The following is a 120,146-nucleotide window of genomic DNA, read 5'->3' as shown; positions in this document are numbered from 1 at the left end:
CTTCTTAGGCCACTCGAAAATTCCTTGTTTCCTATTTCATTGACCTCAAAAATACATGCGGGCAGGCGGTTCATTATCCATTATTCATTAAAGATATTTTTACTAATTATTGAAATTCATAACTAACTTACAGGTAAGAATTATTCAAACTAAGAACCTGAACAGTGAAAAGCTAGCTAAATGGGCTTTCTGAATGCTAAACTAGTTACTGGTATGCAATCACAGGATAAATAATGAATAAAATGTTTAGTTGACAGCAATAATGAATGACCATGCGGGAAGAGAATCTGTATGTGGGCGGGAAATGGGAAACAATGAATTTTCTTGGAGTGGCCTTACTAGTGCTTCACTGTTGATTTTAGCCATTTTGGCCTTTGCAGATAGTTAATGAAATCTTTAAAGCTGTTAAAAGGCTCCAAATGTCTTAAATATACTGTGGAGCAAAAATCTTATCTTCTTCATATAAAGACTGCATTGCACAAAACAAAGGTTTTTTCTGCTGTCACCATCCTTGGCTTAGGAATTGGCTCTTTCTACACCATTGGTGCTTCTTCGTGCTTTATTCCATACACCTGGAGCCATCTTCGTAAATGGTTTGCTCAACATTCGTAAATGGCTTTCTCTTGTCCACCATTCCACCCAATGCTTGGCACCTGACCAATCACAGCCAGAAACAATTGCGATTTGCTCTTCAGAGAGTGGTATGCGAAGCTGTTCAATTGATGATTCCTGTGTCATGCAACACATCAAACAATTGTAGTACATGCTGCTTTTCTGCTACAATCATTAAATTCTTTGCAATTAAGGAGAAGGCCTCAACCGCTGCTCTTCTGTTTCCCTTTGAAACACTGCAGTACACCCTTTCTGTTACTCTCTGGTAAGATCTTGTCCAATGAACACTACAGCCTTTCAGTACCAGTTCAGCAGTTTCTTCACCAATCACTTCCCGCAATCCTTTGGATTCAGTATCACTCCAATCAACTATGATTCCTTTAAGAGTTTCACCCACCTTAAAAATGGGAATACTCCTGTTGACATGTATCAAACATTAACTTGAAAGCTAAACAATAAAATTCAGATGATTCCTTGTTACCTCTCATGCAGGCCACAACTGCCCATTTTATTGTTGCATAGTAGGATAAGTGAGCTCTGTGTTTTCATTATACATTGTGTTAGTTTCAAGGAAGTCAGCTTCTGCCAATAGTTTGTCCATCAATGGGCTCATTATAAACTGGTAGGTGATTGATGAAGAAATTGCATAATCCCTCATGTAAGGCCTTCCAAGCTTCTTATATGCCTCTGACAATGCACTTGACCCTTCACTAGCAGCATCTTTACAATCCACTTTGTCAGCCATCTTTCCCATTTCATCAACAACAGTTGATAAGACACATGTGTCTCATAAAATTGATCAATGCGATCATAACTACTGCCAGAAATATCAACTGAACCAGGTCGATAACCTAATCCTTGACCACATTGTAACTGGCGAGAAGTCAAGTATGGATTGTCTTCTATAAGGCCACCTTGTTATAGTGGCCAGGTCCAGAAAGTCCATTGATTTAATTTTTGTTAATAGGGCCACCTCATTTATAAGGCAAGTGGCCACATACTGCAGGACCAAACTGATAAAACTAACACAATATTCCCTTAATAAAGGGGCCAGCTGAACAGACAACAAATGTATCACTGCAAAAGTTGCTGCTCCTGAGTATCTGCCAAATTTATGACAATAGTTTAGAAATGTGCTTCATGCCTTTAGCCGCCATTTTGCCTGAAGTAATGAATAATCCTATCTGAGCATTATGATGAAACTTGTAGTATATGTATATAGCTGTTACAGCAACTATAGCCAGGTGTTGATTTGTTGAAAACCTTGATAACAAGGCCACTTGTTTATGGCTGGATTAATGAGGTTTTCATTAATAAGTCCACCTCACTAATAGGGCCACTTATTGTGGGTCCCAAAGCTGGCCCTATTAACAAGATTTCACAGTACTTAAGTAAAATGAACACTAGAACTCTATGTAGCTATATAGCTAAGCCATGTAATGTACATATCCCTATGACAATTTACCACACAGGTGCAAACTGTATGTAGTCTCATACCTGTCCTATCACATGCTGGTACATGTGCAGAGCTTAGCATCAGGCAAAAGAATAAAACATCATTAGTGATGTACCGATTAATTGGTGAATACCCAGACATCGGTGTATCGGCCACGTTTCTGCATTATACTAAATCTTTTAGCTGATTACTTAGCCAATTAATTTTACAGACCCAGATAATACTATTTTCCTAACAATATTTGTTTTAAAATCACAATTTTACCTAATATAAATGGAATTTTGGTAAACATAAATATCGGATCGGTCATCAGTATCGGCCACTATATATGTGAATTTCAATATTGGCTAATTGACAAAATCTCTTGTCAGTGCATCACTAAGCATCATATTGTTTCTTTGAATGCTGTTCTGTGGTTCACACTATGGATGGTAACAGTAAACAACTACAGTCCATACTAGCAGTATATCATTACCATAATGGGACTGATCCATGTAGATACTTAACATACCACAATCTACAAACAACCTATAGTTTTCTACATGCGATTATAACTAACTGACAATGAAATGAATTTGTACTGGTACCTGCCATATGTTTTAGGATTCTTCAGTAGATAAACAACCCTGAAGGAATGATGTAATAATCACCAAGGTGGAGCTGAGGTGATTATTACATCATTCCTGAGGGGTGTCTATCCACTGAAGAATCCTAACAATGCATGTCTTAGTAATTTAGACAATGGCCTGTGTTTATAGCTGAAAGAAAGCAATTTGTTTGTCATGTTTGTGGCTATAGGTGATCCAGTAAGAAACTAAATAAAAGCCTTGCATACTTTGCAATTATCAAAGCATTCTACACGTGCCATTGTCTAATAACTCAAATCAATCCTGTTATAAGTAGGTAAACAGTGATAGCTTTTTACTAGCAATATATTTTGCCAAAGAATAGAGCTATACCAATACTACACCTTTATTGGTACCAATATCACGAAGTCTAGACCGACAATATTTCATAAACAACAGCTGCTAAAGATGGCTGTGTAATTGTTTAAAAGCAGTTAAAATTTCAGTTACAGCTCAGTAGTATCGGCAATAAATATCACACATCAAATTGGCCATAAAATGTGGTATCATTACTATTGAATTGAATTTGGTTTTAAATTCCTATATTTGGCATAGCCGTTCTTCCATATAGGAGGAGTATACACAGTACATACACTGTACATACATAGCTACATATACATAATATACATACGCAGCACTTACAACCGTACGCCTAGCAAAGAACAGTTGCTACTTAATGTGTGTATTTTCACACAATAGTGACTAATGCTCTTTTAATAATATTAACCCATCCAAAAACAGCTTATAGCTGTAAAAAAAGTGCGCGTCCAAGTAAAGCAGAGTTAACTGTGACAAAAAGTTATGATATCATAATGCGGCCATGTGCGAGGTGTGCAAGTTGTAAAATTAATATTAGCTAATCAGATAATACAATGTTATTGTTAAAGTGTTAATGAGAACTATGGGATGCTGCTAGTTTTTAAGCGTGTGAGCATCTTCATAAATGCCACATAAATTTAATTCTCAATAAAGCAATGTGTATAGATTCTCTGATAGTAATAAATAGTTTGAGTTTGGCCACCTTTCCTTTGTTCGTAGCATTGCTGTATACAGGAAAGGCGGCCAAACTCAAACTATTTATTACTATTATATCAGAGAATCTATACACATTGCTTTATTGAGAATTAAATTTATGTGGCATTTATGAAGATGCTCACACACTTAAAAACTAGCAGCATCACATAGTTCTCATTAACACTTTAGCAATAACATTGTATTATCTGATTAGCTAATATTAATTTTACAACTTGCACACCTCGCACATGGCCGCATTATGATATCATAACTTTTTGTCGCAGTTAACTCTGCTTTACTTGGACGCGCACTTTTTTTACAGCTATAAGCTGTTTTTGGATGGGATTTCAATACTTTTTGTTAGAATAAGCAATGCACTGTTGATAACAGTAGGTGAGTTTCCATGGTTTTGACAGAAACCCCAGATTACAGTGACAGAATATTAGAATATAACTGTAATTTTAGTGGCCAGGGCCGCCCACATTGGGGGTAACTGGGGTATTTTTCCTCCTGCCACAGCCCAAAAGGGGCCACTTGAATACCTGTTTAAAGAAAGATCGATATACTCTAATAGAGCAGTCAGGATCTAGACCCTTCCTTGCCCCCTGGGCCCCTCTTAAACTCTTTTCCCTGGGCCCTCTAATTTCTCTGGACGGCCCTGTTAGTGGCATGCAACTGCAGTCAACTAACACCCATTTTAACTAGTAAACCCTTAACAACACTTTGCCTTTCATCTTATACTGCATTGAAACGATCAAGATACTCTATTAGAGCAGTCACAAAACAGCTGTAACACAGCAATCAATATTTAGCATAGTTACAACTTCTGCTTAGCATCGGATTGTATAGTTTAAATTACTAGCTACTTACAGACTTTACAATATAAAAATATGGCACTTGTAGAAAAATGTGACTGTTCTATTAGAGTATCTCGATCTACTTCAAGCATTGACTAATTCTCGTCCTGGACTCAAGCATATTTGCATGCGGGCGGGCGGTCCATTTCCATTATTTCATTATGAGATTAGCAGCTTTTCAAGCCATTATTTGCCTGGCACAACCATAAAAAACTGCATAAAAGCATGCTTAAGCTTGTTCCTTCCTTTTTAAGTTGCAAAAATAGCACAAACGTGAAGTTTGTGCTGACATGATAGCACTGTTGACACGTGAGCTTACACTGTTACAAGATGGCTTTGCTGAGCCTGTTAGTATGCAAGAATAACCGGAAAATAATGGAAGAATACGGAATAATGGAATATTTAGAGCTGACAGTAACTAGATGCGGGCGGTGGACGGGAAACAGAGAATTTATTTGGAGTGGCCCCAGCTAGAGTTTTACTCTTTTCACCACCTTTCATAACCCTTACGTAATATTAAGCTCAGAAGCATCCAGACTTCCTACTGTAGTTGTTGCTCTCTCTCTTCGACTTTAGGGCACGCATCTAGTAGTTTCCGCGAGTAGTCGACTTTAGGGGATGCGTCCAGTAGTTGCCGCGAGTAGTAGACTCTAGGGGAAGCGTCCAGTAGTTGCCACGAGTAGTAGAGTTTAGGGGAAGCGTCTAGTAGTGTTAGTGTTCAGCTTTGGTTTCTTCTTCACCTTTAGGGTTAGGTTCTTCTTACTATATACAGCTTATTTCGTTAGTCACATTTATAAGATACAAAAGAAGGGAATCAAGGGAGGTAGCAGCGGTAGCAGTGGCGTAGCCAGACTTTTCGCCATGCCTGGGCAATGGGTGGGCAAGCCATTTCCTATGTAACACACGTACACATGCCCATCTTTATATGGACATCAATATAACATTTTTAAAATGCATTATGTATCATCCTACACTACTGTATGCAAGATGACTAATATCAACCTATTAGAAGCGAACGCCTAGCTAGCTATTGGCCTTCTAACATATTACATACATCTAGCTACATGTGCCTTAATACCAGACTACAAAGATTCTTCAATTAAAGCACGAGGCGTTCTATCACGTGATGACTATGCTCTGCCACTATAGTTGTTAGCCTAGAAAAGTGGAAAGAAAAGAATCGCAGACTGAACAAGTACTCCATACCGTTTGAACTGAGCAGTATCCACACGGACAGATGGGTGCTAATTTCACAAATACCTCTAGACTGCTTTGCCTCCCGAGTTTTGACCACACCAATAGCTACCGTGATCACTTAATCCAAATGTAAACCGTCCAGCCCACTATAGTGAAACCAGTTCTTTGTCCTTCACTCCTTGCCACAATGCTGCGCGGTTTTTTGTAATCACGTGATCTTGCTTCTATTTATTGCCTCCTCTATTTGTGCACAATCAAGTTACTCGTAGGGAAAATCCCTTGGATAACCCCATCTCTGTTTAGCCAAAAAGAAGGAAACCATCGGCGAAAATGGCACGGTGAGTGTTGTATAAGTTGTGCTATACTTATTCTTGTACAGTGACTAGTTAAGTATCTTTAGCAAAATCTCAAGCTATCCAGCCCACGTCTTTATAATTACTCTAGGAGCTGATGGTGGGGCAAAGAAGTCTGATGCCCGGGCAATGCCCTGGCTTGCCCGGGTTTGGCTACGCCACTGAGCGGTAGCATAATCGGTAGCACACTGGACCATCATACTGGGATCCTGGGTTCCATCCCCCTTCAAGACTGCATTTTTTTTTTCGCCTTTTTGGTTCATCGTTTTTTTGTCTAAGTTCTGTAGGGTTATGAAATAGGGTGAAAAGAGTGATACCCTGTTAAGCTACCAGCGGCCCAACGGGAAGGAAGAACTGCCGGGTTTTGCCCACTCTTGGGTAACTCAGGCGCCCTTGTTCGCTTGTCCCTTTTATTCTTTTAGTCAATGGGTCGGGAAAAGAGAATGAACAACGGATGAAAAGTCATGCGGTTAGCTACACTCAGGAAGAAAAGAAAGTCTTTGGGTATTCAGCGCATGCTACCACAAACGGTGTCATGTAGCTACAGTCTCGGTGGACATGGAACAGACTTAAATGCTACAGATCGTATATTAGTTATAGTTATTTTCAGTTTGCAGGGGCGTACCTACCATGTAGGCAGGTGAGGCAGTTGCCTCACCAAATATTAGTAATTGAAGTGAGAATCTAGTAGTGGAATTTTTGATATACGCTTGAAACTTAATGTTGCAACAATTTATATGTTATTTAGTGCAACTTACCATGGAAATTAGTACGAATCCATCCATAGCAGATTACCCTTCGTTACAAACAACAGTAGGCGAAATTTTTTGAATGGTTAGGCGATTCTTTTTTTTTGTTACTAAAAATGGATGATCAGAGTGAGGACCACATGAGTCACAACCATAGGCGTAGCAACCCAAGGGAGCTGGAGCCCCCTTGTGATTTTATGATTGTAAATTTAAAAAGATCGAGATACTCTAATAGAGCAGTCACTTACTCTAATAAAGCAGTCACTTACTCTAATAAAGCAGTCGCAGTATTCAGAGAAGCAGTGTGGCAAACTATAAAGTTGTGAATAAGGAATTTATGTACTTTATCAGTGATACAAATTATTATTTAGTGGAGGGCAGCCACTCTTAGTAGGTTTTGACTTATTTTTGGCTCTTCAATTGCAACACTAAACTAGAGCCGTCCCCTATCTAAAATATCTTGCTACGTCTATGGTCACAACAACCAAAAAAGAAGCACCAAAAGACCATTCTACATTTATGGGTTGAGTTTAGTTACTTCTAGGTATTAATTTTATTATAATCAATTCCTATTATAACCACACCAATGCTAGTTTGCATATAATAGGCTAGTAATAACTAACTAATCTAGAGAATAGCTTTGCCAGCCTTATAGAATAAGTAATGCCCTTTATACTTGTATGGTCTACTGCTCATTCTCAGCCTGAGTCAACACCTGAGCTTGAACCAAGTGCTTCTTTGACAGTTCAAAACTCCAAGGGGCATGCACTTACAGAAGGTATTATAAGCTATTGTACATTCAGCTATTGTACATAATAATTGTGTTAATTTTCCAGTGCACATTCTTTGCAATAATTATTACCATAGTATAACTAAACTTGCCTCCAGATTCAAACTTGAAACACCTAATTTTTAAAATTTTTCTGGGGGGGGGGGGAGGGGGGCATGCCCCCAGACCCCCCTAGAAGGAAAAATGCTTCGCATTCCACAAAGTGTGCTTCGCACACTGTGTGGTCACTTCTACTACCCTTAGCAAATCCTAGATCTGCCCCTGGAGTCTGCCTCACCTATTTTAAATTTCTGGTTACGCCCTTGGTTTGTATGAATTTGGTTAGACAATATGAATTCCTAGCCACTCTTTAAAAACTTTAGCCAGAGATTCTTTGTGATGTACGAAATATCAGCATCATGTTATTAGTAAATTTGATTCAAGGTGCAAACGTTAGCAGATTCTTGATGGTAGATATTTAGTAGTGGCCCAACACCACTTCACATAGTAAAACATCTGTTTTTTTTGCTGACCCAATGACAAAACAGTGCTCTGGCTGTAGACTAGTTGTTCACTGCCAATCCATATATGGCAGCATACTTCATCTGTTGTCTGAAGAGAAAGTGACATGGCCACAACAGACTAGTAGAGTCAATCCAATGGTCCCAGCATAGAATCTGGGCTGGCTTGATTTCTGTCATCCTGGAACAGAAGTGTAAAACTCCAAGTGGGTCAATAAAAGTGAATCCATGGCAGAATTAAATTTTGTTGAGTCAGTCTGGCTATGCTCACCCCTTCAAAAAGAACAACAGAAGTTTGCACACATGCAGTAGTACGCACGGGATTACTTGAGTGTGGGATTGTAAGGGGTCATTCTTTACATGTACTCATAAAACTGTTGACACGCTTTACTTACCAGTTCTACTCGTCTGGTCTCTTGCGTGGGCATTCTGTGGGTTGCTTTGCATCTGTGGGAGCTGGTGCAATGTATTAAGAGACCCATCTGTATCAGATGAGTACCATACAAATATTAATTATTGTGATATTCCTGTAGTGTGCTTTATTTTAAATCTCTGTACCATGTTATAAAGTGCCCAGCTAGTTATGAATATAATAACTATGGTTACAGACAAAAGTGTAACTGTTGCATCTTTGTCTCATCCATCTTGGGTGTGATGCATGTGACTGGCCTAGCCCAAACCCAAGACAACATGTGGCCATATATATCCCTTAGCTTTGTGTGCTAATAGTATTGGCAAGAATAAATAACTGTAGGTATTGGTATGAATTTTACTTGTGTATACCATGTGTCCTGTGTACAATATCCTCTACTTATATAGCTGCGTGTGGGTCTCAAGAATGCCAAATGATGACACAGGCAATTTTAATTCTTATGAAGGACGTTGGTGAGCTGTGAAGTCAGATGACCAACATGAAATTGCAGTAAGGGAAAGTCCATGCAGTGAGCCATTATCAATTAGTGTTATTATGACAATTGTTTTAATTTACAACAACTTCATAAATATTATAGGTTTTTTGACTGTTATCAAGACACACGGTAGTGTGTCGTGCGGCCCAAGAAGCCGGCGCGTAACACCCGTGAGTATATTGACAGGAAGAAAGAAAACGCAATTTTCGCACCTCCGTAGCTCTGTGCTTCCTTGATGAAACAAGACGATTTTTGCTGTGGATATGCCCCCCAACTGCAGCACTCTACATTCCAAATTTGAGCGAAATCGCTTCGCGCGTTCCCGAGATATGCGACTTCAAAAATTGGCTAAGTTTCTTCGTTTTTTTTTTCTTCTTCTTCATCTTATTTTTCTTTTTCTTGTCGCACACTTACAAAAACTGCTATAAAACTCGAACGCGTTATCCGATTGCCTTGAAATTTGGCACACAGAAGGGGGGTATAAAGGCGCATCTCGGTACCAACTTTGGCTGGAATACCATAAACAGACAAAGAGTTATGAGCGATTATGCACGAAAAATAACACCAATATGTTGTCACGCCTACAGGGTAAACCGCGTATGGGAAGAAGCTGAAAATCGGTGGGTGAATAGGTTAACTATTGAACCTCAAACCTTTTGTGGTTTGAAAGAAATCGAGCTAAAAACCAGGAAGATACAGCGAAAAAATCAACAGTGTGTAACAATTACGCAATCGAGATTAGCTAATTTTTAATATTTTTATTTTATTATTATTATTATTATTATGCTTGCCACGCCTACCAGGTAAACCGCTCGGGGTAATGCTTTCAAAATCGCTGTACAGATGGAGTTATCATCTTAGAAAGGCTCTTCAATGGTGTAGAAGAATCAGACTTAAAGCCACGGAGTTATAACACGAAATCCAACTTGGTGTAGCAAGTGCGAGATCGAGATACTCTAATAGAGCAGTCATCCTAATAGAGCAGTCATCCTGAACAGAATTCAAGAGATCAGTTAGAAATAAGTAACCTGTATAGAGATCAGCTACAAACAAATCACCCTGTAGAGAGTTCAGCTACAAACAATTCACCCTGTTAAAACATCAGTTAGAAGAAGATTTCTTGTAGAGAGTTCAGATACAAACAAATCACCCTGTTGAAAGATCAGCTGGAAGATGTCACCTTGTAGATACTTCAGTTACAAAGAAACCACCATGTAGAGAATTCAGCTACAAACTAGTGACCCTGTAGATACATCAGCTAGAAGAAGTTACCTTGTAGAGAGTTCAGCTACAAAGAAACCATTCTGTAAAGAGCTCAGCTGCAAACAAATCACCTATACAGAATTCAGCTACAAACAAATCACCCTGTAGAGAGATCAGCTAGAAGAAGTTACCTTGTAGATAGTTCAGCTACAAACAAATCATCCTGTAGAGAGATCAGCTAGAAGAAGTTACCTTGTAGATAGTTCAGCTACAAACAATTCACCCTGTACAGAGCTCAGTTAAAAGAGGTTTCCTTGTAGAAAGTTCAGCTACAAACAAATCACCCTGTAGAGAGATAAGTAAGAAGAAGTTACCTTGTAGATCGTTCTGCTACAAACAATTCACCCTGTAAAGAGATCAGCTAGAAGAAGTTACCTTGTAGAGAGTTCAGCTACAAAGAAACCATCATGTAGAGAATTCAGCCGCAAACAAATCATGTATAGAGAGTTCAGCTACAAACAAATCTCCCTGTAGAGAGATCAGCTAGAAGAAGTTTCCTTGTAGAGAGTTCTGCTACAAACAAATCACCCTGTAGAAAGATCAGCTAGAAGAAATCACCTCGTAGAGAGTTCAGCTTCAAAGAAACAATCATGTGAGAGTTCAGGTATAAACAAATTGTCCTGTAGAGAGATCAGCTAGAAGAAGTTACCTTGTAGAGAGTTCAGCTACAAAGAAACCATCATGTAGATAGTTCAGGTACAAACAAATCACCCTGTAGAAAGATCAGGTATAGAAGAAATCACCTTGTAGAGAGTTCAGCTACAAAGAATCTATCGTGTAGAGAGTTTAACTACAAACAAATCACCCTGTAGAAAGATCAGCTATAGAAGAAATCACCTTGTAGAGAGTTCAGCTACAAAGAAACCATCATGTAGAGAGTTCAGCTACAAACAAATCGGCCTGTAGAGAGATCAGCTAGAAGAAATTACCTTGTAGAGAGTTCAGCTACAAAGAAACAATCATGTAGAGAGTTCAGCTGCAAACAAATCACCTGTAGAGAGTTCAGCTAGAAACAAGTCACCCTGTAGAGAGATCAGCTAGAAACAAGTCACCTTGTAGAGAGTTCAGCTAGAAGAAGTAACATTGTAGAGCTACAAAGAAGCTACCATGTAGAGTTCAGCTGCAAACAAATCACCCTGTAGAGAACTCAGCTACAAACAAATCGCCCTGTAGAAAGATTAGCTAGAAGAAGTTACCTTATAGGGAGTTCAGCTATGAACAGATCACCCTGTAGAGAGTTCAGCTACAAACAAATCACCCTGTAGAGAGTTAAGTTACAAAGAAACCACCATGTAGAGAGTTCAGCTGCAAAAAAAATCAATCACTCTGTAGAGAGTTCAGCTAGAAGAAGTCACCTTGTAGAGAGTTAAGCTGCAAATAAATCACCCTGTAGAGAATTCAGCTACAAACAAATCACCCTGTAGAAAGATCAGCTAGAAGAAGTTACCTTGTAGAGAGTTCAGCTACAAAGAAACCACCATGTAGAGAGTTCAGCTGCAAACAAATCACCTGTAGAGAGTTCAGCTAGAAACAAGTCACCCTGTAGAGAGATCAGCTAAAAACAAGTCACCCTGTAGAGAGTTCAGCTAGAAGAAGTCACATTGTAGAGAGTTCAGCTACAAAGAAACTACCACGTAGAGAATCCAGCTGCAAACAAATCATCCTGTAGAGAGTTCAGCTAGAAGAAGTCACCTTTTAGAGAGTTCAGCTACAAAGCAACCACCATGTAAAGAGTTCAGCTGCAAAAAACTCAATCACCTTGTAGAAAGATCGGCTAGAAGAAGTTACCTTGTAGAGAGTTCAGCTACAAAGAAACCACCATGTAGAGAGTTCAGCTGCAAACAAATCACCTGTAGAGAGTTCAGCTAGAAACAAGTCACCCTGTAGAGAGTTCAGCTAGAAGAAGTCACATTGTAGAGAGTTCAGCTACAATGAAACTCCCATGTAGAGAGTTCAGCTGCAAACAAATCACCCTGTAGAGAACTCAGCTACAAACAAATATGCAGTGAAAAAGATCAGCTAGAAGAAGTTACCTTGTAGAGAGTTCAGCTACAACGAAACCACCATGTAGAGAGTTCAGCTACAAACAAATCACCTGTAGAGAGTTCAGCTAGAAACAAGTCACCCTGTAGAGAGATCAGCTAGAAACAAGTCACCTTGTAGAGAGTTCAGCTAGAAGAAGTCACATTGTAGAGAGTTCAGCTACAAAGAAACCACCATTTAGAGAGTTCAGCTGCAAACAAATCACCCAGTAGAAAGTTCAGCTATGAACAGATCACCCTGTTGAGAGTTCAGTTAGAAACAAGGAATCCTGTAGAGAGATCACCTAGAAGTATCGCCTTGTAGAGTTCAGCTACAAACAAATCACCTGTAGAGAGTTCAGCTACAAACAAATCACCCTGTAGAGAGATCAGCTAGAAGAAGTTACCTTGTAGGGATTTCAGCTACAAACAAATCACCCTGTAGAGAGTTCAGCTACAAAGAAACTATTCTGTAAAGAGCTCAGCTGCAAACAAATCACTTGTACAGAATTCAGCTACAAACAAATCGCCCTGTAGAGAGATCAGCTAGAAGAAATTACCTTGTAGATAGTTCAGCTACAAACAAATCACCCTGTAGAAAGATCAGTTAGAAGAAGTTACCTTGGAGAAAGTTCAGCTACAAAGAAACCATTTTGTAAAGAGCTCAGCTGCAAACAAATCACCTGTACAGAATTCAACTACGAACAAATCACCCTGTAGAGATCAGCTATAAGAAGTTACCTTGTAGATAGTTCAGCTACAAACAAATCTCCCTGTAGAGAGATCAGCTAGAAGAAATTACCTTGTAGAGAGTTCAGCTACAAAGACACCACCATGTAGAGAGTTCAGCTGCAAAGAAATCACCCTGTAGAAAATTCTGCCAGAAACAAATTGCCCTGTAGAAAGATCAGTTAGAAGAAGTTACCTTTTAGAGAGTTCAGCTACAAAGAAACCATTCTGTAAAGAGCTCAGCTGCAAACAAATCACCTATACAAAATTCAGCTACAAACACATCACCCTGTAGAGAGATCAGCTAGAAGAAGTTACCTTGTAGATCGTTCAGCTACAAACAATTCACCCTGTAGAGAGAGCAATTAGAAGAAGTCACCTTGTAGAGTGTTCAGTTACAAATAAACCACCATGGAGATTTCTGTAATCAATATATGTGACCGGATTTGCGAAAAGGGGTCTTCCACACACATCCAATTCCGTAAATGTTGGAGACCATAACTCAGTGTTCAAGTAACATATTAACCTGAACATTTCACCATGTATTCAGCTATAGTGGTGCTCACCACTGCCCAAATATCAAGGCAATAGCTCTTTCCAATCTGAAGTTATCAATTGTCAAAGTTGGCAAATTGGACCCCTTTTCGCAAATCCGGTCACATATGTATTATACAGTATATATAATTTGTACATTTACTGATAAAATATTTAAAGTACATCTACTTCATCTTTTCTTCTTCCTGTAGTAAAGAAAAAAACATAGGTTAAAAAAGTCCCAAAGCTGGCCATAGGCCGGCTTTGGGGTATACAAATACAAAAAGAAATGAAATCTAATCCAAAACAGCCAAGCTGTAAAAAAAGTGTGCGGCCCTCAGAAAGGCTATGGTGAAAAAAGATGTGAAATCCAAGGTGGCGGCCAAGAAATGGCTGTGATGGTAGGTTAGTGGTAAAAATTTTAATAACGACAATTCAGGTGAATTTTTGTGAAGCGGCACAAAAATTCACCTGAATTGTCATTATTAAAATTTTTACCACTAACCTACCATCACAGCCATTTCTTGGCCGCCACCTTGGATTTCACATCTTTTTTCACCATAGCCTTTCTGAGGGCCGCACACTTTTTTTACAGCTTGGCTGTTTTGGATTAGATATTCAATTACTTGCTAACAAATTTACTCAAGATGAGAAAGAAAGCTGATGACTATTTTCTTAAGTTGTAATTTTGTCTTATATCTCTAATTCTGTTCACAGAGCAGCACATCGACACTATGACACCAGCGTTTACAGTGTCAACCATGAAGGAGTGAATGAATCGCACAAATGGTTAAAAAAGAGGTGCACATAAACTACAGATAGTCAGATACTGTAATATGCAAGCTGTATTATGTTGACTGCATATGTCCTTTCATAGAAGAATTACATGCAGGACATGGACCTAAGAGAAGAGGGACGATGAAAGTAATCAGGTGTTACACGTCCTACTAACCACTGTGGAGATCTGACAGTATGTGTATATGTGTACCCTATAATAATTGGTGACTGTGCACTTATGCAATATAGACTTTGGACTACCTACATTTTTGAAATGCTGGAACATTGAATAAAGCATTGAAGGAAAGTGGATATTGTCTACTCCTTTGTAAACTCTGTAAGTTGTACCTGCTTGGGTGATTCGATCAGTAAGTTATTTGTGCTGCATTGACCCTGAGTTTCTAGCAATCTTGAATCTTCAAGGTGCACAAGTGCTGAATATCACAGCATGGTATGTGGCATGCAAGATGCGGGTCACATGTATGTTTTTATATAGAGCACTCCAAGAGCAGTTAGTTTGAGAGATACCAATGTGAGTAGAGTTATACTGTATGGTTTTGCTAATTTTTATCTCATGTACTAGTTCTTGGTTTGCTAAGAAGGTCCTTCAAACTTTTTTCTGTTGACTTGTTGACTTTTTTGTACAAAATGTATATCAGACCTCACTTGGAGTATTGCATCCAGGTCTGGAGCCCTTACTTGGCGAAAGATATTGATCTCCTAGAGAAAGTACTGAGACGTGCCACCAAGTTATTACCTAGTTTATTTGATTTACCATACGAAACTCGTCTAGAGAGACTTGGTTTATATTCACTGTATTGTAGACGTCAAAGGGGAGATCTAATTGAGACCTACAAGATATTGAATGGTTACTATGACATCAACCCTACCTCATTTTTCACTTTGAGTAATACGGATACCACCAGAGGTCACTACCGTAAACTCTTTAAATTTCGATCTCGGCTGCTAGTGAGGCATAATTTTTTCACCAACAGAGTAGTTAATTTGTGGAATTCTCTTCCAGCAGATGTTATTTCTGCACCAACCGTGGCATTGTTTAAGAAGAATCTTGATGATTTGTGGAGAACAACAAGATATGGGCACTCTCAAAGGCCTGCGGCCTAGCTTGACAGTCTTGTACTGCCAAGCAATTTTTATCCATTAATAATAACAATAAATTAAATACTACAGCAGTCCCACAAGTTCAGTGCACCTACTCACCTTGAAACTGGCATTGGTAAGCATATTTACAACATGCGAAGTATGAACATTAATGTTAACTATTTGCAGATGAAGAAATGATGTGATTGTTCTCAGCCATATGAAGAAAGCAAGAATTGAGTACTGTTGTGGGTCATTGCTACACAGCTCAGTGATGATCAGGCAGAACAGTTATAACTGAAAACTCATTGACTATGAGGTTGTTTTACCTTTTTTTTTTTGTTTCAGTTTCATTATTGTACAACTGTACTTTGTTTTGGCTCACGTGAAATAGCAACAATAAATCGAAAGTGACGTCATTAATTAAAAGGGTGTCTCGGAGGGGATATGGGCCGTACGAGGGCAAGGCGTGGGTCTAGCAGAAGCGTATACAGCCGTATAGAGGATAGTATGCAGCCGTATTGAGGTATGTGTGACTCTGTGTGGGTCTATAATACGATTATACTCGTGACATATACAGAGGTTCCGTCTATAAGTTAAGAGTCCAGGTTCGGGACAGACTGATCTATACGTTTGGGTTGATGCTACACGTATGTAATCAGTCTTTGTTTATATACGTGCTGTAGACGCTGCTATACCGATCAGTCTAGGGGGTTACTATTCAGTGGACTGGACTACTGGACTGGAACACTGGACTGGACTACTGGACTGACATATTTTTGGTTTTTACACATTCTGAGGTTGGTTTTATTGAGTCTTGCTAGTAAGAACCCTTTGGGTACCTGCAGCCCACTTCTAAACACTGAAGACAAACAGTGGAATATGCGAAAGCTGTCACGGGCTCTTAATAATTTCGCTACTGTTCATTATGCCACTATACAACACTTATTCCTTACCTGGTGTGTAGTAATGCTGCAGGCAGTGCAGGTAGCGATTCTGGGAGAATTTTAAAATTGATGGAAACAATTTTTATTTAGCACAGGCTTGTGCAGTGCTTCCCAAGGATCTCACAAACACTTAGTTTTTAAAAATCCATCAATGGATGATGGAGTTATAAGCAATTTTATCCTTTAAAAATGGTAAACTTTTCTCCGCTTCTTCCCATTGAAAAAGTCCCCAAAAATGGCACAATTGAACAAATGTTTATAACTCAGGTCTGCAAAAACATTTTCAACTTCTGTTTCCTGATATAAATACCTCAGTACATGGACTATAGTGCAGCCATCATTATAAGACCCTCTCAGTAAAGGTCACCTCTATAGAAGGCCACCTAACAGTTGCATGAACTTAGCACATTACATATGGCATAACAACTTGCACTTGGTCTGAATGCAAACACTCTGTACTAGTCACCTTCACCCAAAATACGATGTGCATACAAAACAAGGACTAGTACTATTCATTTATAGCTGCTTATACAGTTATTTTTACTGTTACTTTTTAGCTCCTTGCTACCAATTGAAAGTGATGTACAAGACAACTTGGTTATTTATGTTGCAAATTTGCTGACTTTTTGCATACTAATAATGAAAACTACATGGATAAAAATGTTGCACTTGGTGTAACTAACATGTGTTGGGTCGTTTCTTGCAAAGATAACATTATATTGTGGTAAATATATTGAAAAACAATCTTAGAATTGGCATAAAACACCACACAAACACATTTATAGCAGGAAACTAACAGCACCATCGTATTCCTCGTCTCCAGAAACCCTAGAAACGATTTGATCAAACACTCGTACGGCAGCGAATCGATTGTGCCATCTTCCCAATGGAGGATTCACGGAGAAAATTTTATGCAGAATTTACGGAATTCCGGAATCGCTAGTGCAGGGAACTGAATATGACAGCAATAGTTAACCAGCGATCAACTAGCCAGTAAGACAATCTTTCGAGATATCCTTGAGGAGCAAGCTAGTCTCGCCAGCATGGCCAGACCTCTCTAGTCAGTGCAGGGGCTTACCAATTAGAGATTTTCCAGCATGGGCGCTTATAATCTTTATTTGATAAGCCCCTACACTGAAACAGCGAGACTAGTGAGAGCAAGACTAATGAGACTAGCTTGCTCCTCAAGCTTGCTCTAAGGATATATCTTGAAGGATATTGTCTACTGGCTAGTTGATTGCTGGTTAACTATTGCTGTCACATTCATTGGCAGAATTCCCTGCACTGCCTGCAGCATTACTACACACCAGGTAAGGAATAAGTGTTGTATAGTAGCATAATGAACAGTAGCGAAATTATTAAGAGACAGTTTTCGCATATTCCACTGTTTGTCTTCAGTGTTTAGAAGTGGGCTGCAGGTGCCCAAAGAGTTCTTACTAGCAAGACTCCGTAAATCCAACCATAGAATGTGCAAAAACCAAAAATATGTCAGTCCAGTAGTCCAGTCCAGTGTTCCAGTCCAGTAGTCCAGTCCACTGAATAGTGACCCCCGATCAGTCTATGCCTCTCGTTGCGCTGTGTGTGTCAGATGCTTTGCTGGAAGTGGGGGGTGAGGAGTTTGAAGGAACTGCAAAATTTTGTGAAATGATGGACAAGTTTTTTGATGCATTAAATGTTCTGAATGTATCACAAACCTGAAGTTCTACAGAAACCATACAAAAAATTCCCCAAGTTTGAGGATGATAGATTCAAAGTTAGTAAATGGTTGGCAATGACAATGGATTACCTTGAATCTTTTGCAGTGGCTTGAAAATGATTTTATTGGGTACTTAAACAAATGGGAGGATAGTGCAAAGTCAAGAACAGGGTTCTCTGAAGGTGAAAAAGTGATGATGACTCTAAGTAGAGAAACATCAGAGGGAATTAGAATAGCAGGTAACTATATAGTACATAATTCATGCCTATATTATGCCTTTTCTATTACAATGTTTACAGTGAAGTCATTTCGTGAAATGGCACAGTATCTAATTTTGCAACTTCCAGGAGTGGATAGCTTGTTGTCCAACAGGTTGTGTTGTCAAGATTTACTTGAACAGTTCTTTGGGAAAAAGCGACAGTGACGGGCAACAAATGACAACCCAAACGTCCAACAGTTTGAGTGTAATACATCAGCTATACGGGTTGCCAGCTCTATAGCTCTGGCTCCAGTTCGTGGCAATTGCAGGGGAACCAACTCAAAGAAGCGACCCAGTAAATTGTATGTTGCTAGTGAATTGGAGCTTCCACTTCCAAAGAGACCACGATACAAGAAAATCAAAAAGTCTACATAGTTGATCTGTTCTGTAATTATACATACAGCAGCAGCTGTATTATGAATTTTATCATGCAGAATGTATACCATAATAATGATAATACACTGTACATTTATTATATTATAATCTTAAGTGATGTTTTTACGTAGGGACTTAGCTTTAGATGTGTTAAGTGAATACAGTTGTCTATGCAGTTCCATTACTGATTTAGCAAATGAATAGCATCTAATTGTTATCCACAAGTCAACTATCATTTGTAGTAGTTCCAACCTTGAATCCTCTTGAATATCTTCAAGTTCTTCTGACAGCAGAATAAAAGTATACATCCTCTGATTCTAAGAGTTTCTTAATAGCTTCTTTGCGTATTGGGATGGATTCTGTCTTTAAATTTGCTAGATTGTAAACTTTCTGTGTTTCAATCTCCAGCTGTTTAAAAAGAAGATATGCTCCATTACTGACTGGAAAAGACCACCTCGATTAACTCTTTCTATCCAGGATTTTGTGTACGTTAAAAAAAATTGTCTGTGTTGGTCTCATCTTCATCTTCACACATACTCCATAAGCATAAAATAAATTCCTCCTTGTGTGGATGGGATGACCTCTCTAGCTTTTTCTCAGAATGTAACCAGCTATGTATCTGATCACCTTCTCCTCATCTTCAGACAAGACAGTACCTATAGCTTTATCCTCACAACTGGCAGACTCCGTGGCTGTGATAGGATATTCATGCCTAATGATCTTCTCAATTAAATTGCTTAAAACCATTTGCTTGAAAATTGGATCCCTTGATATGCTGTAATATAATGGTTGGGGAAGCGTTTTCTACACTGTCTCCAAATCAACAGAGCTTCTAACCTCGTGGAACTTTCTCCAAACACTCTCCCTCCAGCCTGGCTTACCTATTTTAGACTGTTTGGCCGAAAAACAGCGCTTCAGCATATCGACCAGCATCTTCGAAAAAAGGCAAGCTTCGTGAGAATGACTTTTAGTCCATGTTAAGAATTCTGTGGAGCACTCATGTACTAACTACTTCCTCCTAGAAGTCACAGCTATGGCTTTCGATAGCTCGCCCACGCGGCCTAATGGTTGAGGCAGTATTCCATTCACCGATTCAACAAGCATTAAATAAACAATTGTAGGCCGGAAGGAGTTGTCTGAAGCGTCACTCGCATAGTTAATTCGTTTCTCGCTCGTTCCTATGCTACTATTCATCATTCTACAACTAGGTAACTATGGACAATTACGCAATGGACCTACGTCACGCGAACGAAAATAAAACCGGAAATAGCTTGCGTTTCCTATCCCTATTACTCTATTATCTATGGTTAAACAAAACCGGGGTGCGGACTGATCTACAGCCAGTATTGAGAGTTCCAATCCCGGGTGCTTTATAATCTATGCTGTATGATTACGCTGCATGTATTTATCGATTTATTCTTTCTCTCCTACTGAAACTAGCGCACCTAGCCTACATGAGACGCCGGAAAGTATGGTGGTGAAATCAGCAAACCTGTTTTAGTATGTATAGGTGATCACCAAACATAACTGTAAAGTCAAGTTACCTTCCTCGATTTATTCCCGCCACGTTGCTTGTTCCATAGATAAGTAAATTAAAATAAAATTTATAAAAATTTATTGTTAATCAGCAGGACCCTCCAGGGGTATAATGCTGATGTGCAATTACATGTGTACAATTTCAATTAGTTACTTAACCATATAAGTATGTACAATTACGACAAGTTACTTAATTATATACATATGTACAATTACAATAATAAACTATAAAAATATATACAATTACGATAAGTTACTTAACTATATACATAGAAGGGGCTAATTTTTGCTTAAATTCTTCAACACAGTCAGTCTCAATAATTTCATCATCTAATCTATTCCATTCTGGTACAGTTCTTGGGAGGAAGGAATATTTATATACATCAATTCTTGGTTGGTAAGGTGCTAGTTTAAAGTTGTGTGAGTGTCGGGTCCGTAATACAGTAGATTTAAATGGGAGATAACAGTTCGGTATAATTAATTAACTATCTATGGTGGTTAAGCCACGCCCATTTGTCTGTATAGGAATGGAAGAATCTGCTGAGCCACGCCCACCAATCGTCGTACGAGACATGGTCTAGCCTTGCATCAGGCCAGCTTTTTCGTGAGCCACGCCTAATTTAGGAATGCGTTGTGACGGTGTGTTAGGTATGCTAAAGCCACACCCACTTGCAGGAAACGTGTCTTGCTATCTGCAAACTTATGTGGAACCATGCCGGATAATATGTGCTTAGTTTTATATTTCTACTCTCGCACATGCGTACACGTAACGCATTAGTCAAGCACTCAAAGTGCAGCCATCAATTTTTATTAATCCAGGTCAGCGGTCAGTATTAGTAACCCGGTTTCAACGCTTGTACATATAGAAGCTTTGCTCATTAGTTAAACTGTTGTTCAGTCTTAAATTAGCTATTGCTGAAAACGTGCAGTTTTAGTAGCTATGAGCGTGAAAATTGATGTTGCCGCAGCGGGCAACACCTATAAATTCTAATCGAGGTGCTATCACAACTGGCCTATAGAGCAGTTTCAAAACCATGGTAACCAAAAATTACGCAATGGACCACACCCAAATCGCCATGTTTTTGTACCAGACGGTTTGATGTTGCAAGTTGAATTCCTCGCTAAATTCATGCCAAGACTTATTACTACGTAACTTGAAATTAGGTTAGGTAATCCTAAGGCTGCAGCACATGTTGCTGCAGACCTTCAGTGCTGGTCACTGTAAAGCATTAATACAATACAATAAGTAAAATAGGTGCCAGTGATAGAATCAAATATGTAGGCGAGTTATTAGGCATTAAAAGATCCGTATTGCTTCCCAAGAGGGCAGTTTCGTAGGAAAGAGAAATGCGTAAAGATGGATTAGGTCAAATTACGCCCTATTCACTGCCCAAAGGTGGTTAAAACTAGGGGAAACTTACAGTATAAGTCTTTATCCAGCACCACAGTAGCGTACAGCCACATCCAGCTATCCCAGGATTGGCCAGAGCTCCTGAAAGGCACAAGACCGGTGATGGCGTACTACCAAACTGTGATAAGGCCCCTATTCGGTGATTATTAGTTTCTCATCCACCGCCCGCATCCTTCTTAAGCTACCGCATGGTAAGCCATTATTACACTGTGCATGCTCAGAAGAACATGTGATGCCAAGCTCTTATAATTTTTTGTCGATGAACGCTACAATGCGCTATATATCGCCAGGAGAACTGTTGTTTTCCTTAGCAAATTGCTGCAGTGCCAGTTGCAATCGTGTTCTATCGACTTCACTTTCAGTTTACTGTCGAAAAACAGTCGGCGATTACGAAAAGTAGAATCAGCTGGTGAAGGAAATGTTTGTAGTAAGATGAAATCACGGTACTTGGTCATTTTCAAGTGTCTTCCATCAAGAATTATCTAGTTTGTTAAACTTTGTTCAAGCTGATATAAGGATTTCGAAGCACATTATTAAGGAATGGTTAGATGCTGCTGCCTCTGCCAGTATCTCTGCCTCTCAGAGAATTTTTCTAGCACGAAACTGTACAGAGTGGTGCACAAATTAGACAGTTTTATTTTTGTAATTACAGTAATTAGTCTTTTTTGTTGTTGTTGTTTTTGCCTTGCCATACCCACAGTGTAGTCCTCTACTTTTTGTGTTCGCATGCTGTCCGAGGTTTCACATGCCTATTTGTTTTGTTGTACATCTTTTCATCACAATTGTTAATGATGGTTATCTCTCTCAGGAAAGACAATTTGAACAAGGTCTGTACATCAGTGTGAAAATAATGGCATAATGGTAATACCCTCCCGCCCGCATCATAATAATTAGAAAGGCTGGATGAGAAACTAATAATCACCAAATAGGGGCCTAAAACGCCAGCAAAAGAAGACTCTTAGTGGTGAATTTTGCAAATGTTAAAACCAACCATCAGTTAAAGTTTAGCGGTCTTATTTCGCTGTCTGCTTTTTCACACGAAGTGGCAATCCCAGCACATGAGCGATTCTGGCTAACTCAAGGAAGGCAGGATGTGGCTGTACGATGCTGTGGTGCTGGATAAAGGCCTATACTACAAGTTTCCCCTAGTTTTAACCACCTTTGGGCAGCGAATAGGTCGCAATTTGGCCTAATCCATCTTTACGCATTTCTCTTTCCTACGAAACTGCCCTGTTGGAAGGCAATACGGATCTTTTAATGCCTAATAACTCACCTACATAGTTTATTCTATCACTGGCATCTATTTTACTTACGTATTAATAAGTCTTGGCATGAATTTAGCGAGGAATTCAACTTGCAATACCAAACAGTCTGGTACAAAAACATGGCGATTGGGGCGAGGTCCATTGCGTAATTTTTGGTTACCATGGTTTTTTATTTTTACTATTAATAATTTTTTAATTATTCAAACACACACAAAATTGCATATAGTTCATCAGTCAGAAAGAGGAAGCTTTCCCTCACTCACAGCAAAAGAAAAGTCAGTGAGATCTTTATGAGGCCAACCAGCAGCAGAACGACTTCCACGAAGACAAATGATAGCTGAACGTAGTAGGGAAAAAGATAATCTGCAGCGAATAAAGGTGATCATAACATTATATTGTTGATTCTTCTTTGTAGCAAGGGGTGAGGCTAATCTTTTGTAGGTGGTTTCTGCAGACTTGCTCATTCCTCCCAAAGCTGAGAACACAAGAGGTGTGAATGATGCCCTTTCAATTTCACGCACACGTTGTTCGTAAGTCCTACGCTTTTCTCGATCATGAGACCGAAAGCAACTGGCAAGAGAATTGCAGCGATTTGTGTTGGCCAATGGATTAAAAACACGAACATCAAAATAAGCTTGTTGATGACGAACACCCCAGAATCCTTGAGCTCTCACATCCAAACGAGCACCACATTCAGTATTTGCAGAGCGATGAAAAAATCGTTCACTAGAGACAGGCTGCAAAGTAGGCTCAGTGGCTGCAAAGTAGGCTCAGTGGCTCACTAGAGACAGGCTGCAAAGTAGGCTCAGTGGCTGCAAAGTAGGCTCAGTGGCTGCAAAATAGGCTCAGTGGCTCTGTTACCATGGTTTTGAAACTGCTCTATTGGAAGTGTACCAGACCTTATTTCGAGCAGGCGCTTATAATCTCTAATCGATAAGCGCCGTGGGGAGAAATAGTGGTCTGGCTGCGCGAGACTAGTTTATGCATTGTGGACTGGCGTAGTTGGACATGATCAGCTTTGCCAAAAGGTATCCGTACATATAACGGATTAGAAGCCTTATTGGAGTAGAATGTGATCATAGCAGACAATTTATCTCGTCTAGCTAGTCTTCAAGCCGCCTATAGCGATTAGAGATGCGTCTCGTCTATTTTGTCTCAAGGCACCTAAAATGCTGTGTAGCGTACTGTGTCATACATAGATTAACAGTAAATTGACATGCTTAAAAGTAAAATGGCTTCATACTTACCAAAGATTTTCTGCAAAATTCCTGGATGGTGTACTGTGTCATAGATTTACAGTAAATTTACATGATTAACAGTAAAATGGCTTCAGACTTACCATTGATTTCCTGCAAAATTCCTAACTGGGTTACTGCAGGTAAATTATCAGTAGCCAAAATGTTTCCATCTGATAATTTACTGCTAAGTAGTTTATTCGAAGTAAAACCAGTGGCGTAGCCAAGGGGAGGCATTTGCCCTCCCCCGTCACTAAGTGACGTTTTTTAAAACTTCCGTCACAAGCTTTCCAGTAACTGACACGCATCCCAAATTACTGTTTGTGCGCTACTACACGAGTGCACACAACATTCAACGCGTTTGTGAATGGTGATAATAATACGATGATTTCTTGCGCGTTACAAGCAATTAATAAAACAATGCGCTAAAAATAAGGTATGCTCGAATCCCCAGGGGTTCCCCCGTGTAGACAATATGTCTTCACTGAGCGAAAATATTAGACACAATTCTATATTTAGCCTACACTACTCACGTGATAGTACATATTTTTGAATCTAGACAGATGACCCGCTCAAAGTGGCTTCGCAAGAGTCGCAACTCAGAAGTGACAAGTGATATACAATGATGCTACAAACCTACGAGGTGATAAAGTGTTAAATGGACCAACTTTACTTTCCCGAGCCGAGTTAATCACACTGGATCTTCGTACAGTGTAGTGGCATGCCAGTTTAATTTTTTTCACTTTGTCAGTCAGTCAGATGATCCGTCACAAGCTTACAAATTCTGGTAACAGGAAAGGTATAGAGTTGGGATTTCGTGCCAATACATGGCGTTTGAATTTCGCCGGCTGAAGTCAGTGAGCTCGTCATACTATGCCAGTTTGCTAGGACTGCAGCACAGACTGTGGTTGACGTAGGTAACTGTGACACAATGATTGTGGACGAATTTGTTGGAGTACAGTTGTGGCACGTGCGATAATGCTCGACGAAAATATTTCCATTGATAAGTGATAATTGGTAGCAATCAGTAATGAAGTAGTTATGTAGCTAGTTACATAAGCTGTAATAATACATCATATGTTGGCTAGCCCATCATTGGGTCATTAGCCTTTTGTGCAATTGTGAACAATGTCGAGTGCTTTGTGGGGGGTGCCCACCACCGTCTGGCTAGCTACGTCCCTGAGTAAAACAATCAGATAATATACCTGCTGGTAAACCAAGTCCCTTCAAGCAGTGTCCATTGTTGAGTTATGTTTGGCTGAAGGTGTCAGTCAGGCAGGTAGTTGGTAGAATACACAGCAAAAAGTGTGTTCCAATACTACCCCATCTTTATTCAGTATTGGAACAACTATTTTTAAAAACTTCCTATAACAAGACAGAACGCACCTCAAATCTATAAATGATTCTAATGTTATTTGCTATTGAGTGCTGTGGTCTGTTTTTTGTTTGGGCCAAGGTATAGAATTTTTGGACTATTGGTTCCAAAACATAGATGGAATAAATACAGTCAGTATTAATTTTGGGTATGAATTATGCTGTGATATCAGCTCAATTAAAAATTCATAGCAACTAGCTTGTTGCAGGATTTAGGGTGAGGGCTGAAGAAATTTTTTGGCTTGTTCATGCCTAACCAATGCTGCCAAGCTGTCAGAACGAAACATTAAGCTGGTTCTGGGTGATATTTTTGGGGAAGAAAGCCTAGACCTCCATGATACCTAATATACATTACTATAGTCTGTTCAGTGTTCACTGAGTCCTCGTTTCTTGTTAATAACTCTTGTTACATGGGCCAGCTGCCCAAACATTTAGTAGTGCTGTGAAGCCCTTTAAACGCCGGAAACGTTAATCAAAAAGCGCTTTCATACGGGAAAGAACAAGTGAGTTATGAGGTTTTAAAAAATATCCCATACATTTAGTAAGGACGATTCAGATGCGCAAACATGTTTACAACATGAAAACATGCTTGTTCCAATACAAAACCATTGGGAGTGAACAGATGTTCACCTCTTTGATATTACTATATTTGGAGGGGGCTCAAGTGAATGCGTACCAACTATACCACTGATTTTGTAACTTGCATTATAAAGTCAATGCATAAAAGATCCTGAGGAAGTAAAAATTTCCCCTCTTGAAATTTTGTATGATGATTTTATAAATATTGAATTTAAAAGTAAAGTAGGGATCTATGCTGCTATAAAAACCACAGAAACAAGGATTATCAAACTACAATGGTGAATTCAAATCACAATCATACAATGCAAACAATGATCTCTACTGTCACATGCCAACATCTATATCTAAGTTTCATTGTGAGTATGGATCATCAGTTGTATTGTTTGATTGTGATTTGAATTCACCAATGTAGCTTGATAATCCTTGTTTCAGTGCTTTTTATAGAATTTTTGATATACTAGTAGCAATACTGATAGTCCGGATACAGTGCTGTAGGGCAGCACTCAATCAGTGCATAGCTGATGCACATTAATTATTAATTCCAGTACAAACTTCATTATAGTATTAGAATTTGTGTATAAACAATTAAATGAGTTCACACTAGGTATAAGCATGATCAATAAACTATTGAGTTGAGTTTCATTGTGGTAAATTATGTTATTAGCTGTTATTAGCTGTACAGTGTTCATGATCATGGCCTTCAGATTGGCTATCAGTGCACTATCTACAGTATATTATAGTTTCGTGTTTTGTGTAATACCAAGTTTTTTCTAAAGTATTAAGAGCATTAGCAAATATTAATTCATTTCTCCTTCACTATAAAAGTCATTGTTACACATGTTGAGTACAATTAAGCAGTCACCCATAGCCACTACTCCAAAATCAAAATTTAATTCTAATCAGTGACATCTGAATTATCAAACTTTTATTTACTTTAAGAGCCTCAGCCAGTTTCTTTTGTCCTTCATTATGAATCTTATTCCCACTCATGTTCAGTTCTCGTAAGGAATTATTATTCTTCAAACAGTCACCCATAGCCACTGCTCCATCACTAGATATCTGATTAGATGAAATATCAAGTTTTTCTAAACTTTTATTAACTCTAAGAGCTTCAGCCAACTTCTTTCCTCCTTCACTATAAAATACATTGCAATGCAAGTTAAGTTCTTTTAAGGAATCATTATTCTTTAAACAGTCACCCATAGCTATTGCTCCATCATCAGATATCCAATTACGTGAAAGATCAAGTATTTCTAAACTTGTATTTACTTTAAGAGCTTCAGCCAATTTCTTTACTCTTTCACCATGAAAGTTATCTTTACTTATGTTGAGTTGTTTTAAGGAATTATTATTCTTTAAACAGTTACCTATAGCCACTGCTCCATCATCAGATATCTGATTAGATGAAATATCCAGTTTTTCTAAACTTGTATTTTCTTTAAGAGCTTCAGCCAATTTCTTTACTCCTTCACCATGAAAGTTATTGTTACTTATGTTGAGTTGTTTTAAGGAATTATTATTCTTTAAACAGTTACCTATAGCCACTGCTCCATCATCAAATATCTGATTAGATGAAATATCCAGTTTTTCTAAACTTGTATTTTCTTTAAGAGCTTCAGCCAATTTCTTTACTCCTTCACCATGAAAGTTATTGTTACTTATGTTGAGTTGTTTTAAGGAATTATTATTCTTTAAACAGTTACCTATAGCCACTGCTCCATCATCAGATATCTGATTAGATGAAATATCCAGTTTTTCTAAACTTGTATTTACTTTAAGAGATACAGCCAATTTCTTTCCTCCTTCACCATGAAAGTTATTGTTACTTATATTGAGTTGTTTTAAGGAATTATTATTCTTTAAACAGTTACCTATAGCCACTGCTCCTTCATGAGATATCCAATCATGTGAAATATCAAGTTTTTCTAAACTTGCGTTTACTTTAAGAGCTTCAGCCAATTTCTTTCCTCCTTCACCACAAAACAATGTTAAAATAGCTTTACTCATGTTGAGTTCTTTTAAGGAATTATTGTTCTTTAAACAGTCACAAATAACCACTGCTCCATCATCAGGTATCCAATTATGTGAAATATCAAGTTTTTCTAAACTTTTATTTACTTTAAGAGCTTCAGCCAATTGCCTTCCTCCTTCACCATGAAATTTATTATTACTTATGTTGAGTTCTTTTAAAGAATCATTACTCTTTAAACAGTTACCCAAAGCTACTGCTCCATCACCAGATATCTGATTAAATGAAATATCAAGTTTTTGTAAGCTTTTATTTACTTTAAGAGCTTCAGCCAATCTCCTTCCTCCTTCACCATGAAGTTTATTATTACTTATGTTGAGTTCTTTTAAAGAATCATTATTCTTTAAACAGTCACCCATAGCCACTGCTCCATCACCAGATATCTGATTAGATGAAATATCAAGTTTTTCTAAACTTGTATTTACTTTAAGAGCTTCAGCCAATTTCTTTCCTCCTTCACAATGAAAATTATTATTGCTTATGTTGAGCTCTTTTACAGAATCATTATTTTTAAAACAGTAACCAATAGCCAATGCTCCATCATCAGATATCCGATTATATGAAATATCAAGTTTTTCTAAACTTGTATTTATTTTAAGAGCTTTAGCCAATTTCTTTCCTTCTTCACTACAAAATCCATTGCTACTTATATTCAGTTCTTTTAAGCAATCATTATTCTTTAAACAGTCACCCATAGCCACTGCTCCATCACTAGATATCTGATTAGATGAAATATCAAGTTTTTCTAAACTTGTATTTAATTTAAGAGCTTCAGACAACTTCTTTCCTCCTTCACCACAAAATTTGTTGTTACTTATGTTGAGTTCTATTAAGGAATTATTATTCTTTAAACAGTCACCCATAGTCACTGCTCCTTCACCAGATATCCGAGTATATGAAATATCAAGTTTTTCTAGACTTGTATTTACTTTAAGAGCTTCTGCCAATTTCTTTGCTCCTTCACTACAAAATCTATTGCTACTCATGTTGAGTTCTTTTAAGGAATTGTTATTCTTCAAACAGTCACCCATAGCCACTGCTCCATCATCAGATATCCGATTAGATGAAATATCAAGTTTTTCTAAACTTGTATTTATTTTAAGAGCTTCAGCCAATTTCTTTCCTCCTTCACTATTGATCTTATTGCTACTCATGTTTAGTTCATTTAAGGAATTATTACTCATTAAACAGTCACTCATGACAGCTGCTCCACTGTCAGATATTTTGTTCCACGAAATATTAAGCTTTCGTAAGCTTCTGTTTACTTTAACAGCTTCAGCTAATTTCTGTACTCCTTCACAATGAATGTTATTCATGCTCATGTTGAGTTCTAATAAGCTATGATTATCTTTTAAACAGTCACCCATGGCCACAGCTCCATTATCATATACCTGGTTAGCTGAAATATCAAGTTTTTGTAAAGTTTTGTTTACTGTAATGGCTTCAACAAATGCTTTTAAGTTCTTCATCCCAATAATTTTTTCAGACAAATCTATTGCTTGTAGTACGGTATCTTCCTTAATACATCTGGCTAAGAATTTTACTCTGTACAGAACACTTGTTATTTTCTTAATTGGCCAGATATCTTCTTTGATTTTATTAACATCTAAAGTATCCATATATTCATGTTCATCAAATGTTTTGTACAACAAACAAAACTTTGTTGTCATAAAACAACAATCATCATCAGTCATTATTACCTTATTCCAAGATGTGTAAATATTCATTGAAACTGATAAGAACAAATTTTTAGTGTACTGCTGAATTTTTGCATAATCCGACTTCGTAACATTATTATACATTGTGTTGAGAACTTGTAATGAGTTGTTGTTTAACACTTCTATAATAAACATCAATCCATTAATACCAATGTAGTTTTTGGAGATATCAAGGTGTAGTAGTGATGAATTTGATGCAATGGATTTTGCTATTTGAAATGCTCCTTCATCAGCTATTTCATTGTGTGAAATATTGAGTTCTAATAGAGAACTAATATGGCTGAGACAATTACTAATATCCAGTGCTCCATCATCAGATAACCTATTATTTGAGATGTCAAGTTTTTGCAACACACTATTAACTTGAAAAACACTTTCCAATTCTTTTGTTCCTGTACTAGTAATGTGATTACTGGACACATTCAATACTTGCAATGTTGTATTATTCTTAAGCCAATTACTAATGGCTAACATACCATCATCACTGATGTCATTGTTTGAAATGTCAAGTTTTTGTAATATGTTACTTACGTGAAGAGCTTCGAGAATTGGTTTTACTTCTATACTAGTAAAGTACATATCTGACACATGAAGATCTGTTAAAGTGGTGCTATTTTTGAGACAATCACAAATGGCTACTATTTCACTAACAGATAATATATTATTATGAGAAATATCAAGTGTTTCTAATGTCCACAAGACAAATGTTAGTGGTGATACTTTAACATCTCCACTGAGCATGTGTAATATAACAGATGACGAATCATTTGATTTATCCCATAAAATATTTATGTCTATCACTTTACTACTAGTAGCATTGCTAGTTGTACTTTGAGGTGACAGTGTTGTGTGAAGAACATTTGTGAAATTTTTAATTTGTTTACTATTAACTTTACCGTATGGTAAATTAAGCACATTGAGTGTCTGAATGTTAAATAAATTTGCTTTTATTGACTTAACTCCAACTTCTCCAATATTACACAGTGTAATTGATACCAACTTTGGATTTGTTTTAAAACCATTCTGTATGTTAACAAAGTGTTCATCTATTCCATAGTCTCCACACAATGTTAAACTATCAAGACTACATTGTCTGATGATCGCACAGTACACACCCCAAGGGGAACAGTTATTTCCACTGAGGTCAACATACTCCAGTGATGATGTTATTTCTACACTGTCAATTATAAATTGTTCCAAAATACTCATTCCAATATCTCCAAGGTGGCAATTCTCCAATTCTAGTATCTTCAATTTGATTGAAGAATGAGACAGGAAGGACATTAATGATGAAATGTGATTAGGTAGTAATGTTATACTAATAATTCTAACTTTACCATCCTTAAACATTGAAGAAATTATGTCTGGTACTTCTGTCTTATTCTTAGCCTCCATGTAACATTGAAATACATGTAAGCATTTTCGCTTGTCTTTTTGAATAGAACCCGATACTCTCAAACTATCTTTTCTTTTATATACATTTCCTTCACTAATGAACTGGACAAAATGGTCTGAATTTACCCCATTAATGCCAACATACATCATCCACATAAAATTAAAATGATCATCCCAAAATGTCTTTTTCATCAGTGATGACTGTTCATCACTAAGGGTAGAAACATAGTAAGCAGCTAAATATTCTTGCATTGTGTAGTGAAGAAAATTAAATGAAGTGGTTGTTCCTGCTCCTTCTTGAGGATAATGTTCTACAGCTTGTAGTAAACCAAACATGTTAATAGCTCCTGGTATGTCATTAATGTCAGGACACACTTCTTTGATCTCATCAAAAGTAAATACTAATTGATTTTCCTGTAAACCTTTAAAAGCAAGCTGTGACAATTTTACAACAGTATCAAGAACAGGTTTAGGTATATCTGATAATTTGTACACCATACCACATGGAGTTAATTTCTTTTGTAGAAATCGATATATTGTATGAATAATAAAGGATTCATTCATTTCAGTTAGTGTCTCAGGTAAACGACTCTGGTGTTGGAACAAGTACAGGAGCACTGCTAGATGAAGAGGAATATAGCAAAATCCATTAATTGTAGGTTGACGCTTGAGATATTTATAAAGTTCTGGTATCTTATCAGGTGAGTCTTTGAGTGATTCTGAGATGTACAACTCTCGTTCTTCTTTGGCAAATCCAAGGATGTCAATCCTTCTATCAACGTGGTCATGTAAAAATATTGTAGCACTTGGTCTGGAAGTTACAACCACTAAGGCTTCAGCTAGAAAGTTACCAGTAATGAGGTCTACAATATAAGAGTTCTGTCGTTGTGAGGTTGGATATTCATCAAATCCATCAAACACAAAAGCCACATTTTTTCCACATGTCTCCTTCAAGTACTCGCTCAGAAGAGAGGCAGTGTTACAAGAGGTGTAAACTTGAAGAAGATGCTCAATAGTTTCCATTTTGTGTACTTTTGGATCTCTAAGGTAAATCAAAAATAGTAAATCAATTTGTACCAATACATCACCATTGGCCCAACGATATGCTATTTCCTTTGCTAACACAGTTTTACCTATACCAGGTGCACCCTCTATTAGTACACTCTTAGGAAAGTCATTGGAACTGGAACTTATATCAGTTTTTGAATCACTTGTAGGATCAGGTCTAAATATATCATCAATATCTTTTGTTACCCTAGAGTGATCAAAATGTGCTTTCTTTGCAGAAGGGGGTTCAAAATGTGATGAAACTACTTTGTCTACTCCATAAGAACCTTCTTTATATCGTTTAGCTATTTCAAACAGTTCTTGTCGTGTTCGTCCACCTCTGTAATGCATAAGTGCAACACTAACAATTGATTTAGGCTGGTTGGGTGGCCATTCTGCTCCAGCAGGTTTGCATCTGTTCTTTTTGTATGTGGTGCATAAATTGTTGTGTAGACCATCAAAAACTACTGGCCCTGTGGAAACAAAGAATATAGTAATATGGATGTATACACAAATGTACACTGCAGCTAGCAACTTACTTTTGGAAGTTTGGTGAACAGTACATGATTGCAAGGAATTTCCTAATGAAAGAAATACTATACATGAAGTAAAATTTTCGATTACTATATCCAGGAGCTCATTAGTGTACTACTGGATGTGCTAATGAGCTCTTGCTGGATATGATTTTATAAGGGTGCAAGGAGTCTGTACAATATAATTATGTTGAACAATGTGCTCACCTGTCTGACCATTCAATTGCTCATAGTTTAATGCACTCATAATTTCTTCAGCTAAACTTTTCACTGTGATGTTATCACTATCATTCATGATTGATAGCAGCAACTTGAACTGTGCTCTCTCGTTATTGTTAATAGCTGGCTCAATTACAGCATCCAGAAACTTCATAGCCTTTTCTGCTGGTGTGGATAATGACTTAATGTTCGCTTTCAAATCACCAGGTAAGAGATTTTTTCCATATAAATTTGCAAAGAAAATGTTATCATCCATTGGCAATAAGTGCACAAGGTTGGGATAATGTTGTTTAAATATTTCCAACAGTGATATTGTTCTGGGTAACCTATATACCATATACATAATGAAGAGAAGTGTACAACCAATGATCTTGAGCAGTTACCAAACTTATCAGAATTTTCTAAAATGTTTTGCAAAAATGTGCAGCTTTTTATCTACACTGTTAAAAATAAAGAGTAACCACCACTCTGAGAGTTCCCAGTGTAGGGAGGATTTAACACCCCATGGAGAGTAACCAACACTCTGAAGAGAATAACCATTACTCTGAAGAGTAAGCGACACCACCTTCAGAGCATGTGTTACTCCCCAGTTACTCCTTTAGAGTAATGGTTACTCTCCAGGGGTGTTAAATCCTCCCTACACTGGGAACTCCTTGAGAGTTGTGGTTGCTCTTCATTTTAACAGTGTATATGTCTCAAAACTATCAAACAGTATGATAGTACTGTTTAAGTAGGGATCGCATCAAAAGTGTTACGTGCTGCCAAAAATTCTGCCTTTAAAAATCATCGTTGAGATATCTTACAGCATCCAGAAACTTCACAGCCTTTTCTGCTGGTGTGGATAACGACTTGATTTTTAAAGGCGGCATTTTTGGCAGCACGTAACACTTTTGATGTGATCCCTACTTAAACAGTACTATGTGAGAAAGTGCAAACCTTCACGATCCCTACTACCGTATTGTATGATACATTAACATGCCAACTATTATGCTTACTACTAGTTTAATTATATGTACAGACCTTAATGTCTACTATAATAATGATGTTTTATTTTATATCTACTATTATCTAGTATTATGAAATTGGTATGCATGTCAAAATTTAACATATGTGCTTTTGGTAAAACATTGACAACATACACCCTGTATATTTAGTCATGACATGATAATAATTATTATAAATTTGATGAAAATGACATCCCTTTTACTATACCTTGTGAACTGACTACCATCAGCTTTCAATCTTTCTCCAAGTGATGATTCAGTAACAAAAGGCACTCGAGATGCTGGTGGTAGCAATGAAGTTGATAGAGGGAATATTGCAGGCATCTGGTTGGGTTGTGTGATCATCGGTTCATTTAGTGGTGTGATAGTAGCAGGCTCAGGAACATCCTGTAAAAATCCTTGTTTTACTAACTTTTCAGCATTAAAATTCTGTGCTATGTATATATGACTGTTCATATACATGCTTCATCTATTGAATATTCAATTAGCAAAAGATGTAGTACAAGACACAACAGGTGGGTACAAGCTCAGTGTGTAAATACTATAAGGAAACAAAAAAAAATCGAATTAAATAGGAATTTGTGGTGTACATTACCATCCCTATTACTGCTTGAATGCTTATGCAGCTTTTTATTATTAAAACTCACAGTCCCTATTCTTTTTGTTCATATTTACATTTTTTGCTTCCATAGTTCTGAAAATCGTGTACGTCAACAAAATAGTTCATAGTATGTGTCTGCAGGAAGATCTATTCTTACACAAGCATAAGAAAAGTTAGGAATTTTAAATTAGAATGGGGACAATGTATTACCATGATAAAAAGTACTGAAACAAGCTGGATTGGAGTAGTATGTAATGTCCAATTGCTGTAAAACAATAAGAAGCAAATATCCCTACAATGTGCTGTGGAAATTGAAATGCACAGTAGGGATATTTACTTCTTATTGTTTTACAGAAATAGGACATTACATATTACTCCAATCCAGCTTGTTTCAGTACTATTTATCGTGGTACTATGTTGTCCCTACTCTAGTTTAAATTTCTAGTTTTTCTTATACTTGTTTGTGAACTTTTTCTGCAAGTTCATGAATACTAAACACAGTGGTGCAAATTGGATTTTTGAACACAGGACTATCTGTATAGGAGCTTTATATACTGTAGAACTAATTTTTTTATTCATTAGAAATGTTGGTGCTAACTATTGACCAGATTTGATGTCATTAGTTTCTTTCAACCTGTCTGAAGTTATGAATCATTAAAGTTGGTGAATTGGATGTGTATGTAGGAAGACCCCTTTTCACAAAACCAGTCACAATATTACACAATTGTGACTGGATCTACGAAAACCGTTCTTATTGCCCAAGACAGGAAGTTTGATTTTTTCACACAAACACAAAGCTTAATGAATGCACTATCAAGTTTCACTGCCACAGTCGACCAGAGTAAAGTGGTCTGCTTTTGCTGGCTGCTTTTCTAGAGCACAGTGGCGAGCCGTACGAGTGGTCTGGGGTCTTGATGGAGCCCTGGCCGACCAGGAGATGGCTGTGTGTGGCTGCACAGCTCTGTGGTGTTGGACAATGACCTGTGCTGTAAATTTCCTTTCATTTTAGCCAGTTCTGAGCCCTGAATGGCCTATAACTTGGCCTAATTCATCCTAGCACGTCTCTTTTCAATTTTTGAACACCATCTTGCCCTCCTTCCAGGGCCCCTGCCTCCCACCCCTTCTGGAGCTCGCCTGATACAGACAACCTCGGTTAAAAACTATCTAAAATGGCGGGAAACTTAGCTGTTGACTACTTCTTCAGTGGATGATCAGGAAGGTAAGAAATTGTTGTGAAACGTGTGAAAATTTGGTATGCGTAGCTACCGCCATTGGCCAGCTACAACACACAGAATATTTAAAACCGACGTTTCTCGATACTTTTAAATGGGCGATAAGACCGGTTTTCCCAGAGACAGTCACAATTGTAGTTAATGACAGCACTATACGGATATTTGCAAATAGTCAGCAAATCTTTGCCAAGTAGCTAAATGTATAATGCACCACATGATGATTATTGATAAATTGTATTCATTTAGAAGTTCATCAAGTTATCTTACCAGCTTTGTTAACATGGTAATAGTAGCACTTAGCTATAGCTATTATATGTGGTTTGCTTGACACATCATGTGAAGAAACACAAAGAAAGTCATGAAGGAAAGCATGCTACCAGTCTGGATAATGATGATGTGAACAAGAGAAGCAGCGGATTTGGGGGTCTCAAAGGATTCCATGGGGTCAAACGTTTACCAAAATTTCATTTTGCTATTTCCCAAATTTCACCTATTATGCTCTTTGGTGTCCCCAATATTATACTTGCATTATACTCCTAGGTTAACAACATTCCTACCATAATCTTACTTATAATCAGTGAATACGCTATTAGAGTATTCAATACAATGAATTAGAGTGCTCACAATCCATTTGAGTGCTCTATTGCAATTTGCATTTTCTACTGACTGTTCTATTAGGGAGTGTATATTGACCTATTATGTACCATTGTGCTAGCATAGCACTCCAGCTTATTATACTTTATGCCAGTATAGTATTTCACGCAGGCCTACCAAGAAGTATGGTGTGCCCCCACAACTGGAGTTCAAGTATGCCACTTTGCTAAAACCAGAAACCACCAAGATGTGTGACTGGATTTTGGAAAAATCGCACATCAGAAGTTTTGAGACAAATGGTTTCAACTAATTCAAGCAATTATAATTTCCCAAGAATAACAAGCATGTGTATGAAATTCAAACAAGAGATAAATCAATTTTTTACCTTTTATGTAGACCACCTCCAGTACTTATAGCTGCTTGTAGAGTTTCCCACGAAATAAGGTAGAAAATTTGAGCAGTGGGACAAATGAAGTAGTATCACAAGTGCTCACAAAATGAAGGCAGACCACAATTAAAGTCCAGACACAAGATTACAGGGCTCTGCTAGATTCTTAGGTGATATGTGGAAAAATCAACACAGAAAACATTTGGCCAACTATATCAGGTCATCCACCAGTACATCACTGAGTCTTGTCAAGCTAGGTGCTTTACAAGGCTAGAAACCAGTGCCATTCAAGCTTGTCACATCACCCAAAAAAGTCGTCTGCTAAAACCCAGTGTCCAGTAGTTTGCAACCGAGTAATGCTGAGGGTCAAAACCAATAGTATGATAGTATAGCTATCTACTGGTGGTATTAGTTTGATTTTGCCTAATGTGCAATTCGGATTGGTTTTGTAAAATCTGGTCGCATATAAAGAACAGAACAACGAGAAGAACCATGTACTCTCACTTTTGTAGAAATTTTAGGTGTGACGTAATCGTAATGGTTATATACGTAGTTGTTTGATAATCTTTCAGTAAAAGAAATGTGCAAGCATACAAAGTTCCAGTGATTGAGCCATGGTTCAGTTAACTGGTTACTTCAACTCTGCACATTTTCAGCTGTAAATGGTCAGGGGAGAGACCTACTGATTACAGATATCAACTGTGGTAAATGGGGAGATAATATCAAGTGGACAGAAATATTCCACTTGATATTATCTACCCATTTACAACAGTTGATATCAGTAGGTCTCCCTCCTGACCATTTACAGCTGAAAATGTGTAGAAATGAAGTAAGTAACCAGGCTCAAGGAATGTTTAGATGAGTGGAGGATATAAAGGTATTGTTAATATTATTGGTAGCTTACAGTAACAACTTTCTTTACTAAACAAGTAGCAACTACATACAATTGTTATTTCTTGTTGTTGGTTATTTGGTTTCAGTGCCCACACAAACTATCATGCAATACAAATATTACCACACCTGCAATGCCGAGGGACCACTAACTGAGGAAACATGAAGAGAACTTAGCTGACCAGAAGAATAGTTAACTGGCATCAAACTACTAACTGATACTAATTGTGATAATGTTGACTGTATGGGATACAAAGATTGATTCCCTGGAGCAGTTGTAGTAACAGCAGTCATAAGATTAATACTAGGAACAGTATTAGCAATTGAAACTGGATGAGATAAGGTGCCACCAAAATTAGGCCAAGTCACATCTACTCTGTTTAGACCAACAGGAGCAAATGGACTTTGAGTTTGTTGAAACCGGCTTGACTGAACATGGAGTGTAAATTGTGATTGATATGGCAAATTAGACGTCATGGAATAAGATGGAGCTCTTAACTGATGTGGGTACACCGGCTGTTGTACTGAATTTGTTTGTTGTACACTGTTAGTACAATATCCCTGATTACTACCTGTAACAATGAAATACATGTGATAAGAAGTATATGAGATAAATCACTGACCATAGTGCTGTGATTGGTTTGCTTCCACTGAAAGTAAGCCATGAATACTCCTTCGATATTCTCCCTAAAATAATTACCACAACAATAATTAACATACACAATATTATATAATTATTAGGCACAATGTAGGTATAATTTATTTGTTTGGTTGCTTAATCCCAGAAAGTAACTTCAGAAACTTGGGTTGGGTTTACCTTACCTTAAGGTCATGTACAAACTGATTATTTCATATGGTTGTGCAAAGCCCAATGGTAGAAATGTGCAATAACATAATTTTGAGCTTTCCTAATACAGGAGGTAGATACAGGAGGGCTGCAGGGATTACACAGGTTTCTATAGAACTTTCTTGTCATGTGTGCCTAAGATATTTATTCATTTAATCAGTATACTACAGACCTGTATAGAAAGACCACCTCTCAAAGAAGGCCAATTTCAAATAAGAAGAGTATGCATTAATTCATCTGTCAAAAGCAGCCACATGAACATGAAAGGGACATTCCATCAAAGCCATTCAACCTCTCATTATTTCACATCACATGAATGCATACCATAATTGCAATGGACAAGAAACAGCAGCATTTAGGCTTGTACATCAATAGCTAGGCAGGTGAGATACAGCTTAACATGTTTTCCCAGCTGCACAACAATGTGGCAAAAGGCACCTGTCAACAATCACTGTATAGCTCTGACAGGTAGTGGTACATAGTTGTTGTGTAGTATTTATTACATGCAGCAGTATCTTGATAACCATTCACAGCAGTAAAAGAACAATATATTATTATTTAGACTCTATTTAGGCTGTTTTGGGTGGGTAATAAATCTCATATACTCCACCTTGTTTTCTAATATACTCCACGCCTTCAAGCATAATATAACAAAAATTCACAATACCATACCAGAGATTTATAATATTAATGTAATTGTGTACAATAATAACCATATGTATATCAAGACACATGGTAGTGTGTCGTGCGGCCCAAGAAGCCGGCACGCCACACAGTGAGTATATTTACAGGAAGAAAGTAAACGCGATTTGCACACCTTTGTAGCTCCGTGATTCCTTATCCGATTGAAACCAAAGTTGCTACAGACGTGCTGGCTAGGTAGGGAAGTTCACATTCCAAATTTGAAGAAAATCGCTCCAGCCATTTCCGAGATACGAGCGGCCACAGTTTGGGTTTTTTTTCTTGGTTTTTTTCTTCTTCTACTTCTTTTTGCACACTTTGCAAAATCCGCCATAAAACACGAATGCGTGCTCCAATCGGGCTGAAATTTGGCACACTTAAAGGGCTCATTAAGGTGAATCTCAGTACCACGTTTGGTAGAAATCCGATGAACATTCACGGAATTATGACCGATTATTTGCGTAAAATAAGGTCGAAAGTCTGTCACGCCCACAGGGTAAACCGCTTGAAGGAATGAGCTGAAAATTGCTATGTAGATGGAATAACTATCTAATGCAAAACAGCCAAGCTGTAAAAAAAGAGTGCGGCCCTCAGAAAGGCTATGGTGAAAAAAGATGTGAAATCCAAGGTGGCGGCCAAGAAATGACTGTGGTGGTAGGTTAATGGTAAAAATTTTAATAACGACAATTCAGGTGAATTTTGTGCCAAGACCAAGCGGCACCAAATTCACCTGAATTGTTGTTATTAAAATTTTTACCATTAACCTACCATCACAGCCATTTCTTGGCCGCCACCTTGGATTTCGCATCTTTTTTCACCATAGCCTTTCTCAGGGCCGCACTCTTTTTTTACAGCTTGGCTGTTTTGGATTAGATTTCACTTCTTTTTGTATTTGTATACCCCAAAGCCGGCCTATGGCCAGCTTTGGGGCTTTTTAACCTATATGTATCATTTTTTTGTTTACCACAGGGAGAAGAAAAGATGAAGCAGGGTGATTTCTTTGTAGCTGAACTCTCTACAAGGTGATCCTTCTAGCTGATCTCTCTACCGGATGACTTGTTTGTAGCTGAACTATCTACAAGGTAACTTCTTCTAGCTGATCTTTCTACAGGGTGATTTGTCTGTAGCTTAATTCTCTACAGGGGGATTTGTTTGCAGCTGAACTCTCTACATGGTAGTTTCTTTGTAACTGAACTCTCTACAAAGTAATTCTTCTAGCTGAACTCTCTACAGGTTGACTTGTTTCTAGCTGATCTCTCTACAGGGTGACTTCTTTCTAGCTGAACTCTTTACAGGTGATTTGTTTGCAGCTGAACTCTCTTACATGGTGGTTTCTTTGTAGCTGAACTCTCTACAAGGCAACTTCTTCTAGCTGATCTTTCTACAGGGCAATTTGTTTGTAACTGAACTCTCACATGATTGTTTCTTTGAAGCTGAACTCTCTACAAGGTGATTTCTTCTAGCTGATCTTTCTACAGGGTGATTTGTGTGTAGCTGAACTCTGTACAAGGAAACTTCTTCTAGCTGATCTCTCTACAGGGAGATTTGTTTGTAGCTGAACTCTCTACAGGTGATTTGTTTGTGGCTGAATTCTCTACATGATGGTTTCTTTGTAGCTGAACTCTCTACAAGGTAACTTCTTCTAGCTGATCTCTCTACAGGGCGATTTGTTTGTAGCTGAACTCTCTACATGGTGGTTTCTTTGTAGCTGAACTCTACAAGGTTATTTCTTCTAGCTGAACTATCTCTTTCCATAGTTGAACTCCCTACAAGGTAACTTCTTCTAGCTGATCTCTCTACAGGGTGAATTGTTTGTAGCTGAACTCTCTACAGGGTGATTTGTTTGTAGCTGATCTCTATACAGGTTACTTGTTTCTAACTGATCTCTTGAATTCTGTTCAGGGTGACTGCTCTATTAGGATGACTGCTCTATTACAGTATCTCGATCTCTCACTTGCTACACCAAGTTGGATTTCGTGTTATAACTCCGTGGCTTTAAGTCTGATTCTTCTACACCATTGAAGAGCCTTTCTAAGATGATTACTCCATCTGTACAGTGAATTTCAAAGCATTACCCCAAGCGGTTTATCTGGTAGGCGTGGCAAGTAGTCGTTTTTTTATTAGCTAATCTCGGTTGCATAATTGTTACACACAGTTGGTTTTTTCGTTGTATCTTCCTGGTTTTTAGCTCGATTTCTATCAAACCACAAAAGGTTTGAGGTTCAATAGTTAACCTATTCACCCACCGATTTTCAGCTTCTTCCCATATGCGGTTTACCCTGTAGGTGTGACAACATATTGGTGTTATTTTTCGTGAATAATCGCTCATAACTCTTTGCCTGTTTATGGCATTCCAGCGAAAGTTGGTACCAAGATGTGCCTTTATACCCCCCTTCTGTGTGCCAAATTGCAAGGCAATCGAATAAGGCATTCGTGTTTTATAGCAGTTTTTGTAAGTGTGCGAAAAGAGGAAGAAAAAAAACCTGAAGAAACTAAGCTAATTTTTGAAGTCGCATATCTCGGGAACGCCTGAAGTGATTTCACTCAAATTTGGAATGTGGAGTACTGAAGTTGGAGGGAGTGTCCACAGCAAAAATCGTCTTGTTTTATCAAGGCAGCACAGAGCTACGGAGGTGCGAAAATTGCGTTTTCTTTTTCCTGTCAATATACTCACGGGTGTTGCGCGCCGGCTTCTTGGGCCGCACGACATACTACCGTGTGTCTTGATCGTAGGAGTGCCTTTTTGTGGTTTGAAAGGAATCCAGTTAAAAGCCATCGAGATATGACACAAAACCCAACCTGTCACAATTACGCGATCGATTTTTATGAACAAAAAAACTATTAGTTTTCACGCCTAACAGGCAAACCGCTTAGAGCAGTGAGCTGAAAATCGGTGTGTAGCTGGAATAATTATCATAGAAAGTCCTTGCAGTAGTACGGAAGCATCGGATTACAAACCACTGAGTTATGATTCCAAAGCCAACTACGTGTAGCATATGCGAGATCGAGATACTCTAATAGAACAGTCACCCTAATAGAGCATTCAGCTACGTTTATAACTTACTCCGTTATAGAATTATATTGCATTGCAAGTTATTCTGTAGGGAGTTCAGCTACAAACAGTTAATCTTATAGACAATTCAGCTACAAGCAAGTCACCCTGTAGAGAGTTCAGCTACAAATATGTCGCTGTAGAGATTCAGAACATTATAAGTCACACTGAAGAAAATTCAGTTATAACAAGTTATCCTGTAGAGAATTCAGCTACAAACAAGTCACTGCGTAGAGGGTTTAGCTACAAAAAAGCTACCCAGTAGAGAGTTCATCTAGATCAGCCACAAACAAGTTACTTTATACAATGTTCAGCTACAAGTAAGTCACTCTGTAGAGACTTCAGCTACAAACAAGTCACTCTGTAGTACAAACAAGTCACCATGTAGCTGGAGAGTTCAGCAACCAATCAAAAAAAACACTTTGTAAAGAGTTCAGCTACACAAACATTTTATAACTCTATAGAGAAAGTTATAACTCTATAGAGAGATCAGCTAGAAACAAGTCATCCAGTAGAGAGATCAGCTACAAGACATCACCTTATAGAGAGTTCAGTTACAAAGAAACCATCATGTAAAGAGTTCAACTGCAAACAAATCACCCTGTAGAGAGTTCAGCTATGAACAGATCACCATATACAGAGTTCAGCTAGAAATAGTCATCCTGTAGAGAGATCAGCTAGAAGGATCACCTTGTAGAGAGTTCAACTGCAAATAATCACCCTGCAGATAGTTCAGCTACAAACAACCCTGTAGAGAGATCAGCTAGAAGAAGTTACCTTGTAGAGTTCAGCTACAAAAAAACCATCATATAAAGAGCTCAGCTGCAAACAAATCACCCTGTAGAGAGTCCAGCTACGAACAGATCACCCTGTACAGAGATCAGCTAGAAGAAATCACCTTGTAGAGAGTTCGGCTACAAAGAAACCACCATGTAGAGAGTTCAGCTGCAAATAAATCATCTGTAAAGAATTCAGCCAGAAACAAGTTCACCCTGTAGAGAGATCAGCTAGAAACAAGTCACCCTGTGGAGAGATCAGCTACAAAGAAACCATCCTGTAGAGAGTTCAATTACAAACAGATAACACTATAGAGAGTTCAGCTAGAAACAAGTCATCCAAAGATCAGCTAGAAACAAGTCATCCAGAGATCAGCTAGAAACAAGTCATCCAGAGATCAGCTAGAAACAAGTCACCCTGTAGAGAGATCAGCTAGAAACAAGTCACCCTGTAGAGAGATTAGCTAGAAACAAGTCACCCTGTAGAGAGATCAGCTACAAAGAAACCATCCTGTAGAGAGTTCAGCTACAATCAAGTTACACTATAGAGAGATCAGCTAGAAACAAACCATCTTGTAGAGAGTTCAGCTAGAACAAGTCACCTTGTAGAGAGGTCAGCTACAAAGAAACCACCATGTAGAGAGTTTGGCTACAAACAAATCATCTGTAGAGAGTTCAGCCAGAAACGAGTTCGCCCTGTAGAGAGATCAGCTAGAAATAAGTCACCCTGTAGAGAGATCAGGTACAAAGAAACCATCCTGTAGAGAGTTCAATTACAAACAGATCAAGACACACGATAGTGTGTCGTGCGGCCCAAGAAGCCGGCACGCCACACCGTGAGTATATTGACAGGAAGAACGAAAACGTCATTTTCACACCTTTGTATCTCGGTGATCACTTATCTGATTGGAACCAAATTTGCTACACAGTTGCCCGCCAGCCAAGGGAGTCTACATTCCAAATTTGAAGGAAATCGCTCCAGCCATTTCCGAGATACGAGCTGCCAAAGTTTCGTTTTTTTTCTTCGTCTTTTCGCACACTTGCAAAAATTGCTATAACACGCAAACGCGTACTCCGATCGCCTTGAAATTTGGCACACAGAAAGGGAGTCCAAAGGCGAATCCTAGCATCAAATTTGGTACAAATCCGATGAATGGTTCAGGAGTTATGACCGATTATTCGCGTAAAACAAGATCGATTTGTTGTCACGCCTACAGGGTAAACCGCTTCATGGAATGAGTTGAAAATTGCTATGTAGATGGAGTAACCATCGTAGGAGTGCCTTTTGGTGGTTTGAAAGGAATCGAGATAAAGACCACGGAGATATGACACAAAACCCAACCTGTGTCACAATTACGCGATCGATTTTTATGAATAAAAATGTATTAGTTTTCACGCCTACTAGGCAAACCGCTTAGAGCAATGAGCTGAAAATCGGTGTATAGCTGGAATAATCTTCATAGAAAGTCCTTGCAGTAGTACAGAAGAATCGGATTACAAACCACTGAGTTATGATTCGAAAGCCAACTCCGTGTAGCAAATGCGAGATCGAGATACTCTAATAGAACAGTCACCCTAATAGAGCATTCGGCTAATTTATTTACTCCATTATAGAATTTTATTACATCACAAGTTATTCTGTAGGGAGTTCAGCTGCAAACAGTTAATCTTATAGACAGTTCAGCAAGAAGACAGTCACCATGTGGAGAGTTAAGCAAATATATCACTATAGAGATTCAGAACATTACAAGTCACACTGAAGAAAGTTCAGCTATAAACAAGTTATGCACTGTGTAGAGAATTCAGCTACAATTAAGTCACTCTCTAGAGAATTCAGTTACACAGAATTCAGCTACACACAAGTCACTGTGGAGAGAGTTCAGCTACAAACAAATTACCCTTTAGAGTGATCAGCTACAAACAAAACACTTTGCAGGGTGTTCAACTGCAACAAATCAACCTTTAGAGCGATCAGCAATGAACAAATCAACACAAATCTACCTGTAGAGAGATCAGCTAGAAACAAATCACCCTGAAGAGAGTTCAGCTACAAAAAATCACCCTGTAGAGACATCAGCTAGAAACTAGACACAATGTAAGGAGTTCAGCTACAAGCAATCACCCTGTAGAGAGTTCAGCTAAAACAAATCAACCTGCAGAGAGATCAGCTACAAACAAATCACCTTATAGAGAGAGTTCAGCTACAAACAAATTACCCTTTAGAGTGATCAGCTATAAACAAAAGACTTTGCAGGGTGTTCAGCTGCAACAAATCAACCTTTAGAGCGATCAGCAATGAACAAATCAACACAAATCTACCTGTAGAGAGATCAGCTAGAAACAAATCACCCTGAAGAGAGTTCAGCTACAAAAAATCACCCTGTAGAGACATCAGCTAGAAACTAGACACAATGTAAGGAGTTCAGCTACAAGCAATCACCCTGTAGAGAGTTCAGCTAAAACAAATCAACCTGCAGAGAGATCAGCTACAAACAAATCACCTTATAGAGAGAGTTCAGCTACAAACAAATTACCCTTTAGAGTGATCAGCTATAAACAAAAGACTTTGCAGGGTGTTCAGCTGCAACAAATCAACCTTTAGAGCGATCAGCAATGAACAAATCAACACAAATCTACCTGTAGAGAGATCAGCTAGAAACAAATCACCCTGAAGAGAGTTCAGCTACAAAAAATCACCCTGTAGAGACATCAGCTAGAAACTAGACACAATGTAAGGAGTTCAGCTACAAGCAATCACCCTGTAGAGAGTTCAGCTAAAACAAATCAACCTGCAGAGAGATCAACTACAAACAAATCACCTTATAGAGAGTTCAGCTACAAACAGATTACCTGTAGAGAGATCAGCTACAAACAAATCACCTTATAGAGAGTTCAGCTACAAACAGATTACCTGTAGAGAGATCGGCTACAAACAAATCAACCTGCAGAGAGATCAGCTACACACAAATCAACTTGTAGAGAGATCAGCTACAAACAAATCACCCTGTAGAGAGATCAGCTAGAAACTAGACACAATGTAAGGAGTTCAGCTACACAAGTAAATCACCCTGTAGAGAGTTCAGCTAAAACAAATCAACCTGCAGACAGTTCAGCTACAAACAAATTACCTTGTAGAGAGATCGGCTGCAAATTAATCAACCTGCAGATAGATCAGCTACAAACAAATCAACTTGTAGAGAGATCAGCTACAAACAAATCACCCTGTAGAGAGATCAGATAGAAACTAGATACAATGCAAGGAGTTCAGCTACAAGCAAAATCACCCTTTAGTGAGTTCAGCTACAAACAAATCAACCTGCAGTGAGATCACCCACAAAAACGCACTTGTACAGAGTTCAGTTACAAACAAATCACCCTGTAGAGAGATCAGGTAGAAGAATTCACCTTGTAGAGAGTTCAGCAACAAAGAAACCACCATGTAGAGAGTTCAGCTGCAAACAAATCACCCAGTAGAAAGATCAGCTAGAAGAAGTTACCTTGTAGAGAGTTCAGTTACAAAGAAACCATCATATAGAGAGTTCAGCTACAAAGAAATTACCCTGTAGAGAGTTCAGCTAGAAGAAGTCACCTTGTAAAGAGTTCAGCTACAAAGAAACCATCATGTACAGAGTTCAGCTACAAAGAAACCACCTGCACAGAATTCAACTACAAACACATTACCCTGTATAGAGATCAGCTAGAAGAAGTTACCTTGTAGATAGTTCAGCTACAACATTTCACCCTGTAGAAAGATTAGCTAGAAGAAGTCACCTTGTAGAGTGTTCAGTTACAAAGAAACCATCATGTAGAGAGTTCAGCTGCAAACAAATCACTCTGTAGAGAGTTCAGCTACAAAGAAACTGCCATGTAGAAAGTTCAGCCTCATACAAACCACCTTGTAGAGAATTCAACTACAACAAATCACCCTGTAGAGAAGAAGTTACCTTGTAGAGAGTTCAGCTACAAAGAAACCATCATGTAGGGAGTTCAGCTACAAAGAAACCACCATGTAGAGAGTTTGGCTACAAAGACACCACCATGTAGAGAGTTCAGCTGCAAACAAATCACCTGTAGAGAGTTCAGCTAGAAACAAAATACCCTGTAGAGAGACCAGCTAGAAGAGGTTACCTTGTAGAGAGTTCAGCTACAAAGAAACCATCCTGTATATAGTTCAGCTACATTTCAAGTCACCCAGTAGAGAGATCAGCTGCAAAAAAATATCCTGTGGGGAATAATGGGCATGTAATAAATATATGTATATAATTTGTATAATGACTAATAAAATCAAAAATAATTGAAGTACTAAAATTCTTCTTTAAGTTCTTTTCTTCTTCCTGTAGTAAAGAAAAAAACACATGGGTTAAAAAAGCCCCAAGGCCAGCCATAGGCCGGCTTTGCAGTATACAAATACAAAAAGAAGTGATATCTAATCAAAAACAGCCAAGCTGTAAAAAAAGGTGCGGCCCCCAAAAAGGCCATGGTGAAAAAAGATGTGAAATCCAAGGTGGCGGCCAAGAAATGGCTGTGATGGTAGGTTAATGGTTACATTTTAATAACGACAATTCCGGTGAATTTTGTGCCGCTTGGTCTTGGCACCAAATTCACCTGAATTGTTGTTATTAAAATGTAACCATTAACCTACCATCACAGCCATTTCTTGGCCGCCACCTTGGATTCACATCTTTTTTCACCATGGCCTTTTTGGGGGCCGCACCTTTTTTTACAGCTTGGCTGTTTTTGATTAGATAATCTTATCAGCTAGAAACAAGTCACCGTGTAGAGAGATCAGCTAGAAACAAGTCACCCTGTAGAGAGATCAGCTAGAAACAAGTCACCCTGTAGAGTGTCCAGCTACAAAGAAACCATCCTGTAGAGAGTTCAATTACAAACAGATAACCTTATAGAGAGTTCAGCTAGAAACAAGTCACCGCATAGAGAGATCAGCTAGAAACAAGTAACCTTGTAGAGAGATCAGCTAGAAACAAGTCACCCTGTAGAGAGATCAGCTACAAAGAAACCATCCTGTAGAGAGTTCAGCTACAATCAACTTACACTATAGGAAGATCAGCTAGAAACAAATCATCTTGTATAGAGTTCAGTTGCAAACAAATCACCCTGTAGAGAGTTCAGCCACCCTGTAGAGAGTTTAGCTAGAACAAGTCACCTTGTAGAGAGTTCAGCTACAAAGAAACCACCAAGTAGAGAATTCAGCTGCAAACATATCACCCTGTAGAGAGTTCAGCTAGAAACAAATCATCCTGTAGAGAGTTCAGCAAGAAATAAATCAACCTGAAAAGAGTTCAGCTACAAACAATGAGAGTTTCAGCTACAGTTCAGTTATGTAAGAAGTCACCTTATTAACTACAGTATGTGATAATCATCATTCAATGTTAAATATACAAATATTTCATCAGACAAAAGCTATTCACACTCCTTTGTTCCACAATTCCTGCAGTAAAGAAAAAAAACAAGTTAAAAGGAAGCATCAAAGCCATATGGCCAGTTTTGTGGCTTGCAATACAAAAAGAAGTGATATCTAAACCAAAACAGCCAAACTGTAAAAAAGAGCGGCCCCCAAAAAGGCTAAGGTGAAAAAAGATGTGAAATCCAAGGTGGCGGCCAAGAAATGGCTGTAATGGTAGGTTAATGGCAAAAAATTTTAATTACGACAATTCAGGTGAATTTGGTGCCGAATCCTAGTGGAGGAGGTAACACAAATTCACCTGAATTGTCGTAATTAAAATTTTTGCCATTAACCTACCATCACAGCCACTTCTTGGCCGCCACCTTGGATTTCACATCTTTTTTCACCTTAGCCTTTTTGGGGGCCACACTCTTTTTTTACAGCTTGGCTGTTTTGGTTTAGATTTTATATATACAGATAAACTGTGACTGGCCTGCCAGCCTACTTGGAGAAGGTTATAGATACTGATGAACAATTAGATATGTTTACACAGGGGCAGAGTTATTTGAAGCACACTCAATAGATAGATGATGGTGCATCTGTGCTCCTGTATTTACATGCATAATATTATGTTGTCCATTATCTGTTGCACTGCAATGCCTCTTCTCATTGTTCAAAATGCTTGACCCTTTTTCTTGTTGGTGAGTTGAGGTTCTCTTGTAGCTTCGTACAGCTTCTGTGCTACGATGTCCAGTCCTTTCCATTATTTGTTGTTCATCCACATCATGTTGGTACAGTCTGGTTGTAGTAGTAGCTCTAAGTGAGTGGTTAGTATAGTATCCCACCATTCCAACACTTTTGCACATTCTACCAATGGTTTTTTCTAGTGTAGCATGACCAACTGGTGTGTGGAAAACCACAAATCTTTACTTGGGTTTTTAAGTGGTTGGAGATAAAAGCTATTAGATGGTTGTTCAGGTGGACAATGGCTGTTGTAGAGCTTATAAAGTAGAACAAAACATCTCTTTGGATTTTCCAAGTTTGCATGGTGCATAACAATTTTTTGTTTGTTTTTTCTGCCTTTCAGTCCACTGGGATTGTTTTTTGAGACATCTTCTTTATACAGTAGATAAGGTTTTTCACCTGGCTTTTCAAATAGTTTAACTTGTGATGGTTGGTGTCGGAGTTGTCTGTGTTCTTTTCCACCTCGCAATGCAAAATATAACCCATTCATATATACCATTGTGTTTAATAGAGACTGAGGGTTGCCACCACCAAGGATTTCCTTTTCCCACATGGCTTCTTCATCCTCACAATTAATTACTTCAGCTTTCCTCTGCTTTGTTCCCAACCCTAATGTTTGTAGCCTTTTCATTTCGGAGTCCAAAACATTTCAAAACTTGATAAATTCTTTCTCTTTGAATATGTCAACATTTATTCCACTTATCCTTAAGTATCTCAGGATCCCACAGCATATGTGGTGTAGAATGTTGGGCGGAAATTCTGTTCCATCTTTTTTCCGAACTTTCAAATAAAGTAGCATATCCAGTGATTTAACTCAGGTATAGTGATATTTTTCAGGTATGGTATTATTGTACCTGTACTTTTTGCTCTTGCAACTACCCATTCATCCCACATGGAAACGCAGTTCTTGGTATCTTTCCTTGTACTCTCAGGAACTGCGCTTTGTATTGCTTGCTCAATATTTTCTCCACTAAGGGCCTTGCCAAATGGCCTGCTTTTTGAAGCAGTTGAAGTTTCTTGGTCATTAGAGTCTTCGAAATTCTTTATTGCTCTTAAGAGTAGCAAGTCCAGTTCATCTGGTACATTATCACTACCACCAGAGGCGTGGCTGTTAATAGGCGAAATATCCTCACTGATAAAACTAAGTAACTCGTCACTTAAAAACTCACTAAGGCTAGTCTCCATTTCATTTCAACTATAGCTCTATAGCAACCAACCAATGTATATTAATTTTATCCAATAATAATGCGAGTTCCCTTGCGCGATATACGTAAGCTATGCGCGACAATGCCAAACAGGCACTTAATTATATCACATGCGCACTGATGGTTGCTAAGGTGACTGTAAGATTATCGAGATTTTTGAGAATTGTCAACCTCTCGTTAATAGATACCTAATGGAAGAGGTAACTAAATAGTATGTAGAGTAAATAGAGTCTAAATTAGTTATACGGATACAATGTGGAGTCTACGGAAATTATAAACCCTCAGGCCCTTAGTAGCGCCCTCGCTGCGTTCGTGCGCTATAGCCTCGGGCCTTCAGGTTTATAAATTCCGTAGACTCCACATTGTATCCGTATAAATATTATATCAAGACACACGGTAGTGTGTCGTGCGGCCCAAGAAGCCGGCGTGCCACACCGTGAGTATATTTACAGGAAGAAAGTAAATGCGATTTTCACACCTTTGCAGCTCCGTGATTCCTTATCTGATTGAAACCAAAGTTGCTACAGAAGTGCCGGCTAGGTAGGGGAGTCTACATTCCAATTTTGAAGAAAATCGCTCCAGCCATTTTCGAGATACGAGCGGCCAAAGTTAGATTTTTTTCTTGGTTTTTTTCTTCTACTTCTTTTTGCACACTTTGCAAAATCCGCCATAAAACACGAATGCGTGCTCCAATCGGGCTGAAATTTGGCACAGGTAAAGGGCTCATTAAGGCCAATCTCAGTACCAACTTTGGTAGGAATCCGATGAACATTCACGGAGTTATGACCGATTATTTGCGTAAAATTAGGTTGAAGGTCTGTCACGCCCACAGGGTAAACCGCTTGAAGGAATGAGCTGAAAATTGCTATGTAGATGGACTAACTATCGTAGGAGTGCCTTTTTGTGGTTTAAAAGGAATCCAGTTAAAGGCCATCGAGATATGACACAAAACCCAACCTGTGTCAAAATTACGCGATTGATTTTTATGAATAAAAAACTATTAGTTTTCACGTCTACCAGGCAAATCGCTTAGAGCAGTGAGCTGAAAATCAGTATGTAGCTGGAATAATTATCATAGAAAGTCCTTGCGGTAGTACAGAAGAATCGGATTACAAACCACTGAGTTATGATTCCAACGTGTAGCATATGCGAGATAGAGATACTCTAATAGAACAGTCACCCTAATAGAGCATTCAGCTACGTTTATAATTTACTCCATTATAGAATTATATTACATTGCAAGTTATTCTGTAGGGAGTTCAGCTACAAACAAGTCACCCTGTAGTCAGGTCAGCTAGAAGAAGGTACCTAATAGAGAGTTCAGCTACAAAGAAACCATCATGTAGAGAGTTCAGCTGCAAACAAATCACGCTGTAGAGAATTCAGCTACAAACAAATTACCCTGTAGAGAGATCAGCTAGAAGAAGTTACCTTATAGAGAGTTCAGTTACAAAGAAACCATCGTGTAGAGAGTTCAGCTGCAAACAAATCCCCCAGTAGAATGTTCCACTATGAACAGATCACCCTGTAGAGAGTTCAGTTAGAAACAAGTCATCCTGTAGAGAGATCAGCTAGAAGAAGTCACATTGTAGAGAGTTCAGCTACAAAGAAACCACCATGTAAGAGAGTTCAGCTGCAAACAAATCATCTGTAAAGAATTCAGCTAGAAAGAAGTCACCCTGTAGAGAGATCAGCTAGAAACAAGTCACCCTGTAGAGAGTTCAGCTAGAAGAGTTACATTGTAGAGAGTTCAGTTACAAAGAAACCATCATGTAGAGAGTTCAGCTGCAAACAAATCATGCTGTAGAGAATTCAGCTACAAACAAATTACCCTGTAGAGAGATCAGCTAGAAGAAGTTACCTTGTAGAGAGTTCAGTTACAAAGAAACCATCGTGTAGAGAGTTCAGCTGCAAACAAATCCCCCAGTAGAAAGTTCCACTATGAACAGATCACCCTGTAGAGAGTTCAGTTAGAAACAAGTCATCCTGTAGAGAGATCAGCTAGAAGAAGTCACATTGTAGAGAGTTTAGAAACCACCATGTAATAGAGTTCAGCTGCAAACAAATCACCTGTAAAAAATTCAGCTAGAAAGAAGTCACCCTGTAGAGAGATCAGCTAGAAACAAGTCACCCTGTAGAGACTTCAACTAGAAGAATTACACTGTAGAGAGTTCAGCTACAAAGAAACCACCATGTAAGAGAGTTCAGCTGCAAACAAATCACCTGTAAACAATTCAGCTAGAAAGAAGTCACCCTGTAGAGAGATCAGCTAGAAGCAAGTCACCCTGTAGAGAGTTCAGCTAGAAGAATTACACTGTAGAGAGTTCAGCTACAAAGAAACCACCATGTAAGAGAGTTCAGCTGCAAACAAATCACCTGTAAAGAGTTCAGTTAGAAAGAAGTCACCCTGTAGAGAGATCAGCTAGAAACAAGTCACCCTGTAGAAAGATCAGCTAGAAGAAGTTACCTTGTAGAGAGTTCAGCTACAAACAAGTCATCCGGTAGAGAGATCAGCTAGAAGGATCACCTTGTAGAGGGTTCAGCTACAAAGAAATCACCCTGCTTCATCTTTTCTTCTTCCTGTGGTCAGGGGCGTAGCTAGCCAGAAGGTGATGGAGGGGCAGGCATGCCCCCACGAAACACTCAAAATCATTCATAATTGCAAAAAAAGCTAATGACGCAATGGTGGGCTAGCCAACATACGGTGTTGTATTATTACAGCTTAAATAACTAGCTACATAACCATTTCAGTACAGACTGCTTCCAATCGAGGTAGCTATATTTGTCGAGCATCATCGCACGTGCCACAACTGTACTCCAACAAATTCATCCACAGTCAGGTAGAGCTAATACTTTAGTGCAAATACAGGTTACTTTACGTTAGCCACAGCATGTGCTGCAGTCCTAGCACACTGCTGACCTGAGGATGACGCATTCACTCACTTCACTCAGCGAAATTCAAATGCCATGTATTGCACGAAATCCCACCTGTCTTGCTAGCAGAACTTGTAAGCTTGACTGATCCACCTGACTGACTAAGTAAAAACAGACTGCACTGCCGTACGTACAAAGGTCCAGTGTGATCGACTCGATAAAATAAACTTGGTACATTTATTTAGCTAACACTTTATCACCTCGTAGACAGTAGGTTCATAGCGTCATCTGGTCTCCTTTGTCACTTGTGAGTTGTGACTCCTGCGGTGGAGAAGCGGGTCACTCTTTTTAGATTCAAAAATGTTCTATCACGCGAGTAATCTAGGCTAAATATAGAAGTATGTGTCTAATATTTTCGTTCGATGGATTCGTGAGCGAGTTGAATGTTGTGTGCGCATTCACTAGCAGCCCCTGGTGATACCGCGTAGTAGTGTACATAATTTACAGTCATTTGCGTGTCAGTTTAATACTGGTAAACTTGTGACGAAGGTTTAAAAAAAATCATTTAGTGATGGGGGGGGCAAATGCCCCCCCTTAGCTACGCCTCTGCCTGTGGTAAAGAAAAAATTGATAGGTTAAAAACCTCTAAACACTACTGGAGATTTTGTCCATGAAAATCCAATGAAAAAAAATTTTCACCCTGTGAAAAGTGAAGTTTTCATTGGGTGGTCCTAATGAAATTTTATTTTCATAGTATTTTCATAGGAAAATTTATTAATGAAAAACCAATGAAAAATTACCAATGAAAATTCCATGAGAAGCAGTTTCACAGAGTTTTCAGTGGTAATTTTTCATAGGGTTTCCATTAAATTTTCCTATGAAAATGCTATGAAAATAAAATTTCATTGGGGCTACCCAATGAGGCTACCCAATGAAAACTTCACTTTTCACAGGGTGAACATTTTTTTCATTGTATATTAATTGACAAAATCTCCAGTAGTGCAAGTCGACCATAGGCCGGCTTTGGGGTATACAAATGCAAAAAGAAGTGAAATCTAATCCAAAACAGCCAAGCTGTAAAAAAAGAGTGCGGCCCTCAGAAAGGCTATGGTGAAAAGAGATGTGAAATCCAAGGTGGCGGCCAAGAAATGGCTGTGATGGTAGGTTAATAGTAAAAATTTTAATAACGACAATTCAGGTGAATTTTGTGCCAAGACCAAGCGGCACCAAATTCACCTGAATTGTTGTTATTAAAATTTTTACCATTAACCTACCATCACAGCCATTTCTTGGCCACTACCTTGGATTTCACATCTTTTTTCACCATAGCCTTTCTCAGGGCCGCACTCTTTTTTTACAGCTTGGCTGTTTTGGATTAGATAATAATTACAGCATGTTTTAGAAATGCTTGCCCATGATTTTTACATCATCAACTGATTGCAACACAAATTAAATGACTTCATGATATAAAAAAGCAAGAGTTTTCTTTTAAGGCAAAAAGTTTAACCTGAAAGTGGTTTGCTTAGACAGGTTCCACTGTACGTACATGTCTACAAGGTCATCTTAACCCACATATTCTCCACATGATGCTTATTGATTAGAAATTATAAGTGGGGCTACATGACTCTACATACATGTAATAGTATAAAAGGTGCTTGAGCGATAGCATAATATGATCCACGCAAAAACAGCTAAGTTGTGAAAAAATGGTGCAGCTTTAAAAAGCCTGGATAAAAAAAGTTATGAAATCAAAGGTGGTGGCCAAGAAATGGCTACAATGATGTTAATAATGCACACAGTCATTGCAGCCATTTCTTGGCTGCCACCTTTGATTTCACAACATTTTTCAAACAGGAACTTTAAGGCCGCAGCATTTATTTCACAGTTTGGCTGTTTTTCTTTGTGGGATTTCACTTCTTTTGTACTTTACAAGGCCCCAAAACCAACCCATGGCTGACTTTGGGGCTTCTTTTACCCTTTTTTTTCTATACAGATACAATGATGATTGTTGAAGTGAGACTTATAAATGTATTGTACTGCATGATTTACTTCAATATTTGGCAACATTATTGTAATACTCTAATAGAGTGCACAATTTTGTTCTAGAATAATCTAGTATTTCTATTGCTAGCTAGATATATGAAATTACAAACGGTTATTAGCAGATTTAAACTTCCATTTATAAAGCAGAAATTAAGTAAGATGATAAGCCAAGTGTTTCGGTGGTTAAGGATGCAGGTGTTAGGTATGGAGAGGTCCCTGGTTCAATCTTAGGTAAGTTTTTGTGCATCTTTTTTGTGCCATGGTGACTGCTCTATTAGAGTATCTCATTTTATATTTGTTTGGTTTTTGCTTTATAACTTTGTAGCTGTATGTAACTCCATTGCTATTCAAACTATCAAAAGGCACTGCTACAATGTTCAGCCTATGTACACACCAATTTTCAAGTTATTTCCATACTCAGTTTACCCTGTAGCCATGACAAAAGTTTGATCTTTTTATGTGAATACTCATAAAATCCTTGGATATTCATCACATTAACAGCAAACTTGGTATGTGAATTCACCTTTATATGTTCTTCATTTGTGCCAAAGATCAAGGTAATCGAATTACATGTTTACATTTAGCGCAATTTTTGCAAAGTGTGCGAAAAGAAATTGAAGCCCCCGTAGCCCTTGTGTGGCACAAGAAGATGTAGGACCAGGAGTCCTACAGACCTTCAACACTTGTGCTGTAAAGTCTTAATAAATAAAAAAGACAAAGAAATTAAATCGAAATTTTGTATCTCACAAATGGCTTTTGCGAATTTAATCAAATTTACTGTGTGGTCTACACCCCACCTGGTGGACAGCTATATTATGTGACCAGATTTTACAAAACCGATCCAAATTGCACATCAGGCAAAATCAAACTAACGCCTCCAGTGGATAGCTACACTATTGTACTAGTAGTTTTGACACTCAGTACTACTAAAACTACTTGAGGCTGGTTTCAACAGACGTCTTTTCTGGGTGGTGTGCAGAGCTCAAGTGGCGGTTTTAGACCTTGTGAAGGACCTGGCTTGGCAAGAACCAGTGGTTTACTGGTGGACAGCCTGAAAAAGGTTGGCCAGACGTTTTCTGTGGATTTTGCTACATATCAGCCACTAAGGAGCCAGCACAGCCCTGTAATCTCGTCTCTGGACTCCAATCGTGGTCTGCCTCCATTTTGAGGTCTAACCCTTGCACACCCTGCCACCCCTTTGTGAGCACGCGTGATACTACTTCATTCGTCCAACTGCTCAGATTTTCTATCTTATTTGGCGGGAAACTCTACAAGCAGCTACAAGTACTGGAAGTGGCCTGAACGGTAATAGATTGATGTAACTTTTGTGTAAATTTCATACACGTGCTTGCTATCCTTGGAGAGTTATGCTGGCTTGAATTCTTTAAAACTGTTTATCTCGAAACTTCTAATGTGCGATTTGGATCGTTTTTTCAAAATCCAGTCACATATATGTATTATATGTAGATGTTATACTACAGAAATCACGGTGTTCGAAATAATACACCAAAAGATATACAAACTTTAGGATACAGGTGAGAGCACTAGCTGAATTAGAGTTACTTCACTTTTATTTTTGGAGGAAAACATTGAGATACCTTGATATAGCAAATCAGTTACTTTAATAGAGCAATCATGTACTCTAATGGTATGACAGACATATGTAGGAAATGCTGGTAAGGATGAGCTATTTTGTTTTTATAAATATTAATGTTCAACCTATTAATGGCCGGCATCATAACTCACTCATAGATTAAACTTTAGCCTAGGCCTGCGCCCATTATTCCAGCATAATTTTGAGAATAATAGGTCACCAATTTTGTGAGAATAATTCCAGAATAATAGGATGGTTACAGGCATAATTTTAGGACATTCGCGGGAATAATCGGTGGAATTAAGGGGTGTTTTTGCTCTTGATTAGCTAGAAGAAAGAGCTAAGCTACTAAGAATGATATATAGCTGGTATCATTATACAAGTGCTGACTGAAGTGTCTAAAAGATCGATTATACTCTAATAGAACACTCTAATACTCTAATAGAGCAGTCAGATCATTGCATGCATACATAATGACATTCTAATATTGGTATAACTAAGGATTTATAACAAGATTCTATAATATGGGAAGGACAGGATTTTAAATTTCTGTGTAAGAAACCTAAGGTGGAGCTTGCCTTTTTGAAATTTTTATAATAGACAAATTAAATTGTTTTTCAAGCTTCTTTATAGCTGCTTTATCCTGGATGAGGCATGGTGGAACAGCAAAAATGGGACAAATCATGAAGAAACCAACTGTGGAATGGATCGTACTATAAGTAAACTGTATAGAATAGTTCTTTGGGGGTATAATACACCTGTGTAAATAGTTAGTTGGGATTCTGTTGTTTGTTTGGGTGGTTTTACCAAGCTTTAGACTTTGATGTTTGGTAACTTAGTTGTGGTTACTGTTATGTAAACAAAAACAACATAGTTAATCTCCTTAGTTTATATGTAGCAAGTATTTAGATGTATGGTTACTAAGTAGTTCTGTGTACCGGACAGTTAGTATGATACGATTCAGCAATTTGACCAGTGGTCCCTGAGAATTTGGCCATGTACTGTAGCATATAAGTGCAGCTATATGTTGCAATTATTATTTGCTTTTGGTTATGCCTACATGCACGAACTATCATGCACATGCAACGTACTACAATGCAGCACTTTCACACCTCAGATCAAAGGAGTCGTCTGCAGCTGGGCTACATTTCATATGTAGCTCAGTTAGCCAGGCTACATATGAAATGTAGACTGAGCTACATCTGGGCAGTGATTATAGATGTTAAGACCGAAATTGATTGTGGGGATCGATTAATACTCACATGATTAGCATGCACGACTTGAATTTCACCATGAAAACCACTCAGATAGAGAGCATTTTGTTATCCTCGCTATCCAACAAGTTGAAAAATGTTGGACTAAGATGAGAATTAGCACTATAGCTTATTCACCAATTGTTTTCACATGTTTCCAAATAAGGACCACACCCCCATCATGAAGTTACCACTCTACACAAAGTAACCACTCTACAGGCAAGCTAACCTATCTAGGCCTTTAGTAAACTCCGTAATTATTTCATACACAATTTGTACTGATCAAAACATTAAATTCGTGTAACCAAAATTCTCTGTGGTATCTCTAGGATTGTCCATTCATCGTAACTGACTGAATGTAACCAGAATGTACTAACAGCTGACCCATAATCAAACATGTAAGGTATGCATCTATAATATACCCAGTGGCAGCACTCATATTTGCTTGGGTGATTAAGGGTGCTCTATACAGTTCGTACAAGGCTTCCCAAGACATACGTAGTCTGTTTTACACTAAAAGAAATATTATGGTCACTTAATTAGTCTGTGACATGTTGACGCATTTTAGTACTTGAAAATTAGGTATCCCATCACACGCATCTTGCTATTCTACACCCTCTCACCTAAATTAGAACTACTCTGTCATTTTTAATCCAATAGACATGAATTTTTTACACAAGTTACTTTAGTAATTTTGCCAAAGAAGAGCATTTGCCATTTTGAAATAGCAAGTTTAGATGATGAATAATGTGGAGTAAACAAAAAGATTTCTGGGAGTGTCAACCCAAAAGATAAATATGTGATGATTGAGAAGCTAAAAGACAAAATAAAAATGCACAATGGCTTGTGCTGTTTAGCATAATGTATCATAATAGTATCAAGGCTATTGTGCGTAAACTGTAGGACTAGTTCTAGTATAAAGGGAAAAATTGTAACTCATGTTCTAAAGCAAATTTAGCAGTTGGGTTAGGACTAAACTGTGTATTAGAATTAGCTTACAGTATATCCCGTAACAAAGTACAGAACATTTGCTAAAACCATTTGTAAGTTACAGAACAAATTAAATTTCATGGGAAGCCATATAAGCGAACTGTACAGAGTACCCTTAACCGCCTTGTCAGCCTGATATGGATTGGAAGTATTATACATTAGCTGTAACATGGGACATTCGGGCTTTTCCTGATATGTATGCTCTCTGCCCTTGGGCTTGCAGACCTCGTGCAGTTGGGTATACAAATCAGGCAAAGCCCTCATGTCTGTGTTACAACTATTACTTATCACACCTGCAATATTGAAGGATCACTAACTGAGGAAACATGAACAGAACTTTGCTGACCAGAAGAACAGTTACTTGTCATCAAACTACTAACTGATACTGATGCTGACTGTATGGGAAACAACGATTGATTCCCTGGAAAAGCTGTAGTAACATCAGTCATAAGATTAATACCAGGAACAATATTAGCAGTTGAAACTGGATGAGAAAAGGTACCACCAACATTAGGCCAAGATACATCTCTGCTTAGACCAACGGGAGCAAAGTGTCTTTGAGTTTGTTGAAACTGGCTTGGCTGAATATGGAGTGTAGGTTGTGATTGATATGGTAAATTAGACATCATGGGATACGATGGAACTCCTAACTGATGTGGATACACCGGCTGTTGTACTGAAATTGTTTGTTGTGCACTGTTATTATAATATCCCTGACTACTACCTGTAACAATGAAACACATGTGACAAGAAGTAAATGAAATAAATCACTGACCATATTGTTGTGATCGATTTGTTACCATTGAAAGTAAGTTTTGGATATTCCTGTAATACTCCTCCTGTAATGATTAACATAACAAATTACAATAATACTCTGTATACATATAATCAGTGTTAAGGGTAACGCACTACTTATGTAATGAGTTACATAATAATTTTTACTTTTGTGGTAACAAAGTAATATAACGAAATACGCTATAAAAACTGGTAATATAACTCAAGTTACTTTACTTACAGCAATAAAGTTGCTGTAATGAGTCTAGTATTATGTAATATTATTACTACAAGTAACGAAGTTACTAGTAATCCACTAAGTAACACCTAGCCACAACGAAGTAACGAAGCCTGCTGAATGAAGCTTACTCACCAGCTTCTTACTTATAACCAAGATTTGCACATTGTCCAACAATGCAATCATGTCACGTGATAAGGTGGTAGTATCACACGTGACAGCTTAACTTAAGGCTGCGGAAACAAAGTAATATAATATGTAATATTACTATAGTTACCTTATTTTATGGGAAATATGTAACTGTAACTAAATAGTTCAGTCGCAAGTAATATGTAACGAGTTACTTTAAAAAAAGTAATTGCCCCAACACTGCATATAATACCTAAATAATGCTATGCATAGACAAAATAGTTATATGGCTATAGCTATACTTTTATTTGGTTGTTTACTGTTGTGTAAAGACTTTACAGTTCCTGAACGGAAATTAACCAATTCTGTTGTGGAAACTCTCTTGGGGTAGAGTACCTTCTATTCCAAATTTGAGCTGCATCTTCCCAACAGTTTCTGAGATATGTGCCTTATGAAGTTATTTTCATCTTGATATTCTTATATTCTTTATTCTTATATTCTTCTTTGCGCCATGTAGAAAAATTGCAATACCTCACATGTTTCAGTTGATGTGTACTTTAATCATCTTTTCAGTGCAACAGAACAAAACCTGTGATGCAAAACCAACTACCTGTAGCAAGTGTGCAACTGAAATATTCTAAAAGTGCAGTCACCTGATTAGAGCAGTCAGCTACTTATTCTATTAAAGCACTTGGTTACGACACAAGTCACAATGTAGAGAGTTTAGCTGTTCAGCTACAAACAAGTCATCCTGTAGGGTGTTCAACCACAAAAAAAGTTACCCTGTAGAGAATTCAGCTATGTAAGAAGTTACCCTGTACCGAGGTCACCTACATTTCAAGTCAACCTGTAGAAAGTTCAACTACCTTTTATCAGTGTTCGGGTAGTTACTACCTCATTACTTATGACTATTAAAAACTATTTACATAATACAATAAAGTAGAAAATGTGTATATACAGTAAAACCCCACTTTGTGGCCACCTCTATAATAAGACCACCTCATTATAATGGTTACTTCTAGTAGGACCCAAACATAGCTAAGCAGTACTTTATGACCTCATTAATAAGGCCATCTCGTTTTTTTTTGGTCCTTGAGCTGGCCCTATTAATGAGGTTTCACTGTACTTTGGGACCTACTAGAGGTGGCCACTATAACGAGGTGGCCTTATTAAAGAGGTGACCACTAAGTGAGGTTTCACTGTAATGTATTCAAGAGAAAGTATACTGACTGACCAGTAAGCTTCATGCATTACTTCAAGGTGGGCTTCTGTACTGCTTCATTACTTCACTGTGGCTGGGCGTTACTCAGTGGATTAGTAACGGCAATTAGTAATTTCACTACTGTAGTAATAAAATTTTTAAGTCTTCATAGTAACTTCATTACTTAGGTAACATGTTGCATTTATAAGCAAAGTAACTTAATTTATATAAAAGCAATAATAGGTAATAATACTGTTAAATAGGTAACGTGTTACCCTCCAACACTGCCTTTTATATAAGCCACCTTGTAAAGAGTTCAACCTGTAGGATAGTTCAACTACATTACAGGTCACTCAGTAGAGAGTTCACCTACGTATGTTACAAAAGTATCCCTATAGAGAGTTCACCTATATGAACAAGTCTCTTTGTAGAGAGTTCATTACAGTAGAGAGTTCTGCTGCATTGCAGATCACTGGGTAGAGAGTTCAGCTACGTTAGAAAAGTGCCCAGTCGAGATTTCAGCTGTGCAACAAGTCTTCCAGTAGATAGTTCGGCTGTGTAACAAGTTTCCCATAGAGAGTTCAGACACATTACAAATCGCCCTGTAGGAGAACTACATTACAAGTCACCCAGTAAAGATTCGGCTACATTGCAAAGCCGCCCAATACATTACAAAAGTCTTTGTATCAAACAGTAGGGTTCCTCCCTAAAGTGACATGCATCACTGAAAAAGCTAATGTCTAAAAAACATCATGAAAATATAATGTGCAGCAAAAATCACCTTTTCGGAATGATCTTACTCCATTCAGCATCAATTACAACATTAAAAACAAGAAAACACTTGGATAAAATGCTATAACTCAAAATTTCATATGTCATCCTGCCAGCCTGATCTAGTTGCAAGGATAGTAGCCAAACAAAGTAGCACATGCCATGCCACAGCAACAAACTCACTGGTGGGATGTGCCTATTGTAGTTTTGGCAAAAGTTTGCTTTCTGTGCTTTGCCATTCCTTTATCTTCAATCAAATAGTTTTCTTCTTCTTCATGATGCCAGGAAACCATATCAAGGCATTAATTTTCCATATTAACATTTTCCTTGAAGGAGTGTATCTGTGTAGCTGAGTGGTGAGATCGAGATACTCTAATACAGCAGTCACAGCCACAAATATATTTCATAGCTACAGTGTATGCTCTAACAATAATGCAATAATTATTAATAATTTTAAAAAGAAGTATGTTTCAAAGTAGTGAAACAAGAAATGATGGTAGATATGTGGTCCAGCTACTCGACATTGTAGCAATGTGGGAAAATTCCTACTTTGGCATCACTCCTACAATGCCAAGCAGGGATTTTTCCACACTGCTACAATGCCAAGTAGTTGTAGGATTTTACCTCATAGCTACCTTCATCTCTTGCTTCATTGCTGGAACCCTACTTTATTTTAAATTAGTATTATTTATTGCACTAGTATAGATCAGCTATGAACAAGTCTCCCTGTAGAGAGTTCAGAAATCACTTCAGTTCCATTACAAGTGAGAGTTAATCTACACTACAGGTCACCCAATAGAGAGTTTTGTTACATTACAGGTCACCCAGTACACAGATCAGCTATGTAACAAGTCATCCGGTGGAGAGTTCAGCTACATAACAAGTCTTGCTGTAGAGAGTTCAATTACATTACAAGAGGAGAGTTCAGCTATATCAGTGTCCAATGGGTTGATCCATATGAACAACAAGAATGTTAAAGCATGAAGTGCCATACTGCACCTTACTATTCTGAGAAAGCAAGAACAGAAGGTTATAGTACGACCAAAAGCAGAATAATTGTGAAAAGGCTAGTTCCCTAACACCATGATATGTGTAGACAGAGTATGGTATTGTTACCTGATGAACAGATGTCTGCTACTGTACAGGCTTATACAAGAGTAAGAACCTTGGAACCATGAACTTCCATAACCCACGAGCCATGATCTATGAACCTACATTCCATGAACTTCCAAACCAACACCGATAATGTTAAAAGAAGGAATAAGTGCATGTGCATTGAGGAAATTGGCCTAATGTATTTCGCGGACTGGACTCACGGACTGGACTCGCGGACTGGACTCACGCACTGAGCTGGAAACAGTTTTTAAACAATAATCCAGACATTATCCATCTCTTGCAACACTGGAGACACCACTATCGAGTTACAACTGCTAATACTGTACTGCTCGTTTCCTTACAACTCAACAAACTAGCGCATGCACTAATTAATTAGATTACACTTACGATACATGAGTACTAGCAGTGATAAAATGTGATAGAGGCCATTGTTGTAGCTTAGATGATTTTCCTTTGTAGCTCCAGTACTTAGCACTAGTGTTAGGGCTGTAGTGCTGAACCAGTTTATTTGCATAGCCCCATCACTTCGCCAGGCGGTGCCCTCTACAGCTACCCTGCTAAGAATTGTTACTAGCTCATCTCTACAACCCTAGCACTAGTGCCAAAACAATAAAGGAAAACATCTATGCTACAACAATAGTCTCTATCACGCTTTATCACTGCCAGTACTCGTGTATCGTACGTGTATTCTAATTAATTAGTGCACGCGCTAGTTTGTTGACTTGTAAGGAAGGGCAGTATCAGCAGTTGTAGCTCGATAGTGGAATCTCCAGTGTTGCAAGAGATGGATAATGTCTGGATTATTGTTTAAAAGCTGTTTCCAGCTCAGTGCGTGAGTCCAGTCCGCGAGTCCAGTTCATGAGTCCAGTCCGCGAAATACATTAGGCCAAGGAAATTACTGCATTCTGAAGGGCAGTCAATTCACATAATATTCATCAGCTTAACATTTGATGGGACACCTCATAGCACAAAGCTGTTTCAAGGTACTACAGCCTCTGGTAGAGTTTTCAACCCTCTTAGGTTGCAAGATGAACTCTAAACAACCAGTAAGAGTGTATTCACTTATTGTACAGCACTGTACAGTACTACTGTATAGTAGGGATTCCCTCAAAATGTAGGGCATTCGTCGAATCACAGCTACCACTAAAATCTTTCACAGAAATATAATACAATGGAAAGCAAAGCACCTTTGCAGAAGAGTCATCAATTTAAATATCCAAGAAAACAATTACAGAAACACAAAATTGAATTCAATGATCATTAAAGTACTGACCACAATCAAAAGCTAGAGGACAAACGATACACCCACAATAGTGGTAGTGTGCCTTTCCTTTTATCTTCAATCTCGCATTGTACGTGTCATCTTCATGCAACCAAACCATATCAAAGCATGCATTGGCACTTTCCTAGAGGAGTATATTTAGATGCTGTAAAAGCTTCTGTAAAAGTACTAGACACCCACTAGAAACCTATAGCTGCACGATCAGTTTGCCACTGAAAAAAAACTACAGCATGATGACTATTCCCCTTAATGATCTAACTGGAGTTACTGTATCCCCCACTTTAAACAATCAAACATGTTGACTATGTCCCTAAAGAATTGAGCTGCAGTAATAACAATTTAACATCACAGCCATGTGCCCTTGCTAGTCTAGCTGCACTTATTATAGCATGGTGAACACAAAGTATGGCCTTGACATATCATGTAGGACAGATGCTCAATCGAGATACTCTGATAAAACAGTCACCATAATAAAACAGCCATCTAAGAGAACTGTCACATATGTTTATATCATAGCAATATAAGCAACAGCATAACAAAAAACCCCAACCAAATTAGTGTCAGGGGCCAAACGTAAGCTCCTGCTAGAATATTTTTAAAAATAAGGTAGGGATCCATGTGATAAAATGCGATATACATAATAATGATGGTATTACAAAATCATGATCACTGTGGTATGTGGGAAAATCCCTACTTTGGCAATGAACAAAATAAATGAGCCAATGTAAGGATTTTTCTACAGAACTATGTGTAGTACCATCATTCATACCCCATACCTCCTGTTTTATTACTCAAGTGGATTATATATATATATATATATATATATATAACTTTTTTATCCCTATTTCATTTTAAATTTGAAAAATATACTAATGTATTCAGTGGCGGATACAGGGGGATTGCAATGGTTTCAGTTGAAACCCCCTCTGAAAATAGTGCGTGCCCCTAATTTTGTGTGGGTGACGATTCACGATCAAGAGGTATATGTAGTGAATTATATTAGAACGTTTCTACTGGCCAAACTTCATACTTTTGCCTTTGAAAATGAGGATTAGATTGTTCAACAACAGGTAGTGATCTTTTTTCGTTTTGGTCTTTAACGTAAAGCCAGGCTGAAGTTGCAATTCCAGAGTGGATGCCCCTGACAAGTTATAGAAAACTTCCTCAACCTGAAACCCCCTCTGAAAATTTCTAGATCTGCCACTGTGCATTATTAGAATCCACAGTATTCTATCTATTTGGTGCACATGTGATTGTAGTTGTAGTAATGATATTAATCACTGTCAATCATCACCCTTCATTGTCCTAACACATTTGTCACTTGAATAGCACACACATGGTTTTCCATATTGTACATTATGCAATCTACCAGCACATCAAGTAGCTATACTACAGATAACTTACACTGCTCTGGGAACAGTTAAACGCAAAATGTTCTAGTTGAACAGGATCTGTACTAGGAGCAGATAGTGAGTTTGATCTAAAATACTCAGTTCTACAAAAAAAATTCATGATAACAGCACTAAATGTCAGGGTATGCATAACTTACATCAACAGTAAAACTCTCTGCCGATATTCTGTAGTTGTCCAGCTGTTGTCCATTCCTGTGTTAAATGAAACATTGTTTGTTGTCAAATCACTGTCATAACAGTGCCATCAAATGATCTTCTAACAATTAGGCAACTTTTTCTTACATTCTAATTTAGAAGATTAAGTCTAAGCTAGCTACAGGGATTACTCATTATAATCAGTTTCCCAATTGGGTTTTTGGGAAAAGGTGACTCTGTGTGTGTGCGTGTATGTGTGCGTGTGTGTGTGTGTGTGTGTGTGTGTGTGTGTGTGTGTGTGTGTGTGTGTGTGTGTGTGTGTGTGTGTGTGTGTGTGTGTGTGTGTGTGTGTGTGTGTGTGTGTGTGTGTGTGTGTGTGAGTGTGTGCATGTGCAGAATGTCTGCATGTATGTATGATGTACACACTCCAGTAAAATTTCCTGTTGCACAGAAAATATTATTATTATTATTGTGTATGAACAATTAACTGAAGGCTATTTTAAAACTGTACTGCCACTTACTTATGGATCATGGAGGTTTGTACTTTCTCACAGAGAAATATTGACCAGAAACCAGTCTCACTATATCTTCATGACACCTTGGAATTGGTATAAGTATAACTAAGCCTTCAGTCAATGACTTAAAAATTTTCCAATAATTATAAATTGCTATGAAATTTTTGAATGTCCCTAATCCTTGTTATAAATGCTTACCTACATAAAGAGTGATGTACATGGTTTGCTGGATCCAAATATTTGTACGGGATGGATTACACATGCAATATGTAAAATTACATAAAACAAGTGCAACATTAACACCATTCACTGCTGGTAAATCTGTTCATATTATACAGTTGCAGCAATTGTATTTGTAGCTACATTCCACAAAGCATGAAAGTACCTTTCAATAATGCAATTTCATTTTAAAACAAAATAGTTCACATTGTATCAGTCGACCTTAATATTCTACCCACTAAATGCTACGTAACACTTTCTTTACCTGATACAAAGTATTTTCTTATAGCAGTTACAGTACTCTACAAGCTGTTCTGGCTGATGGTGAAGTTTCATAAAATAATTTTCCACTGATAACCATGCAGTGTGGATTTGTGACCAACCAGAATATCTCTCAATCAGCTGCAAAAAAGGAAGTGGTTTAGTCATAGACAATGGGTACCGTATGGAGGGAAACTTTGGCGTCGTTAAAATTTGACGAATTTGGCGAATGACCACAAATTTGCCAAATTTTCCCCATCCAAATATTTTTGCTGGTGAAGAAAACAGCAAACCAAGCCTCAGACTAATTATAATCAATGTTCTACTCAACCAAGGGCTACTGGGCCAGGCATCACGCTAGAGCAAGGCTTGCCTTGACTATACCTCACTAAGCAGCTAGCTATACTCAGCTAGCTAGCTCCTGTACACGTAGCTGGTACCCTCAAACCTCACTCGAAATGGGCGTGACAAGTAACAAGTCCTACCGTATTAAGTACGATATATTCACCATTCCAGAGGGTGTAGATCTACTGTTAGTTGATGGCTGACTCCAGGTACCGGAGAGACGTGGCACTCCCAGTTCTTGCTTCAAACACAGCAATTAGTAATCTAATTAATTTAACAGGGCGTGCGCTTTGCTAATAATTCGCCAAATTTTATTTCGCCAATAGTGATATTTTGCTTGATTCGCCAAATTTTTCCTCCTCCAAAGTTTCCCTCCGTATGGTACCCTATAATGATAAATGGCACACAAAAGGTTTCGTGTTTTCACTTATAATGTAAGATGACATTCACTCAAATGAGATAAAATAAAAGTTGATACTTAATACAGGAGACAAAAAAGAACATCATTATAGCAAAGAAAAATATGAGGGATTACCAAAATGATGTCAGTCAATTATGGGACAATCTAAGTTGGTTACAAATTGTTGTTCAGTCATTCTTAAGTTTGCGGTTCCTGGAAATTTTGTTGCCAAAAAGGCTTCAAAAGGTACTGTAAATTACACAAGTAGCTGCTAGCTTTCAAAGAGGTACTATGGCATTTCCAGTTTACATTCCAAATCCTTCATTGCAATTCCAGATAGTAAAGACTCACAATACTGAGCCACGCAGCCAAGAAAATAATCATAATAAATCACCACATTTATACAGTAATATAGCTTACACACAGAACTTACAATTTTTAAATTTTTAAACATTTATCTAGATCAGTGTTAGTGATATAACCGTATGCACAAACAATTTCCGTATACAACTATAAATCATGCTAATATATACAATGCCACAAAGTATTTCTATAAAGCACTAGCTAATAAGTTGCATATGAGCAGCAGAGACGGTGGTGTCCAGATGCAAATACTTGGTCCAAGTATCAATATTTTGGATAGTGGCTTTCAAAAGTCACTGCAGCAATATGTGACCTGATCTTGGAAAACCTACCCTTTTGGCACAAATATCATTTTTCGCTTTTTCAGCTAAAATGAACCAGTAGGTGCTTATCTGTCTTGTGATAAAATTTCAGCTTGATGTCTTGAAGCATTCCAAAGATATGACCAATTTACTGTCTCATACATTACAAAGTAACTTTTGGAGAAATGTATTCAGTTCTGAGAGTGATTTTGCATGACAAATGGTGACAAGTCACTTTGTTGACAAATAATTCTATTCACACCATCTAAATTGTATAAAAACAGAGTTCTTATGATTTAATCAAGTTTTCTTAGTCCTTTTCTTTAATTAAATAGCGTGTATCATTGCTAGAGACTTAGTTTTAAACATTCCATCATCTGAACAAATCACCTGATTTGTAAGTTAATTGTTATCCCACGCATGTAAAATTACTACATGGTCTGATAAAATGACCCATATCTCCTTGTAGGAACAAGCTTTGAGTGTGAAACTTTGCAGCAAGAAGGTTCAATAGTTGCTTTAGCCAGTTATGCAAAAATATTAAGTTTGAAAAAAATTGCTGAAACTTTCAATTGAGTTTTCTCACATTTTTAGTTTGTGCCAAAAAGGTAGGTTTTCCAAGATCCGGTCACATATGATAAAACCAAACCTTTTTATATTGTATACATGGAAGTTATAGTCATAGGTCTTCATACTGGTGTAGTAACTAAATGGTCAAATATCATTAGGAAACATTGTGTCCGAAAATTCATGATGGCTGGTTACATTACTGCTTCATGCATTTAGATTGCTTAGCTGGCTACTTGGAGTTAGTTAGTACTGTATTTACTGGTCACCTTAAAATTGTAGCCAGCTAAGTTGCTTAACACTTGCCTTATTCTAAATAAAGCATACCAACAATTTTTTTTGTTTTTTTTTGATTACAGAAAATTCTACTAGTAAAGGGTAAGCTAAGGTAATTACAATAGATGCGTTTATACAGTATTGCTAACAATTCAGCAGCGACACACTGGCTTGGGTTTTCTAACTACTGACAATTTCAAAAGAATCGACACTGATCGAGTCTTCTATAACCCCTGGAATCTCCCACATCTGCTCAATAACACTTATCACGCTACAGTACCTAGTCGTGTTTCTACTCAAGTTCAGTTCAGTGTTTAACTTTTTAACGCCGGAGATTATGATGTTACGTACGTACCTCCTTCCATTCAACCCAAGTACCAGTAGACTACCGGTAGCTCAAAAACTACAAGTATACTAGGCGACAAAATTTTCACTCCTCTTTAGTCAAAAGATTCGTTGTCCTTGTGTCACTGTTCACCCCCACCTCTAATATCTATGCCGCCACGAATAAGTATAACGACGGAAATGACGTAGTTACTATGAAATCATTTGAGGTTGGTGATGACCAAAAAATCCCGAAGTTTTCCCCCAACACATAATATATCAAGACACACGATAGTGTGTCGTGCGGCCCAAGAAGCCGGCGCGCCACACCGTGAGTATATTAACAGGAAGAAAGAAAACGCAATTTTCACACTTATGTAGCTCTGTGATCCCTTATCCGATTGGAATCAAATTTGCTAGAGACGTGCCGCCCAGTTAGGGGAGTCTACATACCAAATTTGAAGAAAATCGCTCCAGCCATTTCCGAGATATGAGCGAACAAAATTTCGTTTTCATTTCTTTGTTTTTTTCTTCTTCTTCATCTTCATTTCGCACACTTCGCAAAATTCGCCATACAACACGAATGCGTGCTTGGATTGGGCTGCAATTTGGCACACTTAAAGGGCTCATTAAGGCGGATCTCCGTACCAACTTTGGTAGAAATCCGATGAACATTCACGGAGTTATGACCGATTATTTGCGTAAAATAAGGTCGAAGGTCTGTCACGCCTACAGGGTAAACCCCTTGGAGGAATCAGTTGAAAATTGATATGTAGATGGAGCAACCATCGTAGGAGTGCCTTTTTGTGGTTTGAAAGGAATCGGGATAAAGACCATGGAGATATGACACAAAATCCAACCTGTGTCAAAATTACGCGATCGATTTTTATGAATAAAAAACTATTAGTTTTCGTGTCTACCAGGCGAACCGCTTAGAGCAACGAGCTGAAAATCTGTATGTAGCTGGAATAATCATCATAGAAAGTTCTTGCAGTAGTACAGAAGAATCGGATTACAAATGACTGAGTTATGATTCGAAAGGCAACTACATGCAGCAAATGCGAGATCGAGATACTCTAATAGAACAGTCACCCTAATAAAGCATTCAGCTGCATGTATAATTTACTCAGTTATATTACATTGCAAGTTATTCTGTAAGGAATTCAGCTACAAACAAGTCACCCTGTAGTCAGATCAGCTAGAAGAAGGTACCTAATAGAGAGTTCAGCTAGAAAGAAGCCATCATGTAGAGAGTTCAGCTCAAATAAATCACCCTGTAGAGAATTCAGCTACAAACAGATTGCCTTGTAGAGAGATCAGCTAGAAGAAGTTACCTTGTAGAGAGTTCAGTTACAAAGAAACAATCATGCAAAGAGTTTAGCTGCAAACAAATCACCCAGTAGAAAGTTCCGCTATGAGCAGATCACACTATAGAGAGTTCAGTTAGAAACAAGTCATCTTGTAGAGAGATCAGCTAGAAGAAGTCACATTGTAGAGAGTTCAGTTACAAAGAAACAATCATGCAAAGAGTTTAGCTGCAAACAAATCACCCAGTAGAAAGTTCCGCTATGAACAGATCACACTGTAGAGAGTTCAGTTAGAAACAAGTCATCCTGTAGAGAGATCAGCTAGAAGAAGTTACCTTGTAGAGAGTTCAGTTACAAAGAAACAAACATGCAAAGAGTTTAGCTGCAAACAAATCACCCAGTAGAAAGTTCCGCTATGAACAGATCACACTATAGAGAGTTCAGTTAGAAACAAGTCATCTTGTAGAGAGATCAGCTAGAAGAAGTCACATTTTAGAGAGTTCAGTTACAAAGAAACAATCATGCAAAGAGTTTAGCTGCAAACAAATCACCCAGTAGAAAGTTCCGCTATGAACAGATCACACTGTAGAGAGTTCAGTTAGAAACAAGTCATCCTGTAGAGAGATCAGCTAGAAGACGTTACATTGTAGAGAGTTCGGTTACAAAGAAACAATCATGCAAAGAGTTTAGCTGCAAACAAATCACCCAGTAGAAAGTTCCGCTATGAACAGATCACACTGTAGAGAGTTCAGTTAGAAACAAGTCATCCTGTAGATAGATTAGCTAAAAGAAGTCACTTTGTAGAGAGTTCAGCTACAAAGAAACTACCATGTAAGAGAGTTCAGCTGCAAACAAATCACCCTGTAGAGAGTTCAGCTAGGAACAAGTCACCCTGTACAGAGATCAGCTAGAAACAAGTCATCCTGTGGAGAGTTCAGTTAGAAGAAGTTACATTGTAGAGAGTTCAGCTACAAAGAAACTACCATGTAGAGAGTTCAGCTGCAAACAAATCGCCCTGTAGAGAATTCAGCTACAAACAAATCACCCTGTAGAAAGATGAGCTAGAAGAAGTTACCTTGTAGAGAGTTCAGCTACAAACAAGTCACCCTGTAGAGAGTTCAGCTAGAAGAAGTTACATTGTAGAGAGTTCAGCAGCAAACAAATTGCCCTGTAGAGAATTCAGCTACAAACAAATCACCTTGTAGAAAGATCAGCTAGAAACAAGTCATCCTGTAGAGAGTTCAGTTAGAAGAAGTTACATTGTAGAGAGTTCAGCTACAAACAAATCACCCTGTAGAGAGTTCAGCTAGAAACAAGTCACCCTGTAGAGAGATCAGCTAGAAACAAGTCACCCTGTAGAGAGTTCAGCTAGAAGAAGTTACATTGTAGAGAGTTCAGCTACAAAGAAACTACCATGTACAGAGTTCAGATGCAAACAAATTGCCCTGTAGAGAATTCAGCTACAAACAAATCACCCTGTAGAAAGAAGATTTTACCTTGTAGAGAGTCCAGCTACAAACAAATCACCCTGTAGAGGATTCAGCTAGAAGAAGTTACATTGTAGAGAGTTCAGCTACAAAGAAACTACCATGTAGAGAGTTCAGATGCAAACAAATTGCCCTGTAGAGAATTCAGCTACAAACAAATCACCCGGTAGAAAGATCAGCTAGAAGAAGTTACCTTGTAGAGAGTTCAGCTAGAAACAAATCACCCTGTAGAGAGTTCAGCTAGAAACAAGTCACCCTGTTGAGAGTTCAGCTAGAAGAAGTTACATTGTAGAGAGTTCAGCTACAAAGAAACTACCATTTAGAGAGTTCAGCTGCAAACAAATTGCCCTGTAGAGACAAACAAATCACCCTGTAGAAAGATCAGCTAGAAGAAGTTACCTTGTAGAGAGTTCAGCTACAAACAAATCACCCTGTAGAGAGTTCAGCTAGAAACAAGTCACCCTGTAGAGAGTTCAGCTAGAAGAAGTTACATTGTAGAGAGTTCCGCTACAAAGAAACTACCATGTAGAGAGTTCAGTTGCAAACAAATTGCCCTGTAGAGACAAACAAATCACCCTGTAGAAAGATCAGCTAGAAGAAGTTACCTTGTAGAGAGTTCAGCTACAAGAAAATCACCCTGTAGAGGGTTCAGCTACAAACAAGTCACCCTGTAGAGAGTTCAGCTAGAAGAAGGTACATTGTAGAGAGTTCAGCTAGAAAGAAACTACCATGTACAGAGTTCAGATGCAAACAAATTGCCCTGTAGAGAATTCAGCAACAAACAAATCACCCTGTAGAGGTTCAGCTAGAAACAAGTCACCCTGTAGAGAGTTCAGCTAGAAGAAGTTACATTGTAGAGAGTTCAGCTACAAAGAAACTACCATGTAGAGAGTTCAGCTGCAAACAAATTGCCCTGTAGAGACAAACAAATCACCCTGTAGAAAGATCAGCTAGAAGAAGTTACCTTGTAGAGAGTTCAGCTACAAACAAATCACCCTGTAGAGGGTTCAGCTAGAAGAAGTTACATTGTAGAGAGTTCAGCTAGAAACAAGTCACCCTGTAGAGAGTTCAGCTAGAAGAAGTCACATTGTAGAGAGTTCAGCTACAAAGAAACTACCATGTAGAGAGTTCAGCTGCAAACAAATTGCCCTGTAGAGAATTCAGCTACAAATAAATCACCCTGTATAAAGATCAGCTAGAAAGAAGTCACCCTGTAGAGAGTTCAGCTAGAAGAAGTTACATTGTAGAGAGTTCAGCTACAAAGAAACTACCATGTAGAGAGTTCAGTTGCAAACAAATTGCCCTGTAGAGACAAACAAATCACCCTGTAGAAAGATCAGCTAGAAGAAGTTACCTTGTAGAGAGTTCAGCTACAAGAAAATCACCCTGTAGAGGGTTCAACTACAAACAAGTCACCCTGTAGAGAGTTCAGCTAGAAGAAGGTACATTGTAGAGAGTTCAGCTACAAAGAAACTACCATGTAGAGACTTCAGCTGCAAACAAATTGCCCTGTAGAGAATTCAGCTACAAATAAATCACCCTGTAGAAAGGTCAGCTAGAAGAAGTTACCTTGTAGAGAGTTCAGCTACAAACAAATCACCCTGTAGAGAGTTCAGCTACAAACAAGTCATCCGGTAGAGAGATCATTAGGCCGGCTTTAGGGCTTTTTAACCTGTCATTTTTTCTTTACTACAGGAAGAAGAAAAGATGAAGCAGGGTGATTTCTTTGTAGCTGACCTCTCTGCAAGGTGATCCTTCTAGCTGATCTCTCTACCGGATGACTTGTTTGTAGCTGAACTCTCTACAGGGTGATTTGTTTGTAGCTGAACTCTCTACAAGGTAACTTCTTCTAGCTGATCTTTCTATAGGCCGGCTTTGGGGTATATAAATACAAAAAGAAGTGAAATCTAATCCAAAACAGCCAAGCTGTAACAACAATTCAGGTGAATTTGGTGCCGCTTGGTCTTGGCACAAAATTCACCTGAATTGTCGTTATTAAAATTTTTACCATTAACCTACCATCACAGCCATTTCTTGGCCACCACCTTGGATTTCACATCTTTTTTCACCATAGCCTTTCTGAGGGCCGCACTCTTTTTTTACAGCTTGGCTGTTTTGGATTAGATAGCTATTAACTAGCTACTATAAGGTTTCATTTTGTACACTGTTGAGACTGAGAGTACAGTACAGACACACCACTTTAGTGTTTGAATTATTGATGTCTTCTATTCCACTGAAGCCCTACAGGCTACATGAAAGTAAAAAAGTACGTTATTAGCTATTATTAAGTTAAACACAGAATTAGGGTACATAACTAGTTACATCAAACTAAAAACTGGCTACTCATTACTTTTACTTAGCTTCAGTTACTTTTGTAAAGGTAACTAAGCGTTAATTAGTTACTTTCATATGCTTCTTTCATGCCACGTACTGTGGGCATTTTCATGATAATTTTGCTAAGGTGTGCTTCAGCAAGGGAAGAAGAGAACTGTACATAGCTATGTGAACTGATAATTCTACGGCCACTTCAGCATAATGTTGTTCTGTTTATACTCATGAAAAACAGTACACAGAATGTGTGACTGTTTGTGTGGCAATACCAGTTACTTTAGAAAAGTAAATTATAATTATCTTAATTACCTGTACCCAAAACTCTGATTTATTCATAGCTAACTAGCTACTGAATTTCTATTGGAAATACTCTCAACAGTATATGTGTATGAACCTGATATGCTGCATGGATTGAATACAGTTCTTTACAACCTTACCCTTATCTACATTTCTCTTCTGACAAGGTAGCCGTAGCTGCTTTGTATGCATGCTTGCATGTAGTTGATACCTAGTAAAGTAATTGTTTATTCATACACCGCAGTGATACTGAGCTTCAGACTGCTAAATGTATGATACGTTTATGCATGGTAACATATTCAAACAGTATAATTTCATATCATTTGACTACAATGCATAATAGATTGACTCAAGATGCTCTAATGTGTATAATGGCACTGAAATTCAATTATTAATTCCTGCACACCTGTACATACATAGCATTGGCTTAAGCACTCTGTATATGTGTGATTAGTACCATGCATCTCATGCCTGCCATAATATATATATTTCATTACTTTGGCTAACCTGCATGTTATATTATACAAATTATGTAATTTTGTGTGCATACAGTACAGTATAAATGTGTATACTACTGTAATATTTCCCAATTTTAAATGCTGGAATGATTTGAAATTTATGCTAGAATATCATGTTAAAATTAATAGTGGCCAATACACAACATAATTTTCCAAACTTGGCCATCGGTTGACAGGCAAAATAATGTACGTATTTGTGTAACATCGAGAATTAGCACAAACACAGTATGGTACAACTTAAATCACAATTTGTAAGCAAATAGAAAGCAAAAGTAATGTACAATAGTTGCATGTCCTTATATACTACATTACAGGAAGTGTGGTATGAGATTACATCATAACAATTACATAATAAAATTACATCATAAAGTGTGTGCATTCAAAGTCAGTCTGTGTATTACAATAACATAACCTGTGTTCAGGGGTTCAAGGTAGTTGTAGAATTTCACACAAATGGGAACAAATATGTTGTGGTGACAAAGAAAAGTGTTATTAAGGTTGGTTGATACAACATTGTTAACCGTTATCAATCACTTTATATGAAAAAAGTTTACAATTGACTTTCAAAGGGTCTATAATGCTGCAACATCCAGAATGTAAAATTACCATGGCCAACAATATGGCAATAATCAATTTAATTTTACCAGGAGAAGGCAATGCCTCATTTACAATCAGTTATGGACTTATGGTAGGGTCAAAATCATAGTGGTTGCTCTAGACCATTTCCATTGAAGTGTGCAATGTTATTAATGGGATCATGTAGTATACTGTAGGTATTTAACTTAATAAACAGATCATGTAACCCAAGTCTACATCTCCTCAAATTCAAATTATGCAATTAGGACAACAATCACATTTTATTTCCCTAAGGTAGATATCAGTATGTGTGGTGGAGACTTGGGTAGTGGGAGGATGTGCCCCCAGCTCTAATTAACTTTAAAGATATTAATAATTTCACCAGAATTGAGTTAAGTTGCAATTTGTAAAAGGAAGCATTAAACCCAAGCATACACTTTGTAACTGTATCTTACCCACTATGCATGTGTGTGTGTTTGTGTGTGTGTGTGTTTAGTTGGTTAGAGCTGTTATCAAAAAGGTTACTACTTATAAGCTATGAATTGGTAAGGAAGGATGTTTGGTACAATGGCAAGATAGCAGTGCACTTGTACAGATCAAGAAAAAGAGCTTTAATTTTCAGCTCACACACTAGTCTTTTATCTTATGGTTTAGACAAGTTATATAGCCAATTGTTTAAGAGTAGTTGACTGCTCTATTAGAGTGTTTTAATTATACTTCTAAATTATAGATTTTTAGAAGAGATTACCCCCTTCCCCTTGCTTTTTCTGTACTTTCATAGTCTATACTTAAAATGCAATTGCACCTGTAACTTCTACTAGATTTCTAGTTAGTGCATGGTAAAAATTCATAGGGGTGGAGTCCTTCAGTAACTTAAATCCACCTTGATGTTCAAGATCATCGGTAATCATAAGCATTGCAATGCCAGCAATAATTGTGTATCATTCAAGGATCTAAGGGGGTTTCTGAGGTTTCCAGAAACTGGTCAAGTGTATTCAGGTAATCAAACTTATATTTTACAGTGATTTGCAATGGTACAAAAGTTCAGATCGAAATACTCTAATATAGAGCAGTCAACCACTCTAATAGAACAGCCACATTTTGTATTTCTCTTAAGAACTGTAAGTAGCTAGCTACTTTATTTACCTGTGTCAACACAGTAAAAAATAGTCCAAAATTCTATAACAGAGTGTTAAAATCCGAAAATCTTCCTGGGGGGCATGCCCCAAGACCCCCAGAACAACATCCATGTCTGTTGTATGTTTCAAATGTCAATTTGCTCTGTCCATTAACTTTTTAGTCTGCACCTGATACTGTACCAGAAGCAAGCACAATTAAGCAGCCTACATTATACCTAACATAATTCTATTTTTAAACTGTCAATATTGCTATCAGATTCAATTTCAAATTACACAATTTTATGAAAAATCTTGCCCCATACCTCCTAGATTTAAATTTGCAAGCAAAAGTTTGGAAACCAGTTACCAAAATTCCTGGGGCCGCCTTTGTCATTACATGTCCTGTAATATTTAATAGTTATACCATGGCCACAAGGGATTTGCCTGATATATATGCCCAAGCCCGAGGTCTGCAGGCCCAAGGACAAGGGCATATATATCAAGCAAATCCTGAGTGGCCATGGTATAAGTAATATATACCACTCTGGCATGCTCACCTATAGTATGTTCACGTTGAGCTGAATCCTCAAAAACATTTAATAACTCATGGATGCAATTACACATGATCTTGAAATTTGGCTCATTTGTAGTATTGCTTGATCTGCTAAAAATATTTCAAAATCTTTTTGTTCAAATGTTTGACATAATATTTACAGCCAATCAAAATTTTCACAATACATTTCCTATGGAGAAGCCATATAAGTACAGTGTCCATTACAGCCCTTTCCCAAACTTGTAATGGAGCCAAACTGTATGTGTCTGTTTTTGACACCTTTGCTGTTACCAATAATCATCTGGTTGGCTGAAATGTTAATTCTGTTGAGAAAAAATCCACTTTTAATTTTTAGCTGCTTTTCAGGATTCAGCTCAACGTGAACACACTATAATAGGTGAAGAAAGACAAACCTGCATTCACCACATTACTTTTATACAGAGGTTTGCAAAAATCGATTGTGGATTTAAATTGTGGGCACAGAAAAGAAATGATTGTGGGTTTCACTGGTTGTAGTGATACCATTTTAAACCAAATAACCACTTTGTGGATGAATAAAGTTACCTAAGGTGCTAAAATAAACACTTAGACATATAGGTTGTGAATGTTTGAGGCATCTTTTCATGCAGTTGAAATGTACTCTGTAGAAAAAACAATCCCCACATTGCAAAAATGATTATTTAGCGATGCTTAGTAACTGAACTATGCAATGCTGACTCACTCAATTCTTTTTACTTCACAACAATGCCTCTAACTAAATCAACATGTTTAACTCAAACCCACAATGCAAAACTTTAAGCAGCTCTAACTCAAACCCACAATGCAAACCTTTAAGCATCTCTATATAAATAATCAAAGGGAACTGATGCTTTGTAGCTGCCTCAGCATCAAAGGCAGTTGTGGTCAGGGCTATATCCTGATATCGCCCTAACCACAGGGCAATATCTAGATATCGCCCTGTGGTAGAGGCAATATGTGATATACAACCCTGTGGTTTCCTTTGATCTGAGGTGTCAAAGTGGTATATAACATAATATATACCAGAACTCAGTGTATTTGGAGGGCTGTGTTTCCAGCCGGACTGCTTTTTATCACCTTAATTATTGCGGCAACACAAACTATTTAATTAGACTGTCTCAGATTACTTCTAGTTCATTAGTACTACTGGTACTGCTGGTATTACTGGTTATTAAATTGATTAATGCACAAGAACAGCTGCATTGCTTACTACAGTATATAACTAAATACATGTACATGATTTGACATAACATGCAAGCTAGCCTAGCTAATGGTATATGGTTAACCCTATATTCTTTGTTGTCCAACTTTGAGGCAAATTGAGGCTTTGCCACCCAATGAAATTGAAGATGTTGTGCAGTTAGTCCATCTTGTTCATTACAATGCTCAGAAGGAAGATGATATTTCCAGGTCTCATCTATGCAGTATAGTTAGTTTGTTAGGGGGACTTTACTGAAATGAATGTAATTTAAACCACAGAACCCGACTCAAACACCAAAATCCAGGTATCCATTTATCAAAATTGTGGGTAGCTAATACAGGCTTGAATCTATACAGAATTATAGCTATATGTTTTAAACTAAATTTACTTGGTATGCGTTTTTTGGAATTGTTAGCAAAATCAGCCTAATAGGTTATGCTACTGTAGTTAATGCTTTGTATTTCCAATCACAATTTTAACAATTGATATTTTGAGCAATGTAGTTAATGTTTACAGCAAAGCCAAATGTAGTAACTCACTGTGGTCCCACTCCACTATGAATTTTTGCTTTTCTAGGGTATCCACAGCAGTACATTATTTTGCTAGTGTATATTCTGTACTGAAATCCTAGTAGTAGCTACAAGCAACAGCTACTGGTTTTTGTGTCGGTTTGGCTTGGAAGGATATAGGAAAATATCAGTGCTATAGTGTGTCAGCTAGCTTTGTATTTTTAAAAGCAATGCATGCAAACATGGTCTGTACATGTGTCCTGCTTAACTTTGTCACCTGATCATGTTGCTGTAATTTTATGATTTGTGCTATGTTTAAAATGGGTATATAGTGTCTACAATTGCTGGAACAGTGATACTGTATGTGAGACATACATTAAGTGTAAGCTCTTCAGCAAAACTAAGCAAATATACATATAACCTATACTATATGAATAAATTTTGTATACTGGATGCCCACCACCACACCAGTGTTAATCCATTTAGTGGCTTAAAGCAACAGCTGTTGATCTTTGTGTCACCAATAGGAACTTTGGCTTGGGGCTTTATGCATCTCAACATTAGTATTGTTAAATGCCATGCATACAAGTACAAGTACTGTACATAGTAAAACTTCAGAGAGATAGTGTCCTTCAGTACTCCAATTAGCACCCCCTTTAAATCCACCTTGAATTTAAAGATCGCTTGTAATCATAAGCATTGCAATGGCAGTTATGAACATTTTGTACAATATTATCTGTCTATTATGTCCATATGAATGTACAAGTATAATACGTAGTTTATAATTATTACCATGGCCATAACAGCTAAATAGTACAGTACATTCGGAGGGATGTGTTTCCAGACTGCTAGCCCTAAATGTATTGCAATACAAACTATCTACACAGTTTTTACGACACAAAAACATGCTCTGCTGTATTCAAAAGCATGAACAACGGTGTTTATACCTTCTAGTCATGTGTTTTACACAGGTAATTACCGTCCTACATACTGTATATAAAACTAAAGATGGCATCTGTTGTGTGCACATGATTGTAGCATATAATGACCCACAACCCACATTGTACATGACTTTTCTCACTCGTGTATGTACATAATACAGCCTCAAATCCTCTGTACTGTCACCATTTGCACATTGTAGTAAGCTATGTCCACCAAAATGCTATTAATAAAAGCCATCATATGTATACATGTAGACAGATTGAAGTAAGACTGATGTGCTATGCACAAAACTGTTAATATTACTATAATTTTTTACAGTCCACTAAATTCTGGCTTGGTAGGCGATTTCCCTCTCTAACTGATTCTCTTTGTAATTAATGTAGATGCATGCATGCTTATTTTATTTTTGCACTCATCTACACTCCCTTGCTATGCCCACATGTGTTACTCTCTTGGTCACATGTGACCGAGGACTTATCTACTAGTTTACTGTATCTCAGTAATCAAATATATACTTATGTAGTCTATTGTGAAGTTCTATTATACATAGTTGTGTTACAAATGGTAGCTACAGTGTGCTTGTGTAAATTATAACTGTTAATGTTATAATATTACAATGATCACGCTAGTCACCTCGTACTGATTTCTAATCTTTGATCTCATCCATTATTTCCATGAATGACTCTCGATAGTGAACAGCATCATCACTGTGTAACTGGTTACTGTTGAAAACAATATGTACATCTAATATGTGTGTTAATATGTGTTACATGTAAACAGTAGCAGCGTGTTTATAACCATCAACCATAAACCATATGCATAATTATTATAGAAAATGTAATTGTATTGAGGTCAATTACATTATTGCAATACATACTGTAAATAAGCTACAGGAAGGACATTTTAATATCTTGTTATCATTGCCAAACATTGCAGTTACTGTTAGCCAATAGGACACTATCATGTTGTAGTTACAATGATAATGGATTATTAAAAAGTCCTTATTATAGCTTACCAGACTAATAATAATTATAGTCTGGTAAGCTACAGGAAGGACTGGTTTGCTTCTTGTGCTGTAAAGCATTAATAAATAAATAAAAATAATACATATTAATGTATTGAGACAATGTAATATACCCCAATAGAGGACTTGCACGTGTGAAGCAACGGTTGCTAGGCGGACATGTTTCGGGACAACTTTCTATGGTGCATATTGGGTCAGAATGAAGGTAACGAGATTTATTCACTAAGCGCTGGGTATAGTGGCACTGGGAAGCAGGGCTGGTTTGAAATAGAAGATCTTATTATTGGCTTCGTGAAATAGACGGCTAATTAAATTTCGATACATTACTCACCAATTGTCAAATGGAAGTTCCATCTATCTCATTAACATCAATGTCATCAGTTACCAGAGGTCATTCACAACGTTTATCCCACAAGCAAGAATCAACTCGTACTTATTTTCCTCTTTACCATCCACTATCAATCAGCCATCTATAAACTGTTTTAAGGACCGGGCGTTTTGTTAAACCATCTGAATTTTTGTTTTGTATCTGTGTGTTATAGCTACTCCTTGATGGAGTCCTACACAGTAATAAATAAATAAATAAATTCTAACTTCTTCGCCTTTTTTATCGAGCTGGGTGGTATATACTGTATTTACAACACAACTCAACACTGATTCGCTTCATTACAGCCTGTACCAAATCCTGACAAAGCCGGCACTTTTCAGCCACAACACTGTCCAGAAACATGGCTGACAGCTACGGTTGCTTAGCAATTACTATGATTTACGTCACGCTACAAGTCCTCTATTTTATTATGCAGTGCGTTTAGCTATTAGATAAATTGATTGATTTGGCATTTTTGATTACCATTTCAAAGTAAATGTCAAAATGAAACGTCAGCTCAGTTGAGTATTGATTACTTTATTAACACATACTTGCATACTCATAGCATTCAGTGAATGCTCAATTGTTGTGTACATTGAAGCTTAAATGTATAATCACGAGTGCATTGTGATATTTACATTTTACATGTATGCATTGTCTTACTGGTAAATGTTTGCACCCATGTGCTAACTACAAGCATGCACACATACACACATAGTTTTATACACTTATATACATACATGTCACATATCGTTGCATTTTTTCTCATCTCATCATCCACTATAGTTCCAACATCATCCATCGGTATTTCATCATGTACACTTGTGGCTTTTATGTTACTATGAGGTCTGCATTGCATAAAAAATTTCTTAATATTTTCTCTACAAGTTAGAAATACCATCAGCAAAATGAACACTAGTGGGAATGTAACTAAACCAAGAGTTATTCCTACAACTAGAGTTGAGGTGGATCCATAAACAGCTGGTAGCACAGCAACTAAAATTATTGACATCAATATCGATCCATCAAGTGTATTGAGTAACTTGTTTTTATATGGTCTTATCATTACATGTATCGCAGCCATCAGTACACATGAACTAATTAGTATATATTGAGCAAGAAAATCATTAGGTGAGGTAGCAATAACTGTCACAATAATAAACAGTCGACAAATCATATAATAAGCTGCAAAGCAACGATATCTGTCTTTGTAGCATCCTTGAAACTGATCTAGTAATGGCTTCATCCTGGTAAAACTTATTTTATGATTAAGGAATGGTTCAAGTAGAAGTAGAAGTGGTAGAGCAATCACAATCACTATTGTACATAACACTGCTACGATGGCATATGGTAGATGGCGGCCATGGAAAAACTGAACATCAGGAGATACATATGTGTAAACTTTATTCACATCTGTGAACATTAGTGGTCTCATTAGCAGTAGTGAAGTAGTTGCTACTGAAGTATATGATAACAAAAGGAGAAAGCAGATAACACGAATAATTCCTCTACTGATAAATGATGAAAACCTGTAGGAAATTCTTGCTAAAAAGCTTATTGCAATCAGAATCAAAGAAACGGCAAGTGGGTGTACATAGTGAATAACCTGCTGATCAATTCCACTTAAGCCTTTTAGCAAGCAAAGTTGTCCAAGGAACTGTGGAGTTACTTTGACTGAACTGGAAATAATGTTAATGATAGTAAGCAATGTTTGTGAAACATGCAAGACTTGGCTTAGCAAAATATCCAGCATGCTGTAATAGTATGAGATAACATACAAGGATCCAATATCTATCTTGAAGTACATCACGATAAACACTGTAGCAACCACAGCTATCCAGTATAGGACTGTTAAAGTCACTACCAGTGCTGTCTGTCCTGCTGTACACTTTTCATCTACAACACATTCAGCAGAATCAAATGATAGAGTCCAACCTTCCTTGCAGTTACCACAAGCAGGACCAGATCTGTGTGATCTACACTGATATGATCTAAGTGGTGAAAGATGATAGAATTCATCAGTGGCCTCACAACAGCTAAAGTCACAATAATTTACTGGACATACTGTTACTGTTGGTTGTCCATTTACACTTCCAAACCAATAGCCTCTCTTAATAGTTGAAGTACTACCAAAGCAAGACACAATATCAGTAGAATCAAAACATACACATTTCTGTAATTCTGTATCATGCCAGAATCCAGGATGACATGGTGATATCTCTACTACCAACTGAATAGAAAATGCATTCTCATTAGAAAGTGGATTAACACTAAATGTAGTGGTCATTGTGTAATTATAAAATTCAGCAACTAAACTTTCATTTCCAGCAATTCTCATTCCTTGAAATATGTTATTACCACATGATATCAAAGTGTGCTGTATGCCATCAATATGATAATTTGTACTGTTCTCACCGTTAACCACAAACTGCACTGCATTAGTAGGTTGGTCATAAAAGTCCGATACACAAGCATTAATGAAAATTTCTTGACCTAACATTATTTTGTTTACATAGTATACTTCACACTCTCCTTTTGTGTTATTACCAATACATTTTGCTGGATCGAAGAGCTGAATTTTGCTAGGAGTAGTGGCTATGCTTTGCTCAGAGTGTAATTTCTCTTTGTTAACACCCACAATGTTATTATTCAGGCAAATGCTGTTACATGACTTTGGTACAGCTACGTACAGTGAATGTCCTGCAACTCTAGCATAGTTATCATAAAAGTGATCAAATGATTGTTCTTCGAAGGTAACCATGCTTTGGGAAGCCTTAATATATACAGCTCCACCATAGCCATCCACCCTGTTAAGACAGAATGTCATATTAGAATTGCTTCTGAATGTAGTATTGCATTGGTCACCAAGAAATACAGCCCCTCCGTTCTGAGCATTGTTACCATCAAACCTTACAGTGCTGTTTATACCAAACTTTATTATAGTTGAATGCAGTGTGTATATAGCTCCACCATCCATTGCAGCACTATTATGGGTGAATGACACTGTAGTGGTATTTTCAAACAAAACTAAAGAATTGTCAACACAACAAAAAACTCCACCATGTCTTTTGGCACTATTTTTATTCAGTGTTATAGTAGAGCTTTCATCAAAAATAATTTTGGAGTTTTCAACAGAATACATTACACCACCATCTCTTGCAGCTTCATTCTCTGTAAATGTTATCATGGAAATTCCTTCAAATGAAATGTGAGAGTTATCATCAGAATGTATAGTCCCACCATCTCTCCCAGCACTATTTTTAGTAAATCTCACTACAGAACTGTTTTGAAATGATATGTAAGAGTTATGACCAGAATATACAGCTCCGCCATCTCTCCCAGCACTATTTTCAGTAAACATTATTGTAGAGTTATGTTTTAATGAGATAACTGCAAAGATAGTAGACCATATAGCACCACCATCAAGTTCAGCATGATTTCCATTAAATGATAGAGTTGCATAGTGTTGAGATGACAGAACATTAGAACATAAAGCTCCACACCATGTGGCTGAATTATTGGCAAATATAATGATAGAGTGACCTTTAAATAAAACAATTCCACTTTCACCGGTAAGTACAGCTCCACCAGTTAGTTCAGCAGTATTTTCAACAAATTTAACACTACAGTATTCTTCAAATGTAACATTGGTGTTTGCTCTGCGTGATAGTATTGCTCCAGCATCTTGTATGGCATAATTGCTGATAAAGGTTACTGTGGAGTTTCCCTTAAATGATATAAAGCAATTAAATTGAGATTCTATTGCTCCAGCGTGTGTAGCATAATTTTTAGTAAATGTCACTGTGGAGTTATCTTCAAAAGATATGATGGAGTTATCAAGAGACAATACAGCTCCTCCATTTAGAACAGCACTGTTTTCAATAAATGTCACCACTGAATTGTTCTTGTATAATATGCTTGATTGTTGACCAGAACGTATTGCCCCACTATATGTCGCATTGTTTTTGGTAAAAGATACTTTAGCATTTGCAGTAAATAAAATAACACCTTTAGCTTCATATATAGCTCCTCCACTGTTTTCAGCCATATTTTCAGTAAATGTTAAAGAAGAATGTTCTCCAAATATAATATTAGAATTAAGCATTATAGCTCCACCAAATCTTGTTGCATTATTTTCAGTAAAGTTCACTGCAGAGTTCCCTTTAAATGTGATACTTCCACAATTGTTACAATTTACAGCTCCACCAGATCGCACTGCAAAATTCTTGGTAAATGTTATTGTAGATTGCTTATTAGATGAGATACTAGACCTACGAGCTGAATATATAGCTCCAGCAAATCTCGCAGAATTGTTAGCAAATATCACTCTTGTATGCTCTGTAAATAATGCAATTACTTTCACTTCATTAAAAATTGCTCCACCTTGGTCTCCAGCACCATTTGTAATAAATGTCACTGTTGAATAGCCATCAAATACAATACTAGAGTAACGTTTACTGTTTATAGCTCCGCCATGTCTTATGGCATGGTTTTCAGAAAAGGTTACTTTAGAGTATCCGTGAAATGATATCCTAGATGCATTTTTAGAAAATATAGCTCCACCCTCTTGCCTGGCCATATTGTTCATAAAAGCTACAGTAGAGTTTGTTTGAAAGGTGACCATTGAGTTATCACAAGACCTTACAGCTCCACCAAAGTCCACAGCAGTATTATTATGAAAAGTCACAGTAGAGTTTGCTGCAAACATTAGTCTAGAATTCATCTCACAAAGAATAGCTCCACCATTTTCTTTGGCAGCATTTTTGTAGAAAGCTACAGTAGAATTCCCTTTAAAATGGAGTACAGAATTATGATGAGATTGTATCGCTCCACCAGATGCAGTAACATAGTTACCAATGAAAGTTGCACCAGAGTTCCCTTCAAATGAAATAGAAGAGTTGTTAATGGACACTATACCTCCACCATTTTGCCTGGCACTATTCTCAAGGAAAGTTACTGTGGAATTTGTATCAGATAATATTACAGAATTCCTGTTAGAATATATTGCTCCACCATGTGTTGCTTTATTTTCCATGAAAGATATTTTAGTGTTTGCTGTAAATAAAATAGCACTTGTAATTTCAAATATAGCTCCACCAACATTTGCTGCCATGTTTTCAATGAATCTAACAGTGGAATTTTCTTCAAATGAAATATTGGAACCATGAAGCAAAGATACTGCTCCACCATCTGCTGTTGCACTATTCTTAATGAATGTTATATTTGAGTGGTTTGTAGATAAGATAACGGATCTATGAAATGAGCATATGGCTCCACAGAGTCTAGCAGAATTGTTAGTAAAAAATACTCTTGAGTGCTCTGAAAATAACACAGTCACTTGAAAATTAGCAATGATAGCTCCACCATTACCTAAAGCATTATTGTGGATAAAGTTCACTTCAGAATTTTCTGCCATTAAGATTCTAGAGTGACGGCTACAACTGATGGCTCCACCATTTGATCTGGCAAAATTGTTAGCAAATAAGACTCCAGCGTAATTTGTAAATGAAACCAATCCACTTATCTTGGAGAGAATGGCACCACCATTTCCTAAAGCATTAAATGAAACAATAGACCTGTCAGCACAAAATATAGCCCCAGCATCCCTTTGGGCAATATTTCCAGAAAATGTTACCGTAGACTTATCAGCACACGAGACATCAGATTTGTCAATGTGTATAGCTCCTCCATCAGTCATGGCATGATTATTGGTAAAACTCACCCTAGAATTATCAGAAAATGATGTCATCGATTTATGAAAAGACTGAATGGCACCTCCAAATATGGCAGTATTATTGGTAAATCTTACTATAGAATTCTGCTTAAATAATATGTTGCAATTCTTGCTACAAGAAATAGCTCCAGCATGTCTGGCTGTATTCTTAGTAAAAGAGACCTTGGAATTATTTTCAAATGTGATAGCACTGTTGTGACTGGTAAATATAGCTCCACCATCACCAGAAGCTCTATTTTCACAAAACATTACTATAGAATTGTCTTTACAGGTGACCTTGGAATCAAGACTTGAAAATACTGCTCCTCCTTGTCTAGCATGATTTTCAGTGAACTGCACTAAAGATTTCTCTTCAAATAAAATGCTAGAGTTTTCAATTGAATGTATGGCTCCCCCACTGCCAGCAACAGCTATGTTTCCAAGAAAGTTTGCAATTGTGTGCGTACTAAATGTGACAGTTGATTGATCACTAAAGATGCCTCTTCCATTATTATTCTTGAATGTAATATTGCCGTGAAATTTGACACGCTGACGTGAAATATAAAGTGAAACTCCATTGTTCTCAGTGAACTCAGAGTTCTGTAAAGTTACAGATATTTGGCTATAGCCATCAATGAAAACTAAACTTCTTGCTTGTCCATTATCAGTGAAAATGCAACTGTCAATTGTTAGTGGTATCAAAGTGTTCATGCCTGCTTGGCATGAGTAGTGCAAAACTGCTCCATGGAATCTGTATTGCTTGTTATGTGAAAATACACAATTGTTGATATTCACCTCTTTAGTTACATCTGATAGTTCAATTGCTCTTCCTACTGAATGCTGGAAGATACAGTTCTGAATTGTTACATTAGATGAGTTGAGTATTTGTAGTGCAGGCTTTGGATTACTGCTGGTGATACGGTTAGATCCACACCTCTCCCAAATGATACCATCAGTAGTGATGTTGGAACTGTTCATAAACTTCACTCCTCCACCTGCATTACATAGTACAGTGGGATTGTTGTATCCCACAATTGTAACATTTTCAACACCTTCTATTGATACATGTGAAGACAACACCACATCACTTGTTAAGTTGATGATAACATTATCATTGAGGTTGACCAGAGCAAGTGAGAAAGAGTAACAAGTACAGTTTCCAGTGACACAGCAGGTAGTCTTATCATCACTGGCCCCATCACCTGAATCAGAATCTGATGAAACAACAACAACCACTTCTGCTTTACTGTGTTTGAAGAACAAAACCAACAAATAAGTAATAACAAATTTTGGTAGCAACATTTTAGTAGCCCTATAGCATTGGGTATAGCATGAGCAACAGCTTTATGACGTTGACTTTAAAATGAAGAGAAAACTGTGGCATTTGCTTTTATAGTTGTAATGCAGAATGTGATTACAAAGCAACACCTAACATTGTGGAATGCATTAATTGTTGAAGCTATGTATATACACACTGACATATTTGAGAAGGGGTATCATGTATCAGATACCAGCTGCATTGAGCACCAAACTTTTCATCTTAGCAATCTATATTATACTACGGTATATGAATATTGTATAATAGACAGATTAGTTTAATGGGTATTATTAGCTATAACACTGAGGTATGTTTAAGATAACACAGCCAAAGACCATGCAGGAAACATTATGTGTACATTAGGACTGTATATAGGGCTTGGTAAATTAATTTGCTTAGCAGCATACTTGCACCAGAAGGCTTCTTGATGAAGTAGCTAGACTGTTTTCTTAGAATCCATAATATGAGTTGTTCAACATGCCTAGCTTAATATAGTAGTGAACACATAATTGTATTGAATCTCATAACTTGTACAGTGAAGTTACTATAGCTAAATATTTATTGTATGTATATAGTATGTATGTAGATCATATAATAACACATTCATAATCAGGGAAGAAAAGACGACTTGGCAATGCAATAGTAATGTATTTACTTATGTTCAATAAAATTATGCATGATGATGAAATAATATACAGTATGACCCAACCACTCATCTAGATCTACAGTGTATAAATATAGTTCTATGCTTTTCTGATATGGTCCAGGTGCACACATTTTGTGACCATGACTTACTGCATTTCTTGTGGCACACTCTGCTTAATGTTACTAACCAATTGGAAATGTTCACTAGAATTTGCCACAAAAAAAGTGACGGATACTGCTAAACTGTTTCTATAGGCTGTGAACACTGTAGTAGTTTTATAATAAGTGCTAAGCACCACAGATTCTGCACTATATGGACAGGCACATATGTACAGTACCTAATAGCTACTATACAGAATATACCACTAAGAATGATAACTTATATAGAGTTGTGAAATTTGAAGCAGGTTTTGTGCATACAAATTATTATGTTTATATTGATGATAAAATACTACCGTATAGCCTAATTATTTTGAGGGGGAAACTTTTTGCTGATTTTGTGGTTTTGAGGGTTGCCAGCAAAAATTTTATCCTTGAAATATTTAGTCCTCCATGTAGCCCAATACATTTTGGGAGTGTTTGCAAATCCGCGAAAGTTTTATTTTTAGCAACATTACTCAACGTGGAAAAAATTTGCCCCTCAAAATATTTAGGCTATATGGTATACCTGGCAAAGCCTATGTAGTTCAATTTTTTTAAAGTTAGCCTTTCTTACTTTTGGGAATTAATAAAACAAATTTTTAACTGGAAAAGCAATGGCTATGCAAATGCTATACAGAATACAGCTTCAGTTATATAATGTACATGTATATTAGCAAGAGTAAATAATGGAGAAGAGAGTATATAACTCTGTATTAGTCCATCAAAAATGAGCCCGTTAAGTCCATAGCTAGTACTAATTGTCCCTGTATGACTACAGTTTAGCTATATTCATTTCAAAGAAGCAGTTGTCAAAGGGTGACAAAGGCTTCTATCAAAACTCACTAGGCTTCTTTTAAATGAATATAGCTAAAATGTGGTCATACAGGGACAATTAGTACTAGCTATGGACTTAACGGGCTCATTTTTGATGGACTAATACTGAGCAAGATACTCTCTTATCCATTTTTTACTCTTGATATTAGTGATCAAAATTTCTTGCCATTATAATAATATATGAGCCACGTTCAATGTTGGTATGGTGGTACTTTTCACATAAAGGTATAGCATCCTTTACTAAGTTACTGCAGCACTACAAGTAGTTTGATTATTTGACATGTACTTCCTGGAAACCAGCTGTATCTCTCATATTCCATAACTACACTGTCGGTATCCTAAAACTATTGTCCCTTCTATGAGTGTCTCCTAGATCCATTTAGCGTATGGTGTTAAAAACATTCAAATCCAGATCCCACACTGGTAGATAGTTTAATAAGGTATACAAGAAATAAAAGACATTCCATGTTGAGTAAAGTTTGTCATGGTTACTTACACACAAGGAAACTCATGTTAACACAAAAATTTCAGTATGGCATAGATACCATATCTATACATGCTTAACAAGGCAACAGTAAGTAGATTGTGTATACCATTTTAGTCGATTATAGTAGACATAGACTCCAAACATTATAAACAGAATATTAAAGTATTTTATTGTTTCTGATGGTGTGTGCCAAAAACTTTGCTTATCAAAAAACATGTGAGTGAATTTGCAAAAAGGGTCCTCCTTCACGCATTCAATTTACTAACTTTGAGTAGTAAATGCATAACACTGGATTAGAAAGAGTTTTTGATTTTATATTAGGTCTGTAGCTAGCTCTAACATACAATGTAGTTATATGGATCGGGAAATTTCAAGTTAATATGTTTCTTGAACCCTATGTTACAGTCTTAAGAATTGAATGTGTGTGGAAGACCCCTTTACGCATATCCAGTCACACTCTTTGTAGAAACTGCTAGCACTCATGCATAAACATATGATTAAACCATAGATAATACATACTATGGTACGTAGTATGTATAAACAAATCCAAAGATATAGGTACATTTTGCTAATAATGTATTTGCTTTAGGCAGACAAACCTGATGGTTAGTAGTGCTTGTCAATAATATAGTTGGATTATCAAATGGTGGCTGTTCCTTAGTGTCCACTTTTCTAAAAAAACAATCAACCTACTGTCATGTGGCAGAGATACTACTGGTTATCTGTCAAACACCAGGAAAGTAGTCCATGTTAGGGATGCACCAATTTTGCTAGCAAAATACATTCAACTACAGGTATGTGATGATTAAATCAATTATAGTTCACAACTGAAACAGGGTACGAATGAGATGGGACTTAGCTTAGTATGTTTATCATGCACAGGGACATTCGTATAGTGCTTCCCCCTACATTCCAGTGTGCACAAACAACAATACTATTCTAATACCATACAATCAACTGCTATTACATTACTTTTGTACACTTAATGTACACTGAGTTCCCTGAAATCCTAGTTGTCCAGTGTTAAATTACAATAGTTTTCAATTAAATTACTGCCAGTCTATAATTGTATTGTTACCTAGCTGAGCTTCCAGATAATTGGTGTTCTATTCCTGGAATAGGTGGTGTTCTTTGTAAATGATAACTTGATGTGTACTGTACATTTGAAATTTCTAAGGCATTGACACAGGCACTGACACTAACAAACTACATGCTTTCAGTGTTACTAGTCTATTAAATGTTAATAATTATAAGTATTATTACATACAGGGTAGAGGCACAGCCTGTATACTTTTTAATGTAATTATAATAGTATAGATATCAATAAAATTTAATTTAGAATCAGCAGCTATAGGTTATTGTAATAATTAATAGATCTACTGTAGCATTAACAACATCAAGTAACAAATTATTTTCAGTCATTGATCCTATTAGAAAATAATTCATTTAGGGATCACCCATCATGTTGCAAGAGTACATCAGAAGGGAGGGGGTAAACTATGTAGGCCTTAGTTTTGATTCAGCAAAGTGCAAAGACTACACTTCTAATGAAAAGATGCTAGGCATTAGGAAAAGTTTTGAAGGCCAACTGTATAGCATGGTTGGTCTGTTATTTCAGTAAACACTACTAACTAAACACCTCTGGCACCCAGAGTTTTATTGATAACTTGGAAAAATGGTATGCATAAAACCCTTTGATCTTTGGGAGACGATGGAGTAATAGTTAGAGACCTAACTACCACGAGGACCTATAAAACCTCGGGTTTTAAAATCACCATAGGATCTATGAAATCAAAAAGATCCTCGTGGTAGGTCTCTAACTATTACTTAGATTACTATAAAACTATCATACAAGGGTTTCCTAAGTGTACATGTAATGAAAACTTAAGAATTTTACATACATGTAGCTATAGATGTGATATACATAGTAAGTGTGGGAATCATCAATATTGAAGGTATTCATCAATACTTTAGCCAAGGAAAATAGGAACAAGTACAAAGCAAAATTAAAATTAGGAATTTTTAAATTTGATTAGGGATCACAAAAGGAGGTTATCTATTATACCTGCATATATACTAGTGGCATTTAATTCCCACACTTCAGTCTATATAGCCATGACATGAATAGGGATTATATTGGTATACTGCTGGTATACGAAACCTCTCCTTTTCACTTTAATTTTTCATTTCTATGATTCCTAAAATTCTTAGGTTTCCCCTTATACTGTTTACTGAATGTTTGTTTACCTTTTTGTAAAATAACTGGTGATCCCACACATACCACAGGAAGAATGAGATCCACATTAAAATTAATTTGGCATCTGAAAATGCTCCAAACATCAATTAGAGTGAAGTGGCCATTACGCTTCGTTTTCACTGGCAGTTGTGTTCATCCATTAATTACACAACATTACAAACAAAGAACAGTACAAGAAGCATCTCTGCAATAAATCCAGTCACTACAGAAAGTACGGACGACTCAATGGGACTCATTTATAAACATATTAGCTAGTCAGCACTGCCATAGGAAACCATGACATGCTACCATGAATGGACACCTTGAAAAATGAAATGGTACACAAAGGAGGACAATAATAAGTCCACAATGCATGAATTGTGCCAACTGCGGCACACCAAAGGCACATACTGAGCCAAAGCAATTATGTCAAAAACAGTAAAAGATTTGAGCCCATTGCATTATCCACAGTTATGTTGGTCTCAAATTTAGTAAGTCAGTTAGTAGAGTAGAAAATTAGCAAAAATATTTGTAGAGGCTTATCAGAAGCATTTCAGATCACTCCAAAAAGCACATTTGGCCTCACTAATATGCAACCAATACTAACAGGTCTTGAAAAAGGACTTCGGGCCATTCCTAGAAATGCAATATCACCATTACAAAGTTTGATGGTCAGCAGTTCACTAGTTGTCTCTTCCCCTTTCCATCACTAATGCACCAGCCCATCAATAAATTCAGTAAACACCTGTAAATGATTACAATAAGTGACACTATTTATTAGTAACTGTATATTAGCATAACACAATAACCTCAAGTCTTGCTGTTATTTCAATATGGTACAACACATTTTAAAATTATGAATGTTGAAGATATTATTGAATAAATTGTACATGTTTCACTTCACTGATATATACACGTGAAATTATATTAAGTCATACACTATATTGTATTGACGTAGTATCTCATTGGCTGCTTTGATTGAATTAAACACAGTTTGTTTCTGCTCTGGAGAGTATGGATCAAAAGTGCTATTGTGTTTTCTGTGAAAGTTATCATTAGTGTAATTAACAGTACATTGTAAATCCTCGTCAGTGTAAGGGTAATTCAGAAAGTCCAAAATTCTTTGTAACTCTCCATATAAATTAGATTTCAAATTTTCATACTTCACAACAATTACAGGAATGGGGCTTGACTTTAGACAATCAGTAATGTGTCTAAGCCAATATCTTGCCTTCTTGTCAACTTGATTGTGCCACTTGACAGAAGTATTACCTGTTTGTAAAACAATACAATACATAATATTTGATGATTTGAAGTGTAATAACATTATCTATGTGACATTTTCATTTCATTTTTATTACTTAGCAAACCCCCTGAAGGGGTAAAATGCTAATACAAAATTATCAAGTTAGCTATCAGAGCAAGAGTGAATTATTCACTCTTGCTATTAGTTGATACAAGTTTACAATCTGCAAGGGAAAGGTTATTAATGTTATTGATTTGAAGACTACTGTATAGTAAAACACTTTGGCGGAAAAAAAGTTTGGCGAGAACCTGCAATAAAAAATTGGTGCAAAAACTTTGGTAAAAGGGGACTCCACCTTAATTCCTCTTAATTAACACGTTATCTGATCAAACGTCCGATAGCTTGTTGAGAGGCATGTAAGTGTGCTATCTATATATAAATGTACCATGTGAAAGTGTCATTCAGTAGTTTGTGAATGTGATGTGCAATTTTTAGCAGTGAAAATATAGTCTGGCAGCGCCTGCCTCTTCGCATAAAGTATGTGAAGGGGTGGGCATCGCCAGACTAACCAAAGCATTTGGTGAATTCCTCACAGTACGATGAACTGCACCTTCTTTCTTATCTCTTGGCAGTAGTTTGAAATATTGCAGAACCAATTTCAATGATGCAACGTGGTCTCTACATCTGTTCATGTGATTGCTAAAAAGAATTGGCGAAAAAAACTTTGGCAATTGAAGCGCTATTCGCCAAATTCGCCAAAGGGTTTTACAACACTAAAGTTTTATACTATATGATAATCCATTCAGGTATCATTCTGGGGAAGGAGGTTTTGTAAGTATCACAAGAAATTTGAACACAGTAAAATTACGATTGTCATTCTCAAGAAACTTTTGAATTTGCATTACCAATGTTCTTATTACTAAGATTAGGCCACCTGATCATTTACAAGCTAAAAACACTGTTTACTTAGTAAAGTACTTTAATTACTTTCTTAATCTGAACTCAGAACAGTAAAAAATGATATTTAAAATATTTTATTTGGCTGTGAGCCTTAACTGGTTGACAAGATGGACAGTGTTGGGAGTAACGCATTACATAAGTAACGCGTTATGTAATATTATTACTTTTGTGGTAACTAAGTAATATAATGAAATACGGTAATATAACTCAAGTTACTGTACTTACAAATGTAGCGCGTTACCTAAGTAATATAGTTACTGTAACGGGTCTAATATTACATAATATTATTACTACAAGTAACGAAGTTACTAATCTCGTTAGTTATCCTCTGAGTAACGCCTGGCCACAACAAAGTAACGAAGCCTACTGAATGAAGCTTATTCACCAGCTTCTTACTTATAACCGGGCGTCACTATTCAGTGGACTGGACTACTGGACTGGAACACTGGACTGGACTACTGGACTGACATATTTTTGGTTTTTGCACATTCTATGGTTGGATTTTTGTTAGTAAGAACCCTTTGGGCACCTGCAGCCCACTTCTAAACACTTCTAAATACTGAAGACAAACAGTGGAATATGCGAAAACTGTCTCTTAATAATTTCGCTACTGTTCATTATGTATATGTTAAAGTATAGCCGCGAGTGCTATATGAAAAATAAAGTACGAGGCGCGCGGCCGAGATGCTAATAAAGCGCCGAGTACTTTATTTTTCATATAGCACGAGCAAGGCTATGCTTTAAATGATTTATGGAGCTTTCTAGTCGTGTAGCTTCACCATACACTAGGACTCGTAATTAACAAGCGTTGCACGAACTATTAGCAGCCTGAACGCACACAAACTAGTTTAACAAAGTAACTCACGCGTATTTCACCATAGTTTGGCATAGTAGACGTTCATCGCGTCTTTTGGCAGGTTTTGCTCGCAACCCACAATCAATTCTATTGTGAGTCACATGGTGAAGTATTTCCGTGATATCTCCAGGACTTGTCCGTTTACATTAACAAACGTAACAGCAACGTTACCTTCTCCCACCCATCATCGAAGCATTTAGGTAGGTCTATAAAAGCAATCCAGTGGTGGAACTCGTATTGGCTGGGGTGATTGATCACTCAGCGCGGCGAGGCTATCAGCCTTCACCGGCTTGGGTGATTAGTTGTACTGGCGCGAGCCCCGTAGGCTATTAGCCTACACTAAGGCACGTGGGCAACTGTGCTTTATTGCCCACAAAGAGTGCTTTATTGCACCGCAAAGAGTGCTTTATTGAACGAATAAAGTACTCTTTGCGGTGCAATAAAGCACTCTTTGTGGTCGATGAAGCAGTTGGCCGGCTGAGAGTGTACTTTATGAAATTTAAAGTACACTTTTTCCTTTGATCTCGCCCACGCAAAGTTCTATAAGCCACTATACAACACTTAGCTATTCCTTACCTGGTGTGTAGTAATGCTGCAGGCAGTGCAGGGAATTCCGCCAGTGAATGTGACAGTAATAGTTAACCAGCAATCAACTAGCCAGTAGACAATATCCTTCAAGATATATCCTTAGAGCAAGCTTGCAGCAAGCTAGTCTCATTAGTCTTGCTCTCACTAGTCTCGCTGTTTCAGTGTAGGGGCTTATCAAATAAAGATTATAAGTGCCCATGCTGAAAAATCTCTAATTGGTAAGCCCCTGCACTGACTGGCCATGCTGGCGAGACTAGCTTGCTCCTCAAAGATATCTCGAAAGGTTGTCTACTGGCTAGTTGATCGCTGGTTAACTATTGCTGTCATATTCAGTTCCCTGCACTGCCTGCAGCATTACTACAAACCAGGTAAGGAATAAGTGTTGTATAGTGGCATAATGAACAGTAGCAAAATTATTAAGAGACAGTTTTCACATACTCCACTGTTTGTCTTCAGTGTTTAGAAGTGGGCTGCAGGTACCCAAAGGGTTCTTACTAGCAAGACTCAATAAAACCAACCTCAGAATGTGTAAAAACCAAAAATATGTCAGTCCAGTAGTCCAGTCCACTGAATAGTAACCCCCCTTATAACCAAGATTTGCACAACACAATCATGTCACGTGATAAAGTGGTAGTTTCACACGTGACAGCTTAAGGCTGTGGACACAAGTAATATAATATGTAATATTATTATAGTTACTTTATTTTACGGGTAATATGTAACTGTAACTAAATAGTTCAGTTGCAAGTAATATGTAATATGTAACTAGTTACTTTTACAAAGTAACTTGCCCAACACTGAAGATGGATAACTGATTATTTACAAAATTCCTGTTAACAAGTTTTGAAGTAACTGATTAAATGTATAGTAAATTATGTTTTTCACAGTAATTGTAAATATTGATTGTACTATTAGAGTAAACCCTCAGTTATCCGACCCTCGCTTATCTGCACCCTCATTTATCTGAAATTGGAAATAACCATTCTATTGAGTATTTGAATGTAGGTCCACGTTCTATTAGAGTATGAGCTCTGAATATAAATGTATGGGCATCAGTTATCTAAACAATTCACTTATCTGAGCACCTTTACCATTACCAAGACACTGGGAAAACCGAGGGTCCACTGTGCACTGGTGTGCAATAGCTAACCATGCAAGTATTACATATGTTTCACTAATTCACAAAACACTTTTCATCCTGTCTTGCAAACCGGTATGTGTAAAGATAGACTAACATTTGTATAGCTGTATATGGAGCAATGGTGCTGGTACATACTTTACGTTAGCCATTTGCCAAATTTGTTATCATAACACCAGATCTTTTATTGCTTCAATATAAAAGTTCCTTGCAGCATGATTAACAAGTGGTCAACATCTGTTCAAGCAAGCATGACCAATTATAATAGCATTCTAAACAAGGCTTACCCTTACAATTTACCTACAGTAATTATTGTGTTATGATTTCAGCACTATTAGCGGTGGTAACTATTTATATAAAGCCTGAAAAATAATTAACACGACGAAATAAAATTATCAACCCACTGAATAGCAATTTTATTGACAGATATTGTTTTAGTAAGGATACGTTTCCTGATTTGATTTTCTTTTATTAGAATATTATGAATCTTATTCTCACTGTACAAGTGAGAAAAATAAAGTATACCATTTTATGTTGACAGTGGTCTTCATAAGTGTGCCACAACTGATTGGAGACCAGAGTCAGCCATCAGGCATTTACATGCCTAGGACACCCATACTTAACCCATCAAGGATAGTCAACCAGTTTCTCTAATAAATATGATAAAAATACTCTAATAGAACACTCAACTATGTTAATAGAGCAGTCGCATTTCTCAAAAAGTGAACTGTTTTTAAAAGCTATGCCATTATGCAGAATTTAATATCCGGAAATTTTCGCAGTACATAATTTTCACAGTTTTCACGGTTAGTAAAGCTACCGTGAAATTTTATCATGTGAAATTTATGCGTGTCCCACAAACTTCAACTCACCTTACTAATAAATTAGTGTGACTCCTGGTAGTGTTGTAGGCATATGTGGACTCCACATATGCTTACAAACAGTATCACACATTCCCGATTTTAAAGTGGGTGTGGCTCATGACCTACTACAAGACTATAGACTACCGGTATGCATCATACAGAGATTGCCGCTACTGTGCTATTTGGTTCAGATGCACTTTAGCAATCTGTATGGTAAATATCAATACAGACCCTTCATAGCTGTGCAGTTTAGAACAAAAGTTTTCAAATTGAGCAACGGTAATCCATGAAACTTAAAATGTGCTAAGAGGCATCCATGAAATGTAAATGTGAAAATACTGACTAAGGACATAACCGTGAAATATATATACACCGCAAAAAGTTCCAGGTATACGGTAACTCCTTGACACTTGAATTGCACTCCCTCTACACAAAACCTTCTTCATGCACTATCATAGCTTTTTACTACACATGGCCATGGTAATGTCTGCATTGGTAGAGGTGTACACACACAACTTGAATATTATCTGTACAGTATACTGCATGGTACAAAATTAAGGCTTAGCAAATAAGTTTGGTTGATCATGCTGGCATAATTTATTACACTGCGAGTGCTGTAACCAAAAGTGCCATGTAGTGACAAAGTTTACCAGTCCTGTTTGTTAGGTTAGGTAACTCAAAGGCTGCAGCACAAGTTGCTGTCAGACCTTCAATGCTAGACACTGTAAAGCTGTAATATTAATATCAAGCATTATGCCAGCTTAAGAGAGATACTACACAAATTAATTAAAATGAGTAATTTGCACATGTCAAAAAGAAATTTAACACATACAACACTTAAAATGTGACTGGCCTGCATAAATAGGGCCTGCAGGCACACAAAATTTGCCTCCTTTGTCAAACTTTCACTTTTCATGCCATTTAACAATTTTCTGCCCTTACTAAACATTAATTAACTTTATGATGTATGATGCAAGTTTCAGAATACAAATACCCTATTCTACTACTGAAATGTGTGACCTGTTGAGTGACGGGATGTAGTTTGTGCCCACGTGCCTTATTTTTGCATGCCCGGTCAGATTCTTTGCTCATTACTGACACAATACAGAAACAAGATCTAGACACTCTAATAGAGCAGTCACAATCTGTAATACAACAAGCCATTAACTTCATTTAAGGAATTAATAAACTTCACCTCCCCCTAAATTTTAGGCACAGTAAATGTATAGTAGCTGAGAAATGAACATGAGAAACATTGATTACTTCTGGTCATTCTTAGGTACAGAATGCACTAGAATAAAAGACTAAAATAGGTACAAAATTATCTCGGGGAGCATGCCCCCCTCCCCCCCAGGGCCCTCTAGACATTGTGTGCACACACAAACTTCTACACAACTGCCCTTCCTTACTCTCATAAAGGTTGTTGAAGGTTTTTTTCAACATATGTAACCATTAAGTGTAATCTTAGAGTATCAAGATTCCAGGAAAGACATAGCTTGGTTTGCATATCCATTGTCAGACCATGGTCAGATCAACTTTTGAATCTAATCCAAAACAGCCCAGGTGTGAAAAAAGGATGTGGCCTTCCAAAGCTTGAAAAAGATGCGATATCAAACATGGTGGCCAAGAAATGGCTGCAATGATATTATACTGTTACTTAATTTCAAATCAATTGACATAATATCATTGCAGCCATTTCTTGGCCACCACATTTGTTATCACACCTTTTTCACAATAGACTACTTGCCAGTCACACACCTGCATGTAATGGTTTTCCTTGGCCACATGACACACTATCATGTGATCACCATATTATGTAAGAAGTTCACCGTATATGTACAAATTTTTGAGGGACATAATTTTCATGGATTTCACGGTCCATGAAATTTTCATTCTCAAAAATTAACGATTATCAGGGTTAGCTGTATGCTTTGTAATAGGCAACCTCAAAATCCTACAGTAGCTAAAGGTGTTTCAGACATAGCTATATGCAAATAGTTAAATAACAATACACATCAACAATTGTAAATCCACAAGCATTTCCATAGATATGATCTTAGGACTACACATCACGCACTTACTAAAGTGTTTAGCACCAAGTCCTGCAACATGTGATGTGGATGCATTAGAATGCTTATTCACAAGTCTGGTAAACTCAGCTAAAATTGCACCAAAAGGATTTCTTACAACATAAATCACTTTTGAGAATCCTGAATGTGCACAATGATGAGTCTTCACAGCTATAACATATCTTGACCTAATTCCTTCGCCAAGCATTCCAGCATCAATGTAACTTTGGTCACAATACACAGACCCTGTATACACACCTGTACTTGTCTCTAACAGTTGACGTACCCAGGAGTTTCCTGATCCTGGGAAACTGACTAAACCAACCACACCACTCTGTTTCTTGAAGGCCATTTTCTTACAAGTTTGGTAGTGCTTTGTGATTACACCTTTCCCCTGTACAAAACGATGATTACTGATAATATGTTTAGCTGGACAGTGAAAGAATTGACGTTGTAGTGAATCACAGTATGGACACAAGCCTGTTACATTAAAAAGCCTGGCTACCTCTACAACTTTACTATTAGAAAGTTGTTTGATATAATGCATAGGCCAGGACCCATTCTGCATAAGTCGCACCAAATTATATTGCAGCTCCGCCGTTGTTTCAGGGAGTTCCGTTACACCACCGCGAATTTTCCGTGGATCTTCCTGTGACTCTTGACCGTATTCAACACTACGCACTGACACCGGGTAGTTGATCACGTAGTAAACCAATGACAAGATAACTGATGCCACTAGGACTAGTTTCACAACCCTGTTCATCAGTGGCAAAAAAAAATGGAACTGGAACACGAACACGAACTGGAACGGAAAATCAAAACGAAAATTTCTTTTGTGTTTGCGTACTATAGTAACTTACTTAGCGAACTTTTCTTCTTTTCTTTTCTTTTTTTCAACCGACTTTATATTACAAAATTTACACAAACAGTTACAAAACTAAGGAAATCAGTCCAATTTCTGCCTGAACCTAAATGAGTTCGTCGACGAAACTTCCAGCAGAAGAGCGGGAGCCACTTACACATGTGTCTGATGGCAGAGCGTAACAATGAGAATGACAGGCAGCAACGAAGCCACCCCATTACAGCGGCATATGTGTCGGACCACTTCTCACATAACAAGGATGCCAAGCGTTTGTAGAATGCACAAGATTCATCAGCCATCCCTCCTGTGGCAGAAAAACAAAAGTGTGAATGTAGCATGTTCTGTCTCTCGTATCCTTGCTTCATAGCTATTAGTTTGTTTCTTCATGCTTTCATGTCGTCTATAAATCCCCCTATGAGTTGCAGAACAATTACTGGGGGCATAGGGTTGAAAACCTTGACATCAAGAAATGTTCTCTCACAACTGCCTCCCCGAAGCCATTAGCAGTACTGTAGTCTCATCCCCGGCCGTCTGTGCTTGGGTCGAGGCGGTGCACTGCACTTCGTACAGTAATAATCAGCAGTTGCTGCATTTGTTTAGTCTTGCGTAGTCAGCCGGACTACCTTTTTAAAAGTGGGTCCCCCCCACACACGCACATACACACATAAAAGTGGTCTGGCTAATATTTGCTTAGCTGATTTTACGAGGGTGCCACTACACTCGTAGAGCACTTGACAACTGAAAACTAATCATAAGGCCAACAATTGTAAATTACTTGTTTCCCATCCTAGTCAGGAAAAAAATACCATGCGGGCGGGTGGCTATTATTTATTAGGCCATCATTATTATAATAGATTTATTCCTTCAATATTTCCTATCACAGCCTGCATCAAATTTTAGGTAGCCGCACCATATTTTAATTATTTGATTACAGATCACGTGAATGCAGTATTTCATGATAGAGGGAGGCACAGAATGACTGAGTGTTAAGGTAAATATATTCATATGTTCCACACTCCTTAATAACAGATTGTCAGATGAGTGGAGCTCCTGTTCATTAATGTATCTTGTTCACCAATGGCTACTTGAAGAGATTTGCTGCTTGTAATCTGGCCCAAGGTTGGAATGGGTACAAACTATGTAGTTATCCATGCTTTTTGGCACTAAACAACATCAGAAACTCACTACCGTTCCAATAATACACCATGTGCTCACACTAGCACTTACAAACAAAAATAATTAGTTCACATGACTATCAAATGCAATAATAATTTGCATGCGGCTCTATAATTACCATGTGGGCGGGTGACAGGAAACAAGGAATCTACAATTATTGGTGACCTAAAGTGATGGAAATACTTGACTCTCAGATATTGCAAGATCAAGTGCACCAATATGGGTCACTAGGTTACCATGACAACTGAGACCAAGCAGGTCACAGCACATCATGACCTGAGACTGAGTAAAAGCTGGTGGAGCATCCAACACTACCGTAACTCTGGTCTCTTTGTGCAGAAAGCAGAGATTCCAACCACGTAGTTGTGGCTGCAGCACCTATTCAAATTCCCCAACAGTAGAAAATCACAATGGGGTGAAGGAGCCCATCCTTATATTCTAGCTATGCTGTTTGTACATTAATTTGCTGTTAGCCACTAACTATATGCCATCTGGCAAGTTACCATAATAATTCCCTCCTCCATGTTATACGAAGACTTATCATTGTGTGCATTCAAGATTCTCAAAAATGATTTATGTTGTAAGAAAATCCTTTTGGTGCAATTTTAGAGTTTACCAGACTTGTAAATATACATCCACATCATATGCTGCAGGACTAGACTCTACATATGCTTTGGTAAGTACATGATACAAGGTCCTAAGATCATGCATGTGCATGGTAATACTTATATTTGGCTTGTAGTATACTGGTGCATTTAAAATTTTATCTCATTTAAATTTTATCCCACTTAAAATGTGCACAGTCGGTTTACTTTTTGCATACGCAGTTATATCTCTGACATACTTTAAGAATAAGTACACCTCTGATCTAACTATGACAGCTGTATGATAATTCTGAACAAATACCATTGTAACTACAATCCTGTGACTTATATATAGTCATGCTGTGCATACAGAGCCAGTAATGTTAAGCAGATCTATTAATCTTCTTAAATCGCTCTTCTCTGGATCAAAACACATTTAAAAGTGCAGAGGAGAGCAATCCAGAACCTTCAGGGCTTTACATGCAAATATGGTTGGCTACAGTCACAAGCTGCTGAAATTGAAATTGTAAGCATGCAAACAGCTAGATGGATACTTGTTTCTATATTTACAGAAAAACACAAGAACAAGCATCAGGCTCATCTGAATAGTGTTTACTGGCTTGCTAAACTTGGTGTTTGCTTGTCAGTCCGTCTAGGTGATTGTACGTAGGCTAGCCTTCGTATTTCATGTCATTGACAAACAATCATCTATTTCTAAGCTTCATTAATCACTTCTACAAGTAGAAACTCAACCATGGAAAGCATTATTTCATAAAACCTTACTTTACAGCTCTATATCTTGGAACATTATACAATCTGCTTGGTACTGTGAGTAGTGGATGCTTATAATTGTCAGTTATCATCGTTTTCTTGCTCATTTTCTGAATGGCTTCAATATAATTGTTTTGGGCTTCCACAACATCCAATGGTTCCACAATATGCTAATTTCATTCCTGGACACTTATACTAAACACCTTGGACATGAAGTTCTACGTGTCATTTCTGGAAGCCATATCAAAAAATTTAGATTACTGCATATTAACTTCATTAGTGGTCCCAGCACTAAAGATCAATTAATAGAGTGGTTCAAGAAAGCCTCTGAAAAAACCATATCACTAATTGCTACACCTAAGTATAAGGATTCATTAGCAGCTAATCGACAGTGATATCAAAATACTTTAGAGCCTAGGCACCACTGTAAAGCTATACATGAAGCTAAAAAGAGCTGCAAACTTTAATAATGGGCTATTAATTTACTACCTGTCAGGTTTGTTAACTAAGTGTAGTATCAGCTTCCTTTAAAAGCAGCTAGCTATAGAGTGACATAGAGGTGGCATTGTTATTGGCGTGCATCACTGCTGCGATGTTGCATTTGCTGCTATACAGAAGTTTTGCAGTTGTAATGTTACTGTAGTTCTACTCTTTATGCAACGCCGGCAAACAGAAGGTTGATGATGAAGACTGCATTACATCTGCTTCAGGCTCACTGAGGAGATGCGTGCTTACCTGGTGTACCACTGGAAACTCATGATCACATGCTCAGGTCAATCTCAATGATAATGTCGTCATCAACATAGCAACAAAGTTAATGTGTGGCTATCTTCACTTGTATCGATAAAAGGTGTGGAAAATGTTACAATTGTGGGATACAATGATCCCTCTGTACACATGGTTACCGTAACTACACTGGAGGAGTAAAATTTGTGAACACTTCCAACATCACCATTGAAGGTATCATGTATCTACTCCAAGGCCTGTACTTCAAATACATGATCAATTCATTTAACATTACAATTTGGAACTATGCTCAATGGATAAGCTGCTGTAGTACTATCAGATGTGATGGAAAATGTGAACATTGACAACTGTACATAAGTTTAAAGATAACAAATACAGGAACCATGCATGGCACAGCATTCGTGCCTTTACTATGAAAATGGTTAACACTGAAGATGATTTAGATACAACACTTATTCCACTTTACCAATCTGTAATGCATCATGCTGATTTTCTTTGAACCATCTCTAAAGCACTAATGTCTTTGACAAGATAGGTACTCTAACATAGGCACTCTAACATAGGTCCAACATAATAATGCACTTGGTCCATGCACTGTAAGGTATTTGACTAATTAGCTGTAACTGACTTCAACTAACATAGGTCCATGCACTTAACTTTTATATTCAGCAGATAAAGTTTTTTAACTGCATTGCAGATAAGTATACTGTATATACAGTATCTGAAAAAGTAGGACACGGTGCTACTCGTGGGTGCAAAGTACTCATCATATACATGGTAACAATAGTACAGATTACCCCTGTATAAATGTACAATTTGCTGCAGGAGAACATTCAGCTAGTTATTACCATGTCTGTATATACCTAGTATTGTTTTACTAGTGTATTTTAAAAATTCAAATATGGGTCTTATGGAGAATAAAGATTGTTTTTAAAAAAACAAGTATATAGCGTGCTGTGGTCAGCAATGTTCATTTGGGTAAGGCTTCTGGTACATGTGCACACATGTGCACCTCTGTCACAATAAGTTTGCAACAACATTGTTGCTCTGGTATGAACTCAATATACTGCTGTTAAAATATAGGTGATGATACAGGGTTTATAAATGAACATACTTACTAACACATATTATTAACATAATAGGGGTTCCTTGTGCAGTGAATAAGGTTTTACTCAATGGCAAAGTGAGTCTGCTAGAAGCAAATTTGATTCGTTGTAATATGCATTTAAATTAGGTCATGGACGTACGAAGAAAGACATAGAAAGGAAGGCTATGTAGTTTTTTTTTATATTCAAAGAGTGCCCAGATTTTTTGTAGGCTTGTGGAAAACAATAAGATGAACAAAGTGGCATATTTCAAGATTTAAGATAAGAATACTTTTGACTTCATATTTACAAGTGGATCTATACCTCTTCCAAAGTAACTTCTAAGACTTCTTTTGTGGTTGGGAGCTTCCTAAGGAGGTGTTTCGGTGGGTGTTCTATTAGGATGTTGGCTTAAATTAAAATAGTTACAAAATAAAGTCATGTGATCCAACATGGCTGGCATGTAGTAACTGATTGTAACATGGTTTATTATATACATCAACATTAGCCACTTTACCAGTGCTGGCATGCCTTTGTCCTTTCTTATGCATTGCAACCTTTGTTCAATGCCTATAACGTATGTATACTTGCATGCTTGAAGTTTTGTCACACTAATGTGACAGGTTAAGTTAAAGTATAGTCTACAAGCCATCAGAATCTCACCTCTGCTAACTGATCATGAGGCCCCGATACAACTATATACAACCTTTTTTCAATATCTGTAACTTGCATGCTGTCACACTGATGTGGCAGGTTAAGTTAAGGCATAGTCTGTAATCCATCGAAATCTCACTCCTGATGACCATTTAATTCACACATCTGCATGGCTTAATCTCTAGTCTGACAATATTCGCTATGCTGATGGATAACATGAAATTGGCGTGATGACTAATAACTTAAATTCCTTAATATAGCTTAGAGTCTTCTCACTAGATGATACACTGCTATGCAAACCTGCCTATTTTGATATCCTATGCTTAATTTCTCCATTTCCAAATAGTGATATTGTTTGACAATATAACTCATTAACTGTCCAGTTTAATTATGAGGCTCCTGAGAGTCAACCATGGTGAAATCATGGAAATTACATGAAATTACTGATTTCAAAAAATCACTGTGACTTCAATATCTCACAATATAGCTACCCCTTTGAAAAGTGACAGACCCTTTGACAGCACAACTATAGTGCAAAAGCTTTTATGGGAATAGAACAGGATTTAATAATAGCTTCATCACCATTATTTGGTTTTTGCTTCATTGCCAAAAGACACACAGCTGAGCCCAGAACACTCCAGTGGTATGCTGCCAGAGTTAACAAGAGTCTAGAAGTTCCTAACTTAAAAGGTGTAGCTTTAAGCTAGTAGATGACAAATTGTGCAACAATTAAATTGCATGCTGTGCAATTTTGCTATCAATTTACAACTATTTATTTATTTATATAGGCCACATAAACTTAATTAGTAGTCTCTCATCCTCCTGTACTCAAAATACCAGTGCGGGAGGGCGGATTTTCATTTTATTTTTACTAACTAGATAGCTGAATTAGCTAGCTGAATTAACTAAAAATGCAATTTTCTTAGATTGCTCTTTATTTAATGCAATTTATTTATTGATTTATTTAGACATTACAGCATTGTACAATACATTTAAATAAGTGAACTGTAATTTGGCATGCTGAAGGTATGCTAGCAACTACAGGCCTGTAGCCAGGGGAGTTTTGAAGAACCACCCTCTAAAAAATGTCTACAATTTCAGTAAAAAGGTCCACAATTTTAGTATACAAGTCCAAATTTTCAGTAGCACAAGTCCATTAGCTATAGTTTACTAAATACCACTAATAAGAAGCAAAATTGAGTGCTCCGAGCAGCTCATTCAGTACTTGTATTAAATTCAATTCAAGATCAAGATACTCTAATAAAGCAGTCAATCACTCTAATAGAACAATCACTCTAATAGAACAGTCACAATTACATTTTCTTTTCAAAGCTGCTTGATTTATTTACAATGTTTCTGACTCCCTGTATTCACAGGCTCTAGCCTTCTCACAGGTTCCTAGTGGGATAGCATTTAATAAAAACATATTGAGATTGTTTAAACTTGAGCTTTCATTAAATTATGTAAAAATTGGTGGGAAAGCCACTCCATGTAGAGCCCATCAATGACATCTATGCTTCAACTCCATGCAATGTGTAAATTTCATTGTTTTAAGACACTCTTCTGCTCCACTGTCCCTCTTAATCATGACAGATTGCTCAATCTTTCCCATTCTTATTCTTCTTATTCACTGTGACATTCCAACACATGCATGTATACTGAGACAGTATAATTACAGTATCTTTCCAGATGTTATCCACACAGCTGATCTTGAGCTTACCTAAAAAATTGTTACTGAAATGTCACTAAATTGAACCTTTTAGTATCTTCAAAAAATTCTTGGGGGGAGGAGGGGCATGCCCCCTGACCCCCCTAGTTTCAGTATGCAAACCATAATATAATCTGCATCATGTATATAAAAAGGTCCACTTTTCTTCTAAAAGAACCTACCCAGACAAAAGTCTGGCTACGGCCCTGAACCAGTGCTAGCTCCCCTTGTAGCTACTATAAAATCAGTGCTTAAAATTACTTATATGTGTGGGAGAGTTGTCAGTGATATAGTTCCATGACTAATTAAGAGAGAGTGGATAATAGTTCCATGACAGTAAGAGAGTTGTTGAAATTAATTAGAAAAAGTGCACTGCTAGGTTAGTCAGAAGAGATACAGCTGTATGAGTAACACTGTTTGTAAGCATAATCATTGAACTAATTATAAGTAACGGTATACCGGTACTAGATTGAGACTGTCACTGCTCTTTCTGTTATGCAGGTGACCGGGTCTGCAAAAACAGGACATGTGTATGGGCACATAACTTAAATTTGCCTGCTTTATTCAAACTTCATAACATTTTTTTGCTATTACATTATAGCCATACAATTTTCAACACTCATCAAACATTTAGTCTGCTTTATAAGGCCACTTCAATGAACATACCTCCCTCGCTTACACAAAGCTATCATAAATCTGTACATTGGTCATTATGTGATGCATGTGCATACTCTATTTAATGCCCATTAGTATTCACTAACATTGATCATTTACTTATTTTACTGAACTGGTATGTGTTATTGTTGCTAACTGTAAGTGATAACCGTAGATAGTTAGTATGGCTTTGTAAAGTTTGTTTTTAGAAGCTATTCAGTTTTTTTTTTTAATTCAGCATTTTGTTTGTTTTTAATCAGGACATCAGAGTAAAAGTCAAAGTGGCAAGGTGCAGTCCTATTGTTTGGCAGCTAGTCTGAGGGGGTCTGGTGGCATTAATCAAAAAGTAATGAGGCTCTGGCTTCACTGGTCGCACCTACTACTCTGACACTTTTGATTATTTGAATAACTGTAACACCTATACAAAATAAATTTTAGTGATTCATGTATTTTAGTTATTATAAATGATGACAAAATTCACCCACCCGCATGCCCATTTCAAAGTGAACAGGACCAGAAACTGGAGCAACCGGAGTGACTGATATTATGAATGTAGTTATTGTATCTCAGTATCAGGATATAACCTGATATGTAATGGGGTGTAGCTTGTGAATTCACATGCCCTGTTTTTGCAGGCTTGATCATACATACAATAACATAATAGTAGCCTATACTATGTAACCATCCTTGCTGTGGGAAAAAAAAATTCTGCAACATCCCAAGCAACCCCTAAATCTACCCCTGATTTTGCATGCATATACATGAACACCAATAATTACAGATATTCATTCCAAAATTAAATTATTGAAGTGGGTAAGTAATATTATACTGACTTAACAATTTGTTAGCCTTCTGGATTACACTAACAACAAACTTTTTCTGTTCAGGGGAATATGGATCGATATCTGTGGTGTGTTTCCTGTGGAACGTTTCGGAAGTCGATTGAACTGTACACTGTAAATCATTCTCTGTGTAATTATATCCCAGAAAATCAAATATTCTTCTTAATTCAGTCATCAAATTAGCTTTTAGATTTTCATATTTGACTACCACTGTGGGAGTATGGTGTTGTTGAAGACATTCCTGTATGTGAAGTAACCACTTGTTTGATTGCACAGTAACAACCTGGCTCCATTTATGAGACAATTTATCTGCACACCAAAGAAAAAAATCATTAACTAGTATGAGCTGATAAAATCTACCATACAGGAGTAGCTACATGTAGAGACAATTCTATAGGAAGGTTTAACCACATAAATTGTGACTGAATCTGGCTCATTTTTTGGGGCACAAGAATCCCACATGTTTAAATAGCAAATAGCACAAGCATTTTTTTTACAGTAGAATGGAATAAATGCAATGAGTGGAATTGAAAAAAATCTGTAAATTTTTTGAACGCTTGCTTCATTTATTTATTTTATCCAAAGAGGAACGGGTGGTACCAAAAGGCTAGGCTTTCACAAGGGTGTTTCCCAAATACCTTACATATATACATACACCACTGTAGCTAACTATATACAAAAGACAAAAGCACACAAATAATATTATAATAATAGAAATCATAAAGAAAAAAGCAACACAAATAATGTACACACAAAATACATGGCGCCAAAAAAACTCTAAACAGTACGATGAAAAGTATCACAATTGGGCAAGGATAGAATGTTAAATGGGATCTTGTTCCTGATAAACGGTGTGTTACCACAAAAGAGAAATAGGATGAACTGATGGTGGTCTGCAGTTGAACAACACAAAATGAATGGCATCTGGTACATGAAAATGCAAAGGAGCAAAAGTCGCTAAATTTAAAGCAATTTTATTATAAATAATGTCATAAAGAAGGCTTACAGAAAGGTAGTCACGGCATGACTTTAAAGATCCCAACTCCACTAAACATTGATCAGGTGATTTGATCCAAGCAGATAGGCACCAGCCTATTATGCTTTTAATTTCACCTACAGTATTATGCTATGCTGCAGCGCTCAAAAATTTAACCTATTATGCTCAAAATTATGCTCATACATTTTGCCTCAACCTCCATGTTTAACTAATAATTTTATACTTTTGTGCAGTATATGGATGACCTGAAAGCAATTGTTTAAAATTAACCATTGGAAAATAATTTATTTGGCAGATCAATAGCTCTAAAGTCAAATGTTTATGTACCTGACTGCTTTGTTAGAATTGCCCATTAAGCTACAGCCATAATATACTCTCCTTTTTAGTATGTAGGAAAGTAGTGGTATGGCTACACAATACTTTAAAGATAGAATAGCTATGTTGATCTATTCCATGATGTGCATTTTTCGGTTCATTTTTCGGTTCATTTTTCACTTGTAACAGTTTACTATATGGCAAAATCTACCCATTATGCTAGCATTATGCTTGATGCTTCAAAGCGCCTATTATGCTAAAAATTATGTCAGCATAATAGGCTGGTGCCTACAAGCAGAAACAGATGAATCCCACCTGCGTGCTACCACATACCCAATGAACAGAGCAGCTAAATGTTCTTGTGAGTGAAAGAGTAAAACTGATAGAATGAATAACTGATGACTGGATAAAAGAAAAGATTGTAGTTAGTCAAACCTGACATACTCTCATTAATTTAGTAAACACTGATTGAAAGTACTGATTAAAAGCACTGGCTTTAGTACCATCACTGGACACTGGACACTGGTAATTAAACTACCTTTTTGAAGAGGAACTAAAGGACAATGATACCCTTTAACGTAATTAAACCACCTCCAGAGTTGCTTACGGTTGGATAGCTGAGAACTAGAGAAGGATGCTACCATTTGCTTAGTGTCAAATCTATTTCTAGAGCAAACAAGATTGCTAACATGTTTATACTTTGTAACAATTGAAGAAGAACCATAACACTTCATAGCATGGTATATATACTTTCCATTTCTGATGAATTAGGGAAATAGTGTCAGAGAAAAACCAATGCTTAGTTTTTCTCTGTTTCCACTTGGACTTGGGAATAGTAAGGAGAAGAACAAATCCTTCTACATTGTCCAAGATGTTACAATATCATCATTGTCACAATCAATTGTATCCCGAGGCACATGATGGAGAACAGACTCAAAATAAGTGAAATCAGCCCGTTTATAGTTACAGTACACAAGGAATGATCACAGGTACAGTATACAATTTGACAACATCCACAGAGAATGAAAACTGGACAGCTGCATGGTCAGCACCAGAAAGACCATCACTGACTGAAACACTTTAGGACAATTAGTTTTGTGATGAACTTGTGATAATGACAAAAACTTTGGTAGCATTATGATCTGGCCCCAAAGCAAGAAGAGTTTGAAAATCTTTGTTTCATGTGGGTACTCCCAAGGAGATAGAAGATATAAGTGTTAGTCTGCCTCACGGCTCGCTATTGCTTTTTTCTCATGTTTTCCCCTTCGCCTTTTTCATAGGAAGGATCTGGAAGACAAAACTTAGTTCATGGAGAACCCAATGATGTAAGATGCATCTCGGTAGAGGACTGCATTCGTAAATTATGACTGTTTAGTTGAGTGCCTGTAGTTTATTTTCCGTATTGTCACTGTAGCTACAAATCGATTATTATATTGCTGTAGCAAGCAAGCACTGTAACTTCAAAAGTTCTTGACTTCTAGAGTTGAAACTTTGATTGACCATTTCTTTGGCTGTCTAAGTAAAAAAAAAGGAATAAAATGGAATTCGAATGCACTTACTGTACATGTGAGGTTTGCAGATCCGATCACAATTATACATAACTAGCTACAGTGAATCTACAGTAAGAGAGGTCACTATCAGAGGTTTACAGAGACCAGTAGAATTATACCGATAATTTGATCAGTATCAAGAAGCCAATGATTGGCTGTCATACAATGGCTGAGGATAGCTGATTCAGCTGCACTACTGCTGAGGGTTGTTAGTGCATGTGTAACTTCGTGTAATAGAAGATATCCGTTTAATGATTGGATAACAAAATTTCAACTAAGTTAGAATCAATACTACGCTGTTCAGTGCACAGAATACAATTACACTGTTTTATTAGTAATTTTTGTAGTGATAATGTATACATAGTGAGTTCATGTTTTATAGTAATTTTGGTGTGTACATTTTAATAGAAATCTTGAAAATGTCCTATTGTGCTGGCATGATGCTTGATGGTTTTGCTAGCCTATATCATTATCCTGCCTATATTATTCCTAGCTAGCCTATACCTAATAGTATGAAGGGATGTGTGGATTGAGTAGGCTTAAGCCTATGCTTTTGAAATTGCCTATCATAATGCTTTTGAGCAATGCTCCAAAATTTCCCATATTACACTCCTGGACCAATTATTCCCAGTTGTGCTCCAAATATGATCATAAAAATTGTGTCTTAACTGCTCTATTATGCATTCACAATGCTGTGACTGTTCTATTAGAGTATATCAATCTTTAACTAATCTTTCCTTCACAATGTAGCTATAAATTAAATCTGATTACTGATTCTTACCGTGTTTGCAAACTATCTCATTCTGCATCATGCAAAATAGGTAGAGTTTCTGCTCCTCTGATAACCAGTGTTGGGAGTAATGCATTTACTTATGTAACACATTATGTAATAGTATTACTTTTGTGGTAACTAAGTAATATAACGAAATACGCTATAAAAACAGGTAATATAACTCAAGTTACTTTACTTACAAATGTAACGCATTACCTAAGTAATATAGTTACTGTAACGAGTCTAATATTATGTAATATTATTACTACAAGTAACGAAGTTACTAATCTCGTCAGTAATCCACTGAGTAATGCCTAGCCACAACGAAGTAATGAAGCCTACTGAATGAAGCTTGTTCACCAGCTTCTTACTTATAATCAAAATTTGCGCATTGCCCAACAACGAACACATGTCACATGATAAGGTTGTAGTTTCACACGTGACAGCTTAAGGTTGTAGACACAAAGTAATATAATATGTAATATTATTATAGTTACTTTATTTTACGGGTAATATGTAACTGTAACTAAATAGTTCAGTTACAAGTAATATGTAATATGTAACTAGTAACTTTTAAAAAGTAACTGTCCCAACACTGCTGATAACCAATGCACAAATTGTATCTATTATGCTGGTATTATGCTCAATGCTTTGGTTACCTATTATGCCTTAAATTATGCTGGCATAATCGCTGCAGGCTTAAGATTGAGACACTGTAATAGAACAGTCATCACACGTTGAGAATTAATGTCCTAATAAAATATCCGTACATAGATACATTACTATAGAGCAGTTAAGATACAGATAGCTATATATAAGATAATGGGGCACAACTGCAGTTGGAACATAATACAAAACAGGTCTGTAGCCAGGGGGGTTCAGAGGGTTCTGAAGAACCGCCCTGTTGGAAAAGGTCCACAATTTTAGCAAAAAGGTCCAGCAAATAAGTACATAATTTTTAGGATACAAGTTCAAATTTTCAGTAGCAAAAGTACATTAGCTACAGTTACCACTAATAAGTAGCTAAATTAAGTGCTCCAAGTACCTTATTCAGTACTTGTAATTCAAGATTGATATACTCTAATAGAGCAGTCAACCACTCTAATAGAATAATCACTCTAATAGAACAGTTACATTTACATGTTCTTTAAAAGCTATATGTAACAACTTAATTTATTTACAAATCATAGTGAGATCATCTAAACTAGACTGAGCTTTCATCAAATTTTAGGGGGCAAGCCTCTCAGACCCTCATGATCCATGCTTCAACTCCATGCAATGTGTAAATTTCAATGTCTTAATTAAAACACTCTTTGGCCTACTCCACTGCCCCTGCTGAGAGAGCGCTCATCCATATTCACTGTGACATTCCAATACATTACACAGACGTCCTAACTACAGTAGAGATACTTTGCCAGATGTTGAGCTTGAGTTCGCTACCTAAAAATTGTGTTATTTTTATTGACTAAAATGCCACCAAATTCAACCTTTTAGTATCTATTTTCACCTTTTCTTCTAAAAGAATCTACCCAGATAAAAGTCTGGCTATGGTCCTGCAGAACAATTTTGGAGCATCAATCAAAAGCATAATATGCTCAGGCTTTACCACAGGCAATAATTATTATGCATGACTATGCTTCAAGCAATGTTTTTGGTTTGCTACATATACCAGCTACTTACATGTGCACTTTACCATAACAGTTAATGTGCATGTGTGCTTACCAAATAGGGTAGTACTGAGTTCATCTACATGAGATGAAGGAGAATGCTCAGACCGTCTCATCACTTTCCTGTTAAAATCAGCAAAGACTGCATCAAAAGGATTTCTGACAATATAAATCACTTTGGAAAATTTAGACACATCCTTGCAAAAATGAGTTTTTACTGCTATAACATTTCCTGACCGGACACCTTCACCAATCATCCCAGCTTTTATGTACTCATAATCACAAAAAACAGACCCAGTATACACCCCAGTACTTGTCTCTAAGAGTTGACGTACCCAAGAGTTACCTGATCCTGGGTAACTGAGTAGACCAACTGCCTGGCCATGTTCTTGGAAAGACATTTTCTTGCGAGTCTGATAGTTCGGAATGTGCAGATTTCCATTACTGTCCACATGTTGTTTAAGCATTGCTAATCCTGGGCATTGTAGAAACCGAATTGCAGATTTTCCACTCAAATGTGTTATCCCCATGTATCGCAAAATATCAGCACTTTGACTAGATGAGAGCCCTTTAATGTAGTCTACATCAATCTCCTGTGAAATCTGTTTGATTATTTGTGAATTAAATAATTTCTTGTCTTTGGATACTATTGTTTCTCTGTTTGCCGCTGACTCAGCTAGATGACTTGTCCGTGACGATGAAAGTAAACTGTGTCCGAGTAAATCTCTTGGAGCACTATAGACTAGTGTACAAAAACCCAACATGACCGAAGCTGCCGCTATAATGAACAGCAGTGATTTGAAGCAGTTTATACGACTTTCCTGCACCATATTCTTGGTTCACTATAGTATTATAGCTACTGCGTTCTAAGCTATACTAGCTGACTAGTATTATATGGATACCTCGGCCTAGATATAGAATTTATTTAAACTAGTTACGTATACGTACGTAGCTGGCTACATAGCTATGTATGGACTTTCTATGCGTGAAGCAGCCATTGGCCCATTGTTGATATCGCGGGGACTTCAGACTCATTTAATTAATACTGCTCAACTATGTATGGCACCGGACACGGCTGCTGCTTCTGTTTACCGATTTAATAACTTGCTAGGTGATTCAATGATACCATAGATTAATTTAACCCACTCACTGCCACAATCACTCATTATGGTGGAATTGGAACAGAGCCTGGCGATTTATATTTTTTTTGGACGCACTTCTTGATATAGAAAATTTTTCATGTTTTGTGAACTTACCGTTTTTCTTTGTTTTACGGAAAGCAACATTGTTTGCGGAGAAGGAAACTGAGGTCATACTGAAACTCTTCGCCCCTCTGTATTAAGTGTGTTGGTCGTCTTCAAAGATGTTGTGAGACGAGACCTACCTGGATGGACATTTCTTCCCTGCCGCCCGCCTGTCATCTCACAACACTGGCGTGACTCGATCGCTGAATGAACTTCGAGTGAAGGCCAAGGTGAAGGCATGAAAGGATAGAAGGACACTTGTAAGAAGATGTCACAATTAATAAACACAGTTGGAAACTGAATGTGTAGTATGTGAACTTGTTTGCTGTATCTTGTGCTGTATACACTCTGCGGAGAGTGAAACTACCTATAGCTATCTTGTACTGACTTGAATTAAATGTCATTATGTATGTGTCCAGGTTGTGACCACAGTAGTTTGTTTGTTCTGTGTAAAGTTTACATCATTTTCATTATGCTATGTACCGTAGTATTGTGTGATTGAATGAAGTTTGCAACTGCAGGGGTATGAAAAGGCTATAGCACTAGCTTTAATGCACTCCAAATAAATTCTGTTTCCCATCTACCACACATCTTTGGTTCTCATAAGAATTTTGTTCTACAATCGCACTGCACCCTTGAATACTGCTTTGTGAATTCATGTTACCAAGAGTTCATAATATATATATATATATAATATGAACTCTTGATGTTACTGATGCTGTCATTCTTACCAACATTGTAAGTCCCCTCATCATTTGGGTTACATTTTGTCCCGGTTTAGCGGGTCTCATCCGCTTTTGAATAATTATTGGAATGACCACAAATTAGCTAGTAATTATAGGAATGACCAGGAATAAATTCCAGACCAGGTAGTGACTTGACCCACAGACTTATTGCAGTATCCATGATCAAATTAACACTAACCTGTGACCAAACATCATGCCAATAGCTATCTATAGCTATCCAGTCTGCAGTTATGAATCATCAAATATGGAAGACCTATTTCACAATGTGGTCACATAATGGGAATTCAAAGGTAACGTATTGTCTGGGAATGTAATTTGCTTAGGCTGACTGTGGTCATGAAATTATAACTATTTTGGCTTTCTACCCAAAACAAGTCAGCCATCGACCAGACCATATATGGAACAAGATTGTTATTTACGTTGAAGAAAATAACTAACTACTTAACTTTACTACTCAAAATTTAGATTTAAATCACACAGTTATACTTTCGACCACATGTATTTTATTGTTGAAGGCCTTGGTTTGATAATTTATATGGACTATCAATATAATTGGCAAGATCAGTCGATCATATATTGTACTGGCTATTTCACCAACAAAGGAAGAACCACCACGTCCATCTCTTTTCCACCCAATAATCAAACATGTAAGGGTAACGATGAGACCAAAAAATGTAATCAACTGTCTAGTAGCCAGCCATTGGAGACGTATGCATACACATTGAGTTCAGTTACACATTTGGAGATAAGATGAACATCATTGTAACGACCATTAATGATTGGCTGGATATTGAGGTCGTGCTGCACATACACCAATTAGTTGATACTTACTTGAGGTCTTACTGGCCCACACTACTTTTATAGATTTAAAAAAAATCTTGCCCATACATTGATTTGCAATATCTGATTTGATCTACCAAATCTGACTAGTTAGCACAACCTGTAATTCTGGTATACTATCCCGCAACTTGATTGCTACATCCATACATAATTTCCCTTGCTCCACTGTAGCAATACATTCAGCTGCCTTTGTACAAAGCTGTCAAACATAAGATGTCTTCAAGCAGCCTGGTTGATTTGAAGGTATAGATGGACATAACTATCATTATTGAACACTTTAATGTGATACTTGATAATTTCACAAGCATGTATGTACGTACGTACATACATACGTATGTACATACGAGAGCTAACAAATCTAGTCACATATATTAATTACTACATCGATGTTAAGAATATCCTATGAGTCAGTGATTATTATGTACAACATTACATAGTTATGTAGTATACTCTTTAGCAGCTATTTAAAACAATGTGATAGCATTTACTTTTCCTAGTACACTATTTTGCAGACCTCATACACACACTCCAAGTTGTCTCATGTATGCATATAAAGTAATGCGTAAGTATTGTACTGGCTTGTGTATATGCAACTGGTCCTTCATGGTTTTCCAGCTCACTAAACATCATTTCCAACAAAGCCATGGCTATAGAAGTGTCAAAGTTGCAGAAACCAGACTCTCCGGACCAGTTCCGTAAAACAAAGAGCAGAATGTGATGGTCTATTTAGCCAGCAATTCAAAAGATGAGTTTGATTTTGTGTTTGTGGAAGCCAAATCAGTATGTGAACACGACAAGTGCATACATACACAGTGATACCTTATAATGCTTTATATCTTGTAGTAATACTCACTTGAGTAACAAACATAGCTAAGGTGTACTTGACAACCTCATTGAGACCACCTCATTATAGTGATGATGTCAAGTATGTCTCAAACATAGCTAATTAATTAGACCACCTCATTATAGTGTCAAGTACATCCCAAACATGATCTAAGGTGTACTGCATGACCTCATTAATAAGACCACTTCATTACAGTGACCAGGTTGAGTAGCTAGGTCCCAAACATAGCTAAGGTATACTTGACAAGCTCATTAATAAGACTATCTCATTTAAAGTGACCAACTCAAGTAGGTCCCAAACATAGAATATTTTAAAACCTTGTTGAAAGATCATCTCATGATATAACATCCATGTTAATTAGGTTCCAAGCCTTAGCTAAAGTATAATTATATACTTCATGCATAATACAAGTACTATTTTTACGTAGCTAAACACCACCAGACCTTTAACAGTGGCCGAATTTGAGCAGTGTAATAATAATAAAAAAACATTGTTTTATACTGAGTAGTGGTCAAGTTTGAATATAGTTATTACATCAATTTTGTGAACAAGTGTAATAAATGCTAATACAAGCATAGTGAAACCTCTATAACCCGATGCTCAAAAGATTGTATATTTTATTAAGGCAAAATCTGAACTAAAATTGTGACTGGATTTGCGAAAAGGTACCTTTTTCACACACAAAATTTGACCTGTTTTTTGAACTTGATGTTTCATAACGTTTTGATAATTTCATATAATTAGGTCCTTCATATAATCAAGGTTGCTTGACTATCAAGATATAGTGTTAAATGATTGAGGGATGTGCCCATGCACAGTGGTCGGGACCAGCTGCCAC

General features: G+C 37.3%; 4 protein-coding genes and 1 long non-coding RNA gene across 8 annotated transcripts; 1 reads left to right on the top strand and 4 right to left on the bottom strand.

The window, feature by feature from the left end:
* The first annotated feature begins 14,229 nt into the window (after nucleotides 1-14,229).
* LOC136258526 (uncharacterized) lies at nucleotides 14,230-15,894 on the top strand. Of its 2 annotated transcripts, XR_010702804.1 has the most exons (6): nucleotides 14,230-14,378; nucleotides 14,487-14,579; nucleotides 14,636-14,837; nucleotides 14,883-14,918; nucleotides 15,578-15,623; nucleotides 15,677-15,894. It is a non-coding gene; the product is annotated as an uncharacterized lncRNA (long non-coding RNA). The 2 variants fall into 2 exon arrangements; XR_010702805.1 differs by having other exon boundaries at nucleotides 14,636-14,918; nucleotides 15,581-15,623.
* Nucleotides 15,895-26,714: 10,820 nt separating this feature from the next.
* LOC136257570 (protein NLRC5-like) lies at nucleotides 26,715-70,091 on the bottom strand. 3 transcript variants are annotated; one of them, XM_066050803.1, is made up of 12 exons: nucleotides 69,940-70,091; nucleotides 67,336-67,472; nucleotides 66,339-66,393; nucleotides 66,194-66,284; nucleotides 60,054-60,117; nucleotides 59,572-60,002; nucleotides 38,439-38,502; nucleotides 37,945-38,387; nucleotides 34,318-34,496; nucleotides 33,094-33,431; nucleotides 32,893-32,934; nucleotides 26,715-32,826 (listed from the first exon to the last, which is right to left on the bottom strand). In XM_066050803.1, exons 3-12 carry the CDS (start codon nucleotides 66,389-66,391, stop codon nucleotides 27,047-27,049), a joined length of 7,485 nt encoding a protein of 2,494 aa, XP_065906875.1. In that variant the 5' UTR covers nucleotides 66,392-66,393; nucleotides 67,336-67,472; nucleotides 69,940-70,091; the 3' UTR covers nucleotides 26,715-27,046. The 3 variants fall into 3 exon arrangements, with proteins under 3 accessions (XP_065906875.1, XP_065906873.1, XP_065906874.1); XM_066050801.1 differs by lacking the exon at nucleotides 67,336-67,472; XM_066050802.1 differs by lacking the exon at nucleotides 67,336-67,472 and having other exon boundaries at nucleotides 33,094-33,422.
* Nucleotides 70,092-83,847: 13,756 nt separating this feature from the next.
* LOC136259359 (probable outer membrane protein pmp20) lies at nucleotides 83,848-89,171 on the bottom strand. Its single transcript, XM_066052855.1, has 2 exons — nucleotides 83,967-89,171; nucleotides 83,848-83,910 (listed from the first exon to the last, which is right to left on the bottom strand). The coding sequence occupies exons 1-2, from the start codon at nucleotides 89,169-89,171 to the stop codon at nucleotides 83,848-83,850; spliced, it is 5,268 nt and encodes a 1,755-aa protein (XP_065908927.1).
* Nucleotides 89,172-94,376: 5,205 nt separating this feature from the next.
* On the bottom strand, nucleotides 94,377-102,053 carry LOC136257891 (WSCD family member AAEL009094-like). The gene is made up of 2 exons (XM_066051213.1): nucleotides 101,263-102,053; nucleotides 94,377-94,802 (listed from the first exon to the last, which is right to left on the bottom strand). Exons 1-2 carry the CDS (start codon nucleotides 102,011-102,013, stop codon nucleotides 94,453-94,455), a joined length of 1,101 nt encoding a protein of 366 aa, XP_065907285.1. The 5' UTR covers nucleotides 102,014-102,053; the 3' UTR covers nucleotides 94,377-94,452.
* An 8,239-nt stretch (nucleotides 102,054-110,292) lies between these two features.
* On the bottom strand, nucleotides 110,293-116,727 carry LOC136259358 (WSCD family member CG9164-like). Its single transcript, XM_066052854.1, has 2 exons — nucleotides 115,690-116,727; nucleotides 110,293-110,642 (listed from the first exon to the last, which is right to left on the bottom strand). The coding sequence occupies exons 1-2, from the start codon at nucleotides 116,462-116,464 to the stop codon at nucleotides 110,293-110,295; spliced, it is 1,125 nt and encodes a 374-aa protein (XP_065908926.1). The 5' UTR covers nucleotides 116,465-116,727.
* Between the last annotated feature and the right edge of the window lie 3,419 nt (nucleotides 116,728-120,146).

The sequence above is a fragment of the Dysidea avara genome, chromosome 6 (assembly GCF_963678975.1).
Source record: "Dysidea avara chromosome 6, odDysAvar1.4, whole genome shotgun sequence".
In the NCBI taxonomy this organism is placed as follows: domain Eukaryota; kingdom Metazoa; phylum Porifera; class Demospongiae; order Dictyoceratida; family Dysideidae; genus Dysidea; species Dysidea avara.
This window is presented reverse-complemented; position numbering and strand designations above follow the sequence as displayed.

Excerpts from the sequence above, each read along its gene's own strand:
- LOC136257570 (XM_066050801.1), bottom strand. Across the intron at positions 34,497-37,944 it reads GTGGTCCCTCGGCATTGCAG|GATGTTCCTGAGCCTGCTAC; the intron begins GTGTGGTAATAT and ends GGATTTTTACAG. Across the intron at positions 32,935-33,093 it reads GCAATTGAATGGTCAGACAG|GAAATTCCTTGCAATCATGT; the intron begins GTGAGCACATTG and ends TTCTTTCATTAG.
- LOC136259359 (XM_066052855.1), bottom strand. The coding sequence starts at position 89,171 with ATGTTGCTACCAAAATTTGTTATTACTTATTTGTTGGTTTTGTTCTTC. Across the intron at positions 83,911-83,966 it reads TGGTTGCTACAGTGTTTATC|CATGCTGGATATTTTGCTAA; the intron begins GTGATGTACTTC and ends ATACTATTACAG.
- LOC136257891 (XM_066051213.1), bottom strand. The coding sequence starts at position 102,013 with ATGAACAGGGTTGTGAAACTAGTCCTAGTGGCATCAGTTATCTTGTCA. Across the intron at positions 94,803-101,262 it reads ACTTGGTGCTAAACACTTTA|GTAATACTTCTGTCAAGTGG; the intron begins GTAAGTGCGTGA and ends TTTTACAAACAG.
- LOC136259358 (XM_066052854.1), bottom strand. The coding sequence starts at position 116,464 with ATGGTGCAGGAAAGTCGTATAAACTGCTTCAAATCACTGCTGTTCATT. Across the intron at positions 110,643-115,689 it reads ACTCAGTACTACCCTATTTG|ATAAATTGTCTCATAAATGG; the intron begins GTAAGCACACAT and ends TTTGGTGTGCAG.